Source organism: Cornus florida, unplaced genomic scaffold (assembly GCF_030987335.1).
Source record: "Cornus florida cultivar Cherokee Brave unplaced genomic scaffold, ASM3098733v1 CherokeeBrave_3.0.0_Hap2_Chr01, whole genome shotgun sequence".
Classification (NCBI taxonomy): domain Eukaryota; kingdom Viridiplantae; phylum Streptophyta; class Magnoliopsida; order Cornales; family Cornaceae; genus Cornus; species Cornus florida.
The window spans coordinates 119,802,112-119,929,278 of record NW_026775571.1 but is presented as its reverse complement, the minus strand read 5'-3'; the positions used below and the strand labels follow the sequence as shown (position 1 = coordinate 119,929,278).

Sequence of the window (127,167 nt, the reverse complement as noted above, 5' to 3'; positions counted from 1 at the left end):
TCTAGATGTTAATTGTTGGAATATCAAATTCTCTAGTGCAATTACATGAATTAATGTTGGGATTTATATTGCTGAAATTTTAAATACTTTTCTGCAATGATATGGATAATGGTTTGGATTGTAAATTACTAGTTTATTATTATCTTTTGTAATTTACATGGATATAGAGGATTGTATGCACCGGTATGGGACGGTGACATATTAGGGTGAGTATATGCAGTGGATGCGTAACTGGTTAAAGTAGGTTGAGGTGTACCTTGTTAGGTCTAGGTACTCATGCCCACCTTTGGGTGCGTTTTCGCATATTGCCTTCTATTCAGGTTGAGACCCCTACTGTAGTCCAGTGAATGTCCCTTAGTGTGGATATATATATGTATGGACTAGATAGATATTGTTGAGCTATCTAGGATGTATCTGCGTATCGGATTACTGTTTGGATCGTAGTAGGATAGGACTTGCATGTGGGCCTGACCCACTCTTTATGTTTCAGGTGTCTGTCAGTTATAGGGTTAGAGCTTGGACGTGCAGAGCAGATACAGATATTCATTCTTCCGACTACGTAGCAATCTTTTCTATGTTTAGCTTTAGATTCTATTTCAGATATTTTAGTTTCTATTGGGTTTTAATAAATGGTCCACTGGATGGATTCCCGAGTTGTAAACTTATAGAGTTTTGGATTAACGGATTTAAATAATTATGTTTTGAGGATTTTTATTCTAGTTTCTTTCAGCTTATTATTTTTTTATTTCTTTAATTCAATTTGTATTCCGTGTTCATTAAAATATTAATTATTTGATATTCCCTTGGGTTTGGGCTTGGGCCTGATCAACCCGTGTTTCGGATCCGAGGGGTATCACACATTTGGTTGCATTCTAGAGTTGTTTGGGCACTGTTTGGGCCATGTTTGAAATTCTAAATTGTTTCAAGGACTGGAATAACAATTTTAAAAGTAATTTCAAAGGATTTTAGACTCTCTAATTGCATGCTTTGATCCATAGAGCTAATAGAACAAATAGTGTAAAAATAAGTAATTTTGCACGTTGCTAACGGATAGGAAGGATTAAACTGTTACATCTTGTTTTAAAAATTTAACAGATTGTAACATGGATTCTAATCATGATATAAGGCTATATTAGGACCTACAAGGCATAATTTATCTTTATATGCTCATGGTGTTCATAGTATGGACGTTTTTAAACAATGTCGCACACTGTCGACGGATATAAAGTGTCTAGTTGGTTAAATCTATTTAGGCAACTTAGACGACTGGAGGAGGATTTTGAAATCTATATTAAATACATAACAGGGTTATGTACCGGTTAGATTTTACTTATTCTTGGGTTGGATTTTAATTAATGAACTGTTAAGATTCTGTTCCATTAATTAAATGGATGTTGTGCTGGGTTTTTAAAATGTGTAATTGCGTTCACAGTTGCATCAATTATTGGTTGGATCTGTGGATAAAATAAGCATGTTGACTCATGTAGTTTCTTGTATGCTTGTTAGGAAATAACGGATGCTTACATACCTTACATGTGTAATCAATTATATGGACATTGTCGGGGTGGTATCAAATAAGCAGGTTAACTTATATGTTTTGTTATGCTTATCATGGAACAATTGATATCTATATTTAATATTTTATTATCAATTATTGGAGTTATGGTTTAGTTGATATTTATATTCATTATCTATATTATCAACTACTGGATGGATGGATTGTATGCACCGGTATGGGACGGTGGCATACTAGGGATGGATTAGTTTCAAAATACTATATCCTACCTATACGGAATAACGGAATGGATTATATAATAAATCCTACTTATGTTTAAGTCGAATTAGCTGAAATAAAGCTGAATGACTGACTGGATTACTTGCTATGGATACGTAAGTTTGTGCAGGTGAACAAGCTGAACGGTTTGCTATGGATACGTAAGTCTGTGCAGCTGAATAAGCTGAACGACTAACTGGATGTATGGATGGACAGGATAGGATTTTAAATAAATATTTATGGTACCGCGATTTGAGCTTGAGTCTCACAGTCGACGGTTAGGGAGCGTATATGCAGTGGATGCGTAACTGGCTACGATAGGTTGAGGTGTACCCTGTTAGGTCTAGGTACTCATGCCCACCTTTGGGTGCATTTTCGCATGTTGCCTTTTATTCAGGTTGAGGCCCCTTCGTAGTCCAGTGAATGTCCCTTAGTGTGGATATATATGTATTTATGGACTAGAAAATTTTTGTGAGATATCTAGGATGTATCTGCGTATCGGGTCACTGTGTGGATTGCAGTTGGATTAGAACTTGTTCGTGAGCCTGACCCACTCTTATATTTTTCAGGTATCGGACGGTTCCAGCCTTAGAGCTTGATCGTGCTTGTCGAGGACAGTCTCTCAGTCATTTGCATACGTAGGACTTCTCTTGATGTTCTAGTTTAGTTTTATTTTCTGTTATCTCAGTTTAGTTGGGATTTTTATTTAGGGGTCCACTAGATGGATTCCCAAGTTGTACGTTTGGAGGTTTTAGAGGATTTGATATTGGATACTTCTTTTGGCATTATTCTATTTCTTATTTCATTATTTTTATATTCTGTGTTCGCTTTAAAATACTTTAATTGTTTGATATTTCCCTCGGGTTTGGGCCTGGGCCTGATCAACCCGTGTCTCGGATCCGAAGGGTATCACAGTTAGTATCAGAGCACTACAGGTTCAAGTGTCTCTAGGATGTTTCGTATTAAGACTTCCACGTAGTGTTTTCTCTTGATTAGAGCTTAAGTTTAAGGTTCATCGTATTCCTTTACGGTTCGTTTAGAAAGTACTGATGTCAAGTTTATTCTGTAATTTCATAATGTTTGGCACTGGGAAGAGGATATGGTCCGCGATGAAAGCAAAGAAGGACCCAAGGAAGATGAAGGTTACTCCAACAATTCCCCTACGAAGGCCGAACAAGAAGGCAGAGTTGGAGACTAAGGAATTGATTCCAATGGGTGTTGCTTCGGAGTACAAGGCTAGGAAGGTTTCTGCTGTGCGAGATTGGCCACTATACTATGCACCTAACACAACTTCGGTGGTGCTCAAAGCTGAACCAAATAGCGAGGAAGACCCTGAAGAAGATCAGGATGGAAGAGATACCGAAGCATCTAAGATGAAGGGCACCACCTGAATGGCCCAGATCGGTGCGCACCACAGGTTACGTACGCCGCGCCGCATCAAATCACTTCTTATGATCAACACCATTCTATGTCTCAGATCTGCATGCCCACCTTTATGCTATACTTCGCATCGCACTAGATTGCTCACCCTTCTAATGCATCGATTACAGAAGCTCATTCATATATATACATATATATAACACAATATATTTTACCCAGTAAAAGAAATAATTCTAAATAAATTCTAAAAAAATATAGAAAAATCTCAAAAAAATTTCAAAAATTCTAGAAACAATAATTAACCATTTTGGGTCACAGATTAACCTATAAATTGATTTTAAAATATATATATAACCCCTTTATATATCAATTCCAAATCTAAAAATTCTAAAAATAAAATAATAATAAAACATATTCTTAATACTCCGATTAATCCTGATTTAATCAAATAAAATTAACTTAATGCTTTTGATTAATCCGTTCCAGCCATGATTTTTAAGCAAATAAAATTAATCTAAACATTGATACTCAAGGTGAAATCCTTATGAGTTCTAAGAGGAAAAATAGAGAAGAATTCGCCTGAAGGTTTGAAAACAAAACCGACGCTTTAAACTTTGATGGTCTTTTCCAATCCCAACGTCCTCTTTCTCAGATTCGGCCTCCTCCTTGTCAGCCCTTCTTCTTCCTCTCTCTCTGTCTCTCTTATTTTTTTAACGTGTAAAACTTTTAACCCTAAAGCCTTATGTATATATTTATACACATTAGAATCCAAATCCTATTCCTACTAGGATTACCAAATAAAATAATAATCTTTAAATAATATAACATATATCATATTATATTATATATATATATATATATATATATATATATATATATATATATAACCATTGGTTAATTAAATCATGTATCTATATATATATCCTTCCATAACATGTATTAATTAACTATATTTATATATAATTAAATATATATATTTATAATTATTGAAAAATGATTATTTAAATAATCAAATAACAATGGGTCTTTATTAATTACCCCAATAAGGCTTCATACAAGCCCAAGACCACGTTTTTTGGTCCAACTTCCCTTAAGCCCCAATTCAATTAAAATAAAATAATTAAATTAATTTAATTTAATTTAATAATTACAAATAATTAATAAACAATTCACACAAATATAAATACACATAATTCAAATAAACAATTCAATCAAAGCATTCCACAAAACAAAACACCATATCAATTCAACAACTAAAATCATAAAATATTATCTAATTAAATTAAGACAATTAATCTAAGCACTCAATTAAATAAAAATAAATAAATGATATAAAAATAAAATAAAACCAATTAAACCTTAATTATATCAAACAAATCATTTAAAAATAAAATAAAAATAATTAATCCCTATATATAATTCCTTTAAAATATAGGGGTATTACATTACGACCCTACTTTCTTTTTGGGTCAAAACGAGCAGAGTCGAAAGCATCAACCACATTTGGGTTGGAAGCAGCTTTTGAGAGGAGTAAAGGCCTTGGAGCTGGTGGACTTGAGGAACTTGGAGCTGGATTACTCTCTGGACGAGCCTTCACTATCTCAGCAAAGAGCACCTCAGCTTCTTAGGCTTTTGGACCCTTAGCATAAGGGAATGACACTTCCATGTCAACATCAAAGGCTTTTGGATCCTTTGCTTTGTCACCAGAACCCTGGCTAAAGTTGAACCTAAAAGCCTTTGCACTGGATAAGCGCACAAGAGTGGAGTAGCGTCCTTGCATTTGTCTCCCAGTAGTAATGCAGGTACCAATTGCATCATTCAGGTGCTGGACCTTAGCTTCTAGAGTCTCCACCTTAGCCTCAGACGCAGCCAGACAATTCTTGTAGACATCCCTCGCGTCAGATGCGATCTTTGCATTCATAACAAAATACGAAGCCTTCTTCTCAGCATTATCTAGGTCTCTTTCTAATTTCTTAATAGAAAGAGACTGAGCTTCAGTGGTGGCACATAGTGCCATAGTTTGGTACAGACTCTACATAATCAACAATAACAATATTAGAAAAATGCTGTGAAAAAAAATCTGAAGAATTAAACAAGTGAAGGGAAAAGAATAAACCTTCACAACATCAATTGGGGCGGATGGTAGTAGCTGATCCAACCCTAGAGTCCCAATGATTTCTTCATCCTTGGGCAGTTACATCCCTCGAGCAACCGCCAAGGCAACAGAGGGATCAGATACTATTGAATCCCCAGAATAAAGGATTGACTTGTCAGCCCTTAAGAAAACAGGTCTCCAAGGTTTTCCAGATTCGGCTTGAACATAAGCCCGGACTTCCTCCTCCGGGGCAGTTTTCCCAGCCTTCTTCCCCTTACTTTTGGGGACGTTCTTGCCCTTGCTGCTGGAAGGAGGGTTCGGCCTTGTCTTCTTAAGAAGAGGTTCATCTACCTCCTTCTCATGCTCAGTCGACCTAATGACTAGGAAAGGTTGTTCTTCAGCAGCTTTCTTCTTCAGAGCTTTAGCTCTCTATTTTTCCTTTTTAGTCAAGGAGAAGCTGTCAAAGGATGGAAGTGCCAAATCCATAAGGTCTGCAATTGCGGCACTGAAAGCAACTTCTTGAAGGTTGGATGAAGTGAGTAACTCCTTAACAAAAGGGAGCTCGTTCCAAACTTGTTCCTCTAAAAAGGAGAGCCTATTCTTAGCTACAGATGAGGGACAAGTCACTGAAACAATGCCAAAAAATTCATAAGTATAACGAAAGGTTAAAACTCGACATAAAAGACAACCAGAGTACTTCTTGTGAAGAGAAGAAAAATACTCTATACCTAGTTTCTCGAATTTGAGAGGAATATGGAGTTTACTTGACTGGGATACAAACCAGCTCCCCCTAACAATTATTATCCTCTCCTTCCACTTCTTCTCGGAGGAAGGAAGGTCCGTACATATCCTCTACTGTAAAGAAGAGGTAAAATAAATCGACCAGGTTCGGTCCCGTGCTTGGAGATGGTATAAGTAATCAGCAGGTCAGCTAGAGTCAGATCAAGACTTTCTAGCCTTCGGTGAACCAAGAGAGTCGAGACTATTCGAAGAAAGTTAGGATTCACTTGAAGGGGGGCAAGACCTAACTTATTAAATACCAGATGGTAAAAGGGGTGAAGAAGGAACCGAAGAGCGTTAAGATGCCCAACAGAATTAAACAATTCATTCTCTTCGACGCCCTCTCCTGAACTAAAATCAGCCGAGTTCGGATATTCAGTAATTTCTACCCCTTCAGGGATGTCAAATTCTTCCATTACTGAGTCAATGGAAAATTTGATACGTCGAATAGACAAAATTGTCTCTCTTTCTTCTTTAGTGAAGAGGTTATTCGACCCAGAGGTAGATGTCTCAGCCTGAATTAAAGAATCGTCAAACTGATTGGTTGAATCATGTACAAGTTCAAGGGGATTAGAAACCCTAAGGGGAGGAACCCTAATAAGAATGGGGGAAGATGGAGGTGTGGATTCAGAATCCACAGTCTCTACGTGGTCGTGAGTGGTCGAAGTGCTCATAATGTAAGATCGAAAAGAAGATTGGGAACTAACCTGATGATGCAATTAAGAGAAAAATTCAATGAACAAAATGAGCGCAGTGGAGACAAAAACAAATCTTGAGGAAGCTCTTGAGTTAAAATGGCAATAGACCGCTTGAAATGCCTCTTGTAAAAATGGCAACCGTGCAACTTCAATTCCCTTTTAATTAAGAGCCGTAGCCCAATTAAAGAGAGAATTGGGGGCAAAGTGTGGAGGGAAAATCCTCCTTCAATAAAAGTCATCTATGTGGTTGTATTTAAAGCTTTATTTTTGCTGGTTGAGATGGCCCAATACTGTTTAGGACCGGATAAAGATACCTACAGCCCAAAGTCGCTAAGGTTGAATCTCTGGCCCATTAATATTGATATTTGGATTAATACATATCTGGCCCAAATCCATTGCATTCAGCCCAACTTCATTTAAAGAACAAGACCAGTCATGTTAGGCAAATGATTCAGCAAAGAAGGGAAGTCTGGCGTGAAAAGAATTACAAAAAGGAAAGAACTCTATTTGTAAAGTAGGTTGTATATAGAAAGAATTGGAGGACAAGCAAATAGAATCCTACCATAATTCTACCACCTTTTGTGTATAAATAGAGGCTTAGACCTCCAATAAAGATATAAAGCATTATACGCTTTTTCTGAGTATTATAATTACTTGTTTTTGAGTGAGTTGTATTTTTCTTTTTATTTATTTTTATAAAGAGAAATTTTGCACCTACAACAGGCCTGTGATTAAAAAAGTCTGGGAATAGTACAAACAAGTGTGTAAGCTCGAAGATTCCACGGTCTTCAACAATTCTAAGCTGGTTAGTTTAATGAATTTGGAGTTATTTCTTGTGCATTACATTAAAGTAGAAGATGTATAATGTACAAATGATTAGATCGTACGAATGATTGCTATTTTTTAGTAATCTGTTTCGTTGTCCCTAACGTTATGTTTATTACCATGTAGTTATTCTTCCCTACAATCATTGCGAAACATTGATTTTTATTTGTTGTCAACCAACCCAAGAAAGTAGTGGACTATCTATGCTCATTTGGACAACCGCATAGATTCGTTGTATTTGCCAATGTTGTGGTACACATCTATCTAATCAAATTAACCCCATTTGCTCATGTTTGTTATATGAAAATTGCATAATTTGAAGGTTGATGTGTATGACAGAAAGAGTTTGTTGAGATTGCCCTGGAGGAAGAGAAGTGGCCACCTTACAAAACAAAGTTGGACCATAAAATCCCTCTGCAGGATGATGCGTATGTAAACATTTCTTTCAATACAAGTATATAATTTAATTTTTATTTACCGTATCACAAATCCAATACTATCTCTTACTGAGTACATCACTTAAATACTGGTTACATAGTTGTGGTCTGTTCGTAGTGAGGTACATGGAATTATAGGATGCAGTAACTTCACTCGGAAATTTTTTGTAAGTAGTGTTATTATTATTATTTCTATGTATGTGTAAAATACATAAGGTAGAAGTTGTAGTATTGTTTGTTTGTAATATTTTTAAATATTACAGGGAGACTCCAAGACAATGTGTTCTGAGTTCCTTGTGCAAATATTAGATCATCCCAGGAATAAAGTCCGAGAGGAGTTGTACAAGGCTGCCAATGTTGAAGAAGTAGATGATTGATGTAAATGGTGTAATTTTTAGAGTGGTCATTAGAGTTGTTTGACATTTGTGGTATATAAATAAGTTGATGATATGGTGTAAAAGTCTTGTTACTTACATTCTTAATTTTGTTAGTAGAGAAGAATGACAGTTGATTGGTATCAAAGGTTACACAGCAAATGTAACTTGTACAAAATATTTATTCAATTGGCCAGTGTTTAAAGGACATCTCAATACTTTTTACATATGTATTTGCAAAAGTGTATAAGTTAAGAAATGAGGTGTTTGAATTGTATTAGTTTGGGCCTTCAAAATTGTATTACGAATTTATTCGGATGTTTTTTATATCTTCATACCGAAAATATATATATTGTATTTGCATAAGAGTATTGTAGGAGCAAAATTTCTCTTTATTAAAATAAATAAAAAGAAAAATACAACTCACTCATAAATAAGCAATTATAATACTCATTGAAAAGCGTATAATGCTTGATGATCTTATTGGAGGTCTAGGTCTCTATTTATATACAAAAAGGTGGTAGAATTATGGTAAGACTCGTATTGCTTGTCCTCTAATTCTTCCCATACACAAAATTCTTTACAAACAAAGTTATTTCTTTTTTACAATTCTTTCTATGCCAAACTTTCCTTCCACAGAACCTACCTTCTTTGTTGAATCCTTTGCCTAGTAGGACTGGGCTTGTTCTGTAAATGAAGTTGGGCTGAATGTAACGAACTTGGGCCGAAAGTATATTGGTCCGAATGTTAATATTAATGGGCCGGAAACTCAATTTTAGTGACTTTGGGCTGCGGGTACCTTTATCTGGGCTTAAACAGGATCTGGCTCTTGTAACCCATAAAGGAAGAAAGAATAAAGCTTTTAAGTATAGCCACGTGGATGACTTTTATTGGAGGGAGATTTTTCCCTCCACACTTTGCCCCCAATTCCCTCTTTAATTGGGTTACGGCTCCTAATTAAAAGGGAATTGAAGTTGCACGGTTACTACTTTTGCAAGAGGCGCTTCGAGGTATGTCTATTGCCATTCTGACTCAAGAGCTTCCTTAGGATTTGTTTTTGCCTTTACTGTGCTTATTTCGTACACTGCGCTCTTCATTTTGTCGCATCACTAGGTTAGTTCTTCAACTTCTTTTCGATCTTGCATCATGAGCACTTCAATTACTCACGACCATGTAGAAACTGTAGATTTTAAATCCACGTCTTCGACTTCCCCCGTTCTCATTAGGGTCCCTCCACTTAGGGTTTCTAAACCTCTTGAACTTGTAAACTATTCGACCATTCAGTTTAATGATTCCCTTATTCAGGCTGAGACATCCACTTTTGGGTCGAATAACATCTTCACTAAAGAAGAGAGAGAGACAATTTTGTCTATTCAACGTATTAAATTCTCCATAGACTCGATAATGGAAGAATTTGACATCCCTGAGGGGGTAGAAATTACTAAATATCCATACACGGCTGATTTTAGTTCAGGGGAGGGCGTTGGAGAGAATGAGTTGCTTCTCTCTATTGGGTATTTTAACGCTCTTCGGTTCCCTTTTCACCCCTTTTACCATCTGGTCTTTAATAAGTTAGGTCTTGCCCCCTTTCAAGTGAACCCTAACATTCTTCGAATAGTCTCGGCTCTCTTGGTTCGCCAAAGCCTAGAGAGTCTTGATTTGACTCTTGCTAACCTGCTGATCACTTATACCATCTCCAAGCATGGGACCGAGCTTGGTCGTTTTTATTTTACCTCTTCTCTACAGCAGAGGATATGTACGGACCTTCCTTCCTCCGAGAAGAAGTGGAAGGAGAGGATGATAGTTGTTAGGGGGAACTGGTTTGTATCCCCGTCAAGTACACTCCCTATTCCTGGCAAATTCGGGAAGCTAGGTATAGAGTATTATTCTTCTCTTCACAAGAAGTGCTCTGGTTGTCTTCCATGTCAAGTTTTAACTTTTCGTTATATTTATGAATTTCTTGGCATTGTTTCAGTAACCTTCCCCTCCTCTGTTGCTAAGAACAGGCTCTCATTTCTAGAAGGACAAGTTTGGAGCGATCCTTCCTCTGTTAAAGAGTTGCTTACTTCATCCAACCTCCAAGAAATCGCTTCTAGTGCTGCAGCTGCAGACCTTATGGATTTGGCACTTCCATCCTTCAACAACTTCCCATTAACTGAGAAAGAGAAACAGATAGCTGAAGCTCTGAAGAAGAGAGCAGATGAGGTACAGCCTTTGGTAGTCATCAAATCCACTGAGCACGAATAGGAGGTTGATGAACCTCCTCTAAAGAAGACAAGGTCGAATCCTTCTTCTACCAGCAAGGGCAAAAGTGTCCCCAAGAGCAGAGGGAAGAAGGCTGGGGAGACTGACCCAGAAGAAGAGGTTCAAGCTTATGTCCAAGTTGAATCTGGAGAGCCTTAGAGACCTGTCTTCTCAAGGGCTGACAAGTCAATTCTCCATTCTGGGGATTCAATAGTCTCCGATCCCTCTGCTGTTTTGGCAGTTGCCCAGGGGATGTGGCTTCCTAAGGACGAAGAAATCATTGGGAACATGGGGTTGAACCAGTTACTACCATCTGCCCCAGTTCATATTGTGGATGTCTATTCTTTCTCCTTTTCCTATTAATTCTTCAGATTTATTTTCATTCAATATTCACTGATACCGTTATTGTTGTCTATGCAGAATTGGTACCAAACAATGGTGCTATGCGCCACTACTGAGGCTCAATCTCTTTCTATAAAGAAACTAGAAAAAGACCTTAGCAATGTTGAAAAGAAGGCCTCGGGTTTTGCCTTGAATACAAAGATTACCTCTGAAACGAGGGATGTATACAAGAACCGTCTGGCCTCTTCTGAAGCTAAAGTGGAGACGTTGGAGGCTGAGGTCCAACATTTGACAGACGCGATCGGCACTTGTGTCATCGCTGGAAAATAGATGCAAGGACGTTATACCACTTTGGTGCACTTATCCAGTGCGAAGGCCTTCAGGTACGGCTTCAGTAAAGGCTCTGGTGACAAAACAAAGGATCCTGATGCCTTTAATGCTGATATGGAAGTGTTTTTTCCTTATGTAGAGGGTCCACCAGCCCAAGAAGCTGAAGTGTTATTTGCCACGATGGTGGTTGATGCCTTCGACTCTACTTCTTTTGATCCGAAAAGGAAGTAGGGTAGTATAATTTCTAACCATTTTATGAAGTAATCTGTGGTTAACAACACGTATTCTTTCTGTTCCACAGTTTTAGTAATGGTCCAACCATATCAATCCCCCATTACGCGAATGGCCACTGATTCACCATTGCGTGCAAGTCTTCTGCCAGCTGCTGTTTTATTGGACCATGTCGCTGGCATTTGTCGCATTTTTAAGCATATTCTTCAGCATTTCGAGTCATGTATGGCTAGAAATAACCTTGAATAAGGACCTTATGCGCTAAGGATCTGCCACTGGAATGGTTGCCATAATCTCCGTCATGGATTTGCTTTAATATTTCAAGTGCCTCAGTAGGGCTTAAACACTTCAGGTAAGGACCTGAGAATGACTTTCGATACAAGTGATTATTTATGATTAAATACCTGGCTGTGGTAAGTCTGAGTTTCTTTGCCTCGGCTTTTTGGCTCGGAAGAGTCCCATGCCTTAGGTAAGTTTCCAACGGATCCATCCAGCATGGCTCTCGTGGAATTTCTGGGATCACCATTATCTCCTGCCGAGGGTTTATGTTAGGTGCGTCTAATATGTCAATTGGTATTATCCGGACCAAATCCTCATTCGAGGAAGATGCTGCTGTGGTCAATTAATTTACTTTAACATTTTCATCACGGGGTACTTGATGGAATTCGATTTGATCAAATCCTTGTGTAGTATTCTCCACAGCCTCTTTGTATGCTTTCATTATCTCCTCTTTGGGTTGATACTTGCCTGTCACCTAGTTCACAATGAGTTGAGAGTCACTAAAAACCTTTAGACACCTTACCTAGAGCTGGTTTGCCAACCGAAGCCCTGCGAGCAAGGCCTCATACTTGGCTTCGTTGTTAGTAGCAGGAAAAGTTAGGCGAATTGACTGCTGCAGCTTGGTGCTTTCAGTGGTTATGATAACGATACCAACTCCAGCACTAACAAGGTTCGATGAGCCATCTACCCGAAGCTCTCATTGTGGTGCGGGAGGGTCTGGCTCTTCGGGCTTATCTTCATACTCAAAGAGGAAGTCAGCCAATGCCTATCCTTTGTATGATACCTTCGTCTCATAAGATATATCGAAGGAACTGAGTTCGATTGCCCACTTAGTTATTATTCCAGATAAGTCTAGCTTGGAAAGAATAGCTCGTATGGGATAGTTAGTTAGAATTATGATACTATGCGACTCAAAGTAGTGTCAAAGCTTCCTCTTCGCATATACTAATGCTAGTACAATTTTTTCTGCCTTACTGTATCTTGTCTCAACATCTATCATTGTCTTACTTGTGTATAAAACTGGATATTGATTTTTCCCTTCCTCTCTGATCAGCACGGCACTTGTGGCTATGCCAGAGATTCTTAAATACATAATAAGAGTCTCACTAGGTTTCAGAACAAATAAGATTGGAGGTTTAACCATGTAACACTTCAATTGATTAAGAGCAACTTGCTGTTGAGGTCCCCAAATATCCTTGTTTTTAGATCTTATTGCATCAAAGAATGGTTTGCATTTATCTAACAATCGAGAGATGAAGCGGCTAAGAACTGCGATTCAGCCGGTTAAAACCTGCACTTCCCTGTGAGTTTTCGGTTCCTGATTCTGTATAAGGGCCCGAGCCTGGGCTGGGCTCACCTCTATTCCCCTCTTATTGACAATATGGCCGAAGAACTGCCAGCTTCATGTTATACTTTCTCAAAATGTCAAAAACTTCTTGAAGGTGCTTGGGATGATCCTCATTCTTTACACTCTTAACCACCATGTCATCGATGTAGGCTTCAACCGTCTTTCCCAACATCTCGTCAAAGATCTTATTAACGAGGCGTTGGTAAGTGGCTCCAGCATTCTTAAGTCCGAAGGGCATGACTCTATAACAGTAAGTGTCTTCTCTGTTATGAAGACCTTTTTCTCTTCATCTTCTGGATTCGTAAGGATCTAGTTGTACCCAGAGTACGCATCAAGAAATGTGAGTCTTTCATAACCAGTGGTAGCGTCGACCATCCAATCAATTTTGGGTAGTGGAAAGCTGTCCTTTGGGCAAGCTCTGTTCAAATTGGTAAAATCTATGCACACCCTCCATTTTCCATTTTTCTTCTGTACTACCACCATATTAGAAAGCCATTGTAGATAGTGCACCTCTCGGATAAAGCCTGCTTGAAGCAATTTGTTTACTTCTTCAGCAATAATTCAATTGCGCTCAGGAGCGAACCTTCTGTGTCTTTGCTTGACTGGTTTGAACGTCGGATCCTTCTTCAGGCTATGACATGATATTGAAGGATCGATTCCAACCATGTGTGAATGATCCCAAGCAAAGGCATCTGCGTTCCACCGAATGACATTAATTAATGCTTCCTTTTCTTCAGTTGTGGGGGAAGAGCCTATATAAGTTACTTTTTGAGGATTGCCGGGGATTACTTCAACAGCCTCGAGGGATTCCTCAGTAGGCTTTATAGCTTCAACTTTATCCTCTGCTTTCAGGTACTTGGGCAAAGGGTTTTGTAATTGCTATTTGGATATACTCCTAGGAGTCACAACTGATTGAGATTGCTTATCCATCTTCTTCGCTTCATTCTGTGTTAGCATGTTGAATTCTTTGGCAACGACTTGATTTCCCCAAAGAATAGTAACCTCTTTACCATCCGGAGACAAGTATCGCATCACTTGATGAAGGGTAGATGGAACTGTAATACCCCTAATTTTACAAAGGATAGTCCTGGTATTTCATTAATTGTTTAATTGCAATTTTTTTATGGTTAATTGTTTAATTGCTTGATTGGTTGCATTATTTGACTGAATTGTGATTATTTAAATTATGTGTCAGTTTACTTGAGTATTGATTTATTGATAGTTAATTATTTAATTGTTTTGAGTTAATTGATATTTAATTTATTAATTGCTTTAATTTAATTGTTGTAAATTGACGTGATGTAATTAAATTATGTAGTTTTAATGTGACTATAGGGTTGGTTGCATATATAGTATGCACATAAGTAGCCGTCATTGAATTTAACCTAAATTTCTTTATGGGCCGAGTAAATCCAGTTAGGGTTTAAGAGAGACTAGGATTGGTTTGGCTTATAAATACTCACGTAGGATGTTTGCCTAGGGTTTTAGAGATATACTATGACATAGTAAGGCTAAGAGAAGTTTTGGAGACAGCTGGGAAAGAATAGAGAGCAAACAGAAGATTTACCGAAAAATTGAGACGAACGTCGGTGTAAGGCAAGTTCTATCCTTACTTTCTCCCTTAGGCTTCGTGTTCAATCAATTATAAATTTTCTCTGTTCGTGCTTAAATTGAAACATATCAGTATGTGTTGCATGCTTGAAAAACCTGTTAAAACATGTTATTTGCTTACTTAATTCTCTATTTAAACCTATGTATGGGATGTGTTAATGACTTAAACATGGACTGGGAATCTACTGGGATTGAGTTATAACTTCTGGAAACCATAGCGTAGGGCAGAGAAGTTGCAGAAGACGTCTGAGGAAGAGGGAAGGCAAAGAGACGAGGCAGAGAGAGAGAGAGCCGGCTCTCCCTTGGAGAGAGCCAGCTCCTTTTGAGTTAGAGGCGGTTCCCAGGTATGGGAGCCGGCTCCAAGCCCTAAAGGAGGAGGCTCCACTTTTGGGAGACGTCTCCTTGATGCATTTTTTATTTATTTTTTTCGTTTTCAGTCAGTTTTAGTTGCAGTGGTTGGTTCTCTGTGTTTTCAGTTGGGTTTAGGATTATGTGTGAGGTGTATGGATGATGCTCAGAGACAATTCTAAGACTTCAAGGGGCATGTTAATAATCTAACTATGGTTGTCACTTGAACCGTATATGTTTTAAACAAATTAATACACCGTGGTTGGGTTGAATGAATTAAACGGGTTAAATTCTCAGTGATCTGTAATCTTCTGAGACAGATAGTAATTAAATCATGCTTCACCATATACCATGATCATGTATCTGAATTATACATGTGTAGGATGAGTTAGTGTTGAATAATATTAAGTTTTAAATTTAACATTAATTGGGTTTTGTGAAACAACCAAAACTAAGCATGTATATATACATACTGTAATTCTGTCTTGATGCTTGCACTATTACTGTTAGTATTAACTGTTGGAGGAATGGACTTGTTGATGTTTATTCTAAATGTCTGTAATATCAACTGCTGAGTGTTGGATGACAATTTGAAATAATCCTATCACTATATCAGATTTTATGAAACAACCTAAACTGAGTAGGTTTATATATATACTGTGACTATGTTTCTTAATGCTTACATTATGACTGTTAGTATCAGTGATGGATATAAATCTGAACATGTTTATGTATATAGCTGATGTTGTTTATTGATGCTTACACTATGCCTATTAGTATCAGTGATGGAGATGTGGATTTAGTTGATGTTTACTTTAATTATTGGTATTATTAACTGCTGGATGATTGGATAGTATACACCGGTATGGGATGGTGGTATACTAGGGACGGTTTGGTTTCAAAATACCAAAACCTACCTACTCTGGATTAAGAATTGGATTAACTAAAAGTTAAGTCCTATTGATTGTAGTGTCATGGCAACGACTAGTTGAGCGGCACTACTAGGATACAGGATGGATTTTAAATATATTGTTATAGTACCTCGATATGAGCTTGAGTCTCATGATAGACGGTTAGGGAGCGTATATGCATTGGGATGCATAGCTGGATACGATGGTTGGAGGTGTACCCTGTTTAGTTTAGGTACACATGCCCACTTCGTGTGCATTTTAGCATGTTACCTCTATTCAGGTTGAGACCAGCCTGTAGTCCAGTGAGAGTCCTTTAGTGTGACTCTATATATATTTACGGACTATTAGCTATTGTTGAATTGTTTAGGGTGCGCATGCGTATCAGGTTTCTGTTTGGATTGTAGTAGTATAGAACTTGCGTGTAGGCCTGACCCACTTCTATTTTTCAGGTACACGACAGTTCCAGACTTAAACTTGTTCGTGCTGAGCAGAGGTTTCTACTCACTCTACCGACTACGTATGATTTCTCTCCATAGTTTTTATCAGGATGTACTTTCAATTGTTTTAATTCAGTTTGGATTTTTATTAGGGGTCCACTAGGGATGGATTCCCGAGTTGTTAAACTTATGGAGTTTTGGATTGTCAGATTTTCAGTATTTAATTTTTAAAGGATTTATATTTAGTTTCTTTCAGCTTAAATTTTATTTCTTAATTCAATTTGTATTTTGTGTTCATTAAAGTATTAATTGTTTGATATTCCCTCGGGTTTGGACCTGGGCCTGATCAACCCGTGTCTCGGATCCGAGGGGTATCACAGGAACCCCGTTCATTCAGTGGATCTAGCGTCTCCCCATAATAAGATTATAAGGAGGATGGATTTTCGTTAGAACAAAGTTCTTTTTAAGTGTCATCTTTGTTGCGGTAACGGATAAGTCAATTACCCCGAAGGGGTCCACCTTTGTGCCATCAAATCCCATCAAATGATTAGAGGTGAGCTGAATTGACAATGACGAAATCTCCAGCTGCTCAAAGACTGCCTTTGTGATGATATTGGCATTACTACCTGGGTCTATCAAAACCCTTTTAATTATGCAATTCACCACCAAGGGACTGATGACCAATGGATTCTCGTGGGGGAGTTAAACTCTGGATAGATCTCCATCGCCGAACCCAATACTGATACTGCCCGAAACGATAGTATTCACTGAGGATAACCTTCTTAGCTTAAGTCTAGATTTATATACCTCCTATTGAGGGGAAATCCATCATTACAGCCATTGCTGAATTTTTTAGAAATGGGAAGCTTCTCTCAGAAATTAACTGTACCTACATTTCCCTTGTTCTAAAATGTCCAAATCCATCATCTATCAATGACTATAGACCAATCTCTTGTTGCAACACCATATACAAGTGCATAGCAAAACTACTTGCAAACAAGCTCCAACTCACTTTACCAAATATCATTAATCCCACCCAAACTGCATTTGTTCAAGGCAGGAAAATAACAGATTCAATCCTTTTATCTCATGAGTTGCTTAGAGACTACCATAGAGATATTTGTCCTCCTAGATGTGTTATAAAAATTGATCTAAAGAAGGATTTTGACTCAGTAAATTGGGATTTCATCTCAAAACTGTCTCACCCTCCTCAAATTTCCACAGAAGTTCATTGATCTCATTTTGGCTTGCATCTCATCCCCATCATTTACAATAGCTTTGAATAGGGAATTTCAAGGTTTTTTTAAGAGGAAGAGGGGACTGAGGCAAGGTGACCCTTTATCCCTCTTCCTTTTTGTGATTGTTATTGATGCTTTTTCAGCTATTCTTAACAACTATGTGAGAAGAGCTCCAGCTTTCAAATACCACTGGAAATGCAAGGAGCAAGGCATTACTCACCTTTCTTTTGCAGATGATCTCTTGCTATGCTATGGGAACATTGAGTTCATCTCCATCATCAAATCAGCTCTGGACTACTTTTGCTCTATGTCTGGCCTAACCATTAATTTGGCAAAAAGCTCAATTTTCCTCTCTGGTGTCAATCCACATACTAAAAATGCCATTACGGATTTGTTTGGCATTAACAAAGGAAGTCTTCCTATCAGACACTTGGGGTGCCATTGATCACTACAAATCTTAAGGCCATTGATTGCAGAGTGCTTAAAGAGAATATTACCCACAGAATTTCTCATTAGGCTGCTAGATCTATTTCTTATGCATGTAGATTGCAGCTTGTAAAATCTGTCATTGTCTCCACTCAACTCTATTGATCCAGTATCTTCATTCTTCCAAAGAGTGTTATCAATTATCTCAACAAGACTTTCAGATCATTCCTTTGGTATGGACTAGAAATGAAATCCAATGGAGGGAAAGTATCATAGGATGTAGTGTGCAAGCCCAAGGTTGAAGGAGGTTTGGGTCTTCCCAACTTGGAACTCTCAAACCATGCAGCTATCTTGAGATATATTTGGAAGCTTCAAACTGATAATTCCAACAGAATCTGGATCAATTGGTGTAAATTACATCTCATCAAAGGCAAGAACTTTTGGACCTTGAAAATCCCACACTCATGCTCCTGGAGTTGGAGGAAAATTCTGCAACTGAGGCACCACGCATGGCATTTTATCAAGCACCTTATTGGCGATGGCAATGATACATCCTTTTAGGTTGATAATTGGTCCTCTAGAGGGCCTCTTTGCTTAAGATTTCCTCTAACTATCCTATCTACACTTGGCATTGATGAAGATACCAAAGTGGCTAACTATATTCTCAACAACTCCTGGAGTTTCCTACCAGCATTGTTCTCAGCAATCCCAGAGCTAATCTCCCTTCAGTAACCTGCTCCATTCAGGAAGGATAAACTGATTTGGTCTGTGTCCCCTTCTGGTTCCTTCAGTTTGAAACACACAACCTTCCAACTTTCCCAACATAGACCCCCAGTTCCTTGGCACAACCTAGTGTGGCGGTCAGCTTCCATCCCAAGAATGAAATTTAACATGTGGTTGGCTATTCAGTGCAGGCTCCCCACCCTTGATAGCAGAGTTATGGCTCTCCATGATAATATTTGTGCCCTGTGCAATATCGATACAGAGTCCCACTCTCATCTCTTCTTCAGATGCAGCTTCTCGTCCCCTCTTTGGAAATTCATCCAAGACAGATGCAAATTCTATAAATTTTTCAATAGTTGGGAAGAAATGGTTTTATGGATCAGTGTTAGATGGAGGTCAAGATCTCCAATCAACACCCTTAGGAAAATCTGTCTTTCAGCACTGGTGTATCACATATGGGAAGAAAGGAACAATCGAATTTTCAGAGGGAATCCATCTTCGCAGAGCAGGGTTCTAGCTAAAGTGTGTAGTTCAATTACTTCCCTTCTTCGTTTGGGTTGCCTAAAAGAATGCATAGCTTCTAGATCGATTTTGAGTAGCTGGAATCTCTCTCCCTCTTCTTGCAGACCTCCGCCGAGGCCATTTGACTGAGAATGGAGAGAGGATCTCTCTCATTGTAGGGTTTGCTCACCGGATTTGTGTAGATCATCTAGTAACGACTTCAACTGTTATCTGAAGATCTTTTGTTTTTGGGTTGGGCTTTTGCTTTAGGTTACCTATTCATAGCTAAGGGTTGGTAGCCTATGGGCTTTAGCTTTGGGTTAGCTATTCATAGCTAAGGGTTGGTAGCCTATGAGCTTTAGCTTTGGGTTAGCTATTCATAACTAAGGGTTGGTAGCCCATGGGCTTTGTTTGCCCTCTTTCATGGCTGTTTTGGCCAAAAGCCTTTTCTGTAATCCTTTTTCATTTATACAATTTGCTTAAAATTTCAAAATATATATATATATATATAAATAAAAAAATAAAAAGGAAGGCACAATTTTTGTTGGAAATATTTACTATGAAAAATATAGATATTTGTATTATTAAAGTTCTTATACGTGTGTATATAAATTTTGCATATGTGAGTGTGAGAACCTACACAGTTAAAGGCGGCTATCAAATAATAGCCCCCGTATGAGAAGAAAACGCCATACGTATGTATCATACAGCAAAACGAATCAGAGGAAACACCCGCCTAACGTGGGCCGTTTCTACCCTCGCAACCAAACACACAATCACACACACATTCTCTCTCGTTTCAAACAACCACTCGGTCGGTTCAATAACGCAGTGCCATTATTTCTTATTCGTACGGAAGCAGCCCCAGCAATAAACTTTAAACACACACCTCTCTGCTCAGTTACCACCACCACCACCAACCACAATTACATAATTTATAATACAGAGAGAGAAATTGTATTGTTTAGAGAGAGAAAGAGATGGAAGAGAGCTCAATGGGGGCACTGTTGCCCGCCGTCAAGTCTGAACCAACATTGTCCGATGCTATTGGCGAGCAGGCGCCCCCGCCAATTCCAGTTCTGCCGCCGCCGGAGCTGGACAAGGACTTTTTGTGTCCCATATGCATGCAGATCATTAAAGACGCGTTTCTCACAGCTTGTGGCCATAGCTTCTGTTACATGTGCATTGCAACTCACCTTCAGAGCAAGAACGATTGTCCTTGTTGTGGACACTACCTCACCACCAACCATCTCTTCCCTAATTTTCTCCTCAATAAGGTCAATCACTGCTTAATTTTCTTTTATCCTACCCTCAATTTTTGTTTATATATATGTCTACTTTTCTAGATTATTTTGTATGCTCAATTCTAGGTATAAATATTCCAATTACACGGATTTTTTTTTTTTTTTAACATCCTAGTTTATGAATAATTTTGGGTTATGGCATAGAAAGGAATTGAAATTGTTGAATATTTTCCTCCATGGCTAATGTCATCTGGAAATTGGAAAAAGAAAAATATGTATACGTTTGCAATCTTTTTATTTCTTCTGTTTCCTCATAAATTAAATAGAGGTCAATTGAAAATTTTCAAGTTCCATCATGTAATGTTTGGTTGAGCTAAATTTGAAGAATTAGATTTTGCTTTTAGAGTTTCTTTTATATCAGCCCAACTCAACTCCAAACAGTATTGCTCCAATAATTTGAGGTCAGTTTCATGTATCCTGTTTTCACTGATCTTTTAAGGAAGATTAGTCCACTCTTCCTTAATGGTGGAGTTATTGGTTTTTTTACACATAGTCAAACCAATTTAGTAGATTTTCTTCCTTTTTTTTTAATTTTTTTTTAATTTTTTAAATCCATTGGGTGCTTGTTTCACAATCTCACAGATGTATTTAATTTCTTGTGATAGTGAATTACATTCTTTTTTTGAATATGCAATTTGTTAGTAATATGGTTGGTCTAATATCTATTTCAAAATTTTCACCTTTTAATTATAGAGTTACACATCAATCGATATGCCAAAGACACTAGTCTACTTAATCCATTCTGCTTTAATTCTATAAGCACTCTCATCTTTAATATCTCCCTCTCTGTGAATAATAAGGCCTAGATAATGAAACTGTTCACTTTTTGGTAACTCTTGATCTTCAATCTTTCTATGTATCCACTTGTACTCCTAGTTTGTTAAAATTGCATTCCATAACCCATATATTTAGTTTTGTCATAATTAGAATTTCACTTGTTTTTCTAGTAATTGTTTGTCTTGTAGGTACAACTTTATCATATATATCTTTTAGTATGTCAATATATCTATTTGGGAGTCTTCCCTCCTGCACCCCCACCACCACTAAAATCCACCATATATTGTTTGTAGGGACTCTGTCATAGGTTTTTTGAAAATATATAAAATGGATATGGTCCTTGTTCTCTGCATCTTTTCTTAATCTTCTCAGTAGGTAAATACTTTCCATTTTTTATCTCCCCAATAAAAATCTAAATTGATTATTCAAGATTGTCGCTTTAAATCTTAGTCACTGGTTAATCACTCTCTTTTCAAAATATTATAATATGACTCATTAATTTGATACATTGATAATTTATACATACTTAAACACCCCCCTTTTTTATATATAGGTACTATGTGATTTTTCATCACTTATGAGGCACGTTCTTAGTTGTTTTGATCTATTAAATCACTTGTTAATCAAGATTTGTTATCATTACTCAAATACATCCAAGCCTTGATAGGAATGCACGTGTTATTAAATGCATTTTATCGCTTTCATAACTTGATCCCTATGAAAATATTTATTCTCCCTAAAGTTACAATATTCATATAAAACTAAGCTTTCTATATGATTGTTGTTGAATAGCTTAAACTACTTTTCCTTCTTGCTCAAATTCATCATCTTATCCTTCACCAAGATCCTTAAATCCTCACTCTTGATACACCTAATATGTTAAAAAAAAATTAGTTTCTCTCTCTATTAACTTAGACATGCGGCAAATCTTCTCGAAAGAGGGTGCCTTTAGAAACTCGGAAACAGGTGGTGTATGGCTGACATCAATTCTTGTCGTAAAGTGTTGGATTAAGTCCGGCAACGAGTGCAACTTATGTGTTTAGTTGTCATCGTTATTTGGGACCCTGGACAGACTGTCGGTGATAAGCTGGAGGAGGGTGAGGATAAGTTTTTCGTATACCAGCAAAAGGAATGATCCATTAGGTTCAGGATTCATCTCTGAAAATGGATTAGATCAGACTAATATCAATCTGTTTTCTTCCATTTATTCCAAGGCAAGGATTCAACAACAATTCCTTAACCAAAATCAAGGAACTATTTATACGTTGTTGAATAGAAATAAAGAATTGTAATCTTTGATAATGTTATCATCATCCAATTGTTCTCGGATGGGTCCATTCAACTATGTAAAATACCACACTGTGATAAATGAATCAATTAAAAAAGATCCCCTAATTCCAGTTGCAAATTTGTTGGGTCATTTAGGTACAACCCTTCACATTTCTTATTTTTGTTCATTTTGCCATTTAGTAAACTCATAATCAGCACTTGATAACTGACTATTTGCAACTTGGCAATTTGAAACAGACTTTTCAAGTACATAGATATTATTTAATGGATGTGTTTGAGCAGGATACAACTTATTTGAACTTAATTAAACGAACAATTATGAAAATAAATCTTTCTGTGAAATTCCGTGTATTCTATAGTAATTTACCACGTCAATTTTTAATTCTTTTTGTGCTTGGTGCTCATTCCTAGTGAGTTCTATAGAATTGCAAGCCATTAACAATTTTCACACTTACCTACATATTCTAAAACCCTTGTTGGTAATAGTTCTTTGCCCAACTTGATGTTGGGATTCTTAAAGTGCCACTAATCTCTTTCTAATGATATATAACTTTTAAAAAATTCTTACTTGGATGTACATACGGGCAAAACAAACCAGATACATGCTCATTTCTCTGTATCATAACTGCTTCCATTATTGAAACTAATATCGTCACTTTCCATACATTGCATTCATTCATATGCCTTACTCGTTTCTTGCTGTTATAATCACGCTCTTACTAAGCCGTGCAGAAGAACATTAGAGTTAATCATTTAACATTATAATTTTAATATAGAGGCGTCTAGTTCCAGTTCACGCCATTCATGAAAATGCAATAGGATTTCCAAAATGAAAAAAAAAGGCATAAAAAAAGAGGAGGGAATCAACATACCGACACTTAAATCCAAATGCCGGACAGTAGTCATTAACATTTTCTGTTTTTACCACACCATATAGCCATGAAATTAGTACGAAAACAGTGAATTTTTTAAACGATCACTAGACAATGGTTTATTAAGTTTCTTTGGTTGACATTAATGTCTAAATTTTTTGTATCACCTGCCTGCACAATTTGAAATTGAGTACAAACATTTTATTTCTATTTTGAGAATCTAGAGATACGCAACATGTTATTCAACTTTTAAGATGTGAAACTTTAAGATAATTCCGAAGAAATGAAAGTTACACTTCGGAGTGCCCTCTCTTGATATATATATATATATATATATATTTAAGGTTACCGTCTCTTATGTTTGAACGTTATTAGCATATCTTGGAATTATTTACCTTAAATCAAGCTTCGTGTTAACCTCTCTTGTCCAATTTTGTAGTTTTTGATGAAGACTTCGGCTGGTCAAATAGCGAAAAATGCAACACCTTTTGAACAGCTTCGCCAGGCACTACACCAGGTCAGTTGTTTTCTTTAATTGGATGATTTTAAATTAATACTCGTAATTATTGATTATACATTTTGTTGGATAGGACTTATTGAAGTACTTCTTGTCTCCCTGTAATGGAATAGCTTTAGCAGATGTTGAGATTGTTTCAGTTTCATATATTCATTCATTTCCTAATTTGGAGAGTTATCTTGTGTGAAAGAGAAATATTTAATGTTTGAGAAGATAACTATGTACCTAGGCTAGTAATCGAGGCTTATGATTAAATGCTTGCATGAAGGTATTACAAGGTCTTGGCCTGGCTTTGGGCCTATCTAATATGATTATAATGGTCTCTTCTCATCTGTGAATGTAGCGAAGTATTATCGAACCACATTAAAAATCAGGCCTCTTGTTTGTGGCATTGGGGCTGATATGAGGTATTCATCTCATACCTTAGTTTGCCTCATCGTGCACTTTGAGTTGGCTTAATTGTTTATTAAAGAATAAGATCTCATCAAAGAATCAGGGCTTAGTATGAATATGCATCTGTATTTATTTATGTTTACGTGTACGTATCCTTGTATATATTCAAACTATTACTTCATTTGATAGATATTTATTGATAGTCTAGGAGGTTCTATTTATCCTGAGGCTTTAGAGCCACTAGCTGGCTGAGGTTTATGGGGACTCTTGGCAACTATTTGTTGGATTTGTAAGTCAGTAATATATATTGATGAAGGTTGATGCTTGTTTTTGCTTCTCTTGATATATATTTTTTAAATAGCTGTAAAAGATTTAAACTAGCCTGTTAATTTTTTTTTTTGGGGCTTAGTTTTACTTATTGGAATACCATACTTGATAGTTACTAGTTCAGACATTTGTAGCATAACCTCTTTGAATATTTTAGTAAAGGACAAATTAAACCAGTCATCTCACATTTATACACAACAAATGTTAGACAGTGACAACAATTGATGTTTAGTCACTCCTAGTTAAATTTTTATATTAATATGTAATATGCAAACATTGGTTTAAATTTCTTTCATTTTGTTATCTATGGCATCTCATCTTCATTATTGGGACATTCTTGTAAGGATTAGATAAGATATTTGTTGCTTGGTAATGCTTCATTTTGTCCATGGTCATGTATCATTTGCCAGGCAAGGAAATAAAATTAATTCCTTTACTTATAGTTTGACTACAATCATCTATATTGCTTCAGGGCATAAGTTGTTGCCTTATAGACCATAGATGACTTCAAAGAAAGATCATGCAGGATCTTGTATATGTTAATAGATGTTCCCTGCTTAATGAATTTCTTTTCCAACTGGGACCGATATTGAGATAGTCTTCTTCAATCATGTCCAAATCCAAATTCACTCGTGGATCTATTCACTTGAATATATCTTTTACTATCCATCTCGTTATCCGTAATTACTTTCATTTGTTAACATATTTTTGTGGTGATTCTTAGACAGGATCACAAGGTGTCAGTTAAGGAGCTAGATAGACTCTCGTCTCTCCTTGTGAATAAGAAGAGAAAATTGGAGCAAGAAGAAGCTGAAGTTAATTCAAAGATTCTGCTAGACTTTTTGCATTGCCTAAGGAAGCAAAAGCCTGAAGAGCTTAAAGAGGTACTTGAATTTATAGTTTATGGTCTACTCATATTTTGATTTCCAAATCACATGTATGAAATGTTATTCTACAATTTGGATGGATACTATATCTGCTCGCAAAAGTTTCCATGGGCTGTAACAAGGATGTGGATGCATAGTCCAAAAGGACACTACTTAGTTGTGGTCCTGCTACAACAAGAACCTGAAGAGAAAGAACACGAGACAGCCCTAACATTTGGTATTTAACAAAGTAACAAAGTGGCTGCTCTGAAGCTCGAACTTGCACCAATGGCGCTGATGTTCAAGCTTTAAATTGTTAAACCATACAACAGCCCTCAGGAGCATAGTCCAAAAGATCACACCTAAATGGATTTTTGTCAACACCCACTGTACTGCAGTAATATATGGAGTGATTTATTGCTGAATGGCATCAAAACTTAGGTCAACAGAATTTTGAAAACAAAAGGTATTAAGTATCTAAAAGCTATCTCAATCTGGACAAGACTAAGTAATTGAAAAGATTTTCTGAATAAGACTACAAATAAGTTTATAGTGAACATTTTGATCTTAACTGACTGGATAAAGCAAGTTTTCTAACGTCTATGTATAGACTTTTCTTATTTAAGCAATTTATTTATATATATATATATATATATATATATATATATATTTGTTTTATGCTTCCTTCTGTGGTGCCCTTGATCAATCATACATGGAATACTTCTGGCTTGTTTTATAATTTGTGTAATAGGGGCTATACTGACTATGGATATGTGATTATGGAATTCATGTACAAAAGTGTGCATCTAAGCTGGCAGTTTTAATAAAATATCTGGTGGGGCAAGACCCATTGAGTGGCATGTCTCATCTTCTCGTATGCATCACGATGTGGCATGTGTTTTGTTTAGCTTTCAGGTGACTGCATTGTGCCTCAGGGTTATTTCTAATCGCGGTAGTCTCCTGCTTCCTTTGTAGGTACAAACTGATCTCCAGTACATTAAGGAGGACATTAATGCCGTGGAAAGACATAATCGGGTAGAATTGTGTCGAGCAAGAGAGAGATATTCAGTAAAGATGAGGATGCTTGTTGATAATCCTTCTGCAACAAAAGCATGGCCTTCATTAATTGATAAACGTAGCAGTGGCATCAATTCTTGTGTCCCCAGTGTACAAGGTCAATGTCGGATGGATTCAGGGAATCCGCATATCATGAAAGCTGATGCACAGGTTCTTGAGAGCTCTCAAATACTCCAAAAAAATGATGCTTACAGTTTGTCGGACTCAGAACATCCTACTCAATCAGGAGTGGCACTAGCAAGAAAAAGACAAGTTCATGCACAGGTCAGCACCCTTGCAACTTTTCATTTCTCTAGGCTGGGACATGACATAATTTTTGCTCACTTGCTTAACAATTATGCATGAATAAATATAAGAGATGTTTTGGGTTGACCATTCAGTGGATCAAATTATTATCAACCAACAGGCAACAGCCTACTACTATTGATAGTCCACATCCAGAGCAGGCAGCTTGCCATTATATAAATACCTAATAATTTTCTGATCCAAAAGTAAACCCGGTCCTTTTGATGACAAGATATAGAACCTCGATGTGCGTTATGGTGATGGTATGCTTTTGCTCGTCCAATCTCTGTATGTGCTCTTCAGAAAATTTTATCTGAAGCTTAAAACATCGATTATTTATTAGGTTGAGGCTGTCCTGGTGAATTTGTCTAAAATGATATGTAGCTTGTATTGAAATTTCATTTTATTTGCAGTTTAATTTTGTTTAATATTTTCTCTTCCAACATTTCAATGACCTACAGGAGTGTTACTTGCAAAAGCGAAGACATTGGGTTAGACAATCACATAAACAGGAAGAAAGGAACACGAGAGAAGGTTATCATGCAGGACTTGAGGATTTCCAATCTGTATTGTCTACCTTTACACGATACAGGTTTATTATTTTATTTGTGAACAAATTTTAGTTTCTGTTTAGGAAGCCTTTTGGATTTGTCTCCATTACTTCGTGTGTGTGTGTGTGCGTGTGTTGCTCAACAGAATTGCATACTTACACATCTTCTGTATTATTGTTCAAATAGTCATTTGAGGGTCATTGCTGAACTTAGGCATGGGGATCTTTTTCACCGAGCCAATATTGTATCAAGGTCAGTTAAGTTTGTTATGTGTAATACAATTTTATTCAAGTCTTATTTTATATGTAATATCTTTATCTCGCTCACTCTCTCTCTCTTTTGCAGTTCTATGTAATAATCAAATCTGTCATGCGTTAAAATTCCTTTCTTTTGTTGCAGTATAGAATTTGACAGAGATGATGAACTGTTTGCCACAGCTGGAGTATCACGACGTATCAAGATTTTTGAATATTCATCGGTAGGTTTTGAACAAAATAATTGAGTTGGAGCATTGGTTTTTGTTATTATTTAATTTATCTAAACTTGTAGAAATGGTTCTATGGCGAATTTTGAACACAACACTTGTTGACTCCTGTCTCTATAAAGAGTTTATTATTTGTCTATTTATTTGTATTGGGGCTCACTATTGTTGTTGTGGCCCTTTATTATGGTCTAACACAAATTTTCATAGCTGGGTTTGAAAAATCTTAATGGTTGTAATACTCCGTATTTGTTTTCTTTTGGAGTATTAAGTTTGATAGTTTGTGGTGTATCTTGGTTGAAAAGTACATAATTACCATTCTTGATGTTTTGGTTAATTTTGCTGGATCTCAAATTCAAGTTGTGATCATCATTCAGTATAATCTTTTACTTGTTCTACTTGGGATATTTTCATTGTTGTGGCCATATTGTTCAAGTGACCTCTCGATCACCATAATATTTTTTCTTTTCTAATTATATGCTGCTTGGGCTAGAATCTCTTTGTTGAGGCTACTTCATATTTTAAAACAAAATGTGCCAATATGTAGATACTTGTATCTTTGCCTTACTAGCTAATAATTGCCATTTGATTGCTTTCTAGGTGGTGAATGAACCAGCAGATGTGCAATGCCCTATCGTGGAAATGTCCACAAGATCCAAGCTTAGCTGCCTGAGCTGGAACAGGTACATGAAAAACCATATAGCTAGCAGTGATTACAAGGGGATGGTAACTGTCTGGGATGTGAGTACTCGTCAGGTAATATCTCTTCTTTGGAGTTCTCTATTTTTTCCCCTTTTGATCTTAAGGATAAATTACCCCGACCACCCTTGAGGTTGGGCCTTTGCAACCACAAATTAAACTTTGGTCAACATTATGGTCAACCTCCCCTGAGCCCGAGGTTTGGCCAAAATTGTAGTTAGCCCCTAACTCTTAAATCTCCATAAGTGGCGTTAAATTTTTTCATGTTGAGTGACAAGATTGCCATTAGTTGGAATGAAATTACACATTTACCCTTCAAATGCTTTTAAATGCAAAATTTAACCCATATATTTTTTTAATTATATATACGATATAATATATAAAAAATAAACTTTCCTAACACTCTCTCCCCCAATGAAGGCCACCATCACCACCGTCTCTCTTTTCCCCAGCAGAAGTGCCAATGAATGAAAATTTACAGCTTTGGTTGATACCAAATTTACCACCATATATTTACTTCCACCCAAACAAAAATTGCAATTTTTTCACAGAAAACAGGTTTGATACAAAGCCTAGACATACATTTACTTCATATATATATATATATATATAGATGTATCATATATGTGCTTAGAAAAGTCCAATGGTCTTATGATAGAGTCACAGTTGGTTCCATTGTCCCTAATCATCATTTTATGTCTTTATGCTATGTTTGGGAGCACAGAATCGGTGGCTTGCGTTTGGAATTGGAGGAAATTTACTGTGAACTAAATTTGTTCCAATTCCAAATTCAGGGCGCCGATTTGGTGCTCCCAAACGCAACATTAGTGTCTTTGTGCCGTGTTGGAGAGCTTTATTTGTGCATACATATATGTTCACAAATATATTGCATATACATGAACATATAAATATATATATGTATATTTGAGTTTTATGTTTCTTTGGTTATTGGGTCCATACAATCATGGTTGTCCAAATTAAGGCCTTGGGTTTGTCTGGAACACGATGGTGCAAATTGGGAATCATTGCAGTAAATTTGATGGATTAAATTGCAGTGGGTGAGAGAAAATCAGGAGGTTTCATGGGATGATAAAAGCTGAATTTTGGACGAAAAAAATGGATTTGGTCTCGCCAGAAGAGGTGGTGGGCACGATAGAGAAAAAGATAAAACCAGAGAGAAAGGAGAGATCAAGGTGTTTGGTGGCGATGGAGGAATAGTGGATGGATGTCCAAGAGGAGTCAAAAAATGGTGTAGTTGTGTCTTTTATAGTTTTATGTTACTTATGTTTAGAGAACCCTAAAACACCTTTCCAGTGTTAGTGATCAGAAATTCATTAGGAATGTTTTATGAGTTCTGAAAAGTTTAGGAACCTTTTCGGACTTGGAAACACGTTTTTAACCAACTTTGGGTGTCCATTTGATCGCTAGATGTATCGGTTGACACCTACTCGGTTTTCCTCAATCGCCAGAGTAACTTCGATTGATCAACATCGACCTTTTCTGCTGAACTAGACTGTACATAGCCTGAATTCAGGAACTTTGTTGAGTGGTCAAATGGACTCGAAATTAGGCATATAATATATTTGTTGAGTGGTCACTTTGTTGAGGTGTCCATTTGATCTCTAGATGTATTGGTTGACACCTACTCGGTTTTCCTCGATTGATCGAGTCACTCTGGAGTAACTTTGATTGATCAACATCGACCTTTTCTGCTGAACTTTACTGTACGTAGCCTGAATTCAGGCACTTTGTTGAGTGGTCAAATGGACTCGAAATTGGGCATATAATATATAGTTGGAAAGCTTATCGAGTCTAGTATCTTAATATGTAAGGCTTAGCATGAAATTCAAAGTATTTATACTTAATATATCTTTAAAGACACAAAAGTCAGTTTTCACAACATGAAATTCTTACCTAAAGTAACTTTTAAATTGGCTTCCAAGTTTCAACTTAAACTGAAAATCTAAGTTCTCTCACCAACATTAAGCTTTCCAAATTCATTCCTAATGAAATAATATTCAACATTAAATTTACTATTATTTTAATACTAATTAGTTTTAAATTAACTCCAATTAATTCAATTTTTCTAATTTATTCACTGCGAATCCTATGGCCTCCTAGGCCACTTACCTTCTTTATATTGTGTGATTGATGAAGGTTGAAGCAAGATGTTGATGCATCGACTGAGTTTTCAATCTACAACCATAGCTTCAATGTGATGCAAACCTTCCACTGAAGTGACTCAACATATAGATCATGACACAAATTTTGCTCATGGAGCATGCCCACACATGACACTATTTCCTAACAGGGTTAGTTTTGTAATTTGTCTTATTACAATCGCATCAACACTTCAGATGAGGGTAATTTTGTCAATTCCCATTTGCCGTTTAGGGTTGTTAGGGTTTCTAACTCATGCAAGGTGTCAAAAGTAATTTTGCAAAAGTTTAATCTGTGGATGTAAAGGCCAAAGCTCAAAGGGAGGTTAGGGTAATATACCCTAATCTTAGTGGGGCTTACACAACCACGCACGTCCACGTACTCTCTTGACCTATGCTAACCAAGTTTTTCTTTTCAGAGTGTGATGGAGTATAAAGAGCATGAAAAACGAGCATGGAGCGGATTTTTCGCGCGCCGAACCTTCAATGCTTGTGTCTGGCAGTGATGACTGTAAGGTATTTAGGAACACTGGAAAACTTTATTCTGTTAAATGACAGTATATTTTAACTATTATTTCTTATTGCAGTATATTTTAACTGTATTATACAGCATAGTAATCATGTAAAAAAGAATCAACTGGTGTAGCTTTTTTCTCATGCAGCTCCTTAGGTCTTAATTCAGAACAGGTTGATGAGTCCAAACAGGTCTTTTTCTCTTGCAGCTCCTTGGGTGGTTTGAGGGAGTCAGAAAATGGGGGCCTGCGGGAGAAACTTTTAAAAGAACATTAATGGTTGATATGATATGTTTGGTTCCTGTGTGATAATTTTAGGTTCATTGTCAAAGCACTGAAAGTTTTGTGATGTCTAAGCCTTCCATTAAATCTTCTTCTTTTTTTCCATTGGCGGGCCTCTTTTCAGTAACTCATGGAAACTAGGACTTATTTTAGACTAATTTCTGTATGTTTTTGCGCCATATCCATCAGGTCAAAGTTTGGTGCACAAATCAGGAGGCAAGTGTTCTTAATATTGACATGAAAGCAAATGTATGTTCTGTCAAGTATAATCCCGGGTCTAGCATTTATGTGGCGGTATGTCCTTTTCGATTCTCGCACTCTCCGAGCAGTGGCACGTGATCTATAATCTAGCCAGATAAGACCATTAAAAAGATATGATATGTGTTTTGCAGGTGGGTTCCGCAGATCATCACATTCATTATTATGACCTGAGAAACACAAGCCAACCCCTGCATATTTTCGGTGGGCATAGGAAAACTGTTTCATATGTAAAATTTCTGTCCAACAATGAGTTTGCTTCTGCATCTACTGACAGCACATTGCGCTTGTGGGATGTTAAAGAAAATTTGCCAGTAAGTTGCAATGCTTATGATGATTCGGTTTTTGAGGTGCAGTTCTATTGTTTACATCTGAATGTCTTTTTCATCTGTAGTATGACATATCATGTTTACAAGTAAGGTAGTGTGACATATCATGATTTTGCTGTACTTGACCAATTATGTCTTTTAAAGCCTTTAGGATTACTAAATTTGAGAATGGTGAAACTAGAAATAACAACCATTAAACTGTGTACAATTTACTGGAGTTTCCTTCTCATTTCCAAAAGCTTTTGCGGGAAGAATACTCTGGCATTGAGTGGGTGCGGGAATGAGAACAATTATCTGAAGTGGAGTGCAAGATCATTTGCACTAGAATGCATATGTAGCTATGAAAGGCAAATCAGTCTGACTTACAGAGCATTCACTTTGAAGATCTCAATTATTAATTGTAACATCGATTTGATTATGAAAATGCCTTGGCAATTAGCATCAACTTGGACTGGCTTTGTGTACGACTTTTGTTTTTCTAAATTTTTGAATCCTATAGTGGCTTTCTAAACTTAAAAATTTTACTTGGTCCTTTTTTTTTTTTTTCTTGTTTTTTTTCAGCTCCGCACATTTGGAGGCCACGCCAATGTGAAGTATTTTGTGGGTCTCACGGTGAACAGTGAATACATTGCTTGTGGCAGCGAAACAAATGAAGTATTCGTCTACCACAAGGTCACTCACTATATTTCACAGGGCTGTTATTTTAGGCATCTAAATTTGTAAGTTGTTATTTCAGCGTCTAATTAAATTTTGGGGTTCACTTGCAGGCTATCTCGAAGCCAGCAGCTAGGCATAGATTCAGTTCTTCAGATACGGATGTTGGTGATGAAGATGCAGCAGGAACTTACTTCATTAGTGCTGTGTGTTGGAAAAGTGATAGCCCCATAATGTTATCCGCAAACAGTCAAGGAACAATTAAAGTGCTTGCACTTGCTGCCGATGACTTTTTTTTGAAAGCCCGTCTATAATCTTCATCCCAGCGTTTCTTTTTGAAAGCCAGTCTATAATCTCCATCTCACCCTTTGTTTTCACTTTCTGTCTTTTAACATTATAAAAATATTATAAAAAGACTGGAGGAGGTCTTTTAACATTTTAAAAACATTATAAGAAGACTTGTGCTTATTTAGTGTGAAACTAATTTGATGGTGACTTTTAGGTTTAGCATTAAAAATTGTTTATAAACATAAACAAATAAATAAAAAATAAAGGTTTATAGAATTATTTGACATACCAACTTAATTTTTTGTTTTTATAAGTCCAGCTTTACTCTTTTCTTTTCCCATTTGTTAGATTCAGGTAGACAAAGCCGTTTTTATGCAATTTTTTGCATCTTTGGTAACTCAATGTCATTAAATTATGAGTTTCATTGTCTTGTGTTAACAATTTTGTAATTTTTATATATTAATACAAAACTGATTTGGTTTGACTGACGATTAGGTAATTTGAAAAAATTTAAATAGGGGTATCATTTTTCTTTTTTAATATGTCCTAAATTAATTGTCCATGTTTTATTTATATTTTCTTCATTAACTTTAATTTTTTTAAAATTTTCAAACTTTATAACTGTTTATATTTAAATTAAAAAGAATAATTTTATAATTTTAAAAGGAGACAATGCAAATAATTTTAAAAAAAGACAATGCAATGCATGCTCTCTTAAAAACTCTAATTTTTGAGTATGGACATCGATTTCTTGTACCTTTTTTATTTTTTAGAAAAGGATTTCAGATTTTTGAAAAAACCAGAAAATAAGATTAAAAAATAATACTCCATTATAAACACATTAGAGTAAATTGTAAATGAATAATTTCTCATACGAATTGATAAGATGTTCTCTATTTCCAAGTTCTTACTTCCTAATAAATTGACAAATTGACCTTTGAATTTAAGAAAGAAATTATTATTTAATTATCTAAAATTTACTTCCCATAGAAATTTAATGAAACTATTTTTATTTATATTTTCATCATTAACTTTAATTTTTTTAAAATTTTCAAACTTTGTAATTATATATATTTAAATTAAAAAGAATAATTTAATAATTTAAAAAATGGCCATGCTTTCTTAAAAACTCTAATTTCTAAATATAGACATCCATTTTTTTACCTTGTTTATTTTTTAGTAAATGATTTCAGATTTTTGAAAAAACCAGAGTATAAGATTAAAATATAATAGTCCATTAAAAGCACATTAGAGTAAATTGTAAATGAATAATTTCTCATACGAATTGATAAGATGTTCTCTATTTCCAAGTTCTTGCTTCCTAATAGATTCACAAATTGACCTTTGAATTTAAGAAAGAACTTATTATTTAATTATCTAAAATTTACTTCCCATAGAAATTTAATGAAACTATTTTCATTTACCTGAAAAGCGATTCTTTAAAATAAGAGAAGGTCTAATGTTGTTTCTTTTCCTTAATTAGGAAATAAACATAAGTAGGTGAAATAAGGAATGAGAAACCCTAGAAATTGAAATAATGATTCAAAGTGCATCAGCATATACACAGAATCCTCAAGGAAAGATATTTTCTCTCCTATAGGTTCAAAGTGAAGAAATAATTTGAATCATCATCTGCACTATCTCTCATCGATTTTTCACAATTTCAATTCTAAAAAATAGAAAGACCAAGAAAGAAGAAAGGAAAAAAAAAAAAGAAAAAGAAAAGAAAGATAACGAAAGTGTAAGAAAATGTAGACGAGCAACAATCGAATCGTCAATCTGATTATATGACGACTGAAACGATATCTCGCCATTATTACTATGCCTCCTGTTCTTATCAATGAAGAGATTCAATATAAATTCGTCTCTCATTTTCTGAATTATGAACAGAGGACGAATTTTACAAATCAAACAAAAACCATAGAAAGTGAATCAAATATTACATAAGTAAAAATAAAATAAAAACGAGACTTTTGTTGGATTACTCCTACTATTTGTTACCTCAACACTTGGCTGCGGCTTAAGAACCCTAGAGCGAGCAGATCGATTTGCCTCCAACTTAGGTCTTTATTTATAGGCTAACCTCATATAACACAACCCTAGGAACCCTTTGTTGATGAAATTACTACAATACCCTTTATTAGAATACCATTTTTAATTTTTTCTTTTAAAAAAAATCTTTTTATCTTTACTACGCAATTTTATTTTATTTTTCTCCAAAATTCATTTCCCTTGCGCATTATTGCATTGAGGATACAACACATCATCAGTTTTATTCAGAAATATATTACAAAATTAGCGATAAACTTCTCTGGCAGGAAAATTGCAGGCTAGACATTGAGATCTTATGGAGGTTAGTTTTTTCTGTTGTCATACAAGTAATAGCCATTGACATTTTATTATTTTATTTTTCCTGATTGTGGCCATTAATATTTTCGTTTATGAAAGCTTTATAGGAAATGATACATTATAAATTTATATGTTGAGAATTCGTAGACTTTTGTATGAAATTGCCAACATTAAATCTGGTCAAATTTTAGACTGTCTTTCACTCCCAGCACTGCATGTAGTCCTCAACATCACTACATAATGGTCTCATTATTTCTCTCAATGCGAACTAATTACACTTCCATTTACTTCGATATTATGTTTGGCAGCACCAAATTGACACATTGAATTTGAAATTGGAGAAAATTTTGAACTAAATTTTCTACAATCCCAAATTCAAAACACCAATTCAATGCTCTCAAAAATTACATCAATATTGTGTGTATTTGCCTAAAGCTTGAATATTGTGAGAAAAGCGATAGCGATGATGATGATATTTTGGATTCAATATTTATGATAGAGTTAAGATGTCAAGTGATTTCAAGTTTTCATGATTGAGCTTTTTAATTGGAACAAGGATTATCTCTTTAGGCTTTTAATATGTAAATTTGTTTTCTCATGACAAGAAAGAAAGTGGGGTTTGAGCCCCCTCCAAATGGGGGTAATGGTGAGGAATGGTAATATTATCTTTCCAATTACATGGCAACAACCAGGGACTGTAACAAGAGGTTAAAAAGGTGGATGATTCAAGAATAGTGCCATGGTTTATAATATCCTTATATAATCTCCCAATCATTGACTACCAAACTACCAATAGACAATTAGGTCCACAATCAAGGTGTATTATGGGGAAGTTAAAGTGTTGCCTTCTTCAAGTGCCTCCAATTTTATGGGCTTAATATTCCTTAACTGTCTTTTCGGATACATAGATTGATCTGTAAAGGACAGACTGGTTGTATTTTGTAGGTGCTAAAGTTAAAAAGTATAATGCATGACAGCATGAGTAGATTAGCCCACTTAGAGGTTGATTATAAATAGTTGAGGAAATATGGAGAAGTATACTATACCCTCTATATTGGAGCAGAACTTAACATTTAAAGAATCAAGGCTGCAAAAATAAAAATAAAAATAAAAAGAAAAATAAAAAACAGATGTATTTAAAACCAATTCATCATAGACACATAAAATTAAACTCAGAAGGGAACCCTCTTTTGTAGACAATCAGATCTGGACTTCTAAGTATTAATTTAAATATTCATTTTTGAGGTAAATCTAATACAAAGTGGAACAAGAAAGATAAAGAGGAGATACCTCCACTAAGACATGATTTATCAAAGATAAGTTTTGGTCACTTTGTACACTAGGAACACCTTACAAACACCACAAAACCTTAACATGAACACCAAAGCCAAGGTTTGAGCTTATTTAAACATCACATACTAGCCAAGCACACCTAATCCACACCTCAAGACACTAAAAAGTAACACTACACCACAACTCAGGACAGTATTCTAAGCAATATGTAGAAACACAGAAACACCATACTGTTAACAATGAAATCAGACGGATGCAATCGGACCCAAATTAACGGTACTTTCCACTGCCTTCATGGCTTCAAATCGAGGCTCTTTGGCCTGAAACTTCAGTGCAGAGTAAAGCTTCATGTAGTCCTCGAACACAAATTTAGGATACACTTGTTTTTGCTCTTCTTTCTCCACTAGTGCCGGTGCTGGATAGATGACAGCATCACTGCCTGGATTGTAGAATGAGGCTATTGACATTCTATTTCCATCCGTCTGAGCAAGCACACGGTGGATCACGCTCTTGTATTTGCCATTGGTGATTACCTATATATATTTACATATTGATTTTAAAAAATTAATTCATGTATTAGAATGATATTTGATCAGTTGTGCATTACAGATAATGACTAAAACTGGTAGGTGAATTATTGGGTTATACCTCAAGTTGGTCACCTAAGTTGATTACAATTGAGTGTTGCATTGGTGGGACATCAATCCATTGGCCATCCTTGAGGAGCTGGAGTCCACTGACCTGATCATCTTGGAAGAGTAGGATAAGGCCCCCAGCATCAGTATGGGCTCGGAGGCCTTTGATCAGCTCTGGCTGGGGACACGGGGGATAGTTGCTGACCTTAGTGCCGAAGGTAGGCCCCTTGGAACCATAGAAGGCCTTCTTCAGGTATCCTTTCTCTAGCCCTAAATTCTCACAAAACAAGTCCAGAATCTGTTCAGCTAATTTTTCAAGTTCACTCGCAAATTCCTTCATTGCCTTCCTGTTAATTAGCAAAAGAACTGTATAAGTAGAAACATTCAAAATGATATATATATAAAATAGTACTCCTAGAATATAGTTAAGACAACCACTACTAATAAACTACTCCAGAATTATTGGTCAGTATGAAATGACAAAACACAATTTACATGGTTGTCAACCCCAAAAATAGAAAGCAAATTAACTTGTGATTTAGACCTGTAATCTTCTTCAAGATCAGGGATTTCGGAGATGTTTGAATCGGGAAGATGGCGCAAGTAGAAGGTGCTTTCCCAATCAATGTCATCGATTTCAGACTGAACTGCTTCGAGACCTTTACTTGCCACCATTTCTTTGAACCTTTGCTCCATAAACTTCTTGTAATGCTCCTTTGTCAGCCTCTCCACTGTGTCCATAAGCTCATGTGATATCCCATGATTCACCAACTTGAAAATTAATCACCACACAAGAAATATTAATGGCACTGATCATAAGTAAAGCAAATCATATCATTAATGCTAGCTTCAATTAAACACACAATTAACTTCATATGTAGTACTATACCTCAAAAAAGCCCCAGTTCTCACAAGCATCTTTTATCACCTCCATTGTTGATGCTCTCTCTTCACCATTAAGGTTCTCCATGTTAATGACCGGGAAAGTCTCCATTTCTCTCACGCTCTCTTCAGCTATTTCTCTTGCTATATGTATCTGTGTGAGAACTGTGGGATGTGTTGGACTGCAATTTATAGGCCTATAGGGAATGGGAGTGGAGGAAAAAGATAAAAGGATGGTGAGGGTTCAATTAAAATTAATAATAGTTAGATTTCCAAATCTAAGGATGTATAGATAAATAAACATGACTCGTGGAGTATGTATGTGATCACATCCTGATGGACCCCTACCATCTTTGGCTGAGTTTAAGATCATTGTCTGTGGCTAGCTGGTCATACTCTTTGGTGCCTGGTGGTGTGGGACCTAGTTTAATGGTTCTTTTTATCTTGATTTTTTAGGTTCTTGAGTAATCTATCAGTGGATGGCTGCTACTTTTTTACCATGAACGAGCCATTTTTAGCACTTGTTTTGATGCTTAAAGTTAGCACATGCGAACCGAGTCCGAATTCTTTACAATACAATAAGCATATTGTAATGCAATAAATGACTAGGATAATTCACACGTGTGGTGATTCCACAAGTATGAATGATCTGGCCGTCACTGCTATTAGAGTAGCAGAGGATTTGGCTCCATATGAACTATGAAGTTGTCCTTGACTTGCCTAGATATAGATATTTTTATAGAGCTTTCTCTAGACATTGACATGCTTATATTACTTTCATATTATGGAATGTTAGATGCGCCTACATAAAATCAAATCATTTATTTAAACATTGGATATATATATATATATATACATATATAATTTTAGATGTCGGCCAAATCCAATGAAGGAGTCAAAAAGCTATAATTTAAACTATATGCTACCTAGTGGATGAAATCTATTAAAAAAAATTCAATAGTGATCGATCTTAATCTTTTGAAATGTGATAATACAACAAATGCCTTGTAATTTTCATCTCTTAAAAATTAAATAATGATATCTTAATCCTTGGGAAATGTGACAAAAAAATGTATGTTAGTTTAGGCAAAACAAAATGAGATGATTTCATATCCATTCAAAACTTCCACATGCCAAGTCAACTTTGTAAAATCACCTTGAATTGTAATATAGAATTGTTTAAGGTAATGTGGTTGGGTGATCTTGCATATGTTTCTGAGGGGGAAAGCATGAAGCTCTCTAATAAAGAAGGGGCTATTTGATTGGATTGCATGGATGAATCTTACTTTATCATTAATTAATGTTGTTATTTTATTTTCTTTATTTTTTATTACTACTCTTTAAGGAATATTACATATTGAAGCTAAATAGAGAATGTAAAGCATAATGAGAGATCAAGATTGCATGTTAAAAACATATATATATAATCCATCATGGAGATCGAATAAGATGGATGTATTAATAACAATAAGTCGTGGATTCCATGCTTATAGACAGAAGGTAAGTAATGATTTCTTTTGTTGTAGTGCAGCCATTAGGGACCCCATAAATCATGCTCCAACAATGTATCTAGCTGGTGCTTCTTCCTCTCTTTTTCTGGTAAGTCGTCATCCTCTATTATTATTATTATTATTATTTCTCTTAAATGAAATGATAAAGTGTCTTTTTATTCATTATATCATTTTCAAACACTACAAATGTTCTTGTCATTAAAATACAGAGATCTTATTCATCATAATCAATCTTCATCTCTCTTCCTCCACAAATGAGTAAAAAGGAAATGGTAAAAAGGAGATCTATTGCATGCCTGGGATACAACCATCATAGGTCATCTTTCGGTGTTTGGTTTACCATATTTATGGCAATAGGTAACCATCACTTTAGTGACACCCATGAAAACTAAAGTAAGCGGATAAGTCGCAAAAGATCATCATCACCAAGAAGTAAATCAAAAAGAAAGAGGGTGAATAAGTGCGTCTTGATCTCTGTGGGGCCTAGAAAATTTGCTGCTGTAAATGCGCTTGATATAATACAGTAAGCATATGAAATAAATGAAGAAATTAACCACAAAAAGAGAGAGAGAGATCTCAAGAATCAGTAATTTCAAAGAACTCATAAACCTTGTCATGTCTCAATCATGTTAAGTGTATTTATGCAATTGAGTATGTATGTTTTGAGCTCTCAGTTTAATTGTATTGATTATACATTGATGATCAGGTTGATAGGCATTTGTGCTGAACTAGTGCAGGTACGTAATATGATATTTTGATCCAAGTCTGTGATATTGTCTAGTTAAGTTTCAATTGATTAAAAAAATTGCTCTCTATATATACAATTATACAGTTTACACACACACACACACACAGGAAAAGTTCATAGTAAATCACAGAAATTGTACTTTTACCAACACTCTTTGTGTTTTCTATATATGCACACTGAAGTGGAATACTTTTACCAACACTCTGTGTTTTCTATATATATGCACATTGAAGTGGAATGAGTACTAATATTCCTATGGATAAAAACATGTGAGTTACTGCTGATTTTGTGGTTAATGTGCTTTTTTACTGTCACTAAACAATGGGTACCTTATACCAACCAAGAAAAATCTATGGGCCTCTGAGTTTGACAAGATGTGGACCCTAGAGGCTAGATCCAAACTCTTTTGTTTTTTTTTTTCACTTTTTGTTGTTGGTAAAAAAATGTTAACGGTAGAGTACAGATTCTCTGTTTTCCTAAACCTGGCTCTCTCTAGCTGAATGTTATTATGACAACAATTGATGAAGAATCTAGAAAAAACAGCAAGCAGGTACTGATATTCTAATGTTAAGTCGCTTTTACCTCATTTTGACTCGTTAATAAGTTGGTACATTTTTACAGTACAAGTTATAGGTGAAAGGTTTGATTTTAATTTATTGGCATTCATTAGTTGTTGAGATAGTGGGTCACCTTTTATTGAAAATCAACTTAAACCATCGTAATATACTCCTCAGCAGTCATTTAGGTTTAACATATTACATTATTAAATTAAAATTTTAATACATTTAGTAATTCGTAATTTAAAATCGTTGCACACGGGAGAGAATCATGGTTCACATAAAACACAGACCCTCATCAATGCCATTGGTTCAGTGATAATGGACTGCAGCACCCATTCTACAAGAACACAACACATGTTGCTATGTTGGTTCAGATTCTATGAATCCTCTCTTTCTGGCTTCTTTCATTATATATATATATATATATATATTTATTTACTTGTATATATCCAATTTTCAAATAATTGAGGGCCTTGGTCCCTCTACACTAGTGACTTATCTTCCGTAGAAGCACTAACATACATGATATATTGATATATAAACCAATCAAGTAATTGCTTGAAATTCCAAAAAAAGACCAAATCATCGAAAACTCGGAGTTGGTACACAGTGTACATGCCTTGCTTTGTTAGTCAAAAGATGACAAGGATATAGATATATATATCATATATGGATGCCACAGTGTATCTACTATCTACTTGCGCAAATCTCGACAGATGCCATTTATTAGTAGTGATCGTATGTATGGAACAAAATTGTCAAATTTGGCCAAAGTCTGGCTTACTTCTACATCATCCGAACTTGAATTTCACGAATCATGATTGTCAAACAACAACCACATGATGAATTAAGTCTCATTTTGTAAAATTATATGCCATTCAATATATTAACTGATTTTTTTTTTCAAAAAAAGAACTTACACCATGCAATGGGACTCAATTATGGCATGTTGGGTCTAGAAAAACCCAACTTCTTCTTGATTTAGGAATACTTGCATAAATATATTTCTGGATCCGCCGTTACGAACACATTTTATATACTAAAATTTATGTTTTAAAAGGTGACTTAAATTTGAACTTGGTAGGTGGCAAACTGTTCCCGGCTGGGTGAACAATTTTTTATATTTATTTTAAAAAAAGAAAAATTCAAAATAGTTGTTGAAGCAATAAATTTGTACGACTTTTGACAATTAGTGGGCTTTTGAGAGATGGAAATGCGTGATGAAAACGTGCCAATAATCTCGGCAGCAACAAAAAGAGAGATACTATTATTTTTGCGGTGTTTCACTAAATTGGTTGGAGTGGTTAAAAATAAAAGTGGGGACACAGTCACTTTCTATTAAAGGAAAAAAAGGAAGCCCCAAAATTAACGGCGTCCATGGATTCTTGATAACCTTCGAAAATGGTGCTCCTTGGCGTGCTTGTATTTTGTCTACATACACTGCTGATGCTGTCAATTATCAATAATAGTTCCAAAACAGTATTAGCCAGAAATTGTGAGTCAATGGAGAGAAGAAATTCAGACCATACGTGTGTAGGTGTGTTACAGGAAGAAAATTTCTTTTTTTTTAACAGTAAATCATGTTCGGTTCGGTTGGTTTGTGATGCATGACATCCCAACTTAGTTTTTTTATAAAGTGCATCTCAAATTAGAGAGAATTTCAATTTATATGTTACCCAAAGAAATTATTACATAAATGATCCGGGTCAATCAGTAACGGCTAACATGGATAAATTTATCTTGTCACACTTGGGAATTAAAAATAAATAAATAAATTCAAGTGCAAATTAGCAACTACAATGCATTGCTTGATAAATGGTTTAAAAATGAATTTAGCCTAATTTAACTTCATTTTACGTATACACCCTTGGGAAAAAAAAAAAAAAGAAGGGAAAAATGACACACTGATGATAATAACATAACATAAAAAGTACAAATATGCCCATTTTTCCTGGAATTTCAGTATATCAACATCAGAGCATATAGAAAAGAAATGTGATGGGTATTACATTCTTTCACAAATGTTAGGAAAAAAAAAGGAGTGGACTTGTAAAAGGTTACATTTGAATGGCTTTGTCTTTTAAAAAAGGTACCTAAAAAGAAAAATGTCCATTTCAAACTTTATTGCCCAGAACCATATGCTTTATACTGATATAAATATCACTATGATTATTATTTCTACGCAATCACTCCTTACAAACCCCAATGCTTATCCATGATTCTCGTTATAATTCTTCCGAAACAAGTGGCTTCCACTCACTTTGTATGATTTAGACTTCTCGCTCACTTTGTATGATTTAGACTTCTCGCTCTTATTTTTTTTTGTGACTAATCTCCCAACTCTAATTTTGTTCATATTTATTACAACAAAAGCTTTACTTCGTCAAAGCCCAATTTGAGCTTATATGATGCCCTCCCAATTATCCCAAACGAGTTGGATCAAGCTATTGGGACTAATTGGACCGGGCCTCAATTGGATTTCAATAATGCTTTAGGAAACCCAATAATTGCCCTTAGGAACATGAAAATAGACAAGTTCATAATTCTTCTTGGATTTGTTAAAGAAAAGAAGAAATAGTACAATGTGTTGAAGATAGATTTACCTATTTTCTACTAAAAGAGATTTAGCCCTAATTTTTTTCGACTTCACTACAACTCTCACTTCATCGAAGCCCAATTTGAGCATATTATCCCAAGCGAGCTGGATCTAGCTATTGGGCCTATGGTCGTGTCTATTAAGTTAGAGACTCAATTGGATTTTAACTATGCAATTTCAAGAATAACTGGGCCGTGTTTCAATTCAAATTCTAGTTAGACCCAAGTACGTATACCTAATTAAAAGTGCATAACCCAGTTCTAACTCAGCAAGGACAGGTCCAAGATGGAACAAATTTTTAGAACACTAGTGTGTACTGGACCGTTTACTCAGTCCAATGGCCCTCATTTGCAGTGTAACACATTACACACACACACACACATTAATAATGATTTTTGATTTATTCAGCAACGCTTAAAGATAAGTTTGGTTATTAGCATTATAATACAAATTAACTCTTACACCACACAAATTTGGTTATTAACATTTTAATATTATAATTGTCCTTCTCTATTACTTTTTAACTTTTTTTTTTCAATTGATTCACGTTTTTATTTCATAGACTTTCTATCTTCTTCTTAGGAGTTAGGACTCTTTTACAAACCTATCACATAAGGAATGCTGATAGTTTGATTCTCTAATATTACTACCCGCATATTAATAGAGAAATTCTGTGTGCTTTCGATAATAAATTTCATAAGCCACTATAGCAGCAAAGGTGAGTTGAGAAAAACAAAAACATCATTAAATTTAATTTTATCTCAACCGATAAAAAGCAATATATATGAATTGGGGTATAGCTTAAAGTCAAATAAAGCGAGAGCGTGAGAGCGAAAGTGAAAATTTGAGCGAAAGCGTGCTCATTCAGAACTTAAGAGCAACATCTCTTGAAAAGGATTGTGTGACTCAAAGTGTAGTTAGGATTTCAATTAAGGGGGACGCGATATTAAAAAAAAAAAAATTCAAATGATTAATTTAAATTGTTCAAAAGAAGGAGAAAAAAAAATCATTGCAAATATGCTAAATCAATCAATAGTATAAGAAATATTAAGTATTTGATCAATATAAGAACTAAAATATTGCTTCCCCAAAAAAAAAAAAAAGGAACTAAAATATTGTTTAATAATTAATATATTCATTGAGTATAGTTGTAGATCTTTTATTTTGAAAGCGATGCATGAAAATTAGACCCATTAACTTCACAAATTAGAGTGCTAAATTAGAATAAATAGAAGGGAAAAAAAATTGCATACTACATATATCATTCGTAAGTGAAAAAAGAAGAATTTTAAGTTAAAAAAAAAAAAAAAGAAAAGGGAAAGACAAATGAGAAATTTGAAAGGAAACAATTAGACTTTGATTGAAGAAAAAAAAAATTAACTTAATTAAAAAAAGATGAGGAAATCAAGGGAATTTTAAGAGCATAAGAGAAAAGAAAGAAAAATTTAGGATATAATTTTAGAAATAAAAAATTTTAGGCTGTCATTGTAAAGAAATTTTCTTATAAATGTAAAAAAAATAAAAAATGAAAAATAAAATAACCATATTTTATGCTAGAAGGGCATGGGCACACTCTGCCCTACATGGAACGTTTGTTTTTATTCTTAATTTAGGAAAAATTACACATACATAGAGTTAGGAGTATTAAATGACAAACTCGTCTATTTTAAAAGTTCAATTCACACTTTGGTTGAATTAAGTAATATATTTGCATATACATCAATAAATATTGTTCAGGTCCAAAATGCCCCTCTAACTCTTAAAAAAATAAGATCTTTTCGTTAACTTTGAACCACACACACGCGCGTGCGCGCATGAAGACTTATAAAAACTATAAAAGAATTCAATATAGTAAAAAATTAGACAATTAAAGATTAGTTCCCAAAAAGAAAAATATAATTAAATTCTTTCATGAATATATAAAATATTCATTAGTGTGGTGGCATACCTTAGGATATAGCTTATATAATTAAATTCTTTCATGCGAAGAATATATAAGACTAGTCACTCATAATCCAATATATATATATATATATATATATATATATATGGTAAAATATTTTATTTTTCTCCCAAACAGTAGTATTGCCTCTTCATCTCTAATTTTTTATTTTTTATTAATTTATTTATCTTAAACTAATACTAATTGGATGAAATATTATGAAGCCTTATTCTAAATATAAATAATAAAAATGAATATAAACCATTATATATTTGAATTTAATAATCCATCATTTTACTTGATAGTTTTGGTATGCATAATCACTTTCTTTAACATGATATCTAAACTAACAAACTAATATTTTAGATAAATTTTCATACTAACCAAATGCATGCTAGAAAATTTCTTTTATTTTTATTCACTTCACTTTTTATTTTTTATTTTTAACTTATTTCATCTAACCAAACGGAGCCTAAAAAAAAAGGACAATTATAAAAAAACACAATTATAAAAAAACATACCTACTGTGATGTGAGAGTTACATAGTAATTTCGGAGAGAAAAAGCGTGGAGCGCCAGGGATTATAATGTAGCATCAATATTAACTGCCTAATAATAATAAGTAAATAAGATAAAATAAAAAGTCACGCCCATAACAGATTTTTCAACAATGCATTTAGCAAAACGAATAATTGCAAATTGAGTATGTAATTAAGGAGAAGATTTTCCCAAATTCCAACCAAATGAATCACACACATGAACGTACACAGTACCAGTCTTCTACGTTTCATTACTGTCACCACCAGCCGTAGTAGTGACACCAAATTAATTGAACCCAACCATGAAATCATAAGACATTTATTGAACTTTACCCGGCAAAAATAAATAAATAAATAAATAAAAATAAAAATATTACCCAATCACCACCGCCCACCCATCAAATATATTTAGAATCTTTTATGCTACGTGAATGGAATGGAATGCTCATTTTAATCATTCAGTTATTTGGTGTGTAGAAATGGAATGGAATGACCATTCCAATGTAATGAAAATCTATTCCATTAGTAAACTTATGGAATGTCATTCCATTCCATAATAAGATAAAATATTTTTGTAATATTCCCAATAAGCACTTAATCACATTCCAACAAGACAAAAATATTTTGTATTCACCAAAAATCTTTCAGATTCCATTTTTTATGTTTATCGACTTCTTTATTAGACATGGTAAATGTCTTTCATCTTCTCTCTCTTCTGAATGACTTTCAACCAAATTATAAGTATTAATTTATTTATTTATCTATTTTTGATAAGTAGGTATTAAATCTTTTTTATCTTCTGAGTATATCACTTTTTTATTTTTATTTTTTATTATTATTATTTTTGATAAGTAAGTATTAAATCTTTTTTATCTTCTGAGTATATCACTTTTTTATTTTTATTTTTTATTAATATTATTTTTGTATATTTGTGTTTGAAACATTTGTGTAATCATCTGAAACCAAAAGTGGGCTAGTTTGACTTTTGGACCCTTAGTCAAGTTCATCGTTGAATGATTGGAGAACCTTACTTAATTAGAATTTTTTCAAAACTAGAATTTTTAAGAAATTTACAATAAAAAAAATTAAAAAAAAATTACACAAGTACTTGAAAATATTATTAGGTTTTTCGTTGAGTTGATGATTTATTTATTTCTTTAACTTTATTTGAGTTGATATTATGGTGCACGATTTTTTTTATATATTATTAAGATTGATATATCATTAAATATATATATATCTATATATATATATATATATATATATATTATTTTTTAGCCTTTACATCAATTTCTTTGATTAAATATTCAATTTAGTTATAATTTTTTTAATTTTCTTTCCTGAAAAAAGTATTTTTGAAAAAAGATATAAAATGATAATAATCATTCTATTTCATAATAAAATAAAATGATAATAATTATTCTATTTCATAATGATTCGTCATGCACATCAAACTTTAGAATGATAATACACCGTCCAAATTTCATTCAATTCTATTCATAGTACCAAAAGTGGCATTAGAGTTTGGTTACACACGAATAGCATACCCTCAATATTTTGACATGTTACGAAAGGAGACAAAAAAAAACCTCCTTGCCTCAATCGCATGCCTTCGTTTTCAAGCCGCGTTTCTCCGATGCGTACCACGTGTTTGAGCTATAGCTGTTCTATATTTGACTCATTTGTTTCCCCAGCTTTTCATTGTCGGCGGTTCACATAACAAACTAAGTAGTAACTCTCTTCTTCTTCTCTCTAATCTCTATCGAAAAAATGGCTGGAGTATCTCAGCTCAATCCGTTTCTGTGCAACACCATTTCAGTGAATCCACTGCAGTCTCAAATCAGCTCAAAACCCTCTTTATTTCCGGTGAATACGTTTGGATTTACTTCAGGAAAGGCGGGAGAGGGTTCTAGGGTTTCCATCGGAGTATTCGTTAGGGAAAGGCCGGTTCTAAGAGTCCGTGCGGTGAGCGGAGCTGAGTGGGAGGGGTCCTCCGTGGCTGTGGCGGAGGAGCCGCCCAAGGAGCTGAAGGAGATCGATACGCTGAAGAAACAATTGGTAGATTCGTTTTACGGGACGGAGCGTGGACTGAAAGCCACGAGCGAGACCAGGGCGGAGATCATCGAGCTGATTACTCAGCTGGAGGCCAAGAATCCGACTCCGGCGCCGACCGAGGCGTTGACCCTCCTCAACGGCAAATGGATTCTCGCGTAAGCTCTACTCTTCAATACTAAATTACGACATCAATTTGTTTGATTAAAGGTTTTAGGTGCTTTGCTTATTATGATTAATTGTTACTATGTATTTTGATGATGCCCTGTATCGATTTTGTAATTCCTAAGTGGTCATAGGAAACATATAATAGCTATTGAATAGGTTCAGCAATCTTTTAATAAACCAACAAAACAAAAGCTATAAGGTCCATGATTATTGCTTAAACTAGCTACACCATCTTGGTTCATGATTAGCCAATTTAAGTGTTTACTCACAATCAGCTCGTGACATATACTACAATGCATGCTTCACGAGTAAGCTAATGAGCATCTTAACACCATGTGAAAAGTCAATCTACTTGAGATTCAATTAAAATCAACTAGAATAGATAGATACTTATTCAAGATGGCTTGTGGAATAGACTAAGCCAAGCTTGAACTTCATTACGGAGTTTGTTCATTTTTTAGGGCAGTTTGGGCAACCTACTAAGCTGTGATTTGGCTTCTAATATGTGTATGTCCCTAATTCTCTTGGACCATATGATGGAAGTGTAGTAAGTTACAAGCTAGTAGGGTTCTGTTACGGAATAAGGATCGAGTAGGAATTTCTGAGAACAAGAGAAAATAATGACAAGAAAAATAAAATGGCATACACACAAACGAGACAAGGATATACATGGTTCGGCTATGCCTACGTCCACGGGGAGAAGACAGAACAATATTTTATTATGGAAATAAAGAAATACAGTGCTAAGTGGCTCACATTTCTGGCAACTTGTCCTTCCCGAATAATACCTTCTTTGGACCTTGCTGAGTTAGCAGGGACTGCATCTTAATGCGCCAAAGACTGAAATTATGTCCAATGAAGACAAGGATGAGGTCGATAAAATGGCACACACACAAATGAGACAAGGATATACGTGGTTCGGCTATGCCTACGTACACAGGGAGAAGACAGAACAATATTTCATTATGAAAATAAAGAGATACAATGGTAAGTGGCTCACACTCAAAACCCAATTACACCCCAAACTCTCTTACACCTCTGAGAAACTGATATTTAGTAAACACTCTCAAATTTTGTTTTGGATGCTTAAAACACCATGGGAGCAAGGCTATTTATAGCCAAAATGTCATCACACTGTTTGTGAACTTGGAGACCACGCATGGAGAAGCTTGCAGAATACACTCCTTGGCTGCCAAGAATAATAAAGTAATGGGTGATGCAAATTAATGATGTAATGGCTGACATCAGAATTGAGTCACAAAAGTCAACAAATCTCCACCTTGGCGAAAATTCAAATGAGCCACTGTGTCTCTGCAAAACAAACTGTCTTCTTCACTAAGCCCCTAAGGGCAATTTTAACATTTGAGAATACCAACCAAGTCCAAGCAATGCTTGAACTTGAGAGTTGGAACGGACTTTGTCATCATATCTACCGGATTTGCAGCTGTGCCAATTTTCTTCAAAGTAGTAATTCCTTCTGATATGACATCCCGAATAAAATGATATCTGACATCAATGTGTTTGGTTCTCTCGTGATACATTTGATTTTTGATCAAATATATCGCACTCTGACTGTCACAATAAATAACAGTTGAGCTCTGATACCAGGTTTTTCAGAATGAGAGTAATAAATGTGGCATTCAAACTCTTCTCAAAAGAGCCCCGAGTATGAAAGGCATGGAAAGAACCCATTAGTATGGAGGATGTTAAATCCTCACTGAACTCTCACGAGTTGAGAAAAAGATGTCTGGAAATAATGGAGATGAACAGGCCGAGGGTCTATTTGTAAGAGGCAAAAGTGAGACAGAGTTTTGGTAGTAGGGGCAAATCTAGATCTCATAAAAATGTAGAATGTTACTACTGTCACGAGATAGGACACATCATCAAACACTGTCCCAAACTAAAAACAAAGAATGGGAATGGCAAAGAGAAGGTTCAGGAAGCAACTTCTGTGGCAACTGCTACAACGAGTGATTCGGAAAGTGACAAATATGTTCTCATGACAACCTTGTGTTCAGGTGTGTCATTTAATGACAGTTGGATTCTTAATTCTGGTTGTTTTGTTCATATGTGTCCCAGTAGGGATTCTTTCTCTTCCTATAAAGAGATGAAAGGTGGTTCGATTTTGACGGCGAACAAAAAAGCTTTCAAAATTTTGGGAATTGGAACAGTCAAGATCAAGACGCACAATGGGTTGGTGAAAACATTGTCAGATGTGCGACATGTACCGAATCTGAAGATGAATCTTATTTCAGTAGGTGTGCTAGACTCCAAAGGTTACAAGGTTCTAATAGAGGGTGGAACAATGATGGTCGTGATGGATTCTCTTGTGGTGCTACAGGGCACCAAGGTGAAAATTTTGTATCTTCTCTAAGGGAATACAGTAACAGGTGGAGATACTACATGAATCTCTTCATAAGAATCAGACATGGGAGTTGTTGAACCTCCTAAAGGCCAGAAGATTGTTGGTTGCAAATGGGTCTTCAAGAAAAAAGAAGGAACTCCAGGTGTTGAAGATGCAAGGTATAAAGCACGTTTGGTGGCAAAGGGTTATAGTCAGAGAGAAGGTGTGGATTTCAATGAAGTTTTCTCACCAGTTGTGAAACACCCCTCTATCCGCGTGTTGCTTGCCATGGTTACTCAATTTGACTTGGAGCTTGAGCAACTTGATGTCAAAACAACTTTTCTACATGGTGAGCTTGAAGAAGAAATTTATATGCATCAGCTAGAGGGGTTCATTGTTCAGGGAAAGGAAGACCACGTTTGTTTGTTGAAGAAATCCTTGTATGGGTTGAAGTAATCTCCAAGGCAGTGGTACAAAAGGTTCGACACTTTTATGGTTGGACATGGCTACTTGAGAAGTAGCTATGACAGTTGTGTCTACTACCGGAAGCTCTCAGATGGTTCTTTTGTATACTTGTTTTTATATGTTGATGACATGCTTATTGTTGCAAAAGACATGTCAGAAATCAACAAGTTAAAATCTCAATTGAATATTGAATTTGAGATGAAAGATCTCGGTGCAGCAAAGAAGATTTTGGAAATTCAGAGGGATCACCAAGCTGGCAGGTTGAGTTTGTTACAGAAGAGTTATATTGATATAGTGCTTGAGCAGTTCAATATGCAGAATTCTAAGCCTGTGAGTACACCACTTGCTGCTCATTTTTGTCTTTCTACAGCTTTATCACCACAGTCCGAAGAGGAGAAGGAGCACATGTCACGTGTTCCTTATGTTAGTGCAGTTGGTAGCTTGATGTATGCAATAGTTTGCACTCGCCCTGATATTTCATATGCGGTCAGTGTAGTTAGCAATGTTTTGGGTTTGCAGTAGAGCTCAACTGTTATTTATTGTGACAGTCAGAGTGCGATATATTTGACCAAAAATCAAATGCATCGTGAGAGAACCAAACACATTGATGTCAGATATCATTTTATTCGGGATGTCATATCAGAAGGAATTACTACTTTGAAGAAAATTGGCACAGTTGAAAATCCGGTGGATATGATGACAAAGTCCGTTCCGGCTCTCAAGTTCAGCATTGATTGGACTTGGTTGGTATTCTCAAATGTTGAAATTGCCCTTAGGGGCTTAGTGGAGAAGACAGTTTATTTTGCAGAGATACAGTGGCTCATTTGAATTTTCGCCAAGGTGGAGATTTGTTAACTTTTGTGGCTTAATTCTGATGTCAGCCATTACATCATCAATTTGCATCACCCATTACTTCATTATTCTTGGCAGCCAAGGAGTGTATTCTGCAAGCTTCCCCATGCGTGGTCTCTAAGTTCACAAATAGTGGGATGACATTTTGGCTATAAATAGCCTTGCTCCTATGGTGTTTTAAGCATCCAAAACAAAATTTGAGAGTGTTTGCTAAATATCAGTTTCTCAGAGGTGTAGAGAGTTTGGGGTGTAATTGGGTTTTGGGTGTGAGCCACTTAGCACTGTATCTCTTTATTTCCATAGTGAAATATTGTTCTGTCTTCTCCCCATGGACGTAGGCATAGCCGGATCACGTATATCCTTGTCTCGTTTGTGTGTATGCCATTTATTTTTCTCATTCCGAAAAAACTGGTATCAGAGCTCAACTGTTATTTATTGTGACAGTCAGAGTGCGATATATTTGACCAAAAATCAAATGTATCATGAGAGAACCAAACACATTGATGTCAGATATCATTTTGTTCGGGATGTCATATCAGAAGGTATTACTACTTTGAAGAAAATTGGCACAATTGAAAATCCGGCAGATATGATGACAAATTCCATTCCGGCTCTCAAGTTCAAGCATTGCTTGTACTTGGTTGGTATTCTCAAATATTAAAATTGATGAAAAAGATCAAGCCCTTATTTTGTTGTGTTCTTTGCCTCCTTCCTATGAGCATTTTGTTACTACATTACTCTATGGAAAAGACACCATTAGTATGGAGGATGTTAAATCCTCACTTAACTCTCAAGAGTTGAGAAAAAAGGTGTCTGGAAATAATGGAGATAAACAGGCTGAGGGTCTATTTGTAAGAGGCAAAAGTGAGACAAAGAGTTCTGGTAGTAGGAGCAAATCTAGATCTCATAAAAATGTAGAATGTTATTACTGTCACGATAAATAACAGTTGAGCTCTGATACCAGTTAAATGCACCACCACATACAAAGAGGAGTAGCCCTCCCGACATCCTGAATGAGAGCCCCCACTCTCTTACACCTCTGAGAAACTCATATTTAGCAAACACTCTCAAATTTTGTTTTGGATGCTTAAAACACCATGGGAGCAAGGCTATTTATAGCCAAAATGTCATCACACTATTTGTGAACTTGGAGACCACGCATGGGGAAGCTTGCATAATACACTCCTTGGCTGCCAAGAATAATGAAGTAATGGGTGATGCAAATTGATGATGTAATGGCTGACATCATAATTGAGCCACAAAAGTCAACAGGTTCTATCTTGGAACTTATTTTAGCATTACTTATGCCATGATCTGCAAACATAGCACCGATGCAGTCCCATGTCTACTGCAGTACAATCTATGTAAAACCATCCATTGGTATGCTTTTAACAAATCTTGTGATAATAGGCAGATGGCACATGTTATTGATGTATACGTGACAATAAGTTGATATTGAAAATTGAAAAGCATTGTTATATGTTCTTGTTCATAGAAGACAGGGTCACACTGAAATCACCAAACTATGTGTATTATGAAATACTGCAAATGGAATACAACATCATTACATTGTCTGGTAGGCTGGTATTTTGGAACCATACTTTGGTTAGGAGTTCCTCTCTATTATATTTAAATATCTTGTAAAATTAAATGTTCAACCAAACTGTATACTATGGCTTCTTTAATATAATTGCTATACTGTTAAATCTTGCGTCATTGTTATTTGAAAAGGTTATGTGTGCTCGAGTTATATTAAGTGTTTCCATATAAGAGTTTGTAAGAAACTTCCAAGATTTGGATAACAGTTACCATGAGTAATAAAAGCAAGGGTCTCCATTTTGAATAAAAAGCACTTGGGTGTTCTAGCACATGCCATTTTTTAGCCTTCATCATCAACTGTTAAAAATGCTTTGGAATGTACAAGATAAATAGTTGAAATCATTGCTATCGAAAAAAAGTAATATTTGAGATCATAGATGTGACTAAAAGGATCATTTACTCAGTCTAATCCTTTGACTAACACTATAGATAAGTTGATATCCACAATAATGTGTCTATTGCTTTGACTTTGTTTCTCCAGCTATTTCCATTTTGGTCCTGTTCTGTTTATCTTTGTCTTTTGTGTTGTTAGAACTTTTGGAGAGTACTTCCTTGCGATGCCTGCTCTATTATGGAGCTACTATGATTCTGGATGTTATTATTATTATTTTTCCCCCTGCATTAATCAAGATTTGTTCTTTAGAATAGGCTGGGGTTTTTTGGACACAAACGTCAACACCGACAGGTGATAACTATTTGGACTAACCTAACGTTTATGTGTGGCATTGCAGGTACACATCATTTGTGGAATTGTTCCCTTTGTTGTCAAGGGGAACACTGCCTTTAGTGAAGGTGGAGGAGATTTCACAGATCATTGACTCAGAGAATTTCACAGTCCAGAATTCTGTCCTGTTTGCTGGGCCATATTCTACAACTTCAATTAGTACCAATGCCAAGTTTGAAGTCCGAAGTCCCAAGCGTGTGCAGGTTTGTTTTGACCCTGTGTTTTTGCTTGAATCTGACTAGTGGTTCACTTCTTGAATACATGTCCAAATCTGAAACATTCTTAGTTCGTATTTAAACTATCATCCACTTCTGAGCTGAAGAGTTGTGTGTGTGTGTGTGAGAGAGAGAGAGACCCACATGTAGAAGTAGTGTGTCAGAAATGAGCATATTTAGGGGCCAGGAGGAGAAACAGGGAAGAATAGGAATGACTTTTTGGGCACCAGGAAATTATTGAATGAAATTACTGCATACTTAATTTAGCACAGGAAACCGGTCTATTTTACTTTCTGTAGCTTTATCAGAACTCCATTCGTAAACTATGAACTTAAATGTTAAAATTCTGTGGGCAAATCAGGACTAAAGAAAGAAAAAACACAATTATGACTTCATTTCATATGGTTCCTGGGACCCCTTTATGTTCATATTTCTGTTTGATCGTTCACTCTCCATTGTAGATATTATTGAAATGAGTTAAATGTTATATTTTTCTCACTTAGTTTTTCGGTTGATTCAGATCAAGTTTGAAGAAGGCATTATTGGGACTCCCCAGTTGATAGAATCCATTGTGTTGCCAGAAAATGTGGAATTTCTTGGACAAAAGATTGATCTCTCACCCTTCAAAGGCTTAATCACTTCGGTCCAAGATACAGCTTCATCTGTTGCAAAGACCATATCCAGCCAACCACCACTAAAGTTCTCTCTCTCCAATCGCAATGCAGAATCATGGTTGCTAACCACATACCTGGATGAAGAAGTTAGGATCTCAAGGGGAGATGGAGGCAGTGTATTTGTGCTTATTAAGGAAGGCAGCCCCCTCTTGAAACCTTAAATTCAGTAACGTGCTTTTTCCGAGTGCATGTGGGACTCTATGTAATAATACTGTTGATAAGTGGTTGTAATTATGTATGTATTGACTTTGTCTTTCTCATATTAAGCATGTATCAACTTTTATGAATTCAGATTGATGTAGGCATCTGTATTAATATCATAGGACACTGTGGCTGGCTTGTACTAAGTAAATAAATTTCTTTTCTCAGCCGATAGAAATCAATCCTCCTTCGTTACGCTGCAATGGTGGTGAGACAAGTTCACCTAATTGAACATTTCAGTGTTGTGTGCATGGTATCGGTTCTACAAATGTTGATTGCATTGTACCTGCAAGCATATGCCTCGTTGGTTGACAAAATGTTATTTTCTTTTTCTCCCCCTTTCGTGAATCGCATGAAATCCATGGCCCCAGGCATGCATGGTGGCCTTTAGGAACACGAAAGACTTGGTGAGAGGCAGATTATAGTTTGTCAAATAAGCAATGCTTGTCTACATAATGTGTCATTGAGGGGCATTCTTTCTTGTAGAGGATAGCAGTGCTATCAGGCCAAAGTAGTCATCTCTTTCAATTTATGTCAATACGAGAAATGTGCTGCTCCAAACACTACAATCTACAGCTATTGATTCAGTTATGTTCACGGTTGAATAATTGTTGTGGCATTGCACCTAGCTGTTTAACAGGTAGAATCGGTTTACAATAGCTCGCATAAATGCTTGAGAGACGAAATATATTAAGAGGCAAAGTTAAATACAGCATAGCAGTAAAAGTCCTTCAACATTTGTCAATGTTATATTTATAAGCAGGGGCGGAGCTAGGAATGTACTTGAGGGAAAAAAAAAAAAAAAAAATTTAAATAACATGATAAATCACATTGAGTTTGTAAAATTACAACAATAAATGTATATAAGAAAGTGAGCATACTATAAATTTTTTTTCTTACATATGGTTAAAAAATAACAAAAATAAAAAATAAAAAATAATGCACATATAAGGGAAGGGCGGGACCAGGGGCATGTGCCCCGGGCATGCATTGGCTTTTATAAGAAAAAAAAATTTATTTAGAAATTATTACATGTGTTGTCGTTATCATATGGTAAAAAAATAACAAAAAAATGATGTATATATAAGGGAGGGCGGGGCTAGGGGCATGCATTGGCTTTTATAAGAAAAAAAAATTTATTTAGAAATTATTACATGTGTTGTCGTTATCATATGGTAAAAAAATAACAAAAAAATGATGCATTGGATCCACCCTGTTTATTAGAGAAACTTTTTATTTAGGAATTATTGCATATGTTGCCGGTAAAAAAACATAACAAAAAAATAAAGCATATATAGGGAAGGGGCGGGTCAGAGAAACTTTTCATTTAGAAAGTATTGCATTTGTCGCCGTTGTGAATGGGAGAGGCGCATTATTGAGTATTCATACAACAACAATTTTGATGAACCCTCACTCATTTTTCACAATTATACGATTTCAGACCATCATTCAGAATTGAAGACAGTGGAGTGGTCTATTACCACTTTAGAACTAAGCACGTAGAAATTAGACATCATCTCTTAAAACATCATGTTTTGCCTGGTGAAACACAGTTATTATCTCTTCATAGTCTTGGTGAGCATAAGTTCACATAAGTAGTCTTACCCTTGGACAATCAAAAGTGTGAAGCACAATTTTCATATTATCCCATTCTGATTCTGATGTTCCTAAGCTCACCCTCTCACACGCAAAAGCATTTCCTGCCCCTTTGAGGGAGCATTGTGATCCAGTTTCATACCACCATCAACTACAAAAGGCTAACAATTTCCCTGACCCATATTAGAGATTGGGTCCAACTCGATAAACATGAATGTAGCATAAGGGAATATCAGTGGGCTTTTAGCAATAAAGATAAGAGCAGGCCCACTTAATAGACAAGTATCACCAAACTCCTACCAGATAATCAAATGAGGAGGAGGATATACTTCCCACATTCCAAACACGCACCTACCACCAACCGTAGAAAAGGGTCAATTTTATTTTTATTTTTATTCTTTCTTTTCTTTTCTTTTTTTACCTAGAAAAAAAGGCCAAGTTAGGTAAGTACAAAACATGAGTGATTTGATGCTTCTGGTACCATCATATTATGCTTTGCATCACCCTAATCATCACCTCAATCTTTTTGGGACCCACCGTCATACTAGATCGACGACTTTTATCAAATCTAATTCGATATTGAATTATATCAACTAAACACATGCACATAGATGCCTGTATACCATATCATATCTACTTGGATTCCCAAAATACCCTTCCCTATTTTTCAACTACCTGTTGGCTTGGCGGAGTCTCCAAAGACGTTTTGGCCCTTACCTTCAAGTCATCAGTTAAAAAGAGTGCGGGCGAGAGAGAGAGAGAGGAGTGGGTAAGACAAAACCTCGAAAACGAAGGCCAACAGAAACTCTCTGCAAAATCTAACGTTTGGCTTCTCTCTCTCTCCGAAATCATGGGTTCTTCGTCGGTGCCTAACGGCGATATCGCCACTGGAAACTTGCCGGTGCCCGGCCGGGTGGCGTCGGTGTACAGCGAAGTGCAGAACAGTCGTCTCGACCACTCTCTACCTCTCCCTTCTGTCCTCAAAAGCGCCTTCAAGGTTATTGATGGCCCTCCTAGCTCCGCCGCCGGCAATCCAGGTCTTGTAATATTTACATACATGTCAACACACGCACATATATATATATAAATATATGTATGGATATAGATTGATTCACGAAAGCATTGTTCGATTTCCACTTTTAATCTGGTTTAGCACTTTCATTGCGTTTCTGTACTAGATTTAAAAAAAGAAGAAATGCTTTCTTTGCTTCGTTTTCTCAACTACCAAACGAAGGTTTAGGATTAATAAATTATGTGCCATGGCTTGATTGTGATTGTGATGTGGAGTGCAGATGAGATCGCGAAGCTGTTTCCGTGCCTTTTCGGGCAGCCATCTGCAATGTTGGTACCGGGCAACTCAGCCGAGTGCTTGTCTGGTAAAAACTTGAAGATTGGAGTGGTTTTGTCAGGAGGCCAAGCTCCTGGAGGACACAATGTAATCTCTGGGATCTTCGGTGAGGATCTTAATACGCTGTATCAGTTATCCGTTTGGATCTAATTTAATTTGGATTGTTAGTGATTTTAATATCTTTTTGGTGTCTGGTAGATTACTTGCAGGATCGTTGCAAAGGAAGCACACTATATGGATTCAGGGGTGGACCTGCTGGGATCATGAAATGCAAATATGTGGAACTGAACTCGCAGTTTATTTACCCATATAGAAATCAGGTTAGGACCTTTTTTTAAAGCATAATTTGTTGTTTTTTTTTTTTTATAATTAAATTAGAACTAGTCGGCTTGAATATTTTCTCTCTTGTCTGAGTTATTAGTATATCCATCATCTCTGTTTGTGTATATTATCGTTTGACATGCTGGACAGACTTCAGTCCTGAGTAGTTTTGGTTCAAATTCAATATCCTAATACATTTTGTTTGAAAATAAAGGGAAATGGATTGGCAGGGACATAAACCCAGCTCAAATAAATTAGAGGAGTCATGTCTGATCTATTTGTATTTCTTTCTACCAGGGTGGCTTTGATATGATCCGTAGTGGAAGAGACAAAATTGAAACCCCAGAACAGGTGATATTTCTTTTGGCTTCACAAGATATTGCGCTTAGTGCTTGTTTTAAATTAGGACAAAAATAAATATATTTTACTCTTTGATTCTTGTAAATTAACCTTTCAAAGTTGAGTCTGACCAAGTTCACATGTACACGATTTCAGTTTAAGCAAGCTGAAGAAACGGCATTAAAACTTGATTTGGATGGGCTTGTTGTAATTGGTGGGGACGACTCGAATACAAATGCTTGCCTCCTTGCCGAAAACTTTAGGTCAATTATTCATTTTCTATATCAAAACTCTGGTTGGTCGTATTTGTTTCCTGTTCTAAATTTTACTTTTGTGTTCTCTGAATTTTTGAAAACCGGCTTATTGATTTGTACTTTCTGTAGTTGTTATTCACTCCTACTGGTCTGACATTACTGGTTGCATTGTATTCAGGAGTAAAAAATTGAAAACTAAGGTGATTGGATGCCCTAAGACCATTGATGGGGACTTGAAATGCAAAGAAGTTCCCACTAGTTTTGGATTTGATACTGCGTGCAAGGTGATTCTAACCCTGCCATTCAACATTGTATATGCATTACTTGTTCAGATATTATATTACTATTATACATCATTAATTATATAAACAAGTAACAATGTGCTGAAATAGTTTCTTTATTTTGATTCATACAAGTGACCAGTTTGAGGCACTTGAATCTGTTGCATCTTCTTGGAGACTGTGACCAAAGTATATCCTCAATTTTCTCTGAGTGTTTAAAAGTTTTTTTTATCCTATTTAAGGATTATATCATGCTTACCAGTGGAAGAGTTTTGGTTGCAACCAAAATTTCAGAATTTTCTAAGGATTTTTCTTACAGCCTGGTTAATGGTTCCTTTGAATTTCTGTACTTTTAAGGCTGACAGTTTACAAGAATGAGCTGATTTTTAGTTACCATGATTATATCCTTCTGATTTCTGTTTTAAAGGCTTTGTGGATTTTGGTCAATTAACAATAACATTACAATTTTATACTTTTTGTTTGTCTGGTTTTGAATAAGGTCAGGTTTTTTTTATTATTATTATTTTTTCCGCTGATACTTACAATTCACAAGAATCAATTTCTATTTGTTATGATAATGCAGATATATGCAGAAATGATAGGAAATGTCATGATAGATGCTCGGTCAACTGGAAAATATTATCATTGTAAGTACAAGGAACCTGGAATAAAATCAACTGAACCATTACCTTTGCATGATTTTCTGTCTACTCCCTGGAAATTTATATTTTAGGAATATTTAATCTCAAGATGAACCAGTGATAGAGAAAGAATTATCAGATTCTTCTCTGAATCCCCTACCATCCAGTTCTTTGTCTTTTCTTTTGCAAGGATACAGAATCATTTGAATATTTTCTTTTATTACTGAGTTCCTAAATTACCCCTTGCAAAAATGACAAATCAACCCTACTAAAAGTGATGAAATTACCCCCTTTTCCGTCATCTTCCTCTCATTTCCATAACCACCCACCTCTTTTATACACCACATCTCTCTCTCTATACACATTTGTCCTCTTTTTTCTTTTTCTTTAAATAGATATATCTCTCTATCTATATATATACAAGTAGTTGCAAATCAGTCAAAACCCAACAATGCCCATTGCCGAACCACTGGACTATCACCGCCGCTCCACCCTCTCTCTCTCTATAACAACACCACTGCTCGAGTTTTAAAAAAACAAAGATTCATCATTGGCGAAAGAGGAATTCAGGCTGGCACTCTTGGTTGATTCTTGACAATTCAAACATTTTCTTTTTCATTGTTTCAATTTTTTTTTTTTTTTTTTAATGAGAAAGCCAATGATCGATGTATATATATATATATTGTATACCATATGCATATAATTTAGGCTTGTTCCTCTGTAAATTATTGAGTTGTGTTTGGGTCTGTGGTAGTGTATATGTATACTAATTGTATCATATATGTATATAACTTGGGTCTTGTTCCTCTATAAATGGAGATGAGTTAGGAACTTGGGGTTTAGGATTGGCCAGAAGAGGTGAGTGGAAAGGAGAAAGAGGGAGAGAGAAGGGTGGTGGAGGCGGCACAACCGAGAGAGAGAGAGACGCAATGGGAGTAGGGGAGGCTACGATGGTAATTGAAGTTCATTGTTACAAATCCGGAGGATGCTTCAATAGCTCATTGTTACCATCGGATTGATAGTTTAAAATAAATATAATAACAATAGGGTATTGTTACCATCGGCAACCTTCATCACATACTAGAACTTCTCAAATTGTAGTGGGGTATTGTGAGAATTTATTGTATCTGGCTTACATCAGATTTAAGTTTAAAATAAATATAATAACAATAGGGTAGCATTGTGAAAATACATATGATAGTTTGAGCTATTAACTTTTCTAACTCTGACAGGGAGGTCAGAGTGGTTTTGTCAAAACTTTAATATATGGGTAATTACCCCAAACCGCAGGGGAGGTGAGGGTAATTTACCCTAATATCTAATATTAGCTTTTAGGCATTTCCCTTTGACATTGTAATATTTTTTGCTAAGCTATGCATAATTTTGTGTAGTAGTCAACAAACTTTTAATTTCCTATTCCAGTTGTTCGCTTTCTTTTCAACCATATTTTTTGCTCCTTCCATCCTGCTTTGTGCATATAATTCTAAGCGTGTGTGATGTTTAAAAGTGTAACTGTTTGCAGTTGTACGGCTTATGGGACGTGCTGCTTCACACATTACATTAGAGTGTGCTTTACAAACTCATCCCAACATTACTCTTATTGGAGAAGAGGTACCTCGATCATTTATTGCTTCACTTTATTTACTTGATTGGCATACTGCAGTACATTTTTTAAGAAATTAAGCATTTTTCCGGTGATTTACACTTCTTAAATGCTGCTACTAGCAATTATGTGTCTTCTTGTCACTGTGAACAGAGTGAATTATGCTGTTTGGAGTTGGTTTTTAGGCAAACCTACTTAAAGAAAACTCCTTAATTTTCTATAAATAACGAGCTACAGGTCCCCCAAGAGTTTGATTAAATGTCACGAAAACAAGGTTATACAATATCAAGTTTCGAATAAGCCCCACTGACCTGTTTCTGCAATGAAAGCCCTTGAGTGGCATTTTCTAATTTGCATGCCAATAAAAGCTCCACCAAGTTTGGCTAGCATGAGTTTCCTTATTAATCACAGAGCTGCAGCTTTTCCAAGATGGTAATGAATTTTTGGTTTAAATGTAAGATGGGTTGTCAACAATTGAAAATTTCGAAAGAGAAGTCAATTTGGAAGCCCTGAATGTATTTTGTGGAAATCGTAGTGGAAGAGTTCTTACTATCTTCCAGTAGGCCTACATGACAGCTATATTGTATGTAAAGGTTAGTAATAGAGAGATCTTATGTACTGCTCTTGAAAGTTGGTATCAGGTTGTTGAATTGGGAGAAATGGTTAGGCATAGTGTGATCAAGATCTCATCATGCCTAAAATTTGTTTGTGAAATTCAGTTTTGACCAGATTGTGTGATAGGATGTAGTTACATATTGAATTGCAAACTTTGTGGAGATTTAAAGATTGCAATGATTAATCAGCTATATGTAATTGGTACTGTAGAACTTTTCTGAACATATTTTGGTTTGAAATATGAACAACAATTGTTTGACGAATCCTGTAGAAGCTTCCATATAAATACTTATCTTGCTGCAGGTTGCTGACAAGAAGCTGACTTTGAAAAATGTTACGGACTACATTGCTGATGTGATTTGTAAACGAGCAGAACATGGTTTTAACTATGGCGTAATACTCATACCTGAAGGCCTTATTGATTTCATTCCTGAGGTAAAGTTCTGGATCATAAAATTACTTATTTATCTGTTTCCTAATCCACCTCTTCAATGGTCCAGTATTCTTCTCAGGAACTGCAGGTGCTGCTATGGTGCCCATGTTTGATTACTACATTGATTAACATATTCCTTTTTGTAATTTACTGTGTCTTTTGCAGGTGCAGCAGCTTATTTCAGAACTAAATGAAATTTTGGCACATGATAATGTAGATGAAGGCGGTCTTTGGAAAAAGAAACTTAAAGATCAATCTCTGCAGCTTTTTGAATTATTACCTCCAGCTATTCAGGAACAGTTAATGCTTGAGAGAGATCCACATGGAAATGTGCAGGTGTTTATGTCAAACTGTTTTTTTGGTATTTGGGTTTACTTTTCTGTTTTCTTAAACATCTTGGTTATGTTATGTGTTTTCTACCTCCAGGTTGCGAAAATAGAAACAGAGAAAATGCTTATTCAAATGGTTGAAACAGAGTTGGAGAAGAGGAAGCAGAAGGATTCATATAAAGGCCATTTCAAAGGGCAGTCCCATTTTTTCGGGTACTTGTCATCTTTGCCTATATCGGCTATCACCTTTATGATTCAAATGATTCAAGATTAAGTGATGACTTGATGATTTGCTTTCTTTTTTGTTTCCTTGATTAATGCTCTGAAAATTAATTTTGAAGAACTCAAGCTACTCGTGTACGATGAAGATCAGAATTTTTAATTTTCCTTTTACAGAAATTCCGGTGTTCTGCTATGTAATTTTTTACTTTGCAGGTATGAAGGGCGGTGTGGTTTGCCATCTAACTTTGACTCCACGTACTGTTATGCATTGGGTTATGCTGCTGGAGCTCTCCTTAATAGTGGAAAAACGGGGTTGATATCTTCGGTCTCTGCTTCTATCCTTTATTTACCTTCTTCATTTTGTTTCTATTCTGTACAAAGAGGCCTTTTAGCTTTTTGTTGGTTATTTTTTGTGCTTTGAATTTAAAGTTCATTCTATGACACTGAAGATTCTCATAATTCTACAACTGCATCATACTTCATCTGATAAGTTTTGAATATGTTTCCAGGTAGGGAATTTGGCTGCTCCAGTTGAAGAATGGACTGTAGGTGGAACTGCATTGACTTCATTAATGGATGTGGAGAGAAGACATGGTATATTAAGCTCTAAAACATCATGTTCTCGTCTTACTATAGAGATGCCTTTATTGGGGAAAATTCTCTTCCCTTCTCATTTTCCTTTTTTCTTTGGTTGGGGGGGCTTATCAGAGTAAAGCATATTGGTAAGAATGTGTCTGTCCACATTTTTAAAAAATTACTATAAAATACCAATACTTCACGGCATCCTGTTAATTTGGCATGGTAGATGTGGACTTAGTAGACTTAGCTTGGCCCTCCTTATTTTAGGTGGCTGCTCATACTCATACCTGCATTTGCGTGTTTACCTACCGTAGCTTTTTTTGCCATTGCACCAAGCGATGCGCCCTTTTAATAAATAATACTTTCACTCGAAACATCATTCTTTTGTTAATGATGTTGTAACTGTATTTAATAGATAAATAAGTAGTTGTGTCATATTTTATTAGTATTAGTATGTCAGGATTTGAAAGAGTGGAATATATAAGCTTTAAATGGTTAACTGAAATTTCATCTTTGGGAGAATGTTATGAGTTTTAACATCCGTTGGATTTTTCTATTATTTGACTCTTTCATGTCACTTTTTGCAGTCAATAAATCTAACTCCTTTCTGAAAAATCAATTTTGTTTTCCAGGTAAATTTAAGCCTGTTATAAAGAAGGCAATGGTAGAGCTTGAAGGTAAAAATTCTTTATATGCACGCATCTTCTGTTGTCTCATCTTTTTGTAACCGTGATGCAATCCCATTTTTCTCATGTTAGTTCTTTTATGTTAAGTGGAACTGATTAATCTGTTGTATTATCGTGCTGGTGGCTCCAATAAAATCTACGGTGTAAACCCCCTTAATGCATTAATAATTAATTGCAGTTATCATGAATCTCAAACCAACAAAAAATATAATTAACTTGATGAATGTTTCAGGTGCACCATTCAAGAAATTTGCATCCTTGCGGGAAGAATGGGCTCTTAAGAATCGATATATCAGTCCTGGTATGCTATGACTTTTGCTTCATCACCTCTCATACCTACAAATTAATCATCTTTAGAATTCCTCTTATTTTCAAAACAACTCAACAAAGTTCCAATAAAAACAGCGAACAGACCTAATATGTTTCAGCTTGCCTCTCCCGTGGCAAATTGATTTGCTTGCAACTAGGACAAGTTGAAGGCTGAATTTTAACATTTAACACTTTAGTCAAATCTGAGATTTCAGTTGTTATAGATATTGTTCATCCAATTACCTTACAGTTTGTTTATCGTTCTGCTACAGGCCCGATTCAATTTATTGGCCCGGTATCTGATTCTCTGAGTCACACCTTACTGTTGGAACTAGGAGTTCAAGCTTAGGTGCTTATATTCAATTTCATGTGTTGTTTCCAAGAAGATGAAAAATAAGTTGCGCATCCTTTGAAATCATTCATCACCATTTATGACTGTTTCCTTCTTTCTTTTGTTATCTATGCTTCTGGTTAGAGTGCTAACATTTTACTATACCGGGTTATGCTCCATTTGGTGAACCCTCAATCTTTCTCGCATGTTGTTGAAGCACAAATTTTGTAGCGTTGTCTTTTTCATTTGGTTGCATTTCTGTTTTGGTTCAGTTTTCTTGGCATCGTCTTGTTTTAATTACTTCAAAACTCCAAACATTTGTTGTCTAAGTGGAGATTGGAAATTAATGCAGCTGCATTAAACAATTGGAACACCCATGAAAACTGTGAGAATCAAATTGTTTTATTTTCATATTTATCTATAAGACTATGTCTTTATGTTTTTGTGTTGCGTTATCAATAATGAAGTCATCCGAAGCATACCTATAAATTTGATGGTAAAATGTTAATTTTGATTTGGAATGAAAGTTAGGAAGCATAGAAGGTGGTGGTGAGTTTATAAATTGTAAGTTGTAACTTTGAAATTAATTGGTTTTCTATGTCTACGAAACAGAATTATATATGGTTTCTATTTAATGTTCAAATGATTTTGCAATAAGAAGGGATACAAACCTAATGAAAAAAAGAAAAACATAGGATGGGTTTGAAAAATCTGTCCACCCTTGTGATGGGTTAGGGAAGGACCTCCTCCAACTCAAGGTTCCGATAATTTGTACTAAATTTCGATATTATGATTTTTTTTTTTTTTTCTTCATTTCTTTCAAATGAATAAATATTATTCTATTTGAAGATATAACTATAATATGAGTAGCATAGAAAGCAACATGACTTGTGGTTAGACAAATTTACAAATCTGATTAATGGTATACAAGTAAGAACTAATGTTATTATGATATAAAGTATTAATGATATCAATGTCAATTCTTATTCGGAGTTTTGAACTCCAAATCATTTTGATTTCTATATTCATATTATCATGATATGAAGTATTAATGACATCGGTATCACCTCTCATTCGGAAGTTTCTATAATCACGTTTCACACTCCTGGACGAATTTTTTAGGTATACTTTATGTGTTCAACCACATGGCATGTTGTGTGATAATTCATAAAGTGTGTGTAATGTGTCATTGGATTGTTACATTATGATAACCCCATAAGTCCAATGTGGCATGAGATTGGTAGGTCATAAAGAAAAACCAGTACATGGAGTTGTACCATGGGCAATTGATTTTTTGTATTTATGGCACAACCAACAATAAAATCACTGTGATTTCACCCAGAAAAATGTTGTCACTTTCATCCATCACAATTCACAAACAACCGCAACTCACTCTGACTTCGCTCAGAAAAATGTTCACACTTTCATCCAATACCACCACACAAAACCACAAAAAAAACTTTTAAAAAATGAATGACTGACTTTACATAAACCAAATTCTGAGACTCACATGCTGCTGATTTGGCTTTGTAATCTCATTCTGCCACGGAATAGGAAAAGCTCACGTGCATGTCACCTTTCTACAAAAAATCAGATACACCTATATATATATCTATATGTATATATATTCACCTCTTTCATATATAATAGTAATAATGTTGGTGTTATATGATAGTTTTTCGCCAACCCATTTACAACTTGCAAGCCTCAAGCAAAGTCATAATAATTAATTAGATTATACAAATTAAGGTCTACCTTCAATAATTAATGGTAACCATCAATTAGATTATATATATATATATATATATTCACCTCTTTCATATATAATAGTAATAATGTTGGTGTTATATGATAGTTTTTCGCCAACCCATTTACAACTTGCAAGCCTCAAGCAAAGTCATAATATTTAATTAGATTATACAAATTAAGGTCTACCTTCAATAATTAATGCTAAGCATCAATTAGATTTTGTTAGTGGAAATGTACAAACGAGTGTGTTTACTTAGTTACTTGGGCTTTTTTGTAGTAATAAACTCTCTCTAATTCAATGATTACCAAATCTTTCTTCTTTCTTTTTATTTATTTATTTGTTTGTTTTTTACCTTAATACTATTTATCGTGAGCAATGAGAATACAACACCATTAGTCCACATTGTTTACAAGGAAAATGGATGAAGAAGTCAAACTTTGACTGCATGTGTTTGTTGACGGATTATTAATTATTAATTATTGTTTTTTCAAATTGTACATTCCTACATTTTTTTAAAAAAACTAAAGTGTATGGCATTCCAATAGAAGTGAGTGATGTCCAACAATAACATTAACATGTCATCCAATAATGTGACCCATATTTTTAATTTATCAATAGTTGATATAGTGATGATGGTGTATTTTTCTTTTTGCATATTTTCAAACAATAATTGAGAGAGAGTATATTCGATGGTGCAATTGTCTTCTTGCATGTGATGATCGAGTATAAGAAGTGTGAAAGCAATAGGGTATCATCCTCAATATATATATATATATCCTTGGACAAATGCATATAACAAGAAGTAGTCGGTAAGCATCACATCGTAACAACCCCTAAAAGGAAGTTGTAAGACACCTACAACGTACACCTAGTAACAAAAAGAAACAACCCACAACTTATATATATATATACACACACATATAGAAGAAGAAGAAGCTGTGACATGCATATTTTAGTTACATACATTAATATATATATATATATATATTACAAACTCAAAGAGACAAGTATACAGAACAAGAGAAGCATCAAAGTCAAGTGCGCGAGTATCAAGGAATAGAAATCAAACCCCAAGCTTAATCCCAAAGCTTAGACCACCTTGTGCTACGAGCCATATGCTCCGCATTCTTTGCTCTTCTGTCCCAACCTTTCAACCTTTTATTCAAGCCTCGCTTAATTTCAGAAGCTCTCCTACCAACTTATATATATAAAAGAATCATGATTAAGAATCACCATTCTCTGATTTTTGTTGAGTTTAAATTTTCGATTTAAAGATGTTATAATGTTATAATACGGTTTAATATATTACATGAGTATTGTATTTTCAATATAAATATTTTGTACAATTTTTTTTTAAAATTATTTATGTTTTGTGATGTATTTGTGTGGCATTATAATGTAATCGTGTTATACTATGATATATATGTGTTACACCATTACACGTGTAAGAAATTTCTTAAATAAGAGATAACGTGAGTTCATAATAGTACTTTATTTTATTTTATTTTATTAGGTAAACATGATACTTTGATTCAACTAATGTGATGCAAACATACAAAAATATTTATTTTATTTTTCAGAAATCAAATACACGAAAACATTAATCTATATTATTCTCTGTTTTTTTGCTAATATATATCTAGCGATTAATACTCAATTTTTATTTTTTATTAATGGTGCAATATTCATTGGTCACCGACGAATGATATGAAAAAATCGAAGGATGGTGTTGTAGTGATTATAACCGTGACTTTGCGTGCATTGAGAATGCAAGTTGGACAACTTTTTCATACACAGTATATACGTAGTAAATAATATTGACTTTTAGACGGACCAATTTCTGTGACCGAGGGGCCCATCTACAGTCTATATATATATATTTCAACAATTACTAATCAGTAATTTTGTTGTTGCAGTGGCGTTGCACTAATTTTCAATGCCATTATATTTAGGACAAGCGCAGAAAATATTTTTAAAATATAATTTGCATAGTATTTTTACTATCTAATTAAAAAAGTGTGCACAAATCATAGCTAATTTTTTCACATTATGTAAAAATACCCCCGACATAAATTAGTGCTATAATATCAATATTACCTTTTTACTCTTTCGAAAATGCCTAAGGGAGTATATATGTTACTAATCTTATCGTATAGGGTTGTTATGTGTACATTACCTTCTCTTTTTTTAAAAAAAAAAAAAAAACTTTGAGAATTTGTAGAATAAGGTTTTGAATTTGTTGAAATTCCTGTTTATTGTTTTCTGTTGAATTTTTTTTCTTTATTTTATTTTTTTTCAAAAAAAAAAAATTACAATATCAATATGCACTGGTTTTCGGAGTTTGGAACAGATTTGCTTTCTTTAGTTTGAACTTTGTTTTCATTTTTTATTTTTTATTTTTATATTTTCTTTACTTTTATACTTTTATTTTTATCTTTATTTGTACATTGTCGGGGTCCTCTAATACTGTCATTTTCAATAATTTTACAAAATTATTTATTTTTATATATTTTATAAAATGGTTCAATAATGGTAATTTAGTCGACTTAGGGTTTAAATTTGTTAGAGGGACTTATTTGCATCAAATTGAAACTTTAGGGGTGTTTGTAACACTTGAGCGGTCATTTTATAAAATTATTTATTTTTATATATTTTATAAAATAGTTCAGTAAGGGTAATTTAGTTAACTTAGGGTTTAAATTTGTTATTTATTTGCATCAAATTGAAACTTTAGGGATGTTTGTTGCACGTGAGGACTGTGATATATGTAAACATACTTTAAAGATATTTTTTGCACTTAACGCTTCTATCTATTTCTAACAAATTTATATATATATATATATATATATATATATATATATATATATTTCAATCAAATGTGGCGTATATATATAATGTGTTAGATTACTGTGTTGAAAAGCAAGCTTTGCCTGTTCAAAAAATATATGTAATGCGTTTAAAATTAAAAAGTGTACACTACACAAAGAGAGATTATAGCAAAGAATCCAAGTTCAAAACAATTTGGGTGTGCTTGGTTGACATTTCTTTCAGAAAAGATGAAACATTTTGAAAATTTGTTTGATCACTAATTTTTTAAAATCTGAGTTAAAAAAAAAAAAAAAAAAAATTCAAATTCCAGTCTTCTATATTTTTTTGAGAATTATTTTATGCTGTTCGAGTGTAAACTACTGTTTTTGACAACTGAACAGAAAAAAGGAGAAATATTGTGAGAGTGTGCTTGTTTTGCTTGAAATTTGAAAAAAAAAAAAAAAAAAAAAAAAGGTTATTTGTTATGTGTTTAATTGCATGACTTGTTGGACTTGTTGTATTTAATGACTGTTTTTTAGTTAATATAAAATTATCATCTGTTTTGTAAGTGATATATATGGTTACCACTCAGATTCAGAGTGATGATTGTATTTAGCAAGGACAGAATTCAAACAGGTCACTTACAAAACAGATTATAATTTTAAAAAGTATTCATTATGATTGTGTTTTAGTTTGGGTTTTGTACCCTTACAAGAAACTGAAGTCAGTCTACATATAATTCTTTAATCAAGCAGATACTAATAATATTAATAAATGTCATCACCCCTAAATCATGTCAAGGTACTATTTATTACTAATATGCCACATTAAATCATAACATTGTACTAATATATATGCTACCACTACCCTAAGATTCATGATATGATACCAAACTCCCAATAGATATATCTACAAAACACTTCTTTAACTAGTATCTGAAAAATCATCAAAGTATGTTTACTTAAGGTGAAAAAATATTTAGTTTATTTAAAACAACAACAACATCATCCATTCAAACAATTATCGCCAACACAAGATGCATCCCCAAAATTGTAGGGCAATCACTTATCTTTTGAGACCACCTAATTTTATGGGCTATGAAAAGCAACAAATTAAAGGAATGGACATTACTAGTCATCATCATTTGTCATGCATGTGTGCTTGTCACTGTACTCTTCCTTGTATCAATTAATGGAACAAAGTCTTCAACATCAAGACTGGTCTGTTGGTTTCTTTCGCTTTCTTGTTTGTGTAGCCCTAAATTGAATTCATAAAGAGGCAACTCCATTCTGCAGTATCATTACTTCATATGTTATGCAAGTAAACTACTTTTTCAAAGAAAGGACATGAGTAGCTTAACTTCCCAATGCCATAGTCTCTTACATTTTTTCCTTTTTATTTCTTCCTCTCCTTAAAAATTTTCTTTTTCTTAAAAACTTATTTTTTTCTTGCACACATGCATAATTTATGTGCAATAACCATGTTTTTTTTTTTTTTTTTCCTTTTTATTCATTTTTTTATTCACTTCTTCTAATACACTGTTCTTACATTATTATATTTTCGGCTTATTGTCTAACTATAGTTAGTTGGAAAAAAATCATTTTGTGAGGCTTAACATGTCCTCCGAACCAAATTTCAGCCTCCGGTCCGTTGTACCATACTATAACTGAGGGTCCATAATCTTCACACATGAGCTGAACTGCAGACGATCCTTGTGGTTGGTTGGTATGATTTAACAATTGAGAAGTAACCATGTCTTCAACTACGTAGCACCAATCCACTAAAAAAAAAGAAAAAAAAAGGAGAGAGATGAGATGTGTTGTTGATTTCTTAACTACAATATGGTTCAAGAATGAAACAAGCTAGTTTCTTGAAGTGCTAGTATAATATTATATTATTTTCTTACATTAAAAGCTATATGCAATACTCTTCTGGTGGTTGCAGAAACTGCCTGCCCTGCAAAAGTCATTACAGTACTACTAGTACTATTTGTTTTTAATGACAAAAGGCTATAGCACAGTACACATGATGTTTGAGAACCGTAACTACCTACCATCCCATTTATTTCTTATACATTGGACCAATACATTGGAGCCCCAATACCTATACTTTGACATTACCACTTTCAGCTTCACACTTCACAGCTGTGTTCTTCTTTATTTATCCCAGCTGCCTGTGTAGGTTGTTGAATTTTGCTATGGAATATTTTCTTCACAATTGATTTTATAAAGTGTTTAGAATGCCAAGTATGAAAGTGATAATTTAATCTTCAAACCACTCACACCCATCATGACAGACCCTTGTTATGGATAAGATTTTGAGTTCGGATTGTTTAAGCACTTTCTACCGCATTGTTAGGCCAAATATATATATACACACTCACTCTTATCTCGGTAAAAATGTACATGAGCACGCAAAAATTATCAAATACTCATGTTAGTTGATTGGGATCATGTGATCTTGTCCAATTATAAGCGATTACATAATCAATTATAAATTGATACATTTAGTTATATGATAGTTTATAATAGGATGATCATTTAATAATTCTTTTAGAATTAATGTTCAAGGAAGAACAGTGATACTTAGATCGAAGTTTTATAGTGAATTACCTAACTGAATAGTTTTGATTACTTATTTTTGTATTATACAAGAAAGTGAAAGATCTTATTTTCTTACATTTTACATAGGTCAAAACTTTTCAATTAAACAAATCATTTTTCGATTAATCATTTTCCTTGGACTAATTGGAATTCAGAATCTTGAGTACGCGACGATAATATGATTATAAACTGAAGTAACTACTAAAAAATGAGTGAGGTAGCTAATGAATCATGATTCATGAGCCAACAGCAAGCATTCACATGGGTTTCTACAACAGCCAATTATGGCGCGTGGGCAGTTGCTATCATAGAAGGGGGGGTGTTTGAGAGTGGGGACCCAAAGGCATTGATGATATAACGCTGTTTTTGCCTGCATATCATTTCTCACTTTCCCAACAAACAAACGCCATTAACCAAAATCCTCTCTCTCTCTTGTTACTAATTCCCTTCTCACCACCACTTATCCATCACCGTCTCAATCACTGGGTTCCACTTCAAACCTGTCATTTGGGACATTCTATACTCTATACATACCTACATGTATACATAGATATATATATATATATATATATATATATATATATATATCTTCACAAGGTTCCAACCATATGATTCGGCAGTATATCAAGGGTTAGTTGATGATTATTCATAGCTTCTTTTGGCCCACGTGAGGTCCATTCTCAATTAGGTGTCAATTTAGTATTGGTGGACTTTCCAACTATTTTTTTTTTTAATTCCGGCCAAAAGCCACTTTTCGGGAGAAATTACCGTTTGTCCCCAACCATAAGTACTTAACTTTTTTGCGGAGGTGTTAATAATTATTGATTAGTCAGATTATATAATAATTTTTCTTATTTCAATTCCTGCTGTTAAAAACTAAAAAGTTGTTACATGGTTCTGAGCTAAGATCTCAATTTTGCAATACAATATAGTATAGTACTGTTGGACTTCTCAATTATTTTTAGTTTAATTGTTGAGGGACGGCTAAAGCCCTTATTTCAATTCCTACCATTAGAAAATGAAAAAATATTACTTGATTTGGAGCTACTCAGCAAATGATACAAAAAAAAACTGTCATTTATTTATTTATGATTAGAACCATTCATCTACATCCATGTAACAATAAACAGATCAAGTCAAGTTTGGATAATAATGAGCTCAATTTTATAGAAGTATAGCATATAATAAAAGGACGAAAATAATATTGACATTCCATTTTTTAAAATAACAGTCTACCTACAATTTTGTAAGATGAAGTGACATATATAATTGTCCTTATATGCCACAATTATATTAAAAAACACTCCATTTTTTAATAGTAAATTTTTCAAATCCTATAAATTAGAAAGACAATATGTCCAAACTGAATTAAACTTTTAACTTCTTAGCTCATCACAAGTTTCAACCTAGTTTGTAAATATGTATAATATATCCAACTTAGCTTAGGTCAGTTCATTTAAATTTGGTTTGGATTTTTTCGAAGTATTTTTGGACCCCATGTTCATGTAGTACATGTACTAGGGAGTATAATCTTACGTGAGATACGCTCATTATAAAACAAAATAAAATAAAAAACTAATATGTAAAATAAGGTGTTTATCCAACATAAAAGAGTAGTGGATGTTATTTATAGAACAAAAAAAAAAAAAAAAAGAAAAAAAGAAAAAAGAAAGAAAAAGAGTAGTGGATGTTATTTATCGGGAAAAAAAGAAAAAAAGAGAAAAAAGAAAAAAATAGAGTAGTGGATGTCAACGCCCACGTATTGTATGTATCTAATGGAGAGGCGCCATGAATGCGCGCACCATGATCCCTTCAACCCCACATGACATGACATCACTCACTCACACACATTTGTGAAGTGAGAGTGAGCATAACCCACTACCCACTGTGTGCGCTATGCATCCATGCCATTTTTTCATTCACATGATCATCAACAATCTATTGGGCGTCCACATACCGAGTTCCAATCTCAGAATCCAAACATACCAACACCAAACAAGGATATTTTCCTTAAACATACTGTTGTAAAGATATAAATCAATGCGGAGATTATTATTTTTTTCTTAATTTGTGAAAACTCAATTAATTTGAAGCTTTAGACGGAAAAAAATAAAATAAAATAAAGTAACATTTTAATAAAATCTATCGATATATCCGTGTTAGTAAATATGTTTTTTAGTGGTGTTAGTAAATATGTTCTTTAGTGGTTTCGTGATTTTTACTTTAGCAGTAAGATTTTTTCAATCTTTGGTTTGGTTCCATCATTAGTTAATTGGCTTGTACTTTGTAGTATACACAAGCAAAATATATAATCTTATAATATCAAAAATTAATAAAATTATAACCTAATTTAAGTTATAGAACAATAGTAACTGATTTTTATTCAAAATCTTCCAACGCAAAAGATAATGAGATAGTGAAATTGTAAATGGTAAGGAATATGGAAAAGATATATATATTTATATATATATATATGAAAAGAAAAAAAAGATTAAAATGAAAATGATGAAAAATATGTGAGGAGAAAAAAAGAAGAAGAAGAAGAAGATAAAAGTTAGTAGGAAATTTAGCAAAATATAAAAAGTCCCACCAATTCTAATATATATATATATATATATATATGATGTAATGAGAATGAGAGAGAGTTTCTCTTTTATTTCATACTTATTTATCGGGAAAAATGTAATACAATCATATAAGGATAAAAATATTTTAGGCCCACTATTACATTTATTTGTTGGATAAGGTCAAGGTTTAATAATAAAAGAAAGGAAAATAATTATCGTACCGAATAGTTGCAGTGTCTAACCTCCACTTAATTGTATTTGGTATGCAAAGTGTTTAGTGAGTTTCACTATTCTAAAAGAAAATAAAATTTTTAGGTATGTTATAAAAAGAAATTTTGGTGGGGGCTATAAAAAAGAAGTCAAAAATGATAGAAATCTTTTAAGCCCAAAAAGGTAAAAAATGATAAAATCTTTTACTTACCATCAAATCTCTTTATTAGTTGAGGTGTAATAATTAAAGCAAATCATTTTTTTTTAAGAAAAGTTATAGCATATAAAGAAATGAAAAATTTTGGAGCCTTAGCACCGCCTAACTCACCTAAAGTTCCAGCCGGCCTGTTCCTAATTTATAGTTGATATATATTATATTATTCTTTCTTATTGTATAGCTTGATGGTAAGAAAATTCTAAGGAAAGAAAAATAATTTATGCAATCAACTTTCATAAATCAACCTAGAATCAAGGTGATTGATTTATATCTTTACAATAATAAAATATTACTTCAAAATGTGTTTCTTACTATGTTGAGTGTTCTGAAATTTGAATGTTTTTTCAAGATAAGCAGAATAATAATTTCTGCAATCAACCTCCATAAATTAGCCTAGAATCAATTAAGGTGATTGGTTTATATCTTTACAATAATAAAATATTACTTCAAAATGTGTTTCTTACTATGTAGAGTGTTATGAAATTTGAATGATTTTTCATGATAAGCAGAATAATAATTTCTGCAATCAACCTCCATAAATTACCTAGAATCAATTAAGGTGATTGATTTATCTTTACAATAATAAAATATTACTTCACAATGTGTTTCTTACCAAGTAGAGTGTTCTGAAATTTGAATGTTTTTTCAAGATAAGCGTTGCTTCTGTACAAAAAAGTAATTTTGAAATTATATATTTTTTAAAAATATAATACAGTTTTAAAACAAAAATATTGAACATTTAACCCTAAGTATTTCATTCACATAAAATAAGAAAAATATTATTTTTATAAATAATAATTATTATGTTATTATTATCATTATTATTTTATGTATTCTCATATTTATTTATAATTTTAAAAAAAATTATGGAATCTACCCCTGTTCCAGGTAAAATATCAATTTTAAAATTTTAAAATCTGTATGTATATCTATATCTTTGTCGATTGGACAATGACATTGATGTTTTTATTTGAGACGGTAAAATGATAAGAATCACAAGATAAGATACTGCCACTGCTTATGTTTATCTTAAGTTTCTCCTCTTTCTATGGACCATCATGCACCCAACCCAACTTATTAGAACACTCTCTCTCTCTCTCTCTCTCTCTCTACTTTTTTATTACTCACATTCTCTCCTTTCTTTATTACGAGTAGGGTCACCTGCTCTGTGCTCAGCAAACTCCTTGGAAACCAAAGAAACTTCACACATCCAACTCCTCTCTACAATCCTCATCTCTCTCTCTCGCAATGGAGACCCCAAAATTGAAATTGAAACAATCAAACCCCATAAGCCCACAAACCCTAACACCCTGCAGCAGTGGAAGAAGAAGCAGCGATTCAAATTCGCCCGAATTTGAGTTCTGGATGGTCCGAAACCCTTCTTTCCCTCAACCCAATCTCCTCTCCGCTGATGAGTTGTTCGTTGACGGTATCCTCCTCCCCCTCCACCTCCTCCACCGCCACAACACTGACGACCCACCTGATTCACATTCCGAGCCACCCATAACAACCCCCAACTCAAACCCACCGCCCGAGTCAGAAATTGGTTCGGGTCCCGAGTTGTCAACTGCAACGCCCGACTTATCAACCACCGCATTCACCGCTTCGAAGCGGTGGATGGACATATTTAAGAAGAGCGATAGAAAAGACTCACACAGCAACGACAATGATGATAAGAATAAAGACAAGAAGAAAGAGAAGAAGAGCGTTGGTGCTGGCAAGGGAGGAGCGAGCTCGGCGGAGCTGAATATAAATATATGGCCTTTCTCGCGGAGTAGATCCGCCGGGAACGGCGGTAATAGGCCAAGAATGGCGGCTGGATCGGTGGCGACTCGGAAGGTGAGTAGTGCGCCGTGTTCTCGGAGCAACTCAGCGGGCGAGTCCAAGTCAAGGAAGTGGCCGAGTAGCCCGAGTAGAGGCGGGGTCCACTTGGGCCGGAGTAGCCCAGTTTGGCAGGTCCGGCGAGGAGGTTCCGCTGGAAGGAGCTTCGAGCCCATGATCCGAAATGCGGAAAAAGGGGTTAGAAGAGAAGTAAACGAAACCCGCCGGATTAAATCCGCCGTAACCGGCGGATCCGGTGGGGCTAAAGCTAGAGTTTTGAATTTGAATGTTCCGACGTGTATTGGGTATCGGCACCATTTGAGTTGTAGAAGTGATGGGAACAGTGCCGTTAGGGCTGTTGCAGCTCCCGCTGGCGGCAGTGGTGATGGACAAATCGGCGCAGGTGGTGTCTCCGGTGATGTTGGACGTGGTGGTAATTTGTTTAGCCTGCGCAGCCTCTTCACTAAGAAAGTGTATTAGTAACCCCACGGCCATCTAATCTCTTGATTAATTATTTGTAATTTTTTTTTTTTTTTTTTTTTTTTTTTTTCTACTTCCGATTCCTTTGTGCAATACAGAATTCTACTAGTTTATTTATTTACCTCAGGTAAAAGTAGTAGTAAAGTAATTAAAGAGGAAGGTAGCTTTCTAACTCTCAGAAAGTTTAGTAATACTTTTTATTGTCTCTCACTCATTGAAAAAGCCATTCCATTTACTCATGATTTTTTTATATAATGTTATTAACATTTGGATAAAAAATAATATCTTCCGGTAGCCTTTTCCCTCTTCAGTTAGCCTATTTTATTAGAATTTTTTGTCTGTTGCCTAGAATTTCAGGCCTTGCTTGGTATATTGAATGGCTGGTCTCCATGCGGTGTGATATAACAGCAAAAGTTTGATACTGGGATACACATCAAAATATGGCAGTTGGGATTAGTTCAGAACAATTGCCGTACTAAATCGTCCACATTACACAATGATGAGGACCATCGAAAAGAGAAAATAAATAAATAAAATAATATATATATTTGCGTAATAAATCCTTTTATGTTGAGATAAATTAAACACACTTTCTGAACTAACACCAAGTCCATTGTGCCCCGTAGCACCGAGGAATTGTGTATTAGTTGTATGGGTAAAAGTTTAGGTTGATGGAGGTGACAGTTTGGTAATAGATGAACTGGTGATTCTGTTGTAGAAACAATAAAATAAAATATATATATATATATATATATTTGCGTAATAAATCCTTTTATGTTGAGATAAATTAAACACACTTTCCGAACTAACACCAAGTCCATTGTGCCCCGCAGCACCGAGGAATTGTGTATTAGTTGTTTGGGTAAAAGTTTAGGTTGATGGAGGTGATGGTTTGGTAATAGATGAACTGGTGATTCTGTTGTAGAAACAAAGTGTGGATAGCGTCAGATTATTTATGTGTGGAGTTGGTCATTTTTGTTCAAGAGATAGTAAGGAGTAGATACGCGGTGGTGTGGAACAGATAAAGCAATCGAGCAGATCGATTTTTTTTTTTTTTTTTTTCCCTTTAAAAATTACCACGAGGGATTGCTTGTCTTCACAATAAAACGTAGTGGTCCTAGACCATTGCATTTCCAGATTGGCACTCCAGCAATCGTCGGTGGTCTAATTCTCACAGATATTTTCCCCAGAAAATGAGTGTAATTACTTTTTTTTGGAAGGATTAAATTATAATTCATTACCACCAGTTTGTTAGGCATGGATTAAACGGTGTGATCCTAAAATATATAAAACAAAAATAAAAAAGAAGAAAATTTGTGAGTTTGGAGATTGCCGCATCTACAAGAAAATTGCCTTGCGTGTTGTACAATTAGTCTCTCAACTTCAATAATAAGATGTAAAAATCTCTTTTAACTCTTTTCGGGGATAAAGAAGCTTGGATTTAAATCTCAATTCCCTGGAACAGGAGATCCATAAGAAGCTCAAGGACAGAACTGGGCCTTCAGAAATACAGTAACATTTACATACATGCATAGCACACTTCACCATTCACCAAGCACACAATTTACACTACATGCAAGCACACAACTCACATACACACTAACAGAACCTTCACATACACACTTGCACAATACATGCAATGGCACAATACACTCACATAAGAAGAGGACAACCTGTGCATGTCCTTATTGACTGACAATCAAAATCCTGGAAGCTGGACTGACTTGAAAATCTATTCTACCTTCCATCATTCTTTTTGGCCTCTATATTCCCTACACCCAGGGGTTAACCATCCTCTTTGGTTTGAGTAACTCACATGAGAAATTCTTCCTGAAATCTACTTGCAAATGTTTTCTCTATTTGTGAGGGTGGCAATTGCATCTACCAAAATAAAAAAGTAAATGAAAAATGAGGGTAAACTTAAAGGTGCAATTAAACTGGAACCAATCATGATTGTAGACCAAGAAGCTGTGACTGAGTATTGTTTGTTAGGAAGTTGGATCCAAGAGGGTTTCAAGTACATAGAAGAAAAGGAAAAGAACTTTAGCATGTCAAGTGGGTTACAAATCATGCCTGCCCACTGTATTGGAGTTGGCCCTCACCAATGGTTTAGTATGTCAGGTGCACCATTGGCTGACAGGTGTTATACAATTAGTTTCTCAACTTCAATAATAAGGGCTAAAAGTCTCTTTTATTCTTACATTTTTTTTGACAGTTAAAAGTATCTTTTACTCTTTTGGGGGATAAAAAAGCATGCAATTTATTACAATCTCTCACACAGTTACCAAGTTCATTGGAACAGGAGAAACATGAGAAGCTCAAGGACAGACCTGGGAGGAGTGCATCCTTCAGAAATAACATTTACATACAGCACACTTCACCCATTCACCAACACTTTCGCGCACACTATTGCGCAAACAAATGACAAACCCGCACACCAAGCACACAATTCACACTACACCAGTCTGACATGCAAGCACACAACTCACATACGCAAACAGCACCTGCACATACGCAAACAGCACCTGCACAATACATGTATGACACAAATGCACAATACACTCGCTATAACGCACATAATAAGGACATAACCTGTGCATGTCCTTATTGACTGACAATCAAAATCTTGGAAGCTGGACTGACTCGAAAATCTATTCTACATTCCATCATTATTTTTGGCCTCTATATTCCCTACACCCAGCAGTTAACTATCCTCTTTGGTTTCAGTAACTCACATGAGAATTCTTCCTTAAATCTACTTGCAAATGTTTACTCTATTAGCACCAGAGTTGTTAAAGGCGCGCCTAGGCTCATTCAGGCGCAACATCTATGCCTTTTGTGTGCCCAGGTGCGCCTTTGACAACATTTGCTCTTTTTATATGGAATGTGAATATGCTTTAATAGTAATTTAATTTTTCAATTGTGCACCTCGCTTCACTTAGAGGCTCGCCTCGCCTTGTGCCAAGGCTCCAAAGGACCTCTAGCGCATTTAGTGCACCTTGGGCCTTTGATAACAGTGATTAGCACCATCCTCCTGAACTACCTTCACTTCCTTGGACAACCCACTTGTGATTTTAAACTTTTTATCTGGATGTTTGAGGTTTTAACTGCAGAAGGTATCCTGGACTCTCCACTCATGCAGCCTCACCATAGAGCACCATTTAAAAGATTGCACAAAATTACTTATTCCTAGTTATTGAACAATGCATGAGGTTTATCCAATTTCTTCTACTCCATCAGATATGTGGAAAAGTGTAATAATATGATTTTCAGGTAATGAGTGTTCACTTTCTACAGACTAATCCCAGATTTCAGTCATCTTCCCATTTTAGTATTGTCATATTTCCATCTCAATCACTTTCACTGCCCGACAATAAACTCAATGTTTAGCTGTCAGTATTATCCACATGACTAATGTCCAATGCCTTGCAGAATTATGGACAGTTATCCACATGATTAATATCCAACGCCTTGCAGAATTATGGACAGTTTGTTGGATCTTCAACCCTACTCCCAAACACCTAATCACTCATCTTGAGTAGATAGTGACTCCTTGATCCCGTTTGGTCTACTAGGGGATGACGTAAACCAACATCTTTTGCTCCTCATAACTGAAAATTTCAGAGTTTGCGGCAATATTGTTACTAAGTGGTTTTGATTTTGCTAATTGTAAACGGACACTTGTACCAAAAATCCAATTGTAATCCATGACACACAATGGATTGCTGAGGACGTTATGTGCAACTTCAGTTTGACGTACAAAGCCTTCAGGCCTTCTGCCAAACCTCTCTTGTCATATCTCTTTAATTTAATATCTCACCTTCATGCAAATAATATGAGTGAATACTATGAGCTGCATATAAATAATGAGAATGTGCATGCATGTGCTATCTCTTTAATGGTTATTATTGAAAATCCGCCAAGAAACTGTTAGCTTGGTCCTTGCTAAAGCTTGTGTACTAAACTTCTATCAATCAACTAGTAGAAGAACCCTAAAGAATTGATAGTCACATTACTCACAAAATAAAAAAATAAAATAAAATGATTATCACACTAAGTGGAAAATGGATGGGTTTTAACATTCCAATCTGATTGTCTATTCCTCCATCATATCCAACACAACAAAATATACACAGTTTATGTATGTAAGTTAAAAAAATAAAAAGTTAAAAATTATTGCGAAATAGACATTGATATTCTATCACTATCACTACCAACTGTATCAGTCTTTACAAAGCTCATCAAGGATAATCTAATTGTCACAAATCCAGACATTTAAGGAACAGATCATTTTGGATAAGCTTGAGGAATCAAACATATGGTTTACTTAACTTAAAAAACAACCTAGGCCATTCATGGTTGATAACCACCACTCTCAATATTTTGAAAAACTAACCCTTAATGTCTCTAAATCTAACAATTATAGAACTCAATATCCTTTCAAGGATTGAATTGTAGTGTTTCTAATAGAAGTTCCATTAAACTTTCATATTTCTAAGAACTAATTATCAAAAGAAGCAAAAGTCGTCCAAACTTTCCCCCTTCTTCCGAACAAGTGAATAAATGAGGTTCTATGATCTCTAATGCTATGTGGACCAAAAGAAGAAGCTATCGGTACGGGGTTAAGTCTAATCTGGTATGGGGTTAAGACTTAAGAGCTGTCTAGGGTATGACGCCAACTTGAAAAGAATTAAAGTAATTGAAAGCTTGTAAGTTTGCCCAAAACATCAGTTGGCTAAAGAGGAGATTAAATGAAGAACACAAATGCTATGGGACACCTCAATGGAATTGGCACTTGAACTGAATGTTGTATGATAGTACGAATTTATCAATATGCTGCTTATCAGGAAAACTATGGAAAATGAGTTCTAAACTACATAGAATGGGAGTATAAATATTATCAGCTATACCAAGAGATCATTTTGCATATGATGATACAATAAACCATAACAAACATTTTATATCTACTTACCTAATGTTATAAGCCCCCTCCCAATCTTTTTTGTGTCTTGTGACTAAAATTTCCAACTCAATTCTACAATAGCTCGAGGAAATAAAAAATTTCTACAATAATATATAGTTCCAGAGGGCAGAGCTTATATATATGATTGATGTGTACATCTAAATAGTAACATAAGTACATATCACGATTTTGAGTAAATTTCACTTCTGTTTTTTAAATTCAAAACAAAACGGAGAAAAAGAACAGCTTCAGAAAGAGTACTCACATGCTTAATAGGAGTTATCAGATCAAATTGCATTGGAGTAAACTCAGCAACATAGCTCCTTCCCTGCAATGAGTAAAGTGATCGACTCAAAAGAGTAACTCGGCCGAGTCACATATTTATATGTGTGGGAAAAGAGTATTGGACGGCATTACCTTTCCGAGGTTGAGGTTTCATCGTCGGCGGAGCGCTTTCTCTTCCGATTTACGCACGTCCGAGAAAGAAATGACGCAATCTGCAACTGAGTCTGCAACAACATCCGAGTCATTTCGGCTTCCGATTCGACTCGCCGCTTCTCTGCTTCATAACGCAAAGCCTCTCTGGCCTTGATCATCTCCATCTCGGCGAGTTCCATTCTCAACATGGACTCGGAGAAGACTCTGAAACTCGCCGCCAAACCGGCCAATTGCTTCGAGTCGCAGTCCGAGTCGGAACTCTCCGAATCGGAAGTCTTTAGGGTTGCGGAATCTCCATCATCGGCGTCGACGGTGTTGGGAGTGTCGGAAGGATTGGCGCCGGATAAGAACCCGGCGTCAAAGGCGTATTTCAGACGCTTCTCGTCGTTGCGTGCGCCGCGATTCGGTTCCGATCGACCAGCCGCGTCAGCCATATGAACAAAATGACGTGAAATTCTGAATATTTCGTACAAAATGAAGGGATAGCAACGGGAGCGGGTTTGAGCGGGTATACCTTCCCGCACCCACAATCGTTTAAAAATTTTGTCCTCGTTTTCGGCTCAAAACCGCAAAAACGGGAATATTTTTCACCCCATTTCCGGTACTGTTTAACATATTTACCCCTGCGGTACCCACCCATCCCATTTAAAATCATAATTTATTTATTATTGAAATAGATTTACCTTCTTCTTCTTTTTCTTCACCATTGCAAATTTCATTTTAATCAAATTCATTTTTTACGTTAATATTGTTATATAAGGTACTTAATATATAATGAGAAATATATATACTAATGAAATGTGGGTATTTAAATAATTTGCCTATTTAAACGGGACGGTGCGACCTTTCCCCTCCCCCGCACCAAACCCACGCTAGTTTTTATTATATCAAACCATTCCCGCCCAAATAAGTAAAACGGTCCTCCAAAACTGCAAAAAACGGTGTGGGGTGGGGCGGGTCAAATTGCCATCCCCATTAAATGATGTACCAGATCCAAATTAAAATTACAAGATGTTGCCAAATTTAAAGTAATAAATATATAAATATTGCCCTTTACATAAAAAGTGCCATGTTTGTAATTGTAACTTTTTCTTTTTTCTTTTTCTTTTTTTTTTCATTTTTCATTTTTCTTTTTTCTTTTTCTTTTTTTTTTTTTGGTCACAATTTTTCGAACATGAGAACATTTTTTTTATAAAAGAGGGAATATAACCAAATCATTTTAAATAAAAATCTTAAATTTTTCTTGACTTAAATTGGCTAAACAAAAAATTCATACATCCATTTATTTTGATAAAATTTATAATATATGATTAGTATACTTTATATCATAATATATATATATCCACAATCGCATTGATAGTCAAGTACGGCCCAAAAAAAAAAAAAAAATGTCCTTATTACATATTTGATAGGATATAGAATTGATTATAATGATGTTATCTTTGTTATTAAACTTCAAAACACTGCCAAGGAATATTAAAGTGCGGTGGAATGTACATGTGATACCATTTTTTTTTTTAGGGGGAGCAAAAGCGTGATTTTTCTTTTTAGCAAGAGGGAAAGCGCGATAACGATACATTTCAAAAAATCTTAGAGCAATAGCGCCGCATTATAAACGTATAAAACATTAATGAAAGGTGATATTCACACTCCACTTTTTTACACTTATATTATATTTTTCTTTTTCCTTTAAAGTAAATGACAAAAAAAAAAAAAAAAAAAAACCAAAAACTAATTAATGGATCATCTCTTATTTCGTTATACCCTAACTACCCTTTGCACTATAAACTTTTCTTTTTTTCCTTCTTTACTTACTTTAATGCTTGTTTAAAAATATATATATATATACACTTAATTGATTACCATTTTTTTTTTTTTTTTTTTTTTTTTTCAGGAATCTAAAACCAACAGTAATCCATTACAAGCCTCTCTCTCACCATTCTCTACCCAATTTGCAGACAACATAAGCTCTCTTTTCCTCCCTTATTATTTTTAATTAAATTTTGAAGGAGATGATATGATTTCCTTGGATATGGTCTAAAGCAATTTTCTTTTTCTTTTTTTTTTTTTTTTCTCGAATACATATCCACATTTTTAAATATTTCCTCACTTCAAATTTTTTTCAATTTCCACAGCATGTAGCTTTAAATAAGGCAACCTATGTGGAAAGAGGAAGATATAAAGTGGAAATTGAAAAAAATATATATGTAACTCCAAAGGATATTCTTGAACTTTAGTTGCGCAGTTTTTAGCAACCAAAGGTAATAACAGAGTCTCCAAGCTTTCTTTGAAGATGGACATCTGAAGCCTTTCAATCGTCCTCCATCTAAGCTGTTTCCTATTGATTTCGGTGAGGGCCAGGTGAAGTAAGGCCTTGTTGAGATACTAAAGGCTTGATGAGTACTTAATTAAAGCACTCTAAGCAACCTCCTTAATTCCATGAGAAGAGAATTTACACAACTAAAATTATTAGAATGATGGATTAGTGCTAAATTCAATGACAAAATGGTGAAAATTATGGACCAAAAAACATAGTAAGACATTGTGCTTGTGTGGAGGAGACTAATGATAGAGGAAAATGAAAAATGAAGCGATGTTGACACACCACTTCAATTCAATGGCAATGAGTGTCATCTATTTCTTCTACATATTATATGCATTTTATTAACTGCAATTTATTTTTTCTCTGTCATTTAGGTTGCTATTATAAGTCCTTTTTTTTTCTTTTTTTTATTTATTAAATTGATATTTAATCCGTAGCTATGTGGTTACATAATTTTACAATGCCTAAATTGAATGAAGAAGATGGAAACATTAATTAGGGAGAGAAATGGGGAGACAAATTATTTTTTCATAATTGAAAAGGTAATTATGGTATTCTAAAAAAATATTTATTTATTTACAAAATTAGGGATTCAAGTGTCATTTCCTTTAAAAATGTAGTGTAAGTATAGAGAAGTGGAGTGCGAATATCCCCTCCCAATATTAATTTATAATAGTAAATATATGTTTTAAATAAATTTCATACAACTAAAAAAAAAGAATAGTGAATCAAATATGAGTTCATTACAATCAATATAATATGTTTTATAAAAATGCATATATTAATCAAACATGACAATCAAATACGAGGCTTTATAACAACAAAAACATAACATTGAATAGGGCATTAAAAAAAAAAAACCTTCCAAGCATAACAACAAAATAATACGAATAATAATAATAATAATAATTGATGGGGAAAAATATAAACCTACCTTACCCTCGATAAGATTGATTATATTTCATTATCAAGGATAATGAAATCTGACGTGATTCAACAGGGTAAGAATAATCCTATCATAATTGGAGGAGGTCAAAAGGATTATTTATATCCCCGACAAATCTGGCAACAAATCTCCTATGATCTCGCACAAGCGGAAGATAAGATCAACCATCGACATCGGCGGAACTAATTGGATTCCAATCGACAGCCATAAATAGGGCATTAAGCCGTTAAAGAAGGTGTGAGAAAAAACTCCTAAACAAAAGATACATAGTTATTATGTGATACGATTACAAGTACTAACTTGATCGTCGGAGGGTCCTTGGCTGGCACCCCACAGGTGCCATTCGAAGTGACGTCCCTTTGTTTTGCAGGTAAACGTCGTCGTTTCGAGTCGTGAGGATTTACGCATCAACAGCTGGCGCCGTCTGTGGGAACGATTAGTTCTCTTAAGAAATAATAATCCCGACGCGACTTGGCTCGGACGGCAAGACAAAAGTTTCTGATCATGGAAACCTTCCCAAAGTCATCAGTTGACAACGAGTTTCCATGTTCTTATATAAGGACGAGACTTTACATCTTGATTACTCGTCTATCATACTGGGGGCAAAACAGTGGGTTACGTGATGCCACCTTTCAAAATTTGGCACGTCGACCCAGGTAGTCCAATATGGTGTTTTCCATTTAGCGATGCTTGGTCCCTTCACTACTGAGGTTTAGTAAGGGTGTCTCTACCTACTAGTAAAGCTTCTACTACTGAGAATGTCTCTAGCAACGGAGTTTCATTACTCCGTCTGTTCATACAATCAGGGTGGCCTTCTACACCCAAGAATGTATCGAGACCTTCAGGTCCAAGGAAGTCCAATGTCCCTCAAGATCCCATGTCCAATGAGGTCTGTATTCCCAAGCAAGTTCCTAAGTTAAGGGTGATCATTGGACCCAACGAGGTACTGACCACCAGACCGTCATCTGTCAGCCGTTGGGTACCACGCCTCTATCCACCAGGCATCAAGCCAGTCGCTGGACACTAAGCCTCCACCTACCAGACGACAGTCGTCACCTCTCTTCCCTTGCAAGAATGGCCTATCGACTTCAGATTATGCAGAATTTTGGATTGATAATCCATTACAGGTTAATTTTTAGTAATTACTTCTAACCCAATCCAATATTTTTAGACACCTGTAAATTGTTGCAGCACCAGACACCCCGTCCGTTGCATAAACGTCTATAGAATGGGTATCACCCAAGGTCCCAACATCAGGGGCAGAATAGTGGATCATACGATATCAATCGCCGATCTACATATGATGACAAGGTTTAGAAGATTGATCGTACCTTGGTACATCGAGCTAGTCGGGTTTCTAGTCTCTACACGACGGGAAGGGTACAACCCTTGGTTATTATAAATCAAGGCTTGGTTATCCAAAACCAAGGCCTAGTCAACCAAGACTAAGAATTGATTGCCCAAAGTCTACAAAGGCTCGGTCATCCAAGATCAGTGCCCGGTTACCCCAAGTCTAGTCATCAGAGACCAAGACTAGGGCCTAACTGACAAAAGTATGGTCATCAGAAATCAGGACTTAACCTACAAAGGTCAGGTCAAAAAACGATCCTCCCCTTCACGTACTTATACTTATGTGGTAATTAATTCTCTTACTAAAGGGACGAGCTGAGTAAAGCTCGTAAAGTTTATTCCCTTGCTAAAGGGATGGGTTGAATGATTTCCGTAATCAAATATCCCCGTACTATAAGGGATAGTAAATATGTACTACAAGGACCCCGGCTGAATGAATCCCGTAATCAATATCCCCGTACTATAAGGGATAGTAAATAAGTATCATGTACTACAAGGACCCGGGCTGAATGAATCCCGTAATCAAATATCCCTATACTATAAGAGATAGTAAATAAGTGTCATGTACTACAAGGACCCAGGCTGAATGAATCCCGTAATCAAATATCCCCGTACTATAAGGGATAGTAAATAAATGTCATGTACTATAAGGACCCGAGCTGAATAAATCCGGTAATTAACATCCCTGTACTATAAAGGGATAGTCAATAAAAATTCCTTATTAAAGGGAACGAGTTGGGTGAAACTCGTAAAATTTAATTTCCTTATTAAAGGAGTAACGACCTGAGTGAAACTCGTATAGTTTATTCCCTTACCAAGGGGAAGAGTACTTAGGGGCAGAATACCCGAGGGTATTAAAAATAGTACCCAGGGGCAGAGTACCTAGGGGCAGAGTACCTAAGGGTTCTAGAAATAGTACCTAATGGAAGAATACCCAAGGATACTAAAAATAGTATCCAGGGGCAGAATACCCAAGGGTACCAAAAATAGTACCCAATGGTACTAAAAATAGTATCCAGGGGCAGAATATCCAAGGGTACTAAAAATAGCACCCAAGGGTACCAAAAATAGCATCCAAGGGAACAGTACCCAGGGTAAAAAAAAAAAAAATTTCCCGAGTTACTATTCACATGAATAGTACCCGCGGGGAATAGTACCCAGCAGGTACTGTTCACAGGGTTGAAAAAAAAAAAATTCCTGGGTTACTATTCACATGAATAGTACCTGCGAGAATAGTACTCCGGGGGTACTGTTCACAGGGGTTAAAAAAAAAAAAAAAATTTCATTCCCAAAGCTAGACGTGCAAGCTTGGGAATGGAGGGCAACTGATGGGGAAAAATATAAACCTACCCTACCCTCGATAAGATTGATTATATTTCATTATCAAGGATAATGAAATCTGACGTGGTTCAACAGGGTAAGAATAATCATATCATAATTGGAGGAAGTCAAAAGGATTATTTATATCCCCGACAAATCTGGCAACAAATCTCCTATGATCTCGCACAAGCGGAAGATAAGATCAACCATCGACATCGGCGGAACCAATTGGATTTCAATCGACAGCCATAAATAGGGCACCAAGCCGTTAAAGAAGGTGTGAAAAAAAACTCCTAAACAAAAGATATATAGTTATTATGTGATACGATTACAAGTACTAACTTGATCGTCGGAGGGTCCTTGGCTAGCACCCCACCGGTGCCATTCGAAGTGACGTCCCTTTGTTTTGCAGGTAAACGCCGTTGTTCCGAGTCGTGAGGATTTACGCATCAACACTAATAATAATAATAATAATAATAATGAATTTCATTCATTTTTATACATTTAACCTCCTTTAAGCTCTCAATATGACAATTATGTCTTTGAAATAGTAATGTTAAAAAGTAAAAGAAAAAGATAACAATACTTCAATTTGCAAATTATATTATTAAACTTTAAAACAAACATGAAATATCCAAACTTCCAAACCCAAAAGCAAAATGTAAAGAAGTGAAAGAACCACCCTACACTTAATAGCAGAGAGAATTCAAAGATACAAAATATGAAAAGTTATTCTTCCTTTTATTTCTTTACTAATAAATATTGAAGGTAAGTATTATTAAATTTAAACTCTATTATTATATCATTTGACTTATAAAGGACAGAGTTTACTTAATTAAATTAAATTGGTTACTTTTTGACATAATTAATCTTATTTGGTCTGTTTAAGTTGAGGGTAAAACTGAAATTTCTCAAAATTCACATTAAATTCATGAATTTTTTTCCAAAGTCTGAATTCTTGAACAAAATATACATTTTTTCCTTACACAATTCGTCGAATTGAATATTAAAAACTAGCTAATTCTTAAATTGAATTTGGGAATTCAAAATTATGAATTCGTGAATTCAAAAACACGAGAGCTTGAATTTTTGGCGAATTCACTCTTAAAACGCCAATTTGCGAGCGGAGCGATGGAGCGCCAGTAGTTTGAGCGAATTATATGACTTAGTTAATACTTCTATTTAACGTAAATTTTGAATGAATTAATCATTTATTCAATTATGTGTATTTGATAATGCAATTTGAATATGAATGACACTTAAAATTCAACTATTAAATTTTTAATATATAATTTTTAAATTATCAAAATAGCACCTTAGTGTAGTATAGAGTATCCTGGCAGTGTTCATGTTCTAATTTAATGTGTAATATACTAGTATTGTATCCATAATTCTTAGACAACAACCAAAAAAACAAGAGGAGGAGAAATACAAAAAAAAACATGGTGTTATTTTGGAGGTGGTAAATTGGTTATATGATAGTCTGCTGGTGGCCTACTTGCATTAATAATGTATTAATACTTAAAGGTTGCATTACGCTTCTTTTCTCTATTACTTTCTTCTTTCTAGACAAATAAATATGATGATTTAGGGACAAAATCTAATACTAATAATGGTTTATTAATCTATTTCATATTTGGTTTTTTAATGATTTTATTGCATGAGCATTAGAGAATTTAGAAGATTTGAGAGGCCTAAAGAGATTGGGCCTGCAGAAAGGTCCTGTGTTAATGAAGGGATTAGTAGTGCATACCGGGCCTTCATCAACTGGGCCTTTTGAGGTGCAGACAGTTTGATTATCTCACAGATTTATCCAACCCAACAATAGAGCAGTCCGGTCTTGCCAACTGGGTCCTGCATGCATGATCCAAGAATTGAGAGTCAGCTACAGCAGTCTCTGTCACTCTCATCAAAAGTTAAAATCTACATAATTTGAAAGCGAAGGATAGGCAAAATGTTGATGTGTATTAGCTGCCAGTTGTGTTTGTTCACGAGTCCATAAATTGTTTTCAGCCATATGCAGTACTGCATAGGATTCTGAGTCGTTTGTTTATACATCATATGTCTGGAAGGAGAAGATTAAAGATGAGACTAAATTACATTTTTTTTAGACAGTGACGGCTCTTCCTCTCCCCAAAATTTGCATTAAAAATGAGGAAAGGATGGAGGCAGGAGAGGCAGAGTTGGCAGCTTGGTAGTGATGGCAGAGTTGGCAGCTTGTTCACTTGAAAAATACTCCTACTGAAATGGGTTCTAGCGTTGTTTCTTTCACATTTTTTGTACTCTTCCCACTTTACTCTGCCTTGCTTTTATTTATCCTCTTCTTTTTTTTGTTGTCTTTTTCACATGCATATGATATGTACTTACCCAAACAAATATTTCTCCCCATGCATGTTCCTTTTATTATCTCCACCTTCTGGGAAGGCAGATCCATGGATACCCTCTCTTTTTTTGTGACCATGGTGGTGTTGCATGTCTTAGAGTTTTCAATAATACACTATCGAAACACATGCAGTCTCGCGTCCACAAATATACTTTAAAAGTAATCCCAACGAAATTCTAACTCTCAATCTCCAAATAGTGAGCTGAGAATCTTTGTCAGTTTTTATTTTTATTTTTTGGGCACTTTCTTTGCAAGGAGGAACAAGACAATTATGTGGATCTATCCCGGTGGTGAATATTATCCTAATAGTACATAACAATTGATTGATTTCTACATTAAGTGTAACATAAAATTTCTCTCTCTCTCTCTCTACATATATATATATATAAATTTACACAAAATAAACTGTACGTGTACATAGCATAAGATGCATAAGCATTTACTGTGGACAAGAAAAGTCAAGATAGATGTGGGGGCAAAAGAACTTGCTAGGACTGTAACCATCGAAAGTATTCTTAATCATAATATTCTTTATCAAGGCGTCGGGCTGATAAGGGTCTCTCAATTAATTATAGTGTGTGACCCCACCTATCACTTAAAGCCATACCAAAACTGGACTAATTTCCCTCTATTGCCCCTATTACAACATTGCCTCAATTGAAGAAGTATCAAGGAGTCATATCATAAAACACAACAATATATGAGCACTATATGCTTCTCATACCAAACCAACATTGCAATTTAATTTGTGACAAGGGCATGTTCGAAGCTTATATTGTACCTTTTATACTTGTTATATATAAAACAAAAAATTGCACATATTTTTGATAGATCCATTGAGAAACATCAATTATTTGATTGACATGTGCCTACAGATAGGTGAGTAGTATGAAATAATGTGTTACTGATAGTGGGATGATAAAATGTGGGGTCTTCTCTAATGGTGATGCACGAGCACTTGAGAGAGTGTGGACGTCGATCATGAGTCATGACCCACCATTCTTGAAGTAAAATTTGTTCTCTCCAAAGTCCAACCACACGCACATACCACCACATCACAATTAAAAAGTTACACTTTTATTTGAGTTTAAACGTGCCATACACCGTCTCTAATTTCATGTTTGTAATCAGGAGCTTCTTTTATGGTCTAACATTAATTAAGTAATCAAAAACACTGCTTTAGTTATAGGCTTTGACATCCGGTACTTTAATAATTTAATTCACTCGTCACAAGTACACATTTCGACTCACATGCATGTTTCAATTAACAGTTTTTTGGTCCGTCCTGTTTGTATATTAACAGTTTTAAAGTTTTTTTCATAGTAATTTTTAGTATTACAAATCTAAATTATGAACTCTCATATTTTTTAACTTAAATGTATTAAATAAATTATTTAACTTTTCACATATTTTAAAAAATTATTTCTTTTCACGATTAAATGAAAAGATCTCTTAAAGAACATCTGATGCAAATTTTGTTATAAAGAACATTGCTCTAAATAATATTGTTATAATGCTGTTATTCTCCATAAACATAGAATAGTTGCATATGCATGCAAAATAGTCGCATGAGTTCAATGCGAGAGTTGGAATTACGAGTAGTTCAATGAATATTCTTTTGTTAGAGAGATTATAGATAGGATTGGGAATTAGTTTTCTAAGGGTCGTAATAAATAAGATTATTCAAGGATTAAACTGAAAAAGGTATAATCATTGTTTGACACGAGGGGGACTTAATGAATGATTATGATTGGGATTAGGGTTGGGGAATAATTAATTGTAGCTTTGAAACGTTTGAAGTCATCCACGTAGACAGAAGCTAGCTAGCTGGCTGTTTATCCACCTATTGCTTTCACTCTATCATGGCCACTAGTCAAGGACTTGACGTAAAGCAACTACAGAGGCCTAGCTAGTAGCTTCCTTTTCCTCTATAAGCCTATATCTATATCTATATCTATATATATATATACACACTTATTAGACCCTTCCTAGCAGTGACGTCTTTCAACTTTTTCTATCTGCTAGCCACTAGTAGCTTTTTCTCTTCCACAAATCCAAACCATAACCCCAACTCTGCTCCAAGTTCTTAATGTCTCGACATGGAAAACCCAACCCAAGACTGAAAATCAATCCTACAACGCCACTGCTACTTTTATAGATAGTGACGTTGGATGGTCAATTTATGGTCTCTAATGGAGTAAATTCATGTGTACGACTCTCATTGGAAAAATCATTCAAGCATGCATTTTGTAGCCGAGCTATGTACGTACTACTCCATGTTATGAGTTTTGATTTGGAAGTTCATTTAATACTCATCCGTATTATTCAAATTATTATATTTATTTGAAGTAATGCGATTTTTTCAAAAAAAAAAAAAAGTAGTAAATTTTTTATGATATTTGAATTAAAATTATGAACGGACTCAAACAAATAGTATGATATTTGAAAAATATAGTATAATAATAGATCGAGTATAATTACAGAGATTCAGCAATGAATTATATTCAATTGTTTGTTAAAAGATGGAAGACATCATTGGGTGGCAGAAATTACTGAGGGAACTCACATAATTTCTCCATTAAAATGACAATCCTCATTAATTTTTTTTTTATTATTATTTGGAGAGGGACAATGCTTAATAAATCGAATGGTAAATGCTGACATAAAATATTAAAAGAACGACATGATTAAGTACAACATAAATAACTAAGAAAATGACATGACTTTATTTTAAGATATTTTGACATAATCTTTTAATAGCTTATATACAAAAACATACTAGATGTGATTTGTTCATATTTTTCATATACAAAATACACTCATTTCAAAAAGAATTTATGACTATATCACAAGGTCATAGCAACTTTATTAATCTATAACATAATTCTTAATTTTTATTTTAAACACTATTATGAGGACAGAGTTCTCATGAAGAGTTTGCATACATAAAATCGTACAAGTTAATCAAAGACAAAACTTCATTTTAGTGAAAAGAAAGATAATATAAATTTTGGCTAAAGAGTAGTTGTTACTCTAAAAGTATTTTAATTTGAAATTTTTAATTGGTTAATCTTCCTAATGTTTTTTCTTCGAATGGTTAAGTCCGTGTTTCAAAATCTGGCATTATGGGGTTCATCCCAATGATCCCTTTATAGTTGGGTTATTATTATTTTTTTCAATGACAATTTAACCAGTGTAGAAAGAAAAGCTACAATCCTCCCTCTCTTGTAATAAATATATTTATGAGATGACATTTTTATCATTATCTATTAAATACTCGTGTTCTTTATTAATGTTTAATTGGTCAGTTATTTATTTGAAAATCCTTCTTACTTTTCATAATCTGTTGTTATTTGTGAAGCAAAATATATCAAAGTAAAATAATTGTAAAAATAAAAGATATACAACATCAATCAAGTTAATATAATGTTTTCTCCGTTTGTATATATAGAGAGTTTAGGGCCTGTGGGGTCTTGGTCTTTGGCGCCCTCACGCGTCATGCAAAATGCGGAAAGAATACCCCAAAACAAGAAGAGTGTATGAACGCTTTCTAAGGGAAGGGAGTGTGTGTACGTGTGGAGTATGCGCGTCGGAATATATTTAAGAGAGCGATAGAGGGGGAAAAAAACAAAAAAAAAAAAACGAAAAAAAAGATAGATAACAAGAGAGAGATAGAGACATTCGGACTGTCCCACTAAACTTTACCAGCTTTTAAGCGGAATTCGCTTTTCCTCTATGGTTAAAATAATTACCGCAGATAAGATCGTGTGATGGATGAGACAAATAAATGACGTAAGAATGCATGGTTGCGGAATTGATTTTTTTTAATCTTGCTATCTTTGATTCCATGAAATTGGAATTGAAACGACGATTAAAGTATTTTTCAATTTTACAGTTTTTAAGTGAAAATTCACATCTTGCTAAATTGGATCTCATGAAATTGAAATTGAAATTTAATTGAGTTATTTTTTTCTAATTTTAATTTTAAGATATGAATTCAATGCAACTAAATATAATAAAAGATTGAGAAAAAAAAATGTACCAAAATGGAAATTTAAATTCTGAAAAACCAAAAAAAAAAGGTTGAAAAAACCCTCGACCAAGCATTAATCTCAATCATTTTTACTTAAATATAAGATGATATATTGTCACCTATTAACATGAAAAAATGAGATCACCCAACACAATAAGGTAAGGTTATATTTTACGGTATCGAATTGATTAGTGCATTGAATTTGAAATTCACTTTAAATTCAAGGTTCCAATTTGGTGCTTTGAAACACAATAATATAAGTATACTTGATAACTTTATTGTAATTAGAGCCTTAGCTCTCCATATTTAAACATTAAATTGAAACGATTTTTTGAGATATATATATATATATATATATATATATATATATATATATGTATGTATATGAAATAAACTATTTAATACACCTTTCAATTCATTTTAAATCGCAACATTTTTATAATAAAGTTCTATCTTTGATTTAAAATTAACATATACATTTTTTCAAAAGTTGAAGCAGACATAAACCTGTTTGGTTCAGTTTTTTGAGAAAATATTTTTATTAGAATTGAAAATTAGAATAAAAGAGTTTTTTGAAAGCTTGGTTAAAAAAAAAAAACATTTCTTCATATATATAATTCTCCTAAAATATATTTTTTGTTCTTTGAATTTTTTATAATTATTTTTTAAGTGACAAACTAAGCAGCGCATTTTTTCACAATCTTTAAACTCAATCTAATATTTTTAATAAATATAATAAAATTTAAGATAAAGTATACTGACCTCCAATAAAGTTTGAACAAATTACACAGATAAATTATTCAACGTTACCTTTGATATTCCCTAAACTCCATAGCCAGGGAGCCAAAAAGTAACTTTAAGTGTAAATTTAGTAATGATCTTATACTAATATATTATATTACATTTTATACAAGACAAGGGCAAAAATTGTCATTTTAATAAATTTTGATCAACAAGTTTTCAGAGTTTGGCGTGAATTAATGGAATGAAATACAAATAGGGATGAAATAGGAATGGAATGGAGTTGTCATTATTCAAACTCCCCCTTAAGGAACTGTTTGCAACCATGATGATTCAAATTCTAACGTATTGTTTCTTATTCACTTGAGCCAACCCCTTGGGGTTCTCATTCATTCCCACTTGTATTCCATTCTATTTCCAACACTAAAATGCGTGGACGGTAGTCATCTTTAGGATATAAGAATGAAATGATAGTCACCATTTTAATGTTTGGTTAAATCAATTTAAAACCTAGAATAAAAAATAAAAAAGTTAAATTCTCCAAAACATCTCGGCCTCTTACATTAACAAATAAATTTAATTAACAAAATAACATTATTTTTATAATTATTTTAAATGAAATGGCGGCATCGGTAGTGGTGGAAGTGGAAGATGACAATGTTGTAGGTGGTGGTGTTGGAAGGAAGAGGTCGTGGTGGTGGTGAAAGGCAGTGGTTGTGGTTGTGATAATGATGGTGGTGGTGAAAGGTGCAGTAGCATTTTATGTGGTGGAAGGTGGTGGTTGTGGTAACTGCAATGGTAGTGTAGGTGGAAGGTGACTGCAGTGGTGGAAGGTAGTGGAGGTGGCGGCGGCGGTGGTGGTGAAATGCAATAGTGGTGTAGAAGGTGGACGGCAATGAATGTAGGCGTGAATATGGTGATAGCGACGACGATGTAGGTAGAAGGCGACGACAACCACGGTGTAGGTGGAAAGTGACAGTAGCAGTGGAAGGCAGTGTAGGTGAAAGGTGGCGACGACAATGATAGCGGTGGTGGTGGTGGCGGCGGCAGCAGTGACAGTTACGAAAAGTAAAGAAAATATCAGTGATGGTGGTTACTGGACTTGAAAAATAAATATTTTTTAAAAACTTAATTTTAATTTTTTTATTTAAAAATAAAATATTTGTTAATTATTTTATATAAATTAATTGTGAAATAAATTTTCATTAAATTAAATGCTCTATTTCATTCTTGAATACGCATGTCAAATTTTAACGGTGATGAAAATAACAAACGCTAAAATCTAACGTTGGTTGATTTGATTAAAGGGTGAGAGATCGAGAACAGTCAAACATTTAATATGTAAAGGACTGCGACAAATTGCTCTAACCAGTAGGAGTAGTACACACATACTACATCACAGGAGTTGTAATGCCTACCGTGCCCCAAAATTAACCCTTAGATTCAATCATCCATCACTACACTCATAGTCCATAGACCTCGATTTGATCGTTCCTCCCTGTCTCTCTCTATATGCTCTCAGTCTCTCTCTCTCTAGATTTGGCAGTAAAGGCAGTGCATCAGTGGCAGTAGTGCAAGAAAAGAGGGAGAGAGAGAGAGTTTTCATCGGGAAGGTAAAGCTTTGCAGCCAGCACTAGAAACCCTCAAATTACATGGGGACTCCCCTAGCTCCCTCATAAAACTCCCCTTCTGCAACTTCAACTGCAACCGCCGCGTGCGTTCTGCAAATATTTCTAACTTCAATCTCACAACTCCGAGAGTGAGAGAGTTAATGCTGTTAATGACTGACCAGAAATAAAAACACCCATTTCCAAAGACTATCTGAACAGACTTTCTCAGACCCAACCAAAACCAAAACCTTCTTCATAAACTGACTGACTCATTACTACTGCTACTCCACTATTTAGGATTTTCTGAAAAAGGGCTGAAACCATTAGCATAAACCGCGGGAGACCACTGCACATTCACCCTTCTAAAAGAGAAAAAGAGTTGTGTTACATATACGTGTGTGTATATTTATATATATATTATATAGACAGAGAGGTGGTCCATGGTTGTGTTGGGTTAGGGTTATATATATATAGGGAAAGAAAGGGGAAAAAATTAAGGAGAGAGAGATTAGATACTGTAGAGAGAGAGAGAGAGAGAGAGAGAGAGAGAGAGAGAGAGAGAGAATGGAGGGTGGTGGTTGTAGTAGCACTTCATGTTTGATGGGTTTTGGAGACAACAGTAGTCCAATGATGATGATGATGCCTCCGATGACTACTTCTCTCCCTAATGTTGACACCAATGCCCTATTACTACCTCTACCTCACTGCACCTCTACCAATCAACAACAAAACCCTCATCCTACTACTACTACTATTACTTCTCTGATGTTCCAAGACCATCACCATCACCACAACAACAACAACACAAGCGCAGAGTGTTCTTTCATGGACCACAACAACAACGATGCTAGCAGCTCCTCTTCTCTCAGGGCTAAGATCATGGCTCATCCTCACTATCACCGTCTCTTGGCCGCCTACATCAATTGCCAAAAGGTGAACACACAAGCATAAATTTTTCTACCCTACTTCAAATCAGTTACACACACACACACACACATATATATATATACCCCAAACCCAAATCGTACATGTATATATATATGTGTTTGTGAGTGTGTATGTGCGTGTGTGAATCTCTCCATTAAGGCAGTGAAAGACCCTTGTCCCTGTCTCGTCCAAGTGAAAGATCGATAGCAAATACTGTATTAAAGATACAGCTGTTGGATCTTCTGTCAAGTGCTATCTTAAACTATTATTTTACTCTCTGCTTTTATTTTCAGTGAAAATTTTGGGTATAATGGGAAACACATGCATTTAGACGAATTTATATCACTCCTAGAGGAAAATAGTAGTCCTTAAAAAAAATGCATTAATTTTGACCAGAACTACCATGACTCAGATATACAAGTCTTGGTTTTTGGTACCTCATCATTTAATAAATTATATATATATATATATGTATGCACATGTATGTTGAATTACTGATGATGATATACATAGAGAAGTATAATGAATTTATTATATATACAGATAGGAGCACCTCCTGCAGTGGTGGCAAGGCTAGAGGAAGCGTGTGCTTCAGCGGTGGTGGCCATGGACCACACCGGTACGGGTACGGGTAGGTGCCGTATCGGGGAGGATCCGTCCCTGGATCAATTCATGGAGGCCTACTGTGAGATGCTGAGCAAGTACGAGCAAGAACTCTCTAAACCCTTCAAGGAGGCCATGCTCTTCCTCTCCAGGATCGAGTGCCAGTTCAAAGCCCTCAGGGTTGCTTCTTCAGATTCTGGTGACTATGACTTCTCTTCCTTACATTTCCTATGCTATTGGTTTGTTTTGTTGCTTGAATTTGTTACTATCTATATCATGCATGTTTTTGTTTCCAATTAATTAATAATAATTATTTTTGCTTGACTTTAATTTGTTTGCTTTAGTTTACTTTTAACGGTTTCCAACCTGATCTATTTTTCCTTTTTCTTGTAATATTGTATCCCGTATGTCTACATATATGTGTGTGTCTCATTCTGATTAGCGCTGTTATATATTTTCTCTTTTTAGTTTTTATTTTAAATGATTATCTATACTTTTGAAACTGTTTCTAGACTAGGGTGTTTATCCTATATGGATGTATAGGTGGTGTCCCTTGCTTTGATATATTCTCTTCTTGGTGTTTGTGTCTTCAAGTTGGGAAGTGGGGTTTTATTTATTTTCTTTCATTATAAACATTATTTTCCAAGCTTTTATTACGAGAAGAAAATGGCTTCCAATACATTGTTTCTTTACATTCTCAATTTTATCAACTGTTGTGGTGGTGCAATTTACACTATATAGGTATGTGGAGAAAATTTTGACCAGCCAACAACTTGTTACATACTGAGTATTTTGTTCGATGCTTAAACTGCAAACTATAAATTATATAATTGTATTTGTCTACTGAAAAGCACTTGTCGGAGTGTGTCATCTAAAGCACACCCAAATGGCGAAGCTTGATTATCAAGGGAAAATTCTGGGAAATGTCACTAGGTTTGGATGCTGTTCAAATGTGCAAGGTTTTGCAGTGAAACAAAGTTAAGCTATGTGGATCTACCGGTTCACCTTGTGGCCTATTGGCTTATGGCTTGAAGCCTTGAACCCTAAACCACAAGGCCAAGGATTTGAGACTGGTAGAATTTATGCCAAAGATATCTGGAGCTAGAGACCAGATTAGAAGGAAACAACAAGGTCTGAGAGATAATAACATATCGGGGCAATTAGGTTTAATTAATGTCTGAACAAGAACGGATTCATTTTTAATTTCATTTTTTTGGTAGTAGCAGGTGCTATATTATAGACACATCAAGAATCAATCACAAATTTGAAAAAGAAAAGAAAAGAAAATAATTTTTATTAAATTACCAGAACCTTAGGCGGGCTCATATCATATGTTACTGAAGCACTGTCGACAAATTTCATGGTTGTCAAAGAAACTCAATACTCTATCCTTTGCTGACCAGAAAAAAACTCATTACTCTTTGCTTTATGTAGAGCATCAAGTTTCTGTAACTCTACTGACCTTTTTATTTATTTATTTTTATAAATTTATGTATACATTTTGATCGATAAAATTCAATGGCCAAAGATGATACTTAATTGTTAACGGTAGGTGGATTTCTCCCCATTTTCATTGCTTCCATTCTTTTCTTCTACACGTGTAGAAACGTCCAATTGACAAATAACAAATTTAATTCATGCATCTGAGTTAAAATATGAAATTGTTATTGGGTTTTAAGATATTCTCAGAATTGGAGTGCCTGTAGTCCTGTAATGGAAGGGACATGTACTAATCACACAATGCATTGGTGGTTCTTAAGAATCCATGACATTCCTCCTGGACGCATTTGTCAAACTTCCATTCACTCTTTATTTGTCCAAAATCCATGGTAAGGTGTTAATGTGGATTACTGTGTTCAATTGTCCAAAAGTCAGTAAAATAAAGCTCGTCAGCAATTTTAGTGCAAAGCATGAAATACGTGCTCATCATGTACTCAATGAATTTATGACTTTTTTACTCACTTCATGCTCATCCAATTTGACGTATTAGTAGGTACATTGAAGACATATCCCTCCTAGATCACCACAAAGTTCTTGGAGCAGAATTTTTTTTGTTGTTTAGTACAAAGCTTGATATACGTGCTCATCATGTACTCAATGAATTTATGACTTTTTATTTTACAGACTTTTTTACTCACTTCATGCTCGTCCAATTTGACGTATTAGTAGCTACATTGAAGACATATCCCTCCTAGATCACCACAAAGTTCTTGGAGCAGAATTTTTTTTTTTTTTGTTTAGTACAAAGCTTTTTTTTTTTGTTTACTTGATGAATTTAGGACTATTTTTATTTTACTCACTTCATGCTCATCCAATTCGATGTATTTGTAGCTACATTGAAGACATATCCCTTCTAGATCACCACAAAGTTCTTGGAGCAGAATTTTTTTTTAAAAAACTGGATGGTAATTGCTAATCATGTAAATAAGCATATGATTATGCAATCTAGTTCCTTCCAACTTAATTTGGGCAGCACTTTGTTAATATATAAAAATTGAATACTGTGTTCAATTCAATTTGTATAGGTAGTATAAGCTGCTGGTAATTTATTTATTTATTTCTGGTAAAGTTTATTACTCGAGAAATAGGCATTTAAGTCCATGACTATCCTGAATTTCGGAATTCTTCTAAGTTGATTTCACTTTAGAACTTCTATTCTTCTGCCATGCAGGCATACATGCACTTTTCCTCACGTGGAGCAGTTTGAGTTCTTATTTTATTCTCAGCAATAATTTATTTATATATTTTCCTGTAAAGTTTATTGCTAAAGAAATAGGCATTTAAGTCCATGTCTATCTGAATTTCGGAATTCTTCTAATTTGATTTCACATTAGAACTTTTATTCTTGTGCCATGCAGGCATACATGTACTTTTCCTTACGTGGAGCAGTTTGATTTATTGTTCATTCTCAGCAGTAATTTCCCAAACAGTAGAATTCATGCAAATTTGTTTTCTAGCATGGAAAGGTATTTCAGCAAATACAAAGACAGCTCCCATCCTAAAATGAGCCAAGTTAATTTGCCTACAATTGATGCCAATATTTTCTCCACTGCAAGAACTTATTTAGTATAGCTGGTCAACAAATTAAACAAAGCTAGTTATGCCTATAAAGAAACCTCTAATGACTTTAAGAAGGTCCCTATGGACTGACAATGTTTTTTATTCCTCGGTAATTATGGACTGACAATGTTGATCAAATGTATATTAAGAAAATACAGTTTCCTCACTTTGTTGGCCTTGGAAAAAGGACACCTGTAGCTATTAAATGAGTAGAAACTTTTGATAGGGTAGAAACTTTGAAAGGTGCACACCTGATTCTGGTGAAGATAAAAAAATCAAAGATATTTTGGTCTCAACAACAAAACTTAAAATATTTCTATTTTTTAAGTCTCAAAAAAGTGCAATGAACTTGGATTAGAAATTAATGTGTATTGTGTTATGTCATTCTGATACTAATGTTACTTTTGCTATGTTTGGGTGTACCAAATCAGCAGCTTGGATTTGGAATTGGAAGAAATTTAGTTAAAATTTTGAACTATATTTTTTCCTCCAATCCTAAATTCAAAGCATCGATTCGGTGCTTCCAAACGCAACATTTTTGAAATTTATTGTATTGTGTTATACTTGGATTGTTGATCTTCTCCACGTTTTGTTTTGATAAAAAGGTTTCCCTGCCGTCTGTTTGGGAAACCCGCTCCTTGTTGAACTTGGCTTGGAACTTGTACTGAAGTGGCCTTCCCTTGAAGCATTTCATTCTATGCATGCCATATAATCCCACATGTTCGGAGCATTTTGCATATCAAGTGTTGTTATCACCCTGTGAAATCAACGTCAAACTTCTATTAGAAATATTTATATTAGCATTTAGTCTTTTTCATGTCCTTCATTTGCATAATACAGAAGTTTTTATTGCGCAAGAGGTTCTTATAAATTAAAGGTAAGTTTTATTTTTCAAGGGAAGGTGTAAGGAAATACAACTAATTTCACCTTTCCTTTCCTCTGAGATACATATGTAGACTTGTCAATGGCTTGGATTCGGATCAGATCGATCAAATCCATATCCGATTTGTTTAGTAAACGGATTATCGGATTCGGATCACTAAAGGGTTTTCGGACCGCATGTCCCCAATCCATATTCTATTTAGCTCGGATTCGGATCGAATCGGATTCGAATTCGGATTAAAATCATATTTATTAACATATATAATTATAAAGTTAGATGAAGTGGAGAATTTTTAACATACAGAATGCTACATAATATAACTATGCAACCAAATGAATATAATGATAAATAATTAATATATATAAATTTAGTAATATATAACTAATATATATAACATTGATGAGAACACCACGCTATTAGTATGTATGTTAAGAGATTTATTAGCATGTAAATGAGAATACCACACTATTGTATATACTATATTGATATAAATATGTAAAATTATTGATATATAATTATTTTTATATATAATTTTAATCGGATCGGATCGGATCGGATTTTTATCGGATCGGATCAGCATAATCCATATCCGATTTGTTAAGCTCACAGATTATCGGATTCGGATCGTAATTGGGTTATCGGATTTCTTATTCAATACATATCCGACTAATCGGATCGGATTTGGATCGGATCCGGATCAAGATCGGCTCCATTGACAGGTCTATACATATGTATAGAGGTTGCAAATATGATTTGGTGATCATATAGAAGTCACACTTCCTTTAGAATTATTTCCGGCTACTTGAGGCAGGCTTTAACAAGATTTGAACACATGATGTGCTAGATTACACTTATTTTATGTGAGCTTAATGACAGTAGAGTTTGATTTAGGCAGCTTTTGGGACGTTTTCCACCGTCATGGGACTTTTTGTGAAACCAAGTTTTGGAAATTTGTGTTGATGTTGAGATGCATGCTTAATCTTTTCCTGTGTTTATCAGCTCGTGGTGACGCTTTGGATAGAAATGGATCATTTGAAGAAGAGTTTGATGTGAACAACAATTTCATAGATCCGCAAGCAGAAGACAGAGAACTGAAAGGTCAGCTCTTGCGCAAGTACAGTGGATATTTAGGCAATCTTAAGCAGGAGTTCATGAAGAAGCGAAAGAAAGGAAAACTGCCTAAAGAAGCCAGGCAACAACTGATGGATTGGTGGAGCAGACATTACAAATGGCCATATCCATCGGTATATCTTCTATATTTTCCCTAATGCCTTGATTATACTTTTTGAGTTTATACCGCATCAATATACATAAATTCATTATGATACGGTGTTGATAACGAACGACTCAATTTCATCGTACTTGATAACTAAAGACTCAATTTCATGGTCAGTACCTTGACTCTGCCACATATTGATACCCCTTTGGGGACTCTACTAGGTACTAGTTGTGTAGGTTGTCAAGAATTGAAAAATTACACAACTTGCAGCATGCATCTCGCATGAATGTGCTGCCCTGTGATCAAATTTAGCCTGTAAATTGTTGATTAAATTATGTTCGATCCCAGTTGAACTTTTAAGGCATCTTGGTCACTAGAATGTCATTGAAAACATTAGGTTGCTGGTCACATTTTGCATTTTGTGCTTGTATCACACACACACACACACACACACACACACACATTTTGTGCTTGTTGATTAAATTATGTTCGATCCCAGTTGAACTTTTAAGGCATCTTGGTCACTAGAATGTCATTGAAAACATTAGGTTGCTGGTCGCATTTTGCATTTTGTGCTTGTATCACACACACACACGCACACGCACACGCATCTGTTTATTAATTCTTATGCAAACATCATCATCACTGGGGGACTTGTTAATGTGTCCACAGGAGTCACAGAAGCTGGCGCTTGCGGAATCCACAGGCCTGGATCAGAAGCAAATAAACAACTGGTTCATCAATCAAAGGAAGCGACACTGGAAGCCTTCGGAAGATGCGCAGTTCCATCCCCATTATTACATGGATAATGTCCTTGTCAATCCCTTTGCCATGGATATCTCGCCTACGCTCCTCTAAATTAGATATTATGGTGATCCTTATATATTTCTCAACTCAACTTGTATTCATGTGTACTATTGGTATGCATGTCTGTCATATTGTCATGGTTAACCTAATTAAGACTGTAAAATGCAATGCTTATCTATATATAATAGTTTTGCGATCCAGTGTTGTTGTCTTACGTGTTATTAGCTAGGGGTGGCTACAACTTTGCATCACTCTCTCTTGATTGATTGTATCAACTTCTTAAGATTTGGGCAAAATATTTTCACCAATTTAGCGGTTCCATTGTGAAACATATATATTGTTTGTAGGGATAATTCCATAAATTTGGGGGTCAAATAGACAAAATAAAATTTTATAAAGTCTCACATGGACAAGAAAAATTATTGTACATTATATTTTTATTTTCAAAATACTCTTCTATTGTGTTTTGGAGGGAAGTGAGAACAAAGATTTGCGATTTTTTTTATTTCTTTATTTTAATTGGGTTTGCTAGTTAAATAGTGAATATATTAGAGCTGCTAGCTTTTTAAGTGCTATTAAAGAATAAAGACAAAATTATTATTAAACTAGTTCCATCTTTTGAAATATTAATGTGACATTGTTCACCCTTTGAATGAGATTTATTTATTTTTAGTATATAGCAGTTCACAGCCTATTGTTGTCTTGCGATTAAGCAGACAAAGTAAGAGTCACAAGTTTTAGCACGAAGCGCGATGGTAAATGTTTGGTGGGACGACATTAAAGTAAAAAAATGTGCTTGTCACAAAGTCGTCCCATCTGAATGTGAGAACTTGATATGACCAGCGACAAATATGTACCTGACCATTTTGTCTATGTGAACTGCCACCAGGTGCTGCTGTACCAGTGTACCACATCCGACCCATCCCAATCTTTGTTGGAAAAAAAAAACAAAAATCCCAATCTTTGTACGTGTGAGCTGGACCCCAATTACTGCACCTAACGCAAACCGAAGTCATTTTACTCTGAAAAATTATTATATTAATCCGGACTAACCCCTCTCCAAATTTTGGCTCTCTAAAAATTCCACTTCAACTTTTCCAAGTGCCACGTCAGCAATTCCAAGAGTCACGTTAGCAGTTTTCACTCTCTAGAAATATGCACTCCATCAGGTTCTCCGAATTTTTGTTCTTAAAAAAAAAAAATTAAATAAATTAAATTAAATTTTAAGATTAAAAATAATAAATTAGAATAAGAAAATAAGAATTACAAAATCCTATGAGAATAAGAAAATGAAATTTTAATTTTAATTATTTTTTTTTAAAAAAAAGTTTTACAAAATTGAATTTTTTTAAAAAAATTTACAATATTATAACCTTTAAGAGATCGTTTGTGTCAGCCAAACAGTGCCTTAAAGGTTAAATGCACTGTTTATGGTAGTAATTTAAAATTTAAAGCAAAATTTTTTTTAAAAAAAAATCAAATTTTAAGGAAAAAAAACAAAAAAAAAAAGGTTTTTTAATTTATTTTTGGCACAAATAATTTATTTTTTGGACAAACAGTGTCTAAACAATATATTTTTTTATTTACTGAATTTTATTTTATTTTATTTTTAAAAAAATAAGCTCAAAATAACATATTTTGGATTTTTTTTATAAAAAAAACTAGGCTGCCAAACAGTGCCTTGGCACTGTTGCAGCCTGAAACGTCGTCGCTTTGCTAAGGAAAAAGACAAAAAAAAATTTCCGCGATATGGCTCGGGCTCGCGGAATACCGCAAGCCGGGCCGCGAGCTGTTGTGGGCCGCGCCCAATTCCGCGAGGCTGCTGGAGTGGGTTTGGTTTGTTTGGCTCGCGAAAAGGACCTTCCGCGAGCCCACTACGGATGCTTTAATTACCATTTGATATTAGTCCAGATCATATAATAATTTCTCTTTGAACTTAATTTTGGCGTAAATAGTTTATAAGTAACAAGTATATATTTTGAGTTATAGAATGAAATCGAATCTAAAAAAAACTATATTTATTGAGTTGTAAAATAAAACCGAATCTAGCAAGTGAGGGCGTTTGGAACCATCATCAGTATAGGGAAGCAAATAAGTTTTTCTTGAAGAGAGGGCTATTTATATTTTTAGATATATTTTTCTCATCTGAAAAAGATTGCGGGAGGCCCTAGTTTGTTCCAGATGAAACCAAATTAAGCTTGGTGTGAAGCGCTCAACAATGTCCTTGACATGTTTGGACAATGAGAGGCATTGCACTAGTTTGATCATGGGCTCTACACATTACGGGGTTTGATATACAATTTGCTTACGCCTCTACAAACCAAATTACATTTTGAAAATTAGAAAAGTAATCAAGTGGTTAAAAAAAAGACATAGCTGTGGCCCACTTAAGCCTTAATGTACATTCCCTCTATTGTTACAGACTTACAGTGAAAGGTTCAAAATGATTAAAATTCTGAAGTTATGTTTTATTTATTTATTTATTTTTCTTTTTTCTTACTTTTTTTATTATTATTATTATTATTATTTTTTATATACAGTAAGTAATTCTAAAGTTATTATTATTATTTTTTCCTACTTTTTATTTATTTATATACAGTAAGTAATTCTGAAGTTATGTTTTGAATAAATATTTCTATCTTTGGGAAAAGGAAAAAAATAAAACACTAGTACACATATAACACGCTGATCAGAAGAACTTGAAAACTGAGTTAAAATTTGACAATACTTTGCACAACACTACTATTCTCAAACAGTAGTCAAGTGTAAAGATGTTAACCAGTTTATTTACCCAAAAAAAAAAGGAAAAAAAAAAAAAAAGAAAAAAGAAAAAAATACTGATTCGTATTTTGTAAGACTTCAATATATTTTGTCAGTATTTAATAACAATATGGTCTCCTTTCTTGAAGTGTTAAACTCATTATCAGTCGATAACAAAAATCCGTAAATTTATCTTTTTCTTTCTAAAAAATAATGCATCAAATTCAAATTTGTTTGATATGGGATGAAAAAAGTAGACAACATAACATGCCTGCATGTCTCCTAATTTCCGCGCAGTTCTGTAAAACAAATGAAAACTAGCTGCTCAAGGATAACGGTTACTTTAGGACAGCTGATCTCTTGCTTTAACAGCTCTCTAAATAAGCTTTATTCACGTTAATTATGAGGTTAAGTACTTGCTTTTGCATGGTTTATATATAAGTACTGCTTAATCTCTTCTCCATTATCTATCATTTTCTCTTTCCCTTCTCAGATAATGGTAAAAGAGGTAGATATATTGGGTTCACCGCAATGTCGACTGCTCATTTATCTTGTAATTGCCATTGCTTGTTATGCAGAAGAGAGACAAATATATTTGGTTTTAATGGAAGGCGATCCGGTTGCATTTCATCGAGGTTCAATGCCTCCTGAGCAAGGAAGAAAATTTGATCCAAACAGGTGAGAAACACAAAAAATACCCACATGTACGTTTATATGATCACTTGAATTATCAAATTATTGATGGTAGAATTGGAAGCATATATACTTAATTATGATAATACAGTTGCTGATCGAGTACTTTACATAATTTATGATTACATAGCCTTGTTTTTGTCTTCTCTTTAATTCGATCAGTAAGCTGGTACGGTTACTAATAATTAGTAATAATTGTTAGTGAAGTCTGTAAGGCCCATGCAAAGCACTTGGTGGATTCTCATTACCAACTGCTACAGAGCACTCTCGAAACGGGGAGTTACAACAAGCTTTACAGCTTCAAACACATTGTCAATGGCTTTGCTGTCCACACAACCCCTTCTCAGGTCCTCTCTTTACCCTTTAAAAACTTTCTATTCATATTCCATTATAATTTTTTTAGCTAGCGAACTTCAATGGACAATTAAAATAGTGCGATCTTAGCTAAATTGTCACAATTAATTTCAGGTTAAAAAAATCAAATACGCTCCGGGAGTGAAGTTGGTAGAGAGAGACAGGAAAGCGAAATTGATGACTAGTTACACCCCTCAATTTCTAGGGTTACCAGGAGGAGTTTGGGCACAAGAAGGGGGAGATAGAAATGCAGGGGAAGGGATTGTGATTGGAATAATTGACACGGGCATCAATCCACAACACCCGAGTTTTGCTTATGATCCTACAAATCCTTTCACCTCAAATCTTTCTCGATTTTCTGGTGCATGTGAGGAAGGTCCTCGATTCCCCACCAATTCCTGCAATGGTAAGATAGTTTCTGCAAGGTTTTTTGCGGCTGGGGCTCAAGCTGTTACCACTCTCAATGCCTCATTTGACTTGCTCTCACCCTTTGATGCAGTTGGACATGGCAGGTACAATTATAAGTTGCTTTTATTATAAGGTCTCTAGTATACATTTTTATGAATAACACACACATGCATGTATTTTGTAAACTTGTAAACTATGTGTTCAAAGAGCTTTTTTTTTTTTTTTTCCTTCATGTATACGCGTGATTATTTATAGATTTATGTACTTGACAAGGAATAATATATTTTGTTCAGCCATGTAGCTGCAACTGCTGCTGGTAATTTTGGAGTTCCGGTTGTGGTGAATGGTTATTACTATGGGCGAGCTAGTGGAATGGCGCCACGCGCAAGGTATGTCTTTCTTGCATTCATCTTCTCTATGACCCTTGATTGTATATGCATCCTCACATGAAACTTAAAATGGTTAATTAGGATAGTTTTCACAATTACTAGTGCTCTTGTGAACAATTGATGAGATGTCTTTTTTGATCATATATATATTTTTAACAGAATTGCTGTGTATAAGGCTATATATCCAAGTTTGGGAACTATAACAGATGTTGTTGCCGCAATTGATCAAGTAAGCATGAACTAGCTAGACTTATATATATATATATATATATATATATATCTCACAAATGATATGATTGTAGCATCCAAAATGTTGAAAAATCACCCTATATATATATATATATATATATATGTACTGCAGGCAATACGAGATGGAGTGGATATCCTAACACTCTCCATTGGACCAGATGAACCGCCAGAAGATACACTCACATTCTTAAGTGTGTTCGATATTTTCATGTTATTTGCGCAAAAGGCTGGAGTTTTCGTGGTGCAAGCTGCAGGTAATCAGGGGCCAACTCCTTTCACTGTGGTATCTTATAGTCCTTGGGCTATGGGTGTGGCTTCTTGCAGCACGGACAGAGTATATTCTGGTACCCTAATCCTTGGCAATGGTCAAAGAATCGACGGCGTGGGATTGTCAGGTTACTTCAAGTTTGGATTCATTAATTATAATTTCCTTGCTACAACTATCTGAACTGATTATAATTCTCAAACTTAGGACCAAGCTTTGGTGATGGGTTATTGCAATATAAGTTGGTGTTAGCTAAAGATGCAGTTAAGGTAAGTGGGACATTCCCAAGAACTCCGGATTACATAGAGGAGTGCCAACATCCAGAAGCACTCGACTCCATTATTGTGCGAGGTAGCATTGTCATCTGCACATTCTCAGCCGGCTTTTACAATGGGACTTCGACTGTCACAGCCATTATCGAGACATCAAAGGTTTTAGGATTCATGGGTTTTGTGCTGGTGGCAAACCCAGTCTATGGCGATTTTATTGCAGAACCCGTTCCTTTCTATGTTCCTGGCATAATGATCCCAAAAACAAATGATGCCAAGGTATGCATGTCACAACAGAAACAACTATAATGCGTCTTTTGGACCAACATTGGCAAAATGAAAGCAAAGGCTTTCTTGTTTTGTGTTGTAGATCATATCGCAGTACTATGAACAGCAAACACACAGAGATGAGAAAGGATTTGTGATGAGTTATGGCGGAAGAGCAGCCATAGGCGAGGGAAGAGCTGCTTCATTCACCGGGCGAGCCCCTATTGTTAGCAGATTCTCTTCAAGGGGACCTGATTTCATTGACAAGAGCAGGAATCCTACTGATGTGCTGAAGCCTGATATTTTGGCTCCAGGACACCAAATTTGGGCAGCTTGGAGCCCCATGAGTGTCTTAAATCCCATCCTATCAGGTCAATTTCAATATATATAATATATATGTATATAACAAATTTACATTGCTGCAGGTTGATTTCTGATTCGAAAATGATTTAGGTTAAAAATGGTTTGTAGGATACAACTTTGCTCTATTGTCTGGCACAAGCATGGCCACACCTCATATTGCAGGCATAGCTGCACTGATCAAGCAAAACAATCCGTCATGGACTCCGGCTATGGTTGCTTCGTCAATGTCAACCACTGCCACCAAGTATGACAATTCTGGAGAACCCATAATGGCTGAAGGATCTGATACCAGTAGCTTGTATCCCTCCACTCCTTTTGATTTTGGCGTCGGCCTAGTCAGTGCAACCCGTGCCACCAATCCAGGCCTTGTCTTACCAACAGGCATGTTTAATTTCCTCGCATTGATATAAGTATACATACATATATGTATAAATAAGCTCGAATCTTTATGTAATTTTGAAGCAGGGTACGAGGATTACATTAGCTTCATGTGCTCTCTACCCAACATTGACCCAGCAACAATCAGAACTGCAACTGGAGGAACATGTAAGCAGTCCTTTAGCGCGCCATCTGATCTGAACATCCCTTCAATTACAATATCAGCACTGGTTGGATCTCGATTAATTCAAAGGACCGTGAAGAATGTTGCAAGCATGCCGGAGACATACTTGTGCTCGGTGCTACCACCAACTGGGGTACTGGTGGAGTTGAACCCAACTTGGTTTAGAGTAGCCCCGCAAGGAAGTCAGGTTCTGGAAATAAAATTGAGTGTGAATCGAACACTCGATGGATTCAGTTTCGGTGAGATTGTTTTAACAGGAAGTTTGAATCACATTGTGAGAATGACCTTATCAGTTATGCCAGTCTCGATATCCTAAGTGTAAGGAGGTATGGATTTGTTTCACCACTCCGATGAGTCATGAGTATTGGTTCAGACAAACGCAAACGCAAACATTACAGTAGATCTATAAAACTCATGCGTGCATTAAAACTTGTGTATGCACTTGTCTGATCTATATTCAAACTGAAACAGGTAATACAAAATAGTTGCAGTTGTCATTACAAGCCTATATTTGAAGTTGTTACAGTATTTCATTGTACTCAAATCAATATTTTATTTTCCTGCAAATATCTTGGACATACATTAAATGTATCCAATGATAGTTGTAGATACTGGATAAATTACAGTAACATCTTCAGTAAAATATATACCTCAATTAGCAGGGTAAAGTAGCTTGCTCCAACTGTAAATGTACGATAAAGAATTACACATCCTTCTGATCTGAAATTCAATCGCCCCTTCACATTTTTTTACACTGTACTTTCTGAATGCATTTTAGTCACCCTTGACCTTCGCACAATCATGTACAAAATTGCAAAGCTTGCCAATAATGACACACGGCTGGATGTCTAATATGATATGTCGATGGCTTCATGATCTGGAGTCTTATACGCAAAACCTGATTCATCGCCTGAGCGCCTTTTAGCCACGCTCGCCCTTTGCATTAACCGGACCAGTGCTTGCACAACTTCAGACATGGGAGGCCGAAACTCTGGTTCAGGCTGCATAAAAAATGCAGATGATTATCCATTTGCTGCATCATCACATCTAAAGTTTCTGAAGAATTAATAGAAGGAAAAATAAGCTGTAATCTTTTTGTTTTTAGCAAGTCCATTACTCAATGTTGGTGCCTCCAAATCAATGTTGGATGCAGAGACAGACTGACACAAATTAAGTAGCCAGAGAGTGGCTGCCCTCAGACACAGACTTCCATTATAGTGATGTCTAACCATACTTTTTGCTAACAAGCTTGAATAAGACAGCATGAGAAGGTTCTTACACCTATTTGTTTGCCCAGGAAACATTTAATCATGCGGGATTGACACTTGAATCCTAAAAGAGTAAGACATTAGTCAGCCATTCTCATTGTTTCTCTCCACTGAACTTTAAAGGCATAATTGCACTTAACCCTCCTATACTATCATTTTGTGGCACATAACGACCCTGAACTACAAAAAAATATATATATATTGCACATTATCCCCTTGCTGTTTGTTGTCCATTAAATAAGGAGGTGAAATGAGCAATAAAGTCATTTCACCTCCTTATTTTACGAATAACTAACGGCGATGGGGTAAGGTATTTTTTTTTTTTGATAGTTCAGGGGGTTACGTGCAATTAAACCAACTTTGAAACAAGACATTGACTAACTTAGCCAAGCAACATGTAAGATTGCTAAAGGATGTGATTTTTCATTTTCAATTTTTCCCAAACACCACAATAGTATGCTGTTGATCATGCTTCGTTTTGCTTCATCAGATAGTCCTCTTCACATAAAAGCGAATGGAGTTTTTATATAGTACCACTTGTTCATGCACCAGTCAGTTTCATAAATATCCAGAAACCAGCAGAAGATTAGATCAGATTTAGTAAACATGCATACAAGGTACATGGACATGCTTAGGAACTCGTCATTTTAGAGTTGATGGCAACTTCATCCACCAAATTAAAAATTTCAGACAATGAGTTCCTCATAAAATTGCAGAAATTAAAGAATACAAGATCATCCTCACATTTATATAATTGACTTACAAAGGCTAAACTCAACACAGCTACTACTGGGCCTGTCAACAGTAAGAAAACTTTACCTGAACACAGAGGGCAATGATGTCAGCAAAACGTGACAGAGACTTTGCAGGATACATGCCATTCAGTGCAGGATCAACCATTTTTGCCAAGGCATCTATATCATGGAGTTGGGGAGTAGCCCATCTAACAAGCGACTGTTCTGATCGTGTCCTTGAACTAAACAATATGAAAACCAAAAAGCAGGAAATGGACAGACAAATCGAAATCAAGACATTGAATAAATTGTAAAAAAAAAAAAAAGAAAAAAAAAAAAAAAGACAAGATGTAAATGCTACGATTTACTAATGGAGGATAGATTCTACCTATCAAGTGGCTTCCGACCTGTCAAGAGCTCCAACATCACCACCCCAAAGCTATATACATCACTTTTTACAGTGTATATTCCAGACAAGGCAAATTCAGGAGCACTGTAACCAAATGAACCAACCATCTGAGTTGACGATACCTGTCAAACATTGTAAAATCAAATTAAATCAATTTGATATAACAAAAGAAAGACTACCAAAAAAAAAAAAAAAAGATAAACAAAAGAAAGCAAAAAGAAAAATAAAAAAAAATAGAGAGAGTATTTAGACAGAACGTCAAACGTGACCACAATGCATAAGAAAATGAAAGTTTGCTTGTCGTGCCCATAAACCTCTAAAAACTAATGACCTGTTTCTTGGCCAAGCATAGACCACCATATGAACTTTTTCTTTTTGGGGAAGATCAAAGAACACCTCTCACTCTCAGACAAAGATATGCATCAGCTATTACTAATATGGACAACAATTTCCAGTCCGAGTAATATACCTGTCGCTCTGTGTTAGGTGTTAGAGCAGCTAGGCCACAATCTGACAAATGAGGATTGAGCTCTTCGTCAAGTAAAATGTTTGCTGACTTGAAATTTCTATGTACAACAGAAGGCAAGCACACTTCATGCAAATACCTGAGAGAAGCAGCTTCGATTTATAAAGGAAAAAGGAGAGAGAGAGAGAGATATATTTTAATACTCCACATATACATACTCGAGAGCTCGAGCAGTGCCAAGTGCAACTCTAACACGTGCATTCCACGTCAATGTCTTGCTCCTATCATCGGCAAAGTGCAGCATATCGTGCAAGCTCCCATTTCCGATATAATCATAAACCAGAAGACGTTGCCCATGCTCTGCACAATATCCCACAAGCGTAATGATATTCGGGTGCCTCAGGCGAGACATATTTGAAACAGCTTCAACAAAGTTATCCTCCTCCTGTAGTGATAGTGCCGCATTATCGATCTTCTTAATTGCCATTATCTAGAACAAAGTAACATATTTCATAGTTAGTTCATTATCATGAATGCATAAGATAAAAGCAGAAAAAAATAACTGCTGTATCAATGTGGCAGTGCCATACTTAAACACAGGTGTTGTCAAAAAGGAATGTAGAAAGAGCATTACAATATTAACCATTTATCCGGCCTCTGACATCAAAGTGGGAGGATTTGGCAAAAACGTGTTATCATAATCCAACCAAAAAATAATGGAGACGAGTAGTGAGCACAACAGCGTTTACCATGATAAAATAAAAGTAGTTCAGAAGATGGGTTTCTCAACATTCGATGCGACTCATTGACTATAACATATCTCAAAGAGATGGACTAAATCAACATTGAAGTTGGCACTGGATCATTGAGATCAAAATTGAAGTGCAGAAACATGATTTATGACCCAAATAAGGATTCAAGCCTCAGGCCTGAAGTGGGAAAATTTAGACATCCAAAAGTCATTGCAGAGGGAAAGAAAAGTTCTCTATGACAAATTGAGAAAAGCTCAGGCTTGATGTAGCTCGGTTGACCCTGAGAAGCAAGCAAGCAGACAACCTCTCAAAAGGTATAGCATCAAGCAGATTCTCTGAGCTGAATAGTTGGATGTCCAATGATTGATTCTCTGAGAAATATTGTCATGCTTAGGTTGAAGATGCTGCGTGAGGAATTGGAAGACCAAATACAATTGCATTGTGGTAGTTGGATAAAATGCTGGCAAAAGTATGATTCTAGATACAGCAGGATGGCAAAATGTATTATCTTTCCAAAATTGTTGGCAATGCTGTCTTGTTGAATTAAGTAATGCTGCACTTATATAAAATCAATATGCTGATTGATAATACAAGGAAAATTACTCATGTAAGAAAAATAATGAAGATTAGCTGCAATCTATGTAATATGTTAGAACAATAAAAACAGGGGTCCTGCCATTCAATAAGGCAAGGATCTTCCCCTCCGGTGCAAGATAATCACGGGAATAAACAGAAGTCAAAGTGAAACACAAGCAAAGAAGAAAGACAGAAGTTCCCTTTTGATGGCTTTTATGGCTTGATCAAAGGCTACATAAATCTGGGATGTGATCAAATAAAGCGTGCACCAAGTTGATAAACCAACAGAAACAATTTGATTCTTATATTGGACATCGCAAGGGAACTACAATGGGAATAACTAGAAGAAAAAATGCAACACAAGAAAGGAAAACTAGAAAGAGAGCAATGTCCTCCTAATGGGTTTTATATGGTCGGATTAACAATCGTCTGAGATTGTGATGTAATGTAATCAATCCAAGCCTGCAGAAAAGCGATTAGGCAATGGAGATGATTTAGTTCTTTGATTGGAACTCGTTTTGGGAACTTATGTTCTCCTGGATCTTATTTTCCCTCAATATTACTTAAGGCCACATCCGAGGACAACCAGCCACATTATAGTTTTACTGGTGTTCCTTCGGGAAATTTTTACATCACATTAACAATATACCCTGCTATGGGATTGCTAAAGTACAACCCCCTTTTGAACGGCTAAAACAGTGGAAGTGCCTCACCTTTTTATGAATGAAGATTTTATAAGCAATAAAGATATAATCACAACATAAGTTCAGATACAACCACAACATGATGGATTACCTTTCCATTGGAAAAATCTGCTCTATAAACACGACCAAGAGAGCCTTCACCAATGAGATTTTCTTGGCTGAAGCTGTTTGTTGCTACCTGGAGAGAAGCAACTGTATAAGAAGTAGCTGTTATAGGGGACTTCACCCTGTGTGCAGATCCATTTTTCCCTTGTATCCTATCAACCATCACTTTTTCTGCAGGTGGGGGCTTCAGATCTGCCACAATAGCCTTGGATTTTACCCTCTGCTCTTGCATTTCTGTATTCAATACATGATGAAGCATAATGCATCATGGAAAAGGCCAGGATATCAGCACAAAAGCTTTCAGCTTCATCTTAAAATTAATCAAGTTTCGAGGCACAACAACATGTTAGAGAATATCAATATCAATTTTCCTGGCTAAATAACATGTTCACAAATTAATTAACATGATCTGGGAACAAATTCTATGGAATCCACACACAAACAAAATTATATAAGACACATTAAATTGATAGTAATGTCCGCTCACTACATGGTCACTGGTTTTGGAGATCTTGTTCTTGATGGACCAAGAAACGACTTCCTAAAGTATGACTGATCTTAGCAATGGTAAAAAATATTACTTTTAGTTAGGTTAGATTGCAACAATATATATGGAGTTCAAAAATAGATATCTCAACCCATTTTAATCACTTTAAACTAGACCAATGGGCAACATTCTTCTCAACCCCAATTCATGTTCATAAGTGAAGGAATAAACAGACTCCACAAGTGAGGGTGGGCCTTGATGCAACGGTAAGGTTGCTCCATTGTGACCTGGAGATCACGGATTCAAAACTGGAAACAGCCTCTCCATGCAACAGTAAGGCTGTGTACATCTAACCCTCTCCAGACCCCGCAATGGTGGGAGCCTCGTGCGCTTGGCTAGCCCTTTTCTAAGTGAAGTAATAAACAGGAAACAGTTGCCTTGATCTATCTCCTGCCTCGACATTCCAATTATCTTCACATTCTAATGTGTGATTCACCATACTGAACTATTAACAAAATTTTTTGTTCACCTCTTTGAAAAAGCTTGAATCAAAAGCTTCATGACAAAACTCTAGGTTAAAGCTGAGACCATCTTTAGGCTTCAAGAGTGTTATTTTACAATAGATTATCCACCAAGTTATAGGGAAAATTTTATATGACAACCATAAGACAAACTAAATTTCTATTGTACAGAATGGTTGGCAATCAACAATCAGTTTATGAAAAATGAATGTAGCTGAGATATGACGGATGGGAAGCAAATAGGAATAAATATTGTCAATATCTATAATAATAAAGGATGGCACTGGTTAAAAGATAGAGATGGTATTAATTAAGGATAAGAATAGGATGTGCAGTGAAGCTGAATGATTGCACTAGTACAAAGGAATGATTTGATTCAACAAAATATTATAAAATAAAAAATAAAAAATAAAATAAGGGAGGGATTATCAAATCTAGAGGTGGTATTGGTTAATGATAAAATAAGCGAAAATTCTGTAATGGTGCAATGGTTCAAATGTGCATTGTAGCTGAATGAATGCACCAATGCAACAGAGTAATTTTGATTAAGTTAGAGGCATTAAAGCAACGAGCGGAATGAGTGGAGCACAGCAAGGAGAAGAGACATGATGGCTTAAAAGATATAGCACCAAGATAGAGCTGTATGGTGGAATAACATTTGTTTAAGTAGCCTCAAATAATTGGGATTAAAGTTTTATTCGATATAGTTTAGTTGATGTGTGCATTGTGAAGAATTCTAACATTACAAGATAGTTTTACAAAGTACAGAATATCTCATCCTATTAAGCAATATATAACTTGATATGTAAGTCTAGAAAAATGCATGAGCCTTTTGAGCAGTAACACTAAAACAGACGTGTTAAAACTGTCAACAAAAACACTTTTTTTCCCCCTGAATTCAACAAAAGAACTTTAGAAAGGAATCAACTTCAATCATCAAATGCCAACACTGAATTATTTTATACCCATAGGGAATCACGAAGCTAATATTGAAAGAAGATATTAAAGATCTCTTCCTAGGAAAACAAATTTGTTAAAGGATTTAAATATGAAAATTACACCCTCTCTAATGAGTAGATATAGGGTGTGCCGAGCATACCATGTCATTGGTATGCCCACCCAATAAAAATTTACCAAATCGGTTCGTGAGATCAGTTTATAGTAGTTTTTTTTTAAGTGGTGGGGACCAATTTCTTTGTAGGGTGGATTTTCATTGGTTGGGTATACCAATGACATGGCATGCCCGGCTCACCCAATATCTTCTCCTCCCTAATAGCTTAAGCTTTTGGAGTAGATGGTTGTCGACATGGTATCAGAGCCAAGGTGTCGAGTTCAGCTACACCCTCTCTAATAGCTTAAGCTTTTGGAGTAGTTGCTGACAAAATTAATTATGATACCCCTCAAAAAAGAAAAGATAAAGGGAACTTTTCGCTATCTAAATACATAATAAGAGTTTAATGTGTCAGGTATTAGAAATAAGGAAATCACAGGCAAACCAAAATAAAAGGTACAAAAATAGGGAAAACAAAGAACATTTTCCTTAAAGTGAAAAAAGGAAGAGCTACCTTGATCTGCACCAACAACAGGATTTCCGGTAGAAGTTCTCGCAGTACTTTCTTTCCTTTTGCCCCTTCGAAGGCAAAAAATAAGAACAAGCAATGCAAATAGAACCACCATGGAAGAACCCAGAATTATCCCTATAATAGGTCCAGTTGTCAATCCATTCTTTTTATTTTCATCATCTGGATTGGATGACTGGCCATTGGGAGTATGTGCACCTGGAGGAGAATGGCTGCGATTGTTAGGTGATCTACTCGAAGGGGGTGACGTATATGGAGGCGGAGGAGGAGCAGGTCCATTATCAAATGAATTCCCATCATATCTGTTTTATTAGGGGCTGAATTAGAAATATTGGAAAGTTGAACATTAGAACATAAATAACATGTAAAACAGTAATAGCATACCTAAAATTAGGGATAGAAATAAGCTCTTTTGGAATCCATCCACTGAAATTGTTGTTTGCAACATTTCTGTAGGAAATTTAAGGCATAAGGAATGGCAGATTGGTACATTTACAACACAGGCCCCAACTTAAGAAAAATAACTTACAGATCAGTCAAAGGCAAACCAGTGAGAACATTGAGAAACCCTGTCAATTGATTGTTCTGCACATAGCTGCCACAAATTCAGATATCATGAGATGTTCAAACAAACTGGAGAAAAAATAATAATAAGAAGTAGCACTCAACTACACTCACAGGGTAGAAAGATTTGACAATGAACTAAAGGAACTGGGAAGATCTCCAGTAAAGTTGTTGAAAGAGAGATCCCTGCATTTGCAAGCATGTCAATTCTTAAAATATATTCAACCCCACTGGGAAAGAATCAGGTTTTCAGCTTCAGATATCAATGTAATTATTAATATTTTAAGAAAGTGATTTTACACAAACTCCAAAGATAAAGCCTTCACAGGGGCTTCATGCAGATTGATTTGACAATTCATGATATAAACTCATGCTAATTTAAACAGCAACTAAACAATATTTACAGGAATTGTAATTATTTATATGACCTCACAAGTCACAAGCAAACGTAGCATCAAATTAATAACACATGCAAATTGATCACTTTGGAAGAAAATGATCAAACAAAGATAAAATGTAATAATAATAACTTACCCTTTTGAGTGCTTTTCAATGACATTACTTATCTAAAAAGAAAACACTGTATTCAATTTGTCGGCTAATTGATCAATAAGCTGAGAGAGAGGGGGAGAGAGAGAGAGAGAGAGAGAGATTCACATTCTTCATTGACTTGAGAAAAGCACAGTCAGCCTAGTTAGATGACATCTATAGCAGAGCAAGCGATTCTAGCATAAATCATAGCTAATTTCCAAAAAAAAGAGTATATTTCTTAACAGCAATAAGATTATGAATCATATTTAATCTTGAAGCCCCTCCTAAATTCTCAAATAGCATGCTGTGTGTGTCAACACAACTCACTATTTCTATACATACAAATGACTTGTGTTTTTGAGTGTGATAGCACTACAGTTGCAGGCTTGCAGGCCTCCACCAGAAGATCTTTTAAGAAACCACCTAAAATAGAAACACCGTCTGTATGTTTTTATATCTCATTCTATCTCATCAACTTGGTAAATATTTAAGCCTTGTAGGTACACGCATTTTTTGTGTAGCATAGTAGCTGCCAGTGTATATGTTGGTAGGATTATAGAAAACATAATGCCACAATTCAAATCGTGGCAAGGGCACTTAAATTAGAACTGCAAACATAGTGATCATACAGTAAGATTGAAGTAAATATCAGAAGGAAAGGATGCAAATGAGTTGTAATGAACATTTCTTGATGATGCTTACAGTTACAAATAATCAATATTCAATCAAATTAACTTGACCATTTGTAACGACCCACTCCACCACATGGTATGATATTGTCCGCTTTGGGCCTGAGTCCGCACGGTTTTGCTCTTGGGCTTCACCCCAAAAGGCTTCATACCAATTGGAGATGACACACTTACATATAAGCACTTCACCTTTCCTTTACCCAGGCGATGTGGAACTTGTGCACCCGTAACTCGCCAATGTGGTAGCCTGTCAGTGTCTCGCACTCGCCCACGGCACACCCGCCCACAGGGTCATCACAATCCACCCCCTTGGAGGCCTGATGTCCCCGTCGGCACACTTCCGGCTGGGTCAGGCTCTCATACCATTTGTAACGACCGACTCCACTACATGGTTTTGAATTTGTACAGAATTCCCAGACATTCGAAAGGAATTGAAATTAAAATTAATTTTTTTTTGTGTGTGCGTGTGTAGAAGGGAGGAAACATCCACAAGATATCTTCACAAGAGGAGAGTACAAAATTTTATTTAAAAAGAAAAAGAAAAAAAGAAAGAAAAATCACAAGAGAAATGATAGGTCTTCCGACCTTAATTGCCGACTCATCCCTCGAATACAACGTGGTTGAATCCCGTTGGAACTCTTAAAAAAATTCCCGTAAACATCTCTTTCTCTTCGATTCATTCCCAACCACGTTATATTCGGAGAAAGAGTCGGCAATTGAGATCGGAAGATCTATCACTTCTCAAATCACAATTAAGGAACAGTTAAAAAACAGCACATTCTCCAGCAACAAAATAGGACGCAACGAGAGGTCGTTCTTTAAATTGCCACAAATAAGTCCCATTTCAAAGTGATCAATTGGACTCAAGAAAGGTCTATAGAAATGAAGTAAGCTCTGGCCAATTAAAAACAAGAAACCGTGACAATAAAATTGTTTGCGAAAATATTATAATCAGCAAATATCATATGCAAAAGGAACTAAGAACAACCAAATTACAATGTTTATACACATCAGATAACTTACAATGTCCCAAGGCCAGAAAGATTCGCAAAAACATCTCCAATTGCCTGTGAGAGTGAATTATGGCTAACATTCCTAAAAACAAGAACTTTGGAGTTAGGCAATAAGAAGACTTTCAAAAATGTAATTGAAGCTAAATAAATATAAATATGTAACAACATATTTTTGATAGCTTCCAATACATGCCACTTACATGTAATTAATATTAACCATGTTGAAAATTGAATAAGGAAGATTTCCGCTGAAATTGTTCTTAGCAAAATTTCTGCAACGCACAACAGATAAACAGTTGGCACATAAGCTGTTAAATTAAATGGCTCTAAACAAAGTGAACAATTAAAGAATGATTGAACATTACAGGCTCGTAAGGTTCGGTGGCACCTGATATGGGATTGAATCATGAAGGTTGTTGTCACTGATATCTCTGCAACAAACAAACATAAAATCAATTAGACAACACAAATGGCCCAAAAGAAAATTTTATAATGAATTAAATCATGAGTTTCCTCACAATGATCTCAACGACGTAAGGTTCGAAAGTAAGTATCCCATTGTTCCGGTGAGTCCTAATCCAGGAATCTGACTGTTAAATCAACAACAAAATGCCTCGTTAGCCAAATCAATGCATCAATATACCACAAAATACAATCTGAAAGAACAAGATAATCTAATATCTAACATACAAACAAATACATGTAGGTCCAAGTTTGATAGGCCGCACACACACGCACACACTCACATGGAAACAACAGCAGAACCCTGGCAGCTCACCCCTTTCCATGACTCTCCACATGGGTCGCCACCAGTCGCTTTCCAACCCGTTAGCTGTGGAGAACTGTTCAATGAAGTGTACATTACCTGAAGTGCTTGAACTGCAAGTTCAACAAAACAATACTCAGACCCCCCAAAACAAATAAATCCCCAAAACAATTACATCAAATAATTAAACACTCACAATACATGCTGGTGAGTCTATACATACATACATCTACAATAAAACTAAAATCCCCTCATTTAAAAACTCAATACTCAATTGTTAACTTGCACCGACTCTAAACCTCATTAATTATCTAAACAAAAAACATCGCAATGCCAAATCAACGAATCACAAAATCAAAGCAGTAAAACAAATCAAAATGAAGAAAGAAGTACCATCTGACGGATCAGTAGTGCCTTCAACAATGCCAAGAGCAAAGATCGTGGTCATTACGATTAGCACAAACTCAATACGAAGCCAAGAGATCAGTGGAGTGGCTCCGTTCTTCTCCATTTTATCTATTTTTACAGTGTTACTGCTAGAGGAATCAGACTGACCTAGTAAGCATGCAAGAACGCCATGAAGTGAAGAAAAAGAAGAGGTGAGATCGTCACCAGCAATCCTCGCCATTGTTGTAGACAATTAAATAAATGGACTATAAAGCAGAGCTGAGATTCGAAGCTTAGAGTCCTAGAGAGAGTATATATTTTATATATATATATCAAATATATGTGTGTTTTGTGTGTCGGCGAAAAAGGAAAATGAGTTGTTTATGGTGGCATATGTAAGAAAAAAACTAATATAAACAGTGGAAAAGTTGGTGTGAAGCAAGCAAGCAAAGGATGACTGTGTGTGCGTCTGTAAACGAAAATGGCAGGAGAAAAATTAAATGTGAGGATGGGAGTATTTTTATTGCCCTTGATGATGAAAGTTTATTGCGATAATGCCAGTGCGGACCACCGACGCCGACGAACGGACTTGGAGTCGGAAAGTGGCAAGCAGATTGGAACTAGTGTTTGGGGATTTTTGGAAAATGACTAAAATGTCCTGATGTGAACTGCTCTGGACTTTTCTCTGTTTTTGACTTGGATGTGTGCCATCACTTTTTAGTGGGTGGGGGGATCCAGCAGAATTACAAGACTATTGAGTGGTGACTTTTTGTTTTTATTTTTATGTGTGCATGCATACACATTCTATATAATTGATCGGGTAGTCCAAACTATTCATGGACAAGTTGGTCCAAAACAAAAATGTCCTTATTCACAGTTATTTATTTATTTTTTTGGATGGCAAAATGGGCTAGAGGATAATGGTAGATCAATAAATTGTCATTTGTAAACAATCCTAGAAAATTAATTTTTAGTATGTTTTGTATGAAACTTGTGACCATAGCTTTTAAAGAGAAAATGGTGTTGGAAAAAATTATTGAAACAATGATGTTTATTTTGCTTTGAAATTGACATTTAAAAACAATGATACAAAAGTTTTGACCATTTTGATAGGTTGTATGTAAAATGAAAATTTGAGGGCTTGAACTATAATCCAAATACTTATACAAAAGTTTTTTTAATTTGCATTGATAAAATACTAATTAAACATAATTACAGCTCTTTCAATTTACTAAGCTACATTTCATAGGATTAATGAACAATACAAATAACAACTTATTAGGAGAATTGATGTCTACGGAGAAACAAATTATTCTCATCCTTGCTTTGTCAATCCATATATTAAAGAAGTAAAGTGTGCAAAACTCTTTTTGTAATTTCAATATCATTTTTTTAGATTATTAAATTAAAAAATAATAATTTCACTCAAATCGAAAAACAGCTAAATAACCTAAAAGAAAATTGGCTAATAAATAACTTCATGTGGATCACACATTATATCATCTCACCAAGATTTTGTGGTCACTTTTAATTTCACTTGGATTATTCAGTTTCTTTTTTGGGTTAAAAAGCATTATCTTATTAGCAGATATTATATTTAATTTAGTAATCTATTTATTAATTAATTGAGAATGGAAAAACTACTGATACTGTTAGGACCGAAATAAATTACCTCTATCCTAAATTTATAATAATGACATAAAATATGAATGCTAGATTGCCCCCTTCAATGCTCATAAAAATAGAATGAACATTTTCAATTTCGTGAAACATTGTCTAAATGACTTTTTGGCATAAAATGCAGTTAATTAATTAGGGTCCCAAATTATTGACTTTGGACCTACCGCTAGAGGTAAATATCCCATTATACCCTCCCATGAATGGAAAGCAATTAACAGCCCGTGAGTTGTCTTGGATTCGGCTACCAAAATAAAATAACAGACATTCCCACTTATTTGTTGTAAATCTGTAATCCATTTGTTCATCTACAAATATAAATGTAAACAAGTGAATATCAATATATGTATATATATATATATATAAACAAACATACGTAATGTATATGTAGAATATTCAAAGTATTTGACATGATAATAGAGGAACAAGGTTGGTGAGTAACAGTCGGCAGAGGCTGAAAAGTCATTTGAAAAATAGATTATGGAATTCGGTGGGTCCTCTAATTTCTCTAGGTTGCATGTCTTACCTCACGTCCCATCATTTTTCATTTTTTCTATCAATTATGCTTCAATTATTGGTTACCTGCCCCGATGACCCATCTGTGACTCTCTATATTTGGCTCTGTTACTAACTTACTATGTCACGCATTCGTAATAGTATTTATCATATTGGAAACATAAAGTTGTTTAACCATTTCTGCTCAACAAATTTTTTTTCCCCTCCGTGCTCAACAATTACTATTATATACATAGTCCCAAATGTCTACAGCTTTGCACGAAAAACTAAAATATAATAATAATAATAATAAAGGCCAATTTCATAAAATCTCCTCTATTTTTTTTATTTTGATCATAAACTTTCAATCTATTTCATAAACTTCCTACACTTTAAAAAGTAATCACATTGCTCCAATATTTATATTCGACCCGTTAATTGGGTTGTGAAATCACATTGCTCCAATATCCATCTTAGGGTTTTGCACTATTGGATCTTCAAATCAAGGTAAAATTGAAGGGAGAAAAGACGGGGTGAACCGCTAACTCTTTGTTGTGTCTGTTTTAGGGTGTGTTTGGTAAGGTTGATTTGGAGGTATATAGAGAGAAAAGAAAAGATATGATAGCGTGAGAGTGTGTTTGAGTAGCTTAAGTAGAGAAAAAAGAGAGGATAGGGAGAGATAGGGAGGGATAACTCTCTCCCAAATTGAGAAGATATCCCTTATATGTTTTTTCTCCCAAATTGAGAAGATAGGGAGAGAAAGGATAGTGAAGTAAGTTGTAAAATTTTAATACCCAAAATACCCTTCACAAATCCACATACAGAAAAGTAATTCCATTTATGTTCCAATTATATAATTACTAGGGCAACAACCGATATGATGTATAGCAAGCATTTTCCATTCATGGGCATAAACATTTTACTAATTATCCATTTAGATTAGATCAAGATCCAATTGGATGTATAGCAAGCATTTTCCCATGTACAGATATTTGAGAATTGCGCCATGACCTTTATGAATTTACCCACTTTAACAATTCATCTTCTGTAATCTGGATCACTTCTAACCTTAGTACAACCATAGTTTCCATTCTTACAACCCTGGGTCAATAGCTGCACTAAAATGAGTGTTTTTTATAGCCACCTCAGTACCAACATTAACCTTCGTAACATTTGCTTTTAGATTATCTAACTTAGTTAAGTGTTGGTTCCTAAGTCTTCTAACTGGAATCTACCACAACCTATTGGACTACAAAAAAGTTAGCAATAACCACAGTGAAAAAAATAATACTCTAATTATTTAGTCATGAAAAT

At 35.0% G+C, this 127,167-nt stretch overlaps 8 protein-coding genes, 1 non-coding gene and 1 pseudogene across 10 annotated transcripts; 6 read left to right on the top strand and 4 right to left on the bottom strand.

Moving 5' to 3' along the window:
* The first annotated feature begins 20,029 nt into the window (after positions 1–20,029).
* LOC132267389 (E3 ubiquitin-protein ligase COP1-like) lies at positions 20,030–33,433 on the top strand (annotated as a pseudogene).
* A 1,569-nt stretch (positions 33,434–35,002) lies between these two features.
* LOC132284585 (small nucleolar RNA snoR111) lies at positions 35,003–35,131 on the bottom strand. The gene has a single exon (XR_009472316.1). It is a non-coding gene; the product is annotated as a small nucleolar RNA snoR111 (small nucleolar RNA).
* Positions 35,132–36,809: 1,678 nt separating this feature from the next.
* Positions 36,810–38,640, bottom strand: LOC132267356 (1-aminocyclopropane-1-carboxylate oxidase). The gene is made up of 4 exons (XM_059768525.1): positions 38,420–38,640; positions 38,075–38,301; positions 37,544–37,877; positions 36,810–37,428 (listed from the first exon to the last, which is right to left on the bottom strand). The coding sequence occupies exons 1-4, from the start codon at positions 38,522–38,524 to the stop codon at positions 37,141–37,143; spliced, it is 954 nt and encodes a 317-aa protein (XP_059624508.1). The 5' UTR covers positions 38,525–38,640; the 3' UTR covers positions 36,810–37,140.
* A 9,354-nt stretch (positions 38,641–47,994) lies between these two features.
* Positions 47,995–55,768, top strand: LOC132267349 (plastid-lipid-associated protein, chloroplastic). Its single transcript, XM_059768513.1, has 3 exons — positions 47,995–48,517; positions 54,519–54,714; positions 55,247–55,768. The coding sequence occupies exons 1-3, from the start codon at positions 48,078–48,080 to the stop codon at positions 55,559–55,561; spliced, it is 951 nt and encodes a 316-aa protein (XP_059624496.1). The 5' UTR covers positions 47,995–48,077; the 3' UTR covers positions 55,562–55,768.
* A 2,162-nt stretch (positions 55,769–57,930) lies between these two features.
* LOC132267343 (pyrophosphate--fructose 6-phosphate 1-phosphotransferase subunit beta) lies at positions 57,931–65,759 on the top strand. The gene is made up of 16 exons (XM_059768500.1): positions 57,931–58,234; positions 58,490–58,651; positions 58,744–58,865; positions 59,164–59,217; positions 59,362–59,468; positions 59,638–59,743; positions 60,324–60,387; positions 61,904–61,992; positions 62,903–63,034; positions 63,198–63,368; positions 63,459–63,574; positions 63,797–63,908; positions 64,093–64,177; positions 64,795–64,839; positions 65,081–65,149; positions 65,430–65,759. The coding sequence occupies exons 1-16, from the start codon at positions 58,048–58,050 to the stop codon at positions 65,504–65,506; spliced, it is 1,698 nt and encodes a 565-aa protein (XP_059624483.1). The 5' UTR covers positions 57,931–58,047; the 3' UTR covers positions 65,507–65,759.
* Positions 65,760–76,688: 10,929 nt separating this feature from the next.
* LOC132267328 (uncharacterized) lies at positions 76,689–78,254 on the top strand. Its single transcript, XM_059768478.1, has one exon. The coding sequence runs from the start codon at positions 76,892–76,894 to the stop codon at positions 77,942–77,944; it is 1,053 nt and encodes a 350-aa protein (XP_059624461.1). The 5' UTR covers positions 76,689–76,891; the 3' UTR covers positions 77,945–78,254.
* Positions 78,255–83,021: 4,767 nt separating this feature from the next.
* LOC132267336 (uncharacterized protein At4g22160) lies at positions 83,022–83,809 on the bottom strand. The gene is made up of 2 exons (XM_059768491.1): positions 83,325–83,809; positions 83,022–83,235 (listed from the first exon to the last, which is right to left on the bottom strand). The coding sequence occupies exons 1-2, from the start codon at positions 83,777–83,779 to the stop codon at positions 83,190–83,192; spliced, it is 501 nt and encodes a 166-aa protein (XP_059624474.1). The 5' UTR covers positions 83,780–83,809; the 3' UTR covers positions 83,022–83,189.
* A 14,806-nt stretch (positions 83,810–98,615) lies between these two features.
* On the top strand, positions 98,616–105,636 carry LOC132271338 (homeobox protein knotted-1-like LET6). The gene is made up of 6 exons (XM_059772718.1): positions 98,616–98,730; positions 98,827–98,984; positions 99,522–99,780; positions 100,802–100,807; positions 104,524–104,768; positions 105,416–105,636. Exons 1-6 carry the CDS (start codon positions 98,616–98,618, stop codon positions 105,599–105,601), a joined length of 969 nt encoding a protein of 322 aa, XP_059628701.1. The 3' UTR covers positions 105,602–105,636.
* Positions 105,637–107,299: 1,663 nt separating this feature from the next.
* Positions 107,300–112,545, top strand: LOC132282109 (subtilisin-like protease SBT2.4). Its single transcript, XM_059783736.1, has 11 exons — positions 107,300–107,386; positions 108,804–108,988; positions 109,206–109,350; positions 109,472–109,869; positions 110,059–110,154; positions 110,314–110,383; positions 110,516–110,798; positions 110,876–111,216; positions 111,308–111,575; positions 111,676–111,948; positions 112,033–112,545. Exons 1-11 carry the CDS (start codon positions 107,300–107,302, stop codon positions 112,443–112,445), a joined length of 2,559 nt encoding a protein of 852 aa, XP_059639719.1. The 3' UTR covers positions 112,446–112,545.
* On the bottom strand, positions 112,536–124,236 carry LOC132267316 (protein STRUBBELIG-RECEPTOR FAMILY 8). Of its 2 annotated transcripts, XM_059768467.1 has the most exons (17): positions 123,907–124,235; positions 123,688–123,827; positions 123,275–123,407; positions 123,047–123,118; positions 122,894–122,959; positions 122,729–122,800; positions 122,539–122,610; positions 120,410–120,481; positions 120,261–120,326; positions 120,116–120,181; positions 119,717–120,033; positions 117,130–117,377; positions 115,225–115,496; positions 115,010–115,145; positions 114,520–114,662; positions 114,217–114,373; positions 112,536–113,130 (listed from the first exon to the last, which is right to left on the bottom strand). In XM_059768467.1, the coding sequence occupies exons 2-17, from the start codon at positions 123,803–123,805 to the stop codon at positions 112,978–112,980; spliced, it is 2,163 nt and encodes a 720-aa protein (XP_059624450.1). In that variant the 5' UTR covers positions 123,806–123,827; positions 123,907–124,235; the 3' UTR covers positions 112,536–112,977. The 2 variants fall into 2 exon arrangements, with proteins under 2 accessions (XP_059624450.1, XP_059624442.1); XM_059768459.1 differs by having other exon boundaries at positions 123,688–124,236.
* Positions 124,237–127,167: the final 2,931 nt, after the last annotated feature.

Excerpts from the sequence above, each read along its gene's own strand:
- LOC132267356 (XM_059768525.1), bottom strand. The coding sequence starts at position 38,524 with ATGGAGACTTTCCCGGTCATTAACATGGAGAACCTTAATGGTGAAGAG. Across the intron at positions 37,878-38,074 it reads GATCTTGAAGAAGATTACAG|GAAGGCAATGAAGGAATTTG; the intron begins GTCTAAATCACA and ends GCTAATTAACAG. Across the intron at positions 37,429-37,543 it reads ACTTAGGTGACCAACTTGAG|GTAATCACCAATGGCAAATA; the intron begins GTATAACCCAAT and ends AAATATATATAG.
- LOC132267349 (XM_059768513.1), top strand. The coding sequence starts at position 48,078 with ATGGCTGGAGTATCTCAGCTCAATCCGTTTCTGTGCAACACCATTTCA. Across the intron at positions 48,518-54,518 it reads AACGGCAAATGGATTCTCGC|GTACACATCATTTGTGGAAT; the intron begins GTAAGCTCTACT and ends GTGGCATTGCAG. Across the intron at positions 54,715-55,246 it reads GAAGTCCCAAGCGTGTGCAG|ATCAAGTTTGAAGAAGGCAT; the intron begins GTTTGTTTTGAC and ends CGGTTGATTCAG.
- LOC132267343 (XM_059768500.1), top strand. The coding sequence starts at position 58,048 with ATGGGTTCTTCGTCGGTGCCTAACGGCGATATCGCCACTGGAAACTTG. Across the intron at positions 63,035-63,197 it reads TTATTGATTTCATTCCTGAG|GTGCAGCAGCTTATTTCAGA; the intron begins GTAAAGTTCTGG and ends TGTCTTTTGCAG. Across the intron at positions 64,840-65,080 it reads GGCAATGGTAGAGCTTGAAG|GTGCACCATTCAAGAAATTT; the intron begins GTAAAAATTCTT and ends TGAATGTTTCAG.
- LOC132267328 (XM_059768478.1), top strand. The coding sequence starts at position 76,892 with ATGGAGACCCCAAAATTGAAATTGAAACAATCAAACCCCATAAGCCCA.
- LOC132267336 (XM_059768491.1), bottom strand. The coding sequence starts at position 83,779 with ATGGCTGACGCGGCTGGTCGATCGGAACCGAATCGCGGCGCACGCAAC. Across the intron at positions 83,236-83,324 it reads GAAACCTCAACCTCGGAAAG|GGAAGGAGCTATGTTGCTGA; the intron begins GTAATGCCGTCC and ends TACTCATTGCAG.
- LOC132271338 (XM_059772718.1), top strand. The coding sequence starts at position 98,616 with ATGGAGGGTGGTGGTTGTAGTAGCACTTCATGTTTGATGGGTTTTGGA. Across the intron at positions 98,985-99,521 it reads CCTACATCAATTGCCAAAAG|ATAGGAGCACCTCCTGCAGT; the intron begins GTGAACACACAA and ends TTATATATACAG. Across the intron at positions 104,769-105,415 it reads ACAAATGGCCATATCCATCG|GAGTCACAGAAGCTGGCGCT; the intron begins GTATATCTTCTA and ends ATGTGTCCACAG.
- LOC132282109 (XM_059783736.1), top strand. The coding sequence starts at position 107,300 with ATGGCTCGGGCTCGCGGAATACCGCAAGCCGGGCCGCGAGCTGTTGTG. Across the intron at positions 109,351-109,471 it reads TCCACACAACCCCTTCTCAG|GTTAAAAAAATCAAATACGC; the intron begins GTCCTCTCTTTA and ends AATTAATTTCAG. Across the intron at positions 111,949-112,032 it reads AGGCCTTGTCTTACCAACAG|GGTACGAGGATTACATTAGC; the intron begins GCATGTTTAATT and ends ATTTTGAAGCAG.
- LOC132267316 (XM_059768459.1), bottom strand. The coding sequence starts at position 123,922 with ATGGCGAGGATTGCTGGTGACGATCTCACCTCTTCTTTTTCTTCACTT. Across the intron at positions 123,408-123,687 it reads CACTACTGATCCGTCAGATG|TTCAAGCACTTCAGGTAATG; the intron begins GTACTTCTTTCT and ends TTGAACTTGCAG. Across the intron at positions 114,374-114,519 it reads GGTCGGAAGCCACTTGATAG|TTCAAGGACACGATCAGAAC; the intron begins GTAGAATCTATC and ends CATATTGTTTAG.